The sequence below is a fragment of the Somniosus microcephalus genome, chromosome 28 (assembly GCF_052327205.1).
Source record: "Somniosus microcephalus isolate GS21.2 chromosome 28, FLI_Smic_1.0, whole genome shotgun sequence".
Lineage (NCBI taxonomy): Eukaryota > Metazoa > Chordata > Chondrichthyes > Squaliformes > Somniosidae > Somniosus > Somniosus microcephalus.
In genome coordinates this window covers 28494483-28638661 of record NC_141014.1, presented here as the reverse complement: position 1 = coordinate 28638661, position 144179 = coordinate 28494483, and the positions used below count along the sequence as shown (strand labels likewise).

Here is a 144179-nt window from a genome sequence, read left to right as displayed (position 1 = left end):
GAGTTAACGGTCAAATGAATGCTCTTTCTTATCCATGTTTCAGCCGAAACAACACCAACATCCCTTGCCTTTGGTTGGGTGCTGGTGAAGAGGCCTCAACCAATGCTGACTGCGTGCGTCTCGATGACACATGTGAACCATGTCCAGAACATAGGAACAGGAGGAGGCCATTCAGCCCCTTGTCCACTGGTACCCATGAACCATAGCCCAGCATGAAGAGATGAAGAGACAATGGAAAGCTGCTAATCCTGGGCTCAAACCCAGGGAATTGTTCATTCAAGATATCTTGAAGAGGGAACCCTTATGAAGAGCGAGAAGAGGGATCAAGAGTGGGAACCATGACTGATTTTGTTCAGGGCAACTTGGGACCATTTGCAGCCCGAAGATTAGTCGCCTCAGCTCACACCTCCTGGAGACACCCAAACTGGGAGCCCTGCATACAATAACCAAGTGCCTGTACCACTTATCGATCTATCATTTACAAAGTATAGCACAGGCTGTCATGAGACAACAGTCCCCCACAATGTTCTGTAGCTTCATGTGACATCATTTGGGGAAAGTAAAGACAGAGAGATAGCCCCTCCCCATCTCTGTAACCTCCTCCAGCCCCACAACCCTCCAAGATCTACTGCGTTCCTCTATCATAAGAACATAAGAAATAGGAGCAGGAGTCGGCCATTCGAGCCTGCTCCGCCATTCAATGAGATCATGGCTGATCTTCTGCCTCAACTCCATTCACCGGCCCTATCGCCATATCCCTTGATGCCCTCACTAGTCAGAAATCTATCGACTTCTGTTTTGAATATACCCAATGACTGAGCCTCCACAGCCCTCTGGGGTAGAGAATTCCAAAGATTCACCACCCTCTGTGTGAAGAAAGTTCTTCTCATCTCAGTCCTGAATGGCCTACCCTTTATCCTGAGGCTGTGGCCCCTGGTTCTAGACTCCCCAGCCAAGGGAAACATTCTCCCAGCATCCACCCTATCAAGCCCTGTAATAATTTTGTATGCTTCAATGAGATCCCCTCTCATTCTTCGGAATTCAAGAGAATACAGGCCTAGTTTACTCAATCTCTTCTCATACGACACTCCCGCCATCCCAGGAATCAATCTCGTGAACCTTCGTTGCACTCCCTCTATGGCAAGTATATCCTTCCTTAGGTAAGGAGACCAAAATTGTACACAGTACTCCAGGCGTGGTCTCACCAAGGCCCAATATAATTGGAGTAAGACTTCTTTACTCCTATACTCAAATCCTCTTGTAATGAAGGCCAGCATACCATTTGCCTTCCTAATGGCTTGCTGCACCTGCACATTCACTTTCAGTGACTCATGTACAAGGACACCCAGGTCCCTTTGAGCATCTGCATTCCCCAATCTTTCACCATTTAGGAAATACTCTGCCTTTCTGTTTTTTCTACCAAAGTGGATAACTTCACATTTATCCACATTATAATCCATCTGCCATGTTCTCGCCCACTCACTGAGCCTGTCGAGATCCCCTTGAAGCCTCTTCACATCCTCTTCACAACTGACACTGCCACCTAGCTGCCTCTTGTGCATCCCCCACTTCCAGCGCCCCACCATTGGCGGCCGTGCCTTCAGCCGTCTAGGCCCCAAGCTCTGGAATTCCCTCCCTAAGCCTCCCCGCCTCTCTCTCCTCCTTTAAGACGCTGCTTAAAACCTACCGCTTCGACCAACCTTTTGGTCACCTGTCCTAATGTCTCCTTCTTCGGCTCAGTGTCAATTTACATCCAATAATGCTCCGGTGAAGCAATGCTCCCTGTAATGCTTTTTCGGTGTACGGCGCCTTTAAGGGGCTTCAAAGTACCGCGATTTACCGTTTTTCCAATTGAAAAGCCGGCGAGCCGGTTGCGTGGGCGGTCCAGGCAGCCGCGGGGCTCGGAGAGAACATCGGCGCGAAGCGTCTCGGAGACGGTTTTACTACGGTAAAAGCCGCTACATAAATACTAGTTGTAAAAGATGAATCGCTTCCACATTGCTAAACCCACACATGCTGGGTGACGGCTGCGCAGTCGCTACTTTAATCAATTATTCATTACTGTAGAAAGGTGATGCTCAGTTAACGCGATCCAGTATGCGAGGTGTTTGCATTTTGTTAACACTAGACAGCCCCTGAAGGGAGGAAGCACATTGATGCAAATATACTTCAACACCCCTCTTGTATTGCTTTCGTTATTCTTTGACAGGAATGGCCTAGACTGGGGTCTGGAAATTAAAAGTATTTAATTACCGCTAATTTGAGTGTTGATTCCGATGTAGCATCAATATTTCGAGCTGTGCTGTTAAACACATGTTTGCCTCTCATCTGTTAAGTCCTTAAATGAACAGATAAGTGGAGGAGAAGCATCCGGGAAGGTGCTGAACACCTCGAGTCTCTTCGCCGGGAGCAAGCGGAGGCCAAGCGCTAACAGCGCACGTCAATCCAAGCACCCCACCCACCCGCCCCCTTCAACCACCATCTGCCCCACCTGTGACAGAGACTGTAGGTCCCGCATTGGGCTCATCAGTCACCTGAGAACTCATTTTCAGTGTTATCCTCAGGTCCGAGGGACTGCCTAAGTGGAGAAGTCCTTAAATGGGCGATTGTTAGGGTAAAAAAAAAAAAGCTGCGTTAAACCGCCCGTGGTGACGCACTTCCGCGCACCAACCCCAGCGCATCAGCACACCCCCAAACACCAGGCGGGAAAGGCACCATATTGTCCGATAATGTTGAAGTACAAGCGGTTAGATTGGTGGCAGTGCCCGTTGCCACGCCAATCCAATGTGCCATGGAGTGGCGAGACGAGAGCGTGCACCCACTCGGCAAGCTCAGGGGGGGGTGGCAGGGAGTCAAGACCAGACACTCCCTACATTGACGGCAAAGCAACCGCAGTGAGAGGATTCCAACTTTATAGCGATCCCGGTCGCGCCTCGATTGTAAAATTCTCATCCTGCTGGTCAAATCCCTCCGTGGCCTCGCCCCCTCCTTATCTCTAAGCTCCTCCAGCCCCACAACCCTCAGCGATCTCAGCGTTCCTCCAATGCGGGCCTCTTGCACATTCTTGATTTTCGCTGCTCCACCATTGGCGGCCGTGCCTTCAGCTGCCTGGGCCCTCAGCTGCCTGGGCCCTCAGCTCTGGAATTCCCTCCCTAAACCTCTCCGCCTCTCTCTCTCCTCCTTTAAGACGCTCCTTAAACCCTACCTCCTTGACCAGGCTTTTGGTCACCTGCCCGAATATCTCACGCGGCTCGGTGTCAAGTTTTGTTTGACAATGCTCCCGTGAAGCGCCTTGGGATGTTTTACTACGTTAAAGGCGCAAGTTGATGTTGGCTAATCCATTGGCAACCAAACCTCTTAATTCATCTCTGTGGACTGACCATGCCTAAACCACCCAACCAGCCCATCAGATTAGCTGCTTGTGTCTCGGTAAAACGCGCGGCTCTGCTGCTCTGTTTGCGCACGAGTGACTCATTCAGCAGGTTCGTGAATTGGGACGTGCGGAGTCAGGACAGTCAGCCACTGCTTCAGTTAGTGGCCAACTGGCTCTCCCGGAGATGTCCCGAACAAAATGGCTGCTGATCAAAGCGAAGGGTGGCGATAAACCCCAGGTGGCTCCAGCAGCCATTCACCAAGCTGTAACGGAAGAGGTATTCGGGTAGGCTGTCTGCCTCATCGCTCTCCTGGAAAATAGCCACGGTGATCGTGTGTGGGGGGGGGGGGTGAAACATAGGAACAGGAGGAGGCCATTCAGCCCCTCAACTTATCTGCTGCTGAAACCCTCACCCATGCCTTTATCACCTCGAGGCTTGACTACTCCAACGTAATCCTGGCCGGTCTGTCTAGTTCTACCCTCCATAAACTTGATGCCATCCAAAACTCTGCCACCCAAGTGCTAACTCGCAACAGGTCCCGCTCGCCCACCTCCCCCGTGCTCGCTCACCTACATTGGCTCCCAGCTAAGCAACGCCACGATTTAAAAATTCTCATGCTTGTTTTCAAATTCCCTCCATGGCCTCGTCCCTCCCCATCTCTGTAACCTCCTCCAGCCCCACAACCCTCTAGACCTCTGCACGCCACCTATTCTGGACTTTGGAACATCCCCCATTTTAAATCGCTCCACCATTGGCGGCCGTGCCTTCTGTTGCCTAGGTCCGAAACTCTGGAATTCCCTCCCTAAACCTCTCCGCCTCCTTTAAAACTCTCCTTAAAACCTATCTTCGACAAAGATTTTGGTCATCAGCCCTAACATCTCCTCATATGGCTCAGCGTCAGATATTGGATTTTCTTTCTTAACACTCCTGTGAAGCACCTTCGGATGTTTTATTATGTTAAAGGCGCTATATAAGTTGTTGTTGCTGTTGTTCTGCCACTCAATCAGATCGTGGTTGATCTGTATCTTAAGCCCATCTACCCACCTTGGTTCCGTAACACTTGATATCCTTACCCAACAAAAACCTATCAATCTCAGTTTTGACATTTTCAATTAGAGTCATAACGGCACAGGAGGCGGCCATTCGGCCCATCGAGTCCGTGCCGGCTCTCTGTAGAGCAATCCAGTCAGTCCCATTCCCCCGCTCTATCACCGTGGCCCTGCAAGTTTATTTCCCTCAAGTGCCTATCCAGTCTCCCCTTGAAAACATTGAGTCTCCGATTCCACCACTTCCGTCGGCAGCGAGTTCCAGGTCATCACCACTCGCTGCGTAAAAAAGTTTTCCTCACATCCCCCCCTGTATCTCTTGCCCAAAACCTTAAATCTGTGTCCCCTAGTCCTTGTACCATCAACTAGTGGGAACAGCCTTTCCCTGTCTAGCCTATCCAAACCTGTCATAATCTTGTACACCTCTATCAAATCACCCCTCAACCTCCTTTTCTGTAATGAAAACAAATCCAGCTTCTCCAACCTGTCCTTGTAGCTAAGATCCCCCATCCCCGGAACCATTCTGGTAAATCTCCTCTGCACCCTCTCAAGGGCCTTCAAATCCTTCCTAAAGTGTGGTGACCAGAACTGGGCGCAATACTCTAGTTGTGGCCTAACCAGCGCTTTATAAAGGTTCAGCATAACTTCTCTACTTTTGTACTCAGTACCTCTATTTATGAAGCCCAAGATTCCATATGCTTTGCTAACCACTCTCTCAATATGTCCAACTTGTTCTGTACTTTCCCCCACCAGAGGAAATAGTTTCTCGATATCTAGCAGGAAGGTTTAGGTTTGATCCTTGGTTTGTGCAGAGTTAGCCGATACTCCGTCAGGACAGCAACTGCAGTGCTACATTTAATCTGTCTCTGTCCCTTTGTAATGTACTGCTCTCCTATTCACACAACTTACTGTGCCTCCTAACTTAATCTAATCTGCAAGCTTTTTTTCTTTAAATTCGTTCATGGGATGTGGGCGTCGCTGGCAAGGCCAGCATTTATTGCCTATTCCTACTTGCCCTCGAGAAGGTGGTGGTGAGCCGCCTTCTTGAACCGCTGCAGTCCGTGTGGTGAAGGTACTCCCGCAGTGCCGTTAAAGAGGGAGTTCCAGGATTTTGACCCAGCGACAATGAAGGATTGGTCGATATATTCCCAAGTCAGGATGGTGTGTGGCTTGGAGGGGAACTTGGAGGTGGTGGTGTTCCCATGCGCCTGCTGCCCTTGTCCTTTGAGGTGGAAGAGGTCGCGGGTTTGGGAGGTGCTGCCGAAGAAGCCTTGGCGAGTTGCTGCAGTGCATCTTGTAGACGATACACACTGCAGCCACGGTACGCCGGTGGCGGAGGGAGTGAATGCTTAAGGTAGTGGAGGGAGTGAATGTTTAAGGTGGTGGATGGGGTACCAATCAAGCGGGTTTGCTTGGTCCTGGATGGTGTCGAGCTTCTTCAGTGTAGTTGGAGCTGCACTCATCCAGGCAAGTGGAGAGTATTCCATCAAACTCCTTACTTGTGCCTTGTAGATGGTGGAAAGGCTTTGGGGAGTCAGGAGGAGAGACACTCGCCACAGAATACCTACCCTCTGACCTGCTCTTGTTGCCACAGTATTTATGTGGCTGGTCCAGTTAAGTTTCCGGTCAATGGTGACCCCCAGGATGTTGATGGTGGGGGTTTCGGCAATGGTAATGCCGTTGAATGTCAAGGGGCGGTGGTCAGACGCTCGCTTGTTGGAGATAGTCATTGCCTGGCACTTGTGTGGCACGAATGTTACCTGCCACTTATCAGCCCAAGCCTGAATGTCATCCAGGTCTTGCTGTATGCGGGCATGGACTACTTCATTATCTGAGGAGTTGCAAGATACAACTCTCCATTCCTTAATCCAAGTCATTAATATATATATGGTGAAGGCCTCAGTATAGATCCCTCGGGAACACCACTTGTCACATCCCGCCAATTAGAGAACAAACCCTTTTTCTCCCCGTCTCCTTCCACCCAACCAACTGGCAACCCTTGTCACAGGGATACCAATAACAATGTCAATCTGGCTCAGTTTGTAGCACTCAGCCCAGAGTCAGAAGATTGTGGCTTCAAGAGCAACTCCGGGTCTTGAGGGCATAAATCAGGGCAACATACGTCGAGGGGGTGCTGCATTGTCAAAGGGGCCAATCCCTTGGACGAGATCTCGAGCCGTACCCCGGCCTGCCTGTTTACGATCATGTGTCCCTATTCCAGGAGCAGAGAGCTCTGCTGGTATCTTCACCAATACTGACCCTCGACCAACAGAGCCACCGGCCTTTCATCCAATTGTTTTGAGAGAGCCGACACGTGAAAAAAAAAGGACGCCCACATTTGCCTGCAAAAATTAAAATCACTTCAAAGTAATTCCTACGTGAAGTGATTGGAGAGGTTTTCACAAAGATTAATGGGTTGTTTTCCTCTTTGCTGTGATTTGGGAGGTGTAGCAGAGGAACTTTAGGAAGGGGGGGGGGGGGGCGGGTAGGCCAGAGAATTGGTGAGGGGGGAAAAAAAAAAAAAACAGGATTTGAGAAGTGGTTTTATTTCTGTCCTCCCACTCCTGTCATCGGCTATCAGGAGATTGTTCGGAGATCGAGTGAAGGAAAGTATAAAATCCACACAGAGTATTTACTAAAGATAGCCTTCCTCACACAAGCCAGCTAAATTGGTGTCAAAAGAGCCAACAAACACTGCATGGAGGATTAGAGATAGTTTTGTTCTGTAAAACAAAGGTTCTGTTTAAAATCTGCACGGCCTGGAGCGTCAATAACAAACCGTTTAAAAAAAAACACAACAGGCTGCAATTGTGGGGTCTTAATGAAGCCCTTTAAAATTGAATCTTAAAAATCAGCAATACCCATATACTCGCCCAGCAACTCCCTTCCTGCCCGCACATCCCATGCCATCCCCTAGGCAACCAGAGCAGATGTTGTGCTACTGAAGTCCCTCAAGGCCATTAACCAAAACACATCGCTAGGCAACGGCTTTTGAGCAAACATCCAATTCCTCCCCCCACCCCCCCCATCCCTCCGTAGGCCTCAAAGCAAAAACAAACATGGCTACCATCTCAGTGTGTGCCATCTGCTGTCACTTTACAGGTCACTGTGGTAAACAAAAGGCTTTGCTGGACTTGAGACACCCACACAGATTGCCCTGTCACAACTGTGGAAAAACAACATCTCGACGTCGACATAAATTACAGCCAACTTTAAATTATAAAGGGGGCAGTGCCCTTCGCCATTAGTGGCTGGTTCGTTAGCTGAACAACTGCACCACCAACAGTTTAAATAAGAACACATCCGCCTTCAGTCAGCGGTCAAACAAGTCAATGCAAATAATAATTTATTTTTTTAAATCTGGAGAGATGTAAAACAGGCTGCCAACCGGTTTTAAAAACACAAGAATTAGGAACAGGTCATACGGCCCCCTCGAGCCTGCTCCGCCATTCAATAAGATCATGGCTGATCTTCTACCTCCACTCAACTTTCCCCATATCCCTCGATTCCCCTAGAGTCCAAAAATCTTATCGATCTCAGCCTTGAATATACTCACGACTCAGCATCCACAGCCCTCTGGGGGGTTGGAGAATTCCAAAAGATTCACCACCCTCCGAGTGAAGAAATTTCTCCTCATCTCAATGGCCGACCCCTTGTCCTTCTACACTATCGCACCATGATGTCAAGATCTACCCCATTTTCTACAGAAGCCTTGGGCCCTGTGCCACAGTCACTATCGGCCTCATCACCCATTAACTAACAGAACTGATAAGCAAAGGTTCAGTACAATAGGCACCATTCACTGGGCACCAAGTTCCTGGACTTTAAAAAGAGGAGATAAACTTAAGTCGTTCAATTAGCTAACACCCAGCCCTTTCACCACAGGGGGCCTGGGATCAAATTAGCCCAGAGAGATAAATATAAGACTGACTTGCAATTATATAGCGCCTTTCACTACCTCGGGAAGTTACAAAGCCCTTTACAGCCAACGAAGTACTTTTGAAGCGTAGTCACTGTTTTAATGTAGGAAACACAGCAGCCAATTTGCGCACAGCAAGCTCCCACAAACAGCAATGTGATAATGACCAGATAATGTTTTTTTTTTTGTTTTTGTTTTTTTAAAAAGTGATGTTGATTGAGGGATTAATATTGGCCCCAGGACACCGGGGAGAACTTCCCTGCTCTTCTTCGAAATAGTGGCTATGGGATCTGTTACATCCACCCGAGAGGGGAGACGGGGCCTCGGATTAACGTCTCATCCGAAAGACGGCACCTCCGACAGTGCGGCGCTCCCTCAGCACTGCACTGGGAGTGTCAGCCTAGATTTTTGTGCTCAAGTCTCTGGAGTGGGACTTGAACCCACAACCTTCTGACTCGGAGGAGAGAGTGGTACCCACTGAGCCACGGCTGACACTGTTATAACTCCCATTGGGGGGGCATCCACCGAAAAGGCGATATAGGGATATGGGAGCAGGGCGGGCACACGGGATTAGGACTACTGCTCGTGTGAAGGATAAGTGCGGACAGGTTGGGGAAAATGGCCCAGTTCAGTGTTTATATATTTTCTATATAATTCCAAGTATGCAATTACAAACCGAGTTGCAGCCTCAATGAAACAGGACACACTTAAGGAGGACTTTTAGACTAGAATTACTGCCCTCCTTCCTTCCCCTTCAAACGCTTATTATAAAGGTTTGCCCATCCCCTCTCAATGGAGGCTGACCTTTCAGGTCTCCGCACACTAGCGGCACACTGCACTGGAGGGTCGCAGGTCAGGGTTCAGGTTGGCTGTAAACAGTGGAGCGCTCGCACCACAATGCAGTGCCATCTACTCGCGGGCAAGGTTCGTGCTCGGAGATGGAAATTCCTCCGAGCCTGGGCCTCGTTAGTTGGCAGCGCTGAACTATTTCAACAGAATTATTGGAATAAAAATCAGTGGGGGACGGGGGCGGGGTGGGTGGAGGAAGAGAGAAAGACAAAAAGGATGTTAATCTGACTGCTTTAGAATGGCTAAGCACCCGACTGCCCTCGGGGAAACTGGAAGGAGACTTCGGATCTGAAACAAAAACAGAAGGCGCTAGAAACACTCGGCAGGTCAGGCGATGTCTGTGGGGAGGAGAGAGAAGAACGAATGTTTCAGGTGTGGCTCCCTCACCAGATCTTCTCGCGAAGGGTCCGCAGGTGAACCGTTAACCAATCACCGCTCTCCCCAAGTGCTGGCGGGCCTGCTGACCGTTTCCAGCATCTTCTGGTTTTTGTGAAATTGGGGCCCCCCCGTTCTTTTTATTTTTTAATTCATTCACGTTTATTGCCCCTCCCCAAGTGCCCTCGAGAAGGTGCGGAGCCGCCTTCTACAGATAAACCATTTCAGAGAGCAGTTAAGAGTCAACCGCATTGCTGTGGGTCTGGAGTCGCACATAGGCCAGACCGGGTCAGGGCGGCAGATTTCCTTCCCTGAAGGACATTAGTGAACCAGATGGGTTTTTACGACAATCCAATAGTTTCATGGTCACCATTACTGATACTAGCTTTTTATTCCAGCTTTATTTAATTAACAGAATTTAAATTCCCCAGCTGCCACGGTGGGATTCGAACCCATGGCTCCGGATCATTAGTCCAGGCCTCTGGATTACTCGTCCAAGTAACATAACCAAGATGGCCCTCCTTTTACAAGATAGGTTGGGATCGAGGTGGCCAAACGGCCCATTCAAGATACCACTGAAGGCCCTGTGGCTTATTCAATTCAACGGTCTTCCTGCTCTAGGGATTGCTCCTTGACATGGTGGGAAAAGCTGGAGTGCTCCTGTGACCCCCGAGAGCTACGCTGGCACTCGGGTCGACGTCGCTGGTTGGACATATTCCTGGAAGGGTCATCACCTGACTTCTTGCCTCCAGCCTTCCCGCCCCCATCTTCAATATTTTTATAGATAAACAAACACAAAGTATTCAAAAGAAGAAAAAAAATGCAATTTTCTTTAACGCCCCGATAATTTCTCTCCCGGGTATTGCTCGCTGCAGTGCCCGGGAGGTTAATCTTCAATTCCTGGAGACTCCGGGAAGGTTAGCAACCAATGCGCCCGTTCAACATGTCTTGACAAAGCGTTTTGACCCAAAACGTTGACTCTATTTCTCTCTCCACGGATGTCGCCTGGCCTGCTGAGTTTTTCCAGCATTTTCTGTGGTTATTTCTCCCATTCAACTGTTCGGCTGCCTGAAGCTCCCGCGCAGGGCGTTTGCCGGTTTCTAAAATGGAAAAACAGCACATGCGCGGATTTTGAACCGGCCGCGCGGCCCAAAAAGGAACAAAAATGACGGGGAACATTGTTGGCAATCCTAGCTGGCGGGAGTTTAACTCCTGGTGGAGCCATCAAAGTCAGACAGGCCCCTAAAGGTAGGAGCCAGACTAAAGGCCAGTCCACCGGTCCTAGTGGTCAAGGCTGATGACCTCTCCACGTGAAAATGCCTTGCGTTATGGAACCTGCCCAGAGACAAGCCAAGCCTCACTACAGACTTGCAAATATAATCAACCGTGGCACACCAGGATCTGGCGGTGGTGTGGCAAGGTTGATAGTAGGCTTTGATCAGACTATCATGCTTTGGACAGAGAAGTGGAAGAAATGGCTTGCCTCATGAGCCTCTAGGCACAGGAGACTAATAGCCCATGACAGGTTTTAACAGCCACGTGAACAGGCAGGAGGGACCTTGGCTTAACATCTCATCTAGCACTGCAGCGCTGTCGAGTGCCTGCCCTCGAACCTTGGATTGGGCCTTCAGCCTCAGGCGAGAATGCTACCAACAGAGTTAAATCGGACACGTCAAAGACTCTCTCTCTTCCCCCCCTCACCACCCTCCCCCCCACCCGCCACCCTCAGCCTACAATTGCAATAAATAAACTGGAGATAGGGCTAACAAAATGACTCACTGCACAGCACCACAGATTGCATAGTGGGCTGGTATTACACCTGGATAGAAACATGCATCTGCCAAAATCAGGAGGTGGTGGGTATCTAAAAGGCATTGTAATTGTATGTCATCATTACATAGCACAGGAGGCCCTGGGAGTTAAAATCTTCTTCACTTAAAAGGACTCAAAGTGACTTGAGACTCTGCCCCACGAGCATTAGCCAGGGCCCCCACTCTCGCCTCAATACATGGGCTGGAGGGAGATCATTTTTCCCAGCCAGACCAAACAGCAAGTGTCAGTGTAATCCCGTGTATTACTCGAGAGCAGGCAGACCTGCACAATAGCAGCGAGGGATTTAGCAGTAGCGAGACAGCAGAACCCTTGCATTAACAGATGGAAAAAGCCATTATCCTCTGTCTCAACTATACAGTGTCACAAAGGCTTGCAGCCACAAGTTATGGAGAATCAGAAAAGGAGTGCAGCACTGTCAGAGGTGCCATCTTTCGGATGAGACATTAAACCTAGCCCCCGTCTGCTCTCTCGGGTGGATGTAAAAGATCCCATGGCACTATTTCGAAGAGGAGCAGGGGCATTATCCCCGGTGTCCTGGCAAATATTTATCCCTCAACCAACATAACAAAAAACAGATTATCCGGTCATTATCACATTGCTGTTTGTGGGACCTTGCTGTGCGCAAATTGGTTGCCGCGTTTCCCACATTACAACAGTGACTACACTTCAAAAGGTTGAGCGGGTTGGGCCTATACTCATTGGAATTTAGAAGAATAAGAGGTGATCTTATTGAAACATATAAGATACTGAGGGGGCTCGACAAGGTAGATGCAGAGAGGATGTTTCCCCTCGTGGGGAAATCTAGAACTCGGGGGCATAGTTTCAGAATAAAGGGTCGCCCTTTTAGAACTGAGATGAGGAGGAATTTCTTCTCTCAGAGGGTCGTAAATCTGTGGAATTCTCTGCCCCAGAGAGCGGTGGAGGCTGGGTTATTAATTACATTTAAGGTGGAGATAGACAGATTTTTGCAAGATAAGGGAGTGAAGGGTTATGGGGAGCGGGCGGGGAAGTGGCTTTGAGCCCAAGATCAGCCATGATCTTATTGAATGGCGGAGCAGGCTCGAGGGGCCAAATGGCCTATTCCTGCTCCTATTTCTTATGTTATGTTCTTAAAAGTACTTCATTGGCTGTAAAGCGCTTTGAGACGTCCAGTGGTCGTGAAAGGCACTATATAAATGCAAGTCTTTCTTGCTTGGCTGGTGGGGGAAGTTTTTGGTGCGTGCACTACACACTCACCCACCCACCCACCATCACCCGCCGCCAGCGTCTTCTCGGTTTTAAATCACTACATAACGGTGATTGCGCCATTAAATTTCCTTCGAATTTTGCCCCCTCCCAGACATTCTTCCTGCTCCCCGACAAAGGCAGGAGGGGGGAAACGAGCGACAGGACACACTCAATCCGACACGTGCGCTATTTCACAACCAAACCTCGAGCGGGCAGCATGAACTCCGGGCAATTATCATTGGCGTGGCAACGCCGGCACTTGCATTTGGCAGCCAGTGGCTGGGTGTTAGCCAGGAGAAGCTGCTTCTGGATTTGGCCTCCATTCCTGGCCAACAGCGTGCCACCCAGGGGAAAAAGAAAGAGGGCCGAGCCAATCTGTGCAGGACTGTCCCTCCAGCCTCGGCCTGCCCAAGGGAAACCTAGGGCTAGATTTTACCAGCCCCGACGAAGCGGGTTTGGAGGCAGGAGTGCTGGGAAAATGGGAGCGGGTCCCAACCCGCCCCCAAACCATCTCCCCGGGAGGCGGGTCCCCGACTCGCGCAGGGAGCTGTCTCCTCGAGGCAGGAAGGGGATTAGAGCCAATTACAGGAAACTCTTTGGTATCCAGCACCGACGGGACCGGGATGTTGCGGATTGATTAAAAATTCCGGATGACAGAGGGTTATCTACTGAGGCTATTTTTAACAAATAAAAATTTTTAAAAATCAAGAAATGTGCAATATAATTGGGTACTCACCTACAGAATGTTGTGTTAAAGAGACTATCGGCAGCGCGGGAGAGTCAGACTCCTGTTGTTGAGGTGTTCGGACTTCCGACAGCGCCACGAAGCCGAGTAGTGGCAGTTTGGAGAATTACCCCCACTGACTAACTCGGCCACTGCGGGAGACTCAGACTCGGCAACATTTCCGGTTATTGAGGTGTTATTTTCGGAGTGAGAATTTTGCCGGTTAATAGAGAATTCCGGATATTTAGGTGCCGTTTAAACGAGAGTTTCCTGTAACTGCCTGTTAGCAGGTAGTTAACAGGCAGTTTTGAGGCTTTTCCCCATTTTACGCCTGCTGATGCGGGCTTCCCGACGTCAGGAAACCCCGCCAGGGTCAGCGAGGCGAGCAGTGGGTCTGCGGGGGTGAGAGGGGTCGAAATGTCAGCTGTAGAGGTGAGTGATGGGTGCAAGTGTGGACAGGTAAGTATGAGAGGTGAGTGTAAAGTGTTGGAAAAGGTTTCCTTACCTTTGCTTCTTTCTGCAGGCTTCAACCTCTGAGGATCCAGAGGTGCCTCATCTCAACGGCAGAGATGACAGAATGGCTGCTGTATTCTCAGATGCTGCAGCCATCTGCTTTCTGCTGAGGAGCGAGGTCTTGGTGAGCCTGTGTGCAAGGGCGGGCTTAACAAGGTCAATCAAGGGAACATAGCGTGGGTTGGTCAGATGTCGCTGGGGGCGGGACTGAAACCCAGAAGTCCCACCTCCAGCACGTCGCCATTGAGAAAATCCAGCCCATAGTGTTGGCTGCCAGTTGCCCAGAAGCCACCCACAGCTGTATTACCAGCTAGCAAGGCATGTGTACAGGCATTAGACAAGGTAAGGTGTGTTGTCCATTGTACCACAGCAAATTACGTAAAATAGACTGAGCGAGAGAGAAGGCGAGAGGAAAAAAAAGGTAGTGTAGTCCATTCAGCCCCTTGAGCCTGTTATGCCATTCAATTAGATCATGGCAGATCTGTTCAACCAGATTTATTGAATTCAATTTTACAGCTGCCATGGTGGGATTTGAACTCATGCACCTTAGCCACTGTAACCATGCCCACCAAACTGCTGTGGTACCAAGAGACCAGAGATTACTGAATAGTACAGCACAGAAGGAGGAGGCGGACATGAATCAGTCATTCATGAAAGAAAGACTTATGAAATAATACTGAGCAGCCTACGGGTGGCGCTGTCCAGGGAGAGTATAAATACTCGGGCACGGGCCCAGCTTGCGCAGGACATTCTTAACAGGAACTAGTGAAGGACACAACTAGACCTCCATGTTGTAAAACAGTTGATTAAAGCTTTTTGTTTAACGCTTAGGCCAAGTGCCGAGTAGTTTTCTTACGTCAGAGGCCATTCGGCCCATCGAGTCGATATCCTGCAGGGAAAAAAAGGTTAACCATTGGTTGCAAACACCACACGCACTGCGTTCACCTACCCTCGTAGCAGTCGCGGACCGTGTCAAAGTACACGTAGTACTGGTCGTTGGTGAAGAAGAGGAGGCTCAGCCAAGAGTCGAAAGCGTAGATCGGGACAATGAAGAGGATTCGCACAATGTAGCGCTGCTCGTTCGGCATGCTGTAGCATCGCAGGTGCATGTAAATCTGCAACAACACAAAAAAAAAAATGCCAAAAGCCATCAGTACAGGAGAGGCGAGGGGAGCACACAAGAGAACAGAGCCCAGGGTAGGGTGGGTGGGACTGGCTTAAAATAGCAGCAGAGAATTTCCAGCGTATATCAGCGGCTTCGAGAGAGCGGGGGGGGGGGGGGGGGGGGGGAAAAAAAGAGAAAACGGAGGAAAACATAGACCAGCAATAAAATCCAAAGCTGGGAGACTGGTTGTTAAAGTCTCTCAGTCCACCCCTGGATTAGCGGTTGCTAGAAGTCGGTTTGAAAAGCCCTAAGATAAAAGGCTACACCTCCATTATGACTGCAGGTTTATTACAATCACATTAATGCTTCAATCCCTAAAGAAGAACAGAAGGACATAATAAATAGGAGCAGGAGTAGGCCCCTCGAGCCTGCTCCGCCATTCAATAAGATCAGGGCTGATCTTCTACCTCAACTCCACCATCCTGCACTAGCCCCATTCCCTCAGTATCCAAAAGTCTATCGATTTCGGTCTTGCATATACTGGGCGACCGAAAATTCCAAAGATTCACGCCCCTCTGAGTGAAGAAATTTCTCATCTCAGTCCTAAATGGCCGACCCCTTATTCTGAGACTGTGACCCCTGGTTCTAGACTCCCCAGCCAGGGGAAGCATCCTCTCTGCATCTACCCTGTCAAGCCCTGTAAGAATTTTATGTTTCAATGAGATCACCTCTCATTCTTCTAAATTCTAGGGAATATAGGCCTAGTCTACTCAATCTCTCCTCATAGGACAATCCCCCCATCCCAGGAATCAGTCTAGTGAACCTTTGTTGCACTCCCTCTATGGCGAGTATATCCTTCCTTAGGTAAGGAGACCAAAACTGTACCCAATACTCCAGGTGTGGTCTCACCAGGGCCCTAGATAATTGCAGTAAGACATCTTTACTCTTATACTCAAATCCTCTTGTAATAAAGGCCAACATACCATTTGCTTTCCTAATTGCTTGCTGTACCTGCATGTTAACTTTCAGTGATTCGTGTACAAGGACACCCAGGTCCCTCTGAGCACCAACATTTCCCAATCTCTCACCATTTAAAAAATACTCTGCTTTTCTATTTTTCCGACGAAAGTGGATAACTTCACATTTCTCCACATTGTATTCCATCTGCCATGTTTTTGCCCACTCACTTAGTGATGCGCTATCAATTACTCATAAAAGACTGAGAGTTAGAAGAGTAACCAAAGGCTTTTATTAACAACAGAATGGAGGTCTGCCTCGAGTGGTCGACCGGTCCAGGATACCAAGGGCTGGGGAGCAGTCACCTTTATACTAGGACCTGTGGGAGGAGTCAGCCGAGGCATGTCCAGGCATGTACACAGTGGAATACAAACAGGACAAACAGGAATACAAACAGTGGTTTACCACATTCACCCCTTGTTCAAAATTGAGTACGGCGGGGCGAAGTGTACTAAACGTTAGTGTATTGGAGTCTCTCCGGAGGTCTTGTCTGCCGCTGTGATCGGCGTGGCGACGGCAGGGGTAGTGAAGCTTCCGGCGTCGAGTCCAGCGTAGGCTGTGGCACAGGCGTGTCGTCCTCGTAGATGTCGAGCGGGTCGCGGGGCCCAGGCCTGCCGTCTGCTGGGGCTGGATATCGGATCGTGGGGGGGGGGGGGGGGGGGGGGTGGTAGTGGGTAGTGGGTTACTGTGGTCCCCGAGGGTGCAAGGTCTCTTATGGAGACTGTGTCCTCCCGCCCGTCCGGGTATGCGATGTAAGCATACTGGGGGTTGGCGTGGAGGAGGTCGACCCTCTCGACCAGGGGGTCCGTTTTATGGGTCCTCACGTGTCTTCTCAGTAGGACCGGCCCTGGGGACGTCAGCCATGGCGGTAGCGATGTCCCTGATGTGGACTTCCTTGGGAAGACGAACATTTTCTCATGAGGGGTGGCGTTAGTGGCAGTGCAGAGCAGTGACCTAATATAGAGTGGAGCGCATCGGGGAGCACATCCTGCCAGCGGGAGGTTGGAAGGCCCCTAGACTTTAAGGCTAGCAGGACGGCCTTCCAAACTGTCGCATTTTCTCTTTCCACCTGTCCGTTCCCCCGGGGGTTGTAACTGGTGGTCCTGCTTGTGGCAATACCCCTAGTTAGCAGGTACTGACGGAGTTCGTCGCTCATAAACGATGAGCCCCGGTCGCTATGGATATAGCTGGGGAAGCCGAACAGGGTGAAGAGGTTGTTCAGACATTTAATGACCGTGGCACTGGTCATGTCCGGGCAGGGGAAGGCGAACGGGAAACGGGAGTACTCATCAATAATATTGAGGAAGTACACATTGCGGTCGGAGGAGGGGAGAGGCCCTTTAAAATCAACGCTCAGGCGCTCGAAGGGGCGAGTGGCTTTTATCAGGTGGGCCCTGTCTGGTCTATAAAAGTGAGGTTTGCACTCAGCGCAGACTTGGCAGTTCCTGGTCATGGTCCTGACCTCCTCAATAGAGTAAGGCAGGTTGCGGGCCTTGATGAGGTGGAAGAACCTGGTGACCCCCGGGTGGCAGAGGTCATTGTGGAGGACCCGTAGTCTATCGATCTGCGCGCTGGCGCAGGTGCCACGCGATAGCGCATCCGGGGGTTCATTTAGCTTCCCGGGCCGGTACAAGATCTCGTAGTTGTAGGTGGAAAGTTCGATTCTCCACCTCAAGATCTTGTCATTTTTGATTTTGCCCCTCTGCTTGTTGTTAAACATAAAAGCAACTGAACGCTGGTCAGTGAGCAGGGTAAATCGTTTTCCGGCCAGGTAGTGCCTCCAATGACGCACAGCCTCCACAATCGCCTGGGCCTCCTTCTCAACAGCGGAGTGTCTGGTCTCCGGGCCTTGGAGGGTTCGTGAAAAGAAGGCCACGGGTCTCCCCGCCTGATTGAGGGTAGCGGCCAGGGCAAAGTCGGACGCGTCGCTTTCCACCTGGAAGGGGATGGATTCGTCCACTGCGTGCATGGTGGCTTTGGCAATGTCCTCCTTGATACGGTGGAAGGCTAAGCGGGCCTCTGCCGTCAAGGGAAAAGAGGTGGACTTGATCAGCGGACGGGCCTTGTCCGCATAGTAGGGGACCCACTGGGCGTAATAGGAGAAAAACCCTAGGCACCTCTTCAGGGCCTTGAGGCAGTGGGGCAGTGGAAGTTCCATAAGGGGACGCATCCGGTCGGGGTCGGGGCCGATGACTCCGTGTTCCACAACACAGCCAAGGATGGCGAGGCGGTTTGTGCGGAATATGCACTTCTCCTTGTTATATGTCAGGTTTAGGAGTTGGGCGGTGCGGAGGAATTTTTCGAGGTTTGCGTCATGGTCCTGCAAGTCACGGCCGCAGATGGTCACATTGTCCAGATATGGGAAAGTGGCCTGCAACGCATTTTGATCTACCATCCGGTCCATCTCCCTTTGGAAGATGGAGACCCCGTTGGTGACGCCAAAGGGAACCCTAAGGAAGTGATAGAGGCGGCCGTTTGCCTCAAAGGCAGTGTACTGGCGGTCCTCAGGGCGGATGGGGAGCTGGTGGTACGCTGATTTCAGGTCAATGGTCGAGAAGACGCGGTACTGCGCGATCTGGTTGACCATATCAGCTATACGGGGGAGTGGGTAGGCGTCCAGCAGGGTGTAGCGATTTATTGTCTGGCTGTAGTCGATGACCAGGCGCTGCTTCTCGCCGGTCTTAACGACCACAACCTGGGCTCGCCAGGGGCTGGTGCTGCCCTCAATAATCCCTTCTTTCAGGAGCCGCTCCACTTCGGTTTTAATGAAAACCCTGTCCCCGGCACTGTATCGCCTGCTCTTTGTGGCGATGGGCTTACAGTCGGGGGTGAGGTTAGCAAACAGTGGTGGGGGGGTGACTGAGTGTGGAGAGGTTGCACCTGGTGCGCGGCGGGCAATTTGGAAGCTGCTGGCTGCGGACTGTGAGTGGGGGGTAGGGGTCCACCGTACGCCATCGTAACACTTTTAAGGTGGCACTGAAAATCTAACCCCAGCAGGACGGCAGCGCAGAGGTCAGGCAGGACCAGAAGTTTAAAATGATCGTACACGGTCCCGTCTACTACGAGTGTCACCACGCAGTAGCCGGCGATGTCCGCCGACTGGGACTCGGAGGCCATAGAAATCCGCTGTTGCGCAGGCAGGACTGGGAGAGAGCAACGCCGCACCGTGTCGGGGTGGATGAAGCTCTCCGTGCTCCCAGAGTCAAAAAGGCAGATTGTATCGTGACCATTTACCTTAATGTCCATTGTGGAACTGGCCAGTTGGTGCGGTCTCGCTTGGTCCAGTGTAACGGATGCCAGCGTAGGGGTCGGTGTGTCGCTGCGGGTATCAGATGAGGCGGTGTCGGGGGCCTGCTGCGTCCCGGCTGTCGTCCAAGATGGCGGCGTCCGTGATCCCCATGTGGCTGGAGGCGTCCAAAATGGCTGCTGTACCGGTGATTCGCACACGGCCGGGGAGGTCCAAAATGGCGGCCCGCATGGCCCACACGCGGCGCTGCTGGGGTTCGGGGTGGCTTTGGCCCTGCAGATGCTAGCGTAGTGTCCCTTCTTCCCGCAGCCCGAGCAGATCGCGTTTTTCGCCGGGCAGCGCGCTCTGGGGTGTTTTGCCTGGCCACAGAAGTAGCATTTCTGGCCTTGGGGCACTGCTGTCTGGCCTTGGGACACTGCTGCGGTAGTTGGGCCGTTGTTGGGGTGTGGCTGGGGTGGCACGGCGCTATGAGGCGGTCCTACCGTGTCCCAGGCTGTCATTCCCCGCGGCGTCCACGGTGCAGAGGAGTAGGCATCCATGCCCTGGTAGGCTGCATCCAACGATAGTGCGAGTTCAGAGGCCTTGTTGAGGTCGAGGTTACTGTGCTCCAACAGTCGCTGTCGTGTGTAATTGGATCTGTGGCCCGCTACAAAAGCGTCCCGGATAAGTTCCTCTGTGTACACGGCGGCCTTTACATCCTTACAACCACAGGCCCGGCCAAGCACAGACAGTGCCTGAAGGTATTCCACGGTCGATTCCCCAGGTTGTTGTTTACGACTCCCCAGGAGGTGCCTGGCGTACACTTCGTTCACTGGGCGCGTGTACTGGTCCTCGAGGAGCTTGATAGCATCCGCGTACGAGGTCGCGTCTTGGATGACCGAGTACACTCGGTGGTTCACTTTGGAGGTCAGGACATCCAGTTTGTCCTCGTCCGATTTGATTGCTTCGGAGGCGGTCAGGAATTTTTCGAAACACTTAAGCCAGTGAGTAAACTTGGTGGATGAGTCCGCCTCCCGATGATCTAAGTCCAGGCATGCTGGTGTGAGGATCTTCTCCATTATAAAAATGTTGTTAATAAAATTGATGCGCTATCAATTACTCATAAAAGACTGAGAGTTAGAAGAGTAACCAAAGGCTTTTATTAACAACAGAATGGAGGTCTGCCTCGAGTGGTCGACCGGTCCAGGATACCAAGGGCTGGGGAGCAGTCACCTTTATACTAGGACCTGTGGGAGGAGTCAGCCGAGGCATGTCCAGGCATGTACACAGTGGAATACAAACAGGACAAACAGGAATACAAACAGTGGTTTACCACACTTAGCCTGTCTGTATCCCTTTGCAGCTACTTTGCATCCTCCTCACAGCTCACTTTCCCACCTAGTTTTGTAGCGTCAGCAAACCTGGATACATCACACTCAGTCCTCTGATCCAAGATATAGATTGTAAATAGCTGAAGCCAGAGCACAGATCCTTGCGGCACCCCACTAGTTACACCCTACCAATGCAAAAATGACCCATTTTTTCCCTACTCTGTTTTCTGTCTGTTAACCAATCCTCAATCCATGCTAATATATTACCCCCAATCCCATGCGAACAAATTTTGTGTTATAACCTCATGTGGCACCTTACCGAATGCTTTCTGAAAATCCAAATACATTACATCCACTGGTTCCCCCTTATCTACCCTGCTAGTTACAACCACAAAAAATGAACAGATTTGTCAAACACGATTTCCCTTTCATGAATCTGCGTTGACTCTGCCCAATCATATTATGATTTTCTAAGTGCCCTTTTACCATGCGCCTAATAATAGATTTTAGTAATTTCCCTACTACAGATTTATATAGCACCTCTCAGGAACTCAGGATATCTCAAAGCGCTTACAGCCAAAAATACATTTTAAGGCAGTCACTACTGTAAATGCGACAGTCATTTTACACACAGCAAGCTCCCACAAACAGCAATGTGATAATGACCAGATAATCTGTTTTAGTGATGTTGATTGAGGGATAAATATTGGCCCCAGGGCACTGGGGAGAACTCCCCCAGCTCCGCATAATTAAAGGTACAGGCCACTCAATCCAGCGAGTTCTGACAACCTGGGAACCAGCTCTGCCTCACTGAGTTGATAAGAGTCCAAGGCCATGAGTCAGCTGAAGGTGGGCAGTAATACAACATCGCTTCCCCCACTCGAGAAAAACGTCAGCCGTGGCAAATTAAGACCAGACTTTTGTTTAATTAAAACAAACAGGGATCTAAACATTAGATCGACCAATGCAATTTAATTATCCGCGGGGCTGCTTTATCGGCAGTTCCACGGCTCGAAAAGATCCCACGCCCAACTCCTTCAATGGGTGTTTTCCTTCTTGGGTTTTTTTTAAAAAAAAGACACGTTGGCAACTCTCAAGGTATACATCCGACTCACTGGGCTTTGGCTTCATCTGTGCTCTGCAAGAGATAGCGCTGCCACTAACCTTGTACTTGTTGAGAGTGTGAATGCCGTTGCCAAGCAACCAGCTACTGGTGCTGACGTTGGTGGTGTATCAGGGCAACAGCAGCTGACGTCAACAGTGCGGAGGGCGGGGGAAGAGCAACCACTGCAGCTCAACCTTAACCCAAGGAAGGGGCTGGGTATCATAATTACAACATATATATAAAAAACGCCTTTTAAAGTAGTAAAACGTCCCAAGGCGCTTCACAGGAGCGATTATCAAACAGAATTTGACACCGAGCCACATAAGGAGATATTAGGGCAGGTGACCAAAACTTGGTCAAAGATGTAGGTTTTAAGGAGCGTCTTAAAGGAGGAAATAGAGGCGGAGAGGTTTAGGGAGGGAATTTCAGAACTTAGGGCCTTGGCAGCTGAAGGCACGACCGCCAATGGTGGAGCGGTTAAACATAGAAGATAGGAGCAGGAGTAGGCCATTCGGCCCCTCGAGCCTGCTCCGCCATTCAATGAGATCATGGCTGATCATCCAAATTCAGTAACCTGTCCCTGCCTTCTCCCCATATCCCTTGATCCCTTTAGCCTTAAGAAATATATCGAACTCCTTCTTGAATATATTTAATGAATTGGCCTCAACTGCCTTCTGTGGTAGAGAATTCCACAGGTTCACCGCTCTCTGGGTGAATAAATTCCTCCTCATCTCAGTCCTAAATGGCTTACCCCTTATCCTTAGACTGGGACCCCTGGTTCTGGACTCCCCGCCATTGGGAACATCCTTCCTGCATCTAGTCTGTCTAGTCCTGTTAGAATTTTATATTAAAATCAGGGATGCTCAAGAGGGCAGAATTGGAGGAACACACATCTCAAGAGGGTTGTGGGGCTGGAGGAGATTACAGAGATAGGGGAGGAGCGAGGCCATGGAGGGATTTGAACAAAAGACGAGAATTTTACTATCGAGGCGTTGCTTAACCGGGAGCCAATGTAGGTCAGCGAGCACAGGGGTGATGGGTGAACGGGACTTGGTGCGAGTTGGGACACAGGCAGCAGAGTTTTGGATGACCTCAAGTTCACGGAGACCTTCCTGGATTCTGCACACAGCTATCCTCAAGAAAATGAAAAAAAAAACCCCACACAGGCTGGATGGACTACAGGCCCTTCTATGCGAGGACGGAATGTCTCACGGTTCTTCTCTTTGGGGCTCAGAACCCCTAGGAAACTGTAGAAATATTTGTGCACCCCCCCACATCCCAGCAAGGTGGTCGCGGCTTCCAAGACCCTTAAAAGCCAACGATTAAATGGGTGTGCTTTTCTTCAACTGAGGAACGCAAGGGTCAAGGCCCCGCGCGAAGGACAGATTCATGGTCGCCGTGAGAGAAGGGAACATAAATCAAAGTGGTAACATGGTACCAGACTTTGTTGGGGGGGGGGGGGGGTTACCTGTAAATTGGGGAAAGACTGGGGTTGAGGCAGGGGATGAGAGACGAGAAGAGTATAAAATTGCACTCTTCCTCCGACGTGGTACACAGGCTTTGAAAACTGTTGTTGAGAAAAATAAAAGACTTGCATTTCTATAGCGCCTTTCATGACCACCAGACGTCTCAAAGCGCTTTACAGCCAATGAATGAAGTACTTTTGAAGCGTAGTCACTGTTGTAATGTGGGAAACGCGGCAGCCAATTTGCACACAGCAAGCTCCCACAAACAGCAATGTGATAATGACTGGATAATCTGTTTTTGTTATGTTGGTTGAGGGATAAATATTGGGAATACACCGAGGAGAACTCCTCCTGCTCTTCTTCGAAATAGTGCCACGGGATCTTATACGCCCACCTGAGAGCAGACGGGGCCTCGGTTTAACGTCTCATCCGAAAGACGGCACCTCCGACAGTGCAGCACTGGAGTGTCAGCCTGGATTTCTGTGCTCAAGTCCCTGAAGTGGGACTTGAACCCACAACCTTCTGACTCAGAGGCGAGTGTGCTACCCATTGAGCCACAGCTGACCCTGGAGCGTCAGTCATTGCACTCACTTCCTAAATCCTGGGGAAAAAAACCCCAGATGTTCCACAGCCAAGTTCAAAGTGGAAGTGTGTAGAAAGTCAATTACAAATCACTCGTAATGTGTACAGTTCAAATATTTCCAAAGCTTTTAGAAACCAAAATCAGGGAGACAGCATTAACTTCCTCTTCCCTCCACAGAGAAGGACCAAACTGAAGAGATCCAAAAACTGTTGAAATAATTAAGATACGAGACGCATTCCTAGTAATAAAGGAAAATAAAATGCTTTACATCAGGAATTGTTTTTTCCCCCTGTTGTTCCCAACAGATACCAGTTCCGATAGGCTCTTTAAAACATTGAAAAGAGAATTGGATAAATACTTTATTTAGAAGAATGAGAGGTGATCTCATTGAAACATACAAGATTCTGAGGGGGATTGACAGGGTAGATGCTGAGAGGTTGTTTCCCCTGGCTGGAGTGTCTGGAACTAGGGGGCACAGTCTCAGGATAAGGGGTCGGCCATTTAATACTGAGATGAGGAGGAATTTCTTCACTCAGAGGGTTGTGAATCTTTGGAATTCTCTGCCCCAGAGGGCTGTGGAGGCTCAGTCGTTGAGGATACTGAAGAAAGAGATCAAAGGGTGGTAGAGGCAGGAACCCTCACAACATTCAAGAAGCATTTAGATGAGCACTTGAAATGCCATAGCATACAAGGCTACGGATCAAGTGCTGGAAAATGGGATTAGAATAGACAGGGCTTGATGGCCGGCGCGGACACGATGGGCTGAAGGGCCTCTTTCTGTGCTGTATGACTCGATGACTAATAGATTTTGGACTCTAGGGGAATCAAGGGGATCGGGCGGGAGGGTGGAGTTGTGGTAGAAGATCAGCCATGATCTTATTGAATGGCAGAGCAGGCTCGAGGGGCTGAATGGCCGACCCCTGCTCCTATTTCTTAAGCTTTTATGAAGCCACCTGCTCTAAGTGGAGAGACCAGCACATTGTACAGAAAGGGGGGGGGGGGGGGGGGGGGCGGCGGGGAGGGTTATATTTACATCCAGTCACCAATGCGAGTGCAAACAAGATAATCTGTTGGATACGACTGCCAAATATGTTTTCTGTCACACTACTGAGCAGAGGAACGAGCACGGGATCTTCAACATGACAGCCTGCACAACGCTGATTGAACCTGATCATTAGAGCTTGCTCGGATCAGGGACTCTGTCACGCTGCAATGAGCAGGCAGTCAGCGAGGGGCTGGCGAGGACTGCCCTTCAGCGCCCAAGATGCTGTTTGAATTAGTTATTCGATGGAACTTGCAAGGTGGGGGGGGGTCACGTCAGGTCAAATAAAAACAAATTTCCCCAACTAAAGCAGTACTCTTGTTCCCAGTTCAGCCTCCTCCTCCTCCTTCCCTCCCCCCCACCCCACTTTTAAACAGAGATCTCTACGGGTTCCAATACATAATTCCTTCAAAGTGCAAGTAGATTGAAGTACGTTCAAAATGCCTTTGGGTTTTCTGAACAGGGGGTCCCAGTACAAGAGTAAAGAGAACTGCATCAGCCCTGGCTCAGTGGGTAGCACTCTCGCCTCCGAGTCAGAAGGTCGTGGGTTCAAGTCCCACTTCAGAGGCTTGAGCACAAAAATCTAGGCCGACGCTCCCAGTGCAGTACTGAGGGAGTGCTGCACTGTCGGAGGTGCCGTCTTTCGGATGAGACGTTAAACCGAGGCCCCTGTCTGCCCTCTCAGGTGGACATAAAAGATCCCGCGGCACTATTTCGAAGAGCAGCCAATATTTATCCCTCAATCAACACCACTAAAACAGATGATCTGGTCATTATCACATTGTGGGAGCTTGCTGTGCGCAAATTGGCTGCCGCGTTTCCTACATTACAACAGTGACTACACTTCAAAGGTACTTCTTTGGCTGTAAAGCGCTTTGGGACACCCTGAGGTCGTGAAAGGTGCTATAGAAATGCAAGCCTTTCTTTCATTTGATAAATTTGCACAAAGCGATGGTTAGGCCATGGTTTAAGAGTGCTGTGCGCGGTTTTGGCCACCCTATTGAAGGACATTAAAGCTATGGAGAGCGTACATTCACTGCAATGATGCCGGGGGGGTGGGAAACTATTGTTAGGAGGAGACATTAGAGCAAATGCGACTCTTATTAGCGTGGGGATGGTTGAGATCTCTGGTAGAAGAAGTGCTCAAAATAATGGAGGGTTTGAGAAGGGAAAGTAGAGGAAAACTATTTTCACTGGTTCAGTTAGTTGGCAACTGGAAGGGAGAAATAAAATAGCACCAACTAAATAAAGGGAGATTTTTTTTTTTTTTTTTTTTTTTTTTAAAAACGTGGAAGGTTGTTGGAACACGGAACGATGCGTCACGGGGAGTGGCTGAGGCAGAGACCATCACATCCTTTAAGGGTTAGCGGGGGAAAGAGCGCAGGGCAGTGGGATTCGTTCTGGGTTGCTCTAGGTCGCGGCGTGCTGTAAACTTCTCCGGTTCCAAGTAATTTGGGAATGCATTTTGGGTGAACTTAGGAGGAAAAAAGATACTGGGTTCATTTAGGGAGAGCGGGAGAGCTTTGTTTGGAGACTCTAGTACCATGTTGACATTCGCACAGGAGTTGCAATGACTCACTACTTGCTTCCCCATCGGTCCCACACTGCCGTCTGCTACATGCTCTCTTTCCCACTTTAAGAAAAGTGCAATTGCAGAAGGAATTCGGCAAACTGCGCGCAAAGCCCAAGGGTGGGGCCAGAAATGGAGTAGGCTGGGTGGGGGGGGGGGGGGGGGGGGGGGGGGGGGAAATTATAGCACTACATAATTACATGGTATTTACACAGCAGCAAAGACAGGCCATTCGACCCAACTGGACTGTGCCGGTGTTTATGTTCCACACCAGCCTCCTCCCACCCCCTCTTCATCGAACACCATCAGCATAGCCCAGTTCTGACGAAAGGTCATCGACCTGAAACATTAACTCTGTTTCTCTCTTCACAGATGCTGCCCGACCTGCTGAGTATCTCCAGCATTTTCTGTTTGTATTTCAGATTTCCAGCATCTGCAGCATTTTCTTTTTGTATCAGAATAACCCTTCTATTCCTAAAAAAAAGGATGAGCTTCAAAAATGGCCTGAATGACCTTCGCTTGCCTTTCCATTTCTGTTGGCAGCAAGTACACAGCACCTCCTGCCTGTATAGGGATCTAGGTATCTGCAGCCAGGTCAGTGAAAGGTCCCCCCTGCCACCCCGTTAATATGATCAGTGCCACTGCAGGATGCATGGTACTCCCGGTCCGGCAACGTCTCAATTTTAAAATTCTCATCCTGGTTTTCAAATCCCTCCGTGGCCTCGCCCCCTCCCTATCTCTGTAACCTCCTCCAGCCCCACAACCCTCCGAGATCTCCACGCTCCTCCAATTCTGGCCTCTTGCGCATCCCCGATTTTAAAATCGCTTCACTATTGGCGGCCGGGCCTTCAGCTGCCTAGGGCCCAAGCTCTGGAATTCCCTGCCTGAACCTCTCCACCTATACTTCTCTCTCCTGCTTTTAAGGCACTCCTCAAAACCTACCTCTTTGACCAAGTTTTTGATCATCTGTCCTAATATCTCCTTGTGGTTCGGTCTCAAATTCTGTTTGATAATCGCTCCTCTGAAGCACCTTGGGACATTTTACTACGTTAAAGGCGCTACATAAATACAAGTTGTTGTTGTTGCTGCTCCTCCTCATTCATGACATCACTGGAGCAGGCTTGTGAGGAAAAGTCCCCCAACGTGGCGGATCGCCGTAGAAAAAAAAAAAAATCACAAGATTTACGCATCAGCTTAGCTCAGTTGGTGGTCAGAAGATTGTGGGTTGAAGCCCCGCTCCAGAACGTCAGCACATAAATCAGGCCGACATTTCAGTGCCATACTGAGGGAGTGCTGCACAGTCGGAGGTGCCGCCTCTCAAATGAGACATTAAAATCGAGGCCCTCTCCGGTGGATGCAAATAGATCTCACGGCACTATTCGAAGAGCCAGGGGATTCTCCCGGGTGTCCTGGCCAACATTTTAATCCCTCGACTCACATCACCAGACACAAATTGTCTGGTTATGTAGCTCATTGTTATTTCAGGGACCATCTTGTGTGCAAACTGACTGCCTTGTCGGTCTACGGTACAACAAGGACTATGCTTGAAAAGTAATTCATTGGAGGTGGAGCGCTTTGGGATGTTCCAAGGACCTGAAAAAGGACAAATGTTTTATAATTAGAAGAGATCATTTTGCAGATACGTGGAAGGGATGAAAGGCCTCTGAAACTAGACTGATCCCTGAGATGAGGGGGTTGTCCCATGAGGAGAGATTGAGTAGATTGGGCCTGTACGCTCTGGAGTTTAGAAGAATGAGAGGTGACCTCATTGAAACATAAGATTCTGACAGGGTAGATGCCGAGAGGTTGTTTCCCCCTGACTGGAGAGTCTAGAACTAGGGGGCACAGTCTCAGGATAAGGGGTCGGCCATTTAAGACGGAGATGAGGAGGAATTTCTTCACTCAGAGGGTTGTGAATCTTTGGAATTCTCTGCCCCAGAGGGCTGTGGAGGCTGAGTCTTTGAGTATATGCAAGGCCGAGATCTTTTTGACACAGATCTTTTTCTGAGATTTTTGGACTGTAGGGGAATCAAGGGATATGAGGATAGTGCAGGAAAGTGGAGTTGAGGTTGAAGGTGAGCCATGATCTCATTGAATGGTGGAGAGGGCTCGATGGGTCGCAGGGCCCACTCATGCTCCTAATTCTTATGTTCTTAAACAGTACGTCCTTTTGCCTTGAATGAAGTGGGGTTAAACAGAACATTCCAACGTAGGACGGGAACACAAGCATCCTTACCTGGTGGCACGTTATAAGGAGAGCCGTCCACACAAAGAAACCAGAGATGCCCTGCGCCGCCGTGGTCATCAGGAATATCGGCTGTTCCACCGCCTTCGGAGTGTCGGGCAGCCACGAGACGCTGGGGTGGGCTGTGGTGGAGCTGGAGCCCGGCTCCGGAGCCGCCATCACCGCGGAGACCATGTTGACGCTTGTGTTCGGCCTATTGCTCATCTGCCGGAGAGAGAGAGAGAGAGAAGAGAGAGAGAGAGAGAGAGAGAGAGAGAGAGATTAAAGAAACAGGAGTAAACGAGCGAGAGCGATTAAATGAGAGAAAAATTAAGAAAAAGAGAGAAATTCAGATATTCTGAGGGAAGGTCAATTCTCCAGCAAGATGCCAAAGCTTCATTGCAAAGAGAAAAGCAAGGACTTAATTGCAAGGTTGTAACCCAATCAAGGGCATACCTGACATCATAAACAGTGACAGCAACATTCCAGAGATAAAACTGTAGCCTGGAAATCATTCCCCAGAATACATCGGATAATTCTGCACTTAAAGAAAGACTTGCATTTATATAGCGCCTTTCACGACCTCAGGATGTCCCAAGGCGCTCTTACAGCCAATGAAGAACTTTTTGAAGTGCAGTCACTGTTGTAATGTGATGTTGGTTGAGGGATAAATGTTGGCCAGGACACCCGGGAGAACTGCCCCTGCTCTTCTTCGAAATACTGCCGCGGGATCTGCATTGCGACAGTGACTACACGTCAAAAGTACTTCATTGGCCGAGGTTGTGAAAGGCGCTATATACTGTAAATGCTAGTTCTTTCTTTCTGCTCGGCACTGCCATACCAGGTACAGAGACTCACCAGAGCTGGCCGGGGAAAGGGAGACCCAGCTACAATTTACTGTTCGCACGGTGCCAGACCGTGTGCCAGCACACTGCACAACCCCCCCGCCACCCCACACCAGATGGGGGAAGTTTGTTCTCTCCGCGGTTACTGCAAGCCATCCAACAGCACAGACCTGCGGTAGTTCACAAGCAACCCTGTGGCGAAACAACAAGCTTGCTGTGCGGCTTCTCGATCCGACCAGACACTCGGGTAAGGCCAGCTGTTGCCGAATTCACAAAGCAACAAGACTACGAGGTGCATGGAAAATTAAATAGCATCAGTGGACGCTCGCACCAAATCAGCCGCGGCTCGGGGGGGTAGGACCCTCGCCTCGGGGTGTAGGACCCTCGCCTCGGGGTCGAAAGGTTGCGGGTTCGATTCCCACTCCAGGGACTGGAGCACAAAGCTAGGCTGACACTCCCAGTGCAGTGCTGAGGGAGTGCTGCACTGTCGGAGGTGCCATCTTTCGGACGAGACGTTAAACCGAGGCCCCTGTCTGCTCGCTCAGGTGGACGTAAAAGGTCCCACAGATCAACTTTGAAGAAGGGCAGAGATGATGCTGCCCGGTGTCCTGGCCAATATTTATCCTTCAACCAACATCACTAAAAACAGATCATCTGCGCATTACCACACTGCTGTTTGTGGGAGCTTGCTGTGCGCAAATTGGCTGCCGCTTTTCCTACATTACAATAGTGACTGCACTTCAAAAAAAACTACTTCATTGGCTGCAAAGCGCTTTGGGGACATCCTGAACAGCGCTATATAAATGCAAGTCTTTCGTTAATTTGTTAATGTCAAACTCTCCATTCGCAGCAGTTCAGGCTCTGCGGAAGGAAGTGTACGGACAGCAGGTCAAGACAGGATTGGGTTCAGCTAGGATGGCCTTCGCGGCTGAACCGCCTGCCAATGCTGCCCAGGTTTGTTGCGGATGATTGATGACTTGGAAGGGGGGAGGGGTGAAAAATGAGTGCCGGCGGGCAGCCTGCGCATCGGTATCTCAGAGTCAGCACCTTCTGGAGTGGAGTCAGGGGGAACAAAAACACATCCACTGCATCTGAAGCAAGTGTTACAGAAGAACAGCATGAGGGTTCATTAAGAAAACAGCAGCCAGGGTAAATCTTTAACCCAGACTGCATTGCTTGTAAAGCGCTTTGGGAAATCCAGAGGTTGTGAAAGGTGCTATAGAAATGCAAGACTGTCTTAATTTCGTAAATGGGTGACCGCTTTGCGGAACACCTCCGTAAGGGGGACCCCCGAGCTTCCGGTCGCCTGTCACTTTAATTCACCGCTCCATTCCCACTCAGGCCTCACCGCCCTCGGCCTCTTGCATTGTTCCACGGAAGCTCAGCGTAAGCTCGAGGAACAGCACCTCATCTTTCGATTAGACACTTTACAGCCTTCCGGACTCAACATCGAGTTCAACAATTTCAGATCGTAACATATATATTTTTTATCCACACTTCTGTTCTGTTCTCCTCTCCCACAGGGCAGCTGTCTCATTCTGCCAGCGCAATTTACACTTCATCTAGAGCCATCCTTTGTTTCTTAACCTGTCCCATTACCATCTCCGCTTGCCTTGAATATCTCTTAAATCTCTCCTGCCTTCCAGCCTATCACAGACCTTCCCTTTTGTTCTTTCATCCCCTCCCCCCTTTCCCAGCCCCTACACTTGCTTAAAAATCCGTTCCATTTCCTGCTTTTTTCCAGTTCTGACGAAAGGTCATCGACCTGAAACGTTAACTCTGTTTCTCTCTTCACAGATGCTGCCTGACCTGCTGAGTATCTCCAGCATTTTCTGTTTTTATTTCAGATTTCCAGCATCTGCAGTATCTTCTTTTTGTCTTAATTTCATGCTGGGCACAGTTGCAGCCATTTGAGGGAGACTTCACAAGGGCGCATGGTCAACACTACACTCAACCATGGTGGTGGGGAGGTGGGCATCACACCCGAGCCTCACCATGCACTTGCCCGATGCCCACACAGGCACGATTCCAGCTAGGGTCGGTGGGGGCAGTCAGGAGCAGGACACCCGGCTGATTCGCCCCATCTCAGACAGGGCGCTACGACCAATTGTAAACGACCATCTTCTCCACCGCGGCCTCAGGCAGGATCCGCTAATTCAACGCCAAACTGAGGGACCTTCTTGTTTCGTTTGCCTCAGTGACTCACTGGATAAACTCGATGAGCCCCATTACCACCACATGGAGTCAGGAAATCCCAGCGCCAACATGGTCAGAACACTGTACTTGTAAAAAAGACTTGCATTTTCTATAGCGGCTTTCATAACCACAGGACGTCCCAAGGTGCTTTACAGCCAATGAAGTACTTTTTGAAGTGCAGTCACTGTTGTAATGTAGGAAACGTGCAGCCAATTTGCACACAGCAAGCTTCCACAAACAGCAATGTGATAATGGCCAGATAATGTTTATTAGTGATGTTGATTGAGGGATAAATATTGGCCCAGGACACCGGGGAGAACTCCTGCCCTGCTCTTTGAAATAGTGCCATGGGATCTTTTACATCCACCTGAGGGGGCAGACGGGGCCTCGATTTAACGTCCCATCCGAAAGACGGCACCTCAGACAGTGCAGCACTCCCTCAGCACTGCACTGGAGTGTCAGCCTAGATTGTTGTGTTCAAGTCTCTGGAGTGGGACCTGAACCCACAACCTTCTGACTCAGAGGAGAGGGTGCTGCCCACTGAGCCACGGCTGACACTGTGGCAAGTTCATCCAGTGGGTGCCATTCACCAACCCTTGCCCCAATTCGGTTTCCCCCTCAGCTTGCTTGCTCAGGTAGAACCCAAGCAACGCTCAAGCTCAGTGTCCCGTTCGACCCAGAGTTGAGCTTCAAACGTCACATCCCAACGATCACCAAGCCACCTATTTCAACCTCTACCACCACCCATACAAGTCATTACCTTGACCCCCACCCCGACAGACACTCTTAACTACAGCTCCGTCAGCTCCAGGCTCAGTCAGCCATGGCTCAGTTGGTAGGACTCTTGCCTCAGAGTCAGAAGGTCGTGGGTTCAAGTCCCCACTACAGAGACTTGAGCACAAAAATCTAGGCTGACACTCCAATGCAGTGCTGAGGGAGTGCTGCACTGTCGGAGGTGCCGTCTTTCGGATAGGACATTAAATCGAGGCCCCCGTCTGCTCTCTCAGGTGGATGTAAAAGATCCCATGACACTATTTCGAGGAGGAGCAGGGGAGTTATCCCCGGTTCACTGGCCAATATTTAGCCTGCAATCAACATCACTAAAAACAGATAATTTGGTCATTATCACATTGCGGTTTGTGGGAGCTTGCCGTGTGCAAATTGGCTGCCGCGTTTCCTGCATTAAAACAGTGACTACACTTCAAAACGTACTTACTTGGCTGTAAAACGCTTTGGGACGTCTGGTGGTTGTGAAAGGCGCTATAGAAATGCAAGTCTTTTTCAGCTTCAATGCTCTCCTCACCAGCCGCCCATGCCCCACTCTACACAGACTCCAACTACTTCAAATTCTGCCACCTATCCTACACAAAATACCCCACCCTGCCAAACTCCACTGGCTCCCTGTCCCCCAACGTATTGATTTCACAAATCGCTCCATGGCCTTGCCCCTCCCCACCTCTGCATCCTTCTCCAGCCCTACACCCCAGCTTTTTTGTTAAAAATTTGTTTATGGGATGTGGGAGTCGCTGGCAAGGCCAGCATTTATTGCCCATCCCTAATTGCCCTTGAGAAGGTGGTGGTGAACCGCCTTGAACCGCTGCGGTCCGTGTGGTGAAGGTGCTCCCACAGTGCTGTTAGGGAGGGAGTTCCAGGATTTTGACCCAGCGATGATGAAGGATCGGCCGATGTACTTCTAAGTCAGCATGGTGTGCTTCTTGGAGGTGGTGGTGATCCCATGCACCTGCTGCCCTTGTCCTTCTAGGTGGAAGAGTTCGCAGGTTTGGGAGGTGCTGCCGAAGCAGCCTTGGCGAGTTGCTGCAGCGCATCTTGTAGATGGTACACACTGCAGCCACGGTGCGCCGGTGGTGGAGGGAGTGAATGTTTAAGGTGGCGGATGGGGTGCCAATCAAGCGGGCTGCTTTGTCCTGGATGGTGTTGAGCTTCTTGAGTGTTGTTGGAGCTGCACTCATCCAGGCAAGTGGAGAGTATTCCATCACACTCCTGACTTGTGCGCAGTTTTGGTCACCTTACCTGAGGAAGGACATTCTTGCCATGGAGGGAGTGCAGCGAAGATTCACCAGGCTGATACCTGGGATGGCAGGAATGACGTACGAGGAGAGATTGTGTCAATTGGGCTTATACTTACTGGAGTTTAGAAGATTGAGAGGGGATCTCATCGAAACCTATAAAATTCTGTCAGGTCTGGACAGACTAGATGCAGAAAGGATGTTTCTGATGGCCGGGGAGTCCAGAACCAGGTGTCATAGTCTAAGGATAAGGGGTAAGCCATTTAGGACTGAAATGGAGGAGGAATTTATTCACCCAGAGAGTGGTGAACCTGTGGAATTCTCTGCCACAGAGGGCGGTGGAGGCCAGTTCATTAAATATATTCAAGGAGTTGGATATATTTCTTGAGGCTAAAGGGATCAAGGGATATGGGGAGAAGGCAGGGACAGGGTACTGAATTTGGATGATCAGCCATGATCTCATTGAATGGCGGAGCAGGCTCGAAGGGCCGAATGGCCTACTCCTGCTCCTATCTTCTATAACTTGTGCTTGTAGGCGGTGGAAAGGCTTTGGGGAGTCAGCTTGTACCCATCATTTCTCTGAAACCTGCGTGTTCCTTCCCTCTGGTCTACCATCGATGGAAGAGCCTTCAGTGACCAGGGCCCTACGCTCAGTTTCTCCCTGAACCCCTCCATCCAGCTACATCTCACCACTACCGTCAAAAAGCATCTTCTACCGAACCTTCAGTCATCCTGCCAACTCACCTCCAATCTCCTGCTGGATGTTCGTTTCCCCACTTCCTCAAGTCAAGTGCCCAGTTGCAAACTGTGGTAAAATATCCTAGCCAAGGTCACCACAATGACCGAGCGTGGTTTTGTGTGCGAAGGGAACTGTAATTAGCAGTTATTGCATGGGCGGGGGGGGTGTGGGGGTGGAGGATGAGTTGGGACAGTCGGAGCCACGGATTTACGTCACTATGTGGAGGTTCCAGTCTTTACCATCGGTTTTTGGGGAATCGTATTCCGCAATTCCATCCGTTTCTCCATGAACACGGTTTGTAGATCGTGAGCCAGGCCTCTGGTCGATGGTGGCTCACTAAGGTAAATGCTATCTTTAAATCACATGGTAAAACCAGTGATTAGTGGACCAAATTCCCCATTTCATACATTTATCCTCAATACTGAAAACCATGGAGATGATGGACATACAGTCATCATCATGGGGAATATTGGGAGGTGGTGCTTAGAGAGTTAAATTAGGAGGACAGCGGGGTTTGGGGAGGGGGGTGGGGTGTGGAGCACGCGTACTGTGGCCACAGAGCGCAATCTCTGCGTAAGTTAAAGTCCCTCAGTGAGTCCACCCCTTCTACTGGTTGAAAACAGGAGGTCGACATCCCTCCCGCCAATCGGAATCCAGCCCTACCCACTTTATTGGTTAGCCACAGGGCAGCTCAGGGCCAGGTGGCTCCCGATTCGATCCCGCGCAGATTCGGGGACGAGTTTCCTGAACTGAGGACATTGCTTGCCCGGGGAAACAGTCCCACATCCGGGGACTGTCCCCAGAAAATGGGGACGTATGGGCACCCTACGATAGGGTAAATATGGAGAAACTATTTCATCTGGTGGAGGGTGGCCCTTTGAGAACGGAGATGAGGAGGAATTTCTTCTCTCAGAGGGTCGTAAATCTGTGGAATTCTCTGCCCCAGAGAGCTGTGGAGGCTGGGTCATTAAATACATTTAAGGTGGAGAGAGACAGATTTTTGCAAGATAAGGAAGGGAAGGGTTATGGGGAGCGGGCAGGGAAGTGGCTTTCAGCTCAAGATCAGCCACGATCTTATTGAATGGCGGAGCAGGCTCGAGGGGCCAAGTGACCTATTCCTGCTCCTATTTCTTATCTTGTGAATCAAGAACGAGGGAATATCATAAAATTCGAGCCAGGCCATTTAGGAGGGAAATCAGGAAGCACTTTCTGCCCCCCAACACAAAGGGTAGCGGAAACCTGGAATTCCTTCCTCAAAAGGTTGTGGATGCTGGGATAATGGGCCCTTTCAAGACGGAGATCGATAGACTTTTGTTGGGCATGGGTATCGGGATATGGAGCTAAAGCGGGTGCATCAAATTGAGCTACAGTTCCGCCATGATCTAATGGCGGAGCAGGCTCGAGGGGCAGAATGACCCCCTCCTGTTCCAAACCACTCGAGCTGGACTGGGCCTCGGGTGTCAGAAGGGGGCTGTAAAAGTGCATCCACGCCACAACGGTGGCATAGTGGTTAGCACTGTTGCTTCACAGCGCCAGGGACCCGGGTTCGAATCTGGCCTCGGGTGACTGTCTGTGTGGAGTTTGCACATTCTCCCCGTGTTTGCGTGGGTTTCCTCCGGGTGCTCCGGTTTCCTCCCACAGTCCAAAGATGTGCGGGTTAGGATGATTGGCTATGATAAATTGACCCTTAGAGTTAGGGGGATTAAATACGTGGGGTTACGGGGATAGGGTGGGATATGTGTTGGTGTAGGGGTTACGGGGATCGGGTGGGATATGTGTCGGTGCAGGCTCAATGGGCCGAAATGGCCTCTATCTGCACTGTGGGGTTTCTGTGATTTCTGCAGAGGTTAGAGCCTTCGATTGGGCCTCACTAGTTGGTCTCCTCTTCTCATCAACAAAAAAAAAACCACCCACATTCCAGTCAACCACAGAGAGAGAAAAAGGATTTCCTTAACTCAATTTTCCCAAATACTATAATCCCCATAATTTGAGGAGTTGCACAGCACTTTGGAAAATTACACCCCTCGAAAAATCCACTTCCTCTTTGCAAATGCCAAGACACATAGCTGGCAGCGGGAGGCCCAGCTCAGCCACGCCGCTAAGAGCAGTCGCATAGTTTGAAGGGGCTCTGCCAGATGAGCTGTACACGGATGGATACATTTACCATCAAGCCTGTCTGCTGTACACGAGAGAGAGAGGCAGGCCGAGGACTCTTCCACATCAGCAAGTCCCGGCTGGCTACAGCAACGTCTGCAGTTACTGGGGAGGGGGTTTGAAATTCTGACAAGATATGATGCCGATCTGTTGCTGCACTGGAGGAAGGACACGGCCCTCAATCTTTTCGAAGTGAAGTATTATCGTGACCTGCGAGAGAACACCAGCCCTCAATCCCGTTTAAAAATCGGGAGGCAGGGGTGGGGGCAAGCAGTCTTAAATACCAAAGTATTGAGGAGTCAGATTCAGAAATGTTCCAATAGTTTCCCCAACTCCAATACATGAAGTTTGAGTAAAGTTTCATTCACTTTTGAGAACCATCATAAGCTTCCAGTACCCTTCTTCATAAAGCAGGGAAACAAATATCACTGCCAAACACTTCAGTAAGGCCGCAATAGCAAATTCTTCCCTATCCCTTCACCTGGAAATGTTCTGCATTAGCCCCCAGCTAGCCAGGACCCAGCGATTAAAATCAAACCCCAGGTCCCACACTTCACCAACTCTGATCAAGGATTTGTGAAGTGCGATGGTCTTACGTCCCAGTCTTCGACACCTATCTGGTCATATTTACTGAAGGCAACAAGAGCAGGCCAGAGGCTAGGTATTCTGTGGCGAGTGTCTCACCTCCTGACTCCCCAAAGCCTTTCCACCATCTACAAGGCACAAGTAAGGAGTGTGATGGAATACTCTCCACTTGCCTGGATGAGTGCAGCTCCAACAACACTCAAGAAGCTCGACACCATCCAGGACAAAGCAGCCCGCTTGATTGGCACCCCATCCACCACCTTAAACATTCACTCCCTCCACCACCGGCGCACCGTGGCTGCAGTGTGTACCATCTACAAGAGGCACTGCAGCAACTTGCCAAGGCTTCTTCGGCAGCACCTCCCAAACCCGCGACCTCTTCCACCTAGAAGGACAAGGGCAGCAGGCGCATGGGAACACCACCACCTCCAAGTTCCCCTCCAAGTCACACACCATCTTGACTTAGTAGATCGGCCGATCCTTCATCGTCGCTGGGTCAAAATCCTGGAACTCCCTCCCTAACAGCTCTGTGGGAGTACCTTCACCACACGGGACTGCAGCGGTTCAAGAAGGCGGCTCGCCACCACCTTCGAGGGGCAACTAGGGATGGGCAATAAATGCTGGCCTTGCCAGCGACGCCCAGATCCCATAAACAAATTTTAAAAAAGGGATGTACACAGGGTGTCCCAGTTTTAGCTTGCAGTCAGCCAGTGGCTCAGTGGGAAGCACTCTCGCCTGCGAGTCAGAAGGTTGTGGGTTCGAGTCCCGCTCCAGCGACTTTAGCACACAATCCAGGCCGACACTCCCAGTGCGGTACGGAGGGAGCGCCGCACTGTCGGAGGCACCGCCTTTCGCACGAGACCTTAAACCAAGGCCCCTGTCTGCCTTCTCAGGTGGACATAAAACATCTCGAGGCACTATTTTGAAGTGGCACAGGGGAATCATCCCCTGGTGTCCTGGTAAATATGAATCCCTCAACCAACACCTAAAAACAGATTATCTGGTCTTTATCACATTGCTGTTTCTGGGAGCTTGCTGTGCGCACAGGGGCTGCCGCGTTTCCTACATTACAACAGCGACTACACTTCAAAAGTACTTCACTGTCTGTAAAACGCTTTGGGAGGTCAATAAAGGTGCTAAATAAACTCAAGCTCTTCTTTTAAGTGCTCAAGGACAGCTTGCATGCACAGCATGCAAGACTACGCAAGAGACACAGGACTTTTCTTTTGAAACTTCAAGCTGCCCTCATTCTGCACCAACATCTATCTAAATCTTTTTGGCTGAACAGAGTCGAGGCCGACGGGGAGGCTCAAAAATTAGCCCCGGTCTGCTAGGCCGAGACCAGCGCACTGCACAAGAGGAGGGCGATGGGCTGGGTGAATGGTTTATGAACAAAGGCACGCAGTCTGCCCCCACAATCCCAAAAAAAACACGCACCCGTTTCACCACAAAGTGCACCCCTTGACGTCCCTCCCATTGATTGTGCGACAGTTTTGAAAAGCAGCGACCAACGGCCCAGTCAGCTGCGGCTGGCCCCCCCTCCCCCTCCCCCCCCCGCGATCTCGCAGTTTAGAATTAATTTCACGCTCCACGATCGCTCAGCAATAGGTCGGAGGTCACAGAGAGCTGTCCCTTTCCCACAAAGCCAAACTTTGCTTTCACGTTAAGGGTTGTAAACCCAAGAGAACTTTCTTTGTAAGAAAAAACAGAAAATAAGTTGGAAACAGTTGGCAGGTCAGGCAGAAGTCAGTCGACATTTTAGGCCTCAAAACCCTTCCTCAGTTTTCAGATTACCAGCACCCGAGGTTTTTTGTTTAATTTTAAAAAAAATCATATTTACTGAATGACACAAACTCAGGTCAGTTATAGTTACAGCAGGTCACCTGCTGAGGTAGGCAACATCATTCACACCAGCCCCCAAGCTCTGGAATTCCCTCCCTAAACTTCTCCCCCTCTCTACCCTCCTTTCAGACACAAGAAATAGGAGCAGGAGTCGGCCAAACGGCACCCCGAGCCTGCTCCGCCATTCAATAAGATCATGGCTGATCATCGACCTCAACTCCACTTTCCCGCCCGATCCCCATATCCCTCGATTCCCCTAGAGCCCAAAAATCTATCGATCTCAGCCTTGAATATACTCAACGATTCAGCATCCTCAGAATTCCAAAGATTCACAACCCTCTGAATGAAGAAATTCCAGCTCATCTCAGTCCTAAATGGCCGACTCCTTATCCTGAGACTATGCCCCCTTGTTCTAGATTCTCCAGCCAAGGGAATCAACCTCTCAGCATCTACCCTGTCAAGTCGCCTCAGTATCTTATAAGACGCTCCTTAAAACAGACCTCTCTGACCAAGCATTGGGTCACCTGTCCTAATATCTCCTTATATGGCTCAGTGTCAGATTTTGTCTGATAATGTTCCCGTGAAGCGCCTTGGGACTACAGCGTCAGCTGTGGCTCAGTGGGTAGCACCCTCACCTCGGAGTCAGAAGGCTGTGGGTTCAAGTCCCACTCCAGAGGCTTGAGCACAAAAATCTAGGCTGACACTCCCAGTGCAGTGCTGAGGGAGTGCCGCACTGTCAGAGGTGCCGTCTTTCAGATGAGACGTTAAACAGAGGCCCCGTCTGCCCTCTCCGGTGGATGTAAAAGATCCCGCGCCCACTATTTTGAAGAGCAGGGGGAGTTATCCCCGGTATCCTGAGGCCAATATTTATCCGTCAAACAGAAATCACTAAAACAGATGATCTGGTCATTATCACATTGCTGTTTGTGGGAGCTTGCTGTGCGCAAATTGGCTGTAACGTTTCCTACATTACAACAGCGACGACACTTCAAAAAGTACTTCATTGGCTGTAAAGCGCTTTGAGACGTCTGGTGGTCGTGAAAGGTGCTATATAAATGCAAGTTGTTGTTGTTCAAACCAGCAGCCTCCATGGCTTCTTGTATAAAACAGTGGTACTGAGGCATTGAGTCGCACATCACAGGATCTCGCTCCGTGCGATTAACTAGAGGAATTCTCACGGTTTATCACGGGAAGTCCCCATTGCTTCAAGTCACTTGCTCTAAAGCCAGCTGATCAGTTGTATTACTACGCAGGAATTGGGGTGGGGTTGAGGGGGGGGGGGTAAGTTAGCCCTTCGACCATACCCACCCCCGGGGCCCTGTATGGAGAGGCAATAAGAGAACCATTCGCGAGAGATGCGAGCCTTTCCAGCCCTTCGAAACGCTAATCTAACTGCTCCCTCCCAAAAAGAACAGTTGCCTCTTGATTGGTCAGGATTTAGGTGGGTGGGGAGTGTTGAAAAACTCCATCTCTTTAAGATGGATCTGTCGAAGGAACAGGAGGCCGTTTAGCCCCTCGAGCCTGCTCCGCCATTCGATGAGATCATGGTTGATCTGCGACCTAACTCCATATACCCACCTTTGGCCCATATCCCTTAATACCTTTGGTTAACAAAAATCTTCAGATTTAACAATTGACCCAGCATCAACTTCCGTTTGCAAAAGAGAGTTCCAAACTTCTACCGCCCTTTGAGTGTAGAAGTGCTTCCTAACTTCACTCCCACGGGTAGGGCACGTTTGGCTGGTCTGGGACCGGGATCTCTCACTTGGAGCAGCATTTCCATTTTGGAAACGAGTGATCCAATTTCTGGTCAACACGATTAAGTGGTTTACACATTGTCCGCTTGGAGCTTTGCTCATTGCATCGCTGGTGAACAGATTAGGTTGGAGAGAATTTGTTTTAGAAGGGGCGGGGGGGAAGAAACAAACTTTTGTTTATCGTCATTTGCACCCAATGGGTAATCCAGCTTCAGCGTGGTATTCACCCAACGCTAAAAAAGGAATTTTCTCTCATTTTTCCAAAGGTCTTCCAGGGGCCTGTTCAACCGTTGGAAGGCATTAGTGCCATGATCGATCCACGCATCATCTCGCCCAGTGAGGGCTATGGGACAGTCACCAACAGCAGCAAAGCACTGGCTAGTTCCTTGTTGCTCCCCACCCCCCCAAAAAACTATCTAGTTCCCCCCTCCACACGTTCAGCCGCCAGTCCCACCCCCTCCGAGATTGTCCAAATCAAAGAGCGACAACCAGCCCAGGACTTCATTCTGTTGTGTGGCTCAGTACCATACCTCGGGAACCTACTATCAACAAGGGCAGACGTCGACGACGAAGTCCAACACCGCCTTCAGTGTGCCAGTGCAGCCTTCGGTCGCCTGAGGAAGAGAATGTTTGAAGACCAGGACCTCAAACCCGGCACTAAGCTCATGGTCTACAGAGCAGTAGTGATACCCACCCTCCTGTATGCTTCAGAGACATGGACCATGTACAGCAGGCACCTCAAAGCACTGGAGAGGTACCACCAACACTGCCTCCGCAAGATCCTGCAAATCCATTGGCAGGATCGGCGCACCAACGTCGGTGTTCTCGCTCAGGTCAAGCATCTAAGCTTTGACCACGCTCGATCAGCTCCGATGGGCGGGCCACATCGTCCGCATGGCCAATACGAGACTCCCAAAACAAGCGCTCTACTCGGAGCTCCGGCACGGCAAGAGAGCCCCAGGTGGGCAGAGGAAACGCTTCAAGGACACCCTCAAAGCCTCCTTGAAAAAGTGTAACATCCCCATCGACACCTGGGAATCTCTGGTCCAAGACTGCACAAAGTGGAGGAGGAGCATCCGGGAAGGTGCCGAGCACCTCGAGTCTCTTCGCCGGGAGCAAGCGGAAGCCAAGCGCAGGCAGCGCAAGGAGCGCACGTCAACCCAAGCACCCCACCCACCCGCCCCTTCAACCACCGTCTGCCCCACCTGTGACAGACTGTAGGTCCCGCATCGGACTCAGTCACCTGAGAACTCATTTTTAATGTGGAAACAAATCATCCTCGGTTCCGAGGGACTGCCTAAGAAGAAGAGAAGATTCGGTGCATTCACCCAATGAGCCAACAGCAGTGCAGTGCTGAGGGAGCGCCGCACTGTCGGAGGGGCAGTACTGAGGGAGCGCCGCACCGTCGGGGGGGCAGTACTGAGGGAGCGCCGCACCGTCGGAGGGGCCGTCTTTCGGATGAGACAATTCAAAAAAGTTACTTCATTGGTTGTAAAGCACAGGAGGGTTGGCAACTCCACTGAAACCCCATTGACGACAGTGTTCCTTCTGAAGCAGATTGTCTGCACTTGCAGCATGCCTGGCTCCGGGCAAGTATAAACTGCAACGCTAAAAGCATCCCAGGAGGAGGCAAACCTGTTTACAAGCAAGTGCCTCCCAAACTAGGTCACAAGACACAGGCCGGGTGACCGAACTGGCTGTTTTGCATATTTAGTTGTTAATATTTTAAAAAATTGGGGAGGTTCATTTACAGGGGAGGGGGACAGAGTGGGCGCTACACGGAACAGGTCTTTTCATCCCCAAATACACCATCCTACCTACACAACCTCCACAGTGGATTGAACGAGACTCAACCACACCATCTTGAACTCTCAACTCCTTGCCCCAAGGCCTGAAAATTGTGGAGATACTCCAGAACCTCCCAATTTAAAATTCTCCTCCTCGTGTTTAAATCGCTCCCTGGCGTTACCCCCTCCTCACCACGAACCTCCTTCAGCCTACAAAGCCCCCCCACCCCCCCCACCCTCTGATCCTGACTCATTTCTCCCTCTCTTCGCTCCACCATTGGCAGCCGTGCCTTCAGCTGCCTGGGTCCCAATCTCTGGAATTCCCTCCCGAAACATCTCCGCCTTTCGCATCCCCCTTTTAAGACGCTCCTTAAAACCTACCTCTCTCTCTCTCTCAAATAAGAACTTCTTTAGCTCATCGTCCATGTGTGTCTGCTTACGCCCTCTGGACCTTTTTCCAAAGTTAAAGGCTATATAAATGCAAGTTGTTGTAACCAACATCCTACTTGCTGCCACACAACACTGACGGTTCAGCTGGTCGTGAACAGCATACACACCCATTTTAGTGCAGAATTCATACCTCATCCACCATTTCCAAGTCTGTTTTTGCAATCCATCTATTGGAAAGCGATGGATTGCAAAGACAGCAATTGTTACAACAACAACTTGCATTTATATAGCCCTTAACTTTGGAAAAACGTCCAAAGGGCGTAAGCAGACACACATGGACGATGAGCCAAAGAAGTTCTTATTTGAGAGAGTCTAACCACCTCCCCATGACATTCAACGGCATTACCATCGCCAAATCCCCCATCAACATCCTGGGGGATCACCATTGACCAGAAAATTAACTGGACCAGCCACATAAATACTGTGGCAACAAGAGCAGGTCAGAGGCTGGGTATTCTGCGGCGAGTGTCTCACCTCCCGACTCCCCAAAGCCTTTCCACCATCTACAAGGCACAAGTCAGGAGTGTGATGGAATACTCTCCACTTGCCTGGATGAGTGCAGCTCCAACAACACTCAAGAAGCTCGACACCATCCAGGACAAAGCAGCCTGTTTGATTGGCACCCCATCCACCACCTTAAACATTCACTCCCTCCACCACCGGCGCACCGTGGCTGCAGGGTGTACCATCTACAAGATGCACTGCAGCAACTCGCCAAGGCTTCTTCGGCAGCACCTCCCAAACCCGCGACCTCTTCCACCTAGAAGGACAAGGGCAGCAGGCGCATGGGAACACCACCACCTGCAAGTTCCCCTCCAAGTCACACACCATCCTGACTTAGAAATATATCGCCGACCCTTCATCATCGCTAGGTCAAAATCCTGGAACTCCCTCCCTAACAGCACTGTGGGAGCACCTTCACCACAGGGGACTACAGCGGTTCAAGGCGGCGGCTCACCACCACCTTCTCAAGGGGCGATTAGGGATGGGCAATAAATGCTGGCCTCGGCAGCGACGTCCACATCCTATGAACAAATTTTTTTAAACGAACTTGTCAGGACTAAGCTCTCCGTTACAGTACAGGAGGAGCCCATGCGGCCCACCGTGTCCCTTTGCTATTGCAGCCCTGAACCCGATTCCACTGCCCCACTCTCTCCCCCCACCCCCGTGGTCCTGTATCCTGCTTCGTTTCAAGGTGTTTATCTGCTTTTCCCTTAATAGATGCACCGCATTGACGTTTAACTGTTGCTGCATCTCAGCTGGGAGCGCTGGATACTGAAGGCAAACAAGTGGAAAATTCCTCGCAGCACTACCCTTCCTCAGCAGTGTGCATTCATTATAAAAATAAACAGAGCTCCCCAGTGGCTGAGCTAGTTAGTTACATACAATTACAGTAGGTAGAATGTACAGCACCGGTCATTTGGCCCAACTGGTCTATGCCGGTGTTTATGCTCCACACGAGCCTCCTCTCACGCTATCAACACACCCTTCTATTCCTTTCTCTCCCTCATGTGCTTATCTAGCTTCCCCTTAAATGCATCGATACTATTCGCCTCAACTACACCATGTGGTAGCGAGTTCCACGTTCTCACCACTCTCTGGGTAAAGAAGTTTCTCCTGAATTCCTTATTGGATTTATTAGTGACCATCTTATATTTATGACCATAGTTTTGGACTCTCCCACAGGTGGGAACATACGTACGAACACACGAATTAGGAGCAGGAGTCGGCCCCTCGAGCCTGCTCCGCCATTCAATAAGCTCATGGCTGATCCGATTACTCCACATTCCCGCCTACCCCCGATAACCTTTCACCCCCTTGCTCATCAAGAACATCTTCTCCATGTCTACCCTAGCTCAACTCTTCATAATATTTAAGACCTTGATTAGGTCTCCCCCTAGAGAGAAAAAAAAGAGGCCCAGCCTGTTCAGTCTTTCCTGATGGTTAGAACCTCTCAGCTCTGGTCCCATCCGTGTAATTCTCCAGTGCCTCTATATCCTTTTTAGAATTTGGAGATCAGAACTGTTCGCAGTGCTCCAAGTGTGGTCTAACCGAGGTTTGATACAAGTTTAACGACGTCTCTGCTTTTCAATTCTAGACCGTTTGCATTTTTTTAAATTTTTTTTATAAAAAGTGGCCTTGTTCAGCTGCGCTGCTACTTTTAAATGATGTGAATATTTAAGGAGGGAAAAGCTGAACCACACAGGCCAAGGCGGCCTACACCGTGAGAGCGGATCTCAACCGGAGCGGTGGTCGGAGATCCGCGGTTGGCCTCATCCTCAGGGCCAGATGGGCAAGGGAGAAGACGGTGCTCCCGATGAGCTCTACTTGGAAATAAGCATAGCGGGGCAATTAATAATTGCAAATCGGAGGTCGATAGATTTTTTGCTAGCCAAGGGGGGGGGATCAAGGTGGGTGGATGGAGGTAGGATACAGATCAGCCACGATCTCACTGAACGGTTCAGTGCTTGCGGAACTGTACACCAGTGAATGCTTTTTAGGAGGGGAGGCATAGGGAGAAAATGAACAGAAGAGGAGAAAGAAAGCAGGGCGCCCCCCCCCCCAATCAAACCAATCCCCAGCCTTGGGCCTGGTCTCCTGAACTTCCAAATGGAGTTCCTGTCAAAAAGGTAGAAAATTCAGTGCAGGCATCAAGATTTAAAGTCGAAGGCGGCTAGCACTAAAGTGCCAGGTGTGTAGGACCACCACAGCGGGTTTGAGATCCCACAATCCTGTACGAACATGGCGAGGCATCAAATGAGGCTGGGTTAGGAGAAGGATAAGGGGTAAGCCATTTAGGACAGACATGAGGAGGAATTTCTTCACCGAGAGAGTGGTGAACCTGTGGAATTCTCTACCACAGAGGGCAGTAGAGGCCAATTCATTAAATATATTCAAGAAGGAGTTAGATATATTTCTTAAGGCTAAGGGGATTAAGGGATATGGGGAGAAAGCAGGGACAGGGTACTGAATTTGGATGATCAGCCATGATCGCATTGAATGGCGGAGCAGGCTCGAGGGGCCGAATGGCCTACTCCTGCTCCTATCTTCTATGTTTCTATGTTTCTCTCCCCATCGGGTGGAGGGCCACACAGACACTGGAGGGCAAGTTATTGTCAATGCAGAGGTCAACTTCAGAGCTTCATTGACCGAGGCCTGGCCCACAGGCATTCTTCACTCTTGCGCTTCCTCCTCCCCCCACCCCGCCTCTGCCAAACATGGCCTATGGGGTGGGTGGGAAGAAAAAAAAAAGCAACTTGCAGCCTTAACCAGAGGCAAAGCATAGAAAAATAGGAGCAGGAGTAGGCCAGTCGGCCCTTCGAGCCTGCTCCGCCATTTAATGAGATCATGGCTGATCCTCTATCTAAAGACCATGTTCCCACGCTCTCCCCTTAAAACTTAATGCCTTTTGTGTCTAGAAGCAGAGGACATAACTAACTCAAGAAAATATGTCTCTCAGGTAGGTTTTAAGCTTGTGTTTTTGCAAACATGAAAAAAGGAGATAGGCATCTCTCTCGCTCGCTCTCAACTGTGAAAACTAGTTACAGGAAAATCAAAAAGTCCGGATTACAGAGAGGTATAGTAAAAGGTACGAGAGCTCCGTACACGGCCACAGATCCAGGCGTCCCAGGTGCAGGAACCCGTACAAGGCCACAGATCCAGGAATGGCCACTAATATGAAGTAAAAAACTTACCTGAACCTACTCCTGCATTTTGCCAGTTAACAGAGATTTCCAGTTATTTAGGTGCCGGTAAATCGAGAGTTTCCTGTACTTGGTACAAAGGATAAACATATCTTACTCCCACTATCACCTGGAGCTCTCTCCCTCCCGCAGATGGGACCACCACCACCTCCAATTCCCCTCCAAGTCACACGCCATCTTGACTCGGCAATATATCGTTATTCCTTCATCGTCATTGAGCCAAGGACGCTGCAGTTCAAGAAGGCAGCTCACCACCATCTTCATAAGGGCAATTCGGGGATGGGCAATAAATTCTGGCCTCGGCAGCGATGCCCACATCCCGGGAATGAATTTAAAAAAAAATTATCTTCCTCCCCCCTCCTCCCCAAAGTGCTGACTCCTTGCTGGGATACAGTCCGTCATGCACCAGATGACCGCTCCAGTACCTCACTCAAGGGGACATTCTTCGCCGGTTAGTCAACACCACGAGAATGGCCAGGTTGTCCAGCTCAATCCTGCCCCCTCCACAACATGTCCACACCTCCAGAGGAGATCACTGGGATAGCTACCAGGAGTGGGAAATCCTGTCCGGTGTTGCCCTCCCTAACTGGGGAATGGGCCATGGTCATACCCCTGCCACAGTCCCAAAACAAGCGCTCTACTCAGAGCTCCGGCACGGCAAGAGCGCCCCAGGTGGGCAGAGGAAACGCTTCAAGGACACCCTCAAAGCCTCCCTGAAAAACTGCAACATCCCCACCGACACCTGGTAATCCCTGGCCCAAGACCGCACAAAGTGGAGGAGAAGCATCCGGGAAGGCGCCGAACACCTCGAGTCTCTTCGCTGGGAGCAAGCGGAAGCCAAGCACAAACAGCGGAAGGAGCGCACGTCAACCCAAGCACCCCACCCACCCGCCCCTTCAACCACCGTCTGCCCCACCTGTGACAGAGACTGTGGGTCCCGCATTGGACTCAGTCACCTGAGAACTCATTTTTAATGTGGAAGCAAGTCATCCTCGGTTCCGAGGGACTGCCTAAAAGGAAGTCATGAAATCTGGACTTCTCCGAGACTGTGTTTGTTCAGCTGAGGTATTGGTGAGCAATGAGCTGATAGTTACATCCATTGTAAACCAAGGGCAGTGTTCAGAAGTACATCAGAACGTGTTTGCCAATAACCTAGTGGGTAGATGCAATAAAGAAAACAGGTGGGTAGATGCAATAAAGAAAACCAGGTCATATCTATGGGGAGATCTCATCAAATATAGGAATTGTTTCCCACACGAAGTGTAGTATTAGGCTGCGCAGATCAGAAAAAAAGAACTTGCATTTTATAAAGCGTCTTACAGCCAATGAAGTACTTTTGAAGTGTAATCACTGTTGTAATGTGGGAAACACGGCAGCCAATTTGCGCACAGCAAACTCCCACAAACAGCAATGAGATCATGACCAGACAATATTTTTTTTTAAGTAACGTTGGTTAGGGGTAATTTTTGGGCAGGACACGGAGAAAAGTCTTTGCCACGGGATCTTTTACGTCCACCCGAGAGCGCAGACTCGGTTTGATGTCTCATCCGAAAGACGGCACCTCCGGCAATGCAGCACTCCCTCGGTACTTCACTGGGAGTGTCGGCCTGGATTCTGTGGTCTAGTCTCTGGAGTGGCACTTGAACCCACGACCTTCTGACTCGGAGACCAGAGTGCGACCCACTGAGCCACGGTTGACACCTTGGAAAGCTCCAGATTCCTTCCCAGGTAGCTTCTCCCAGTCAGGGCGACAGTTAGGGTACTACAGTTGCCCGGGTGCTCCCTGGGCAAGAGACAGAATCACAGAATCCCCACTGGGCAGATAGAGGCCATTCGGCCCATCGAGCCTGCACCGACACATATCCCCGCCCTATCCCCGTAACCCCACATATTTAATCCCCTAACACTAAGGGTCAATTTATCATAGCCAAATCAACCTAACCCGCACATCTTTGGACTGTGGGAGGAAACCGGAGCACCCGGAGGAAACCCACGCAGACACAGGGAGAATGTGCAAACTCCACACAGACAGTCGCCCGAGGCCGGATTTGAACCCAGGTCCCTGGCGCTGTGAGGCAACAGTGCTAACCACTATGCCACCGTGCATCGGCGAACATCGGCTCGGATCCTATTCCTGACTGCTATCCAGTGATCGCTGGGGTTGGGGGGCGGGTGGGGGGGGGGGGGGGGGGAGGAAGGGGAAGAGAGTAGAAGAGCACGTGGGGGAGGCAGGTGACAATAGGAATAGGCTCGACAGCAAAACCGCTGTTGGGCAAGATTCTGTTAATACGCTGAAGGTAAGCATGCAGGTGCAGCAGGCGGTTAAGAAGGCAAATGGTATGTTGGCCTTCGTAGCGAGAGGATTTGAGTACAGGAGCAAGGATGTCTTGCTGCAGGTATACAGGGCCTTGGTGAGACCACACCTTGAGTATTGTGTGCAGTTTTGGTCGCCTTAACTGAGGAAGGATGTTCTTGCCATGGAGCGAGTGCAGCGAAGATTCACCAAACTGATACCTGGGATGGCAGGAATGACGTATGAGGAGAGATTGGGTCGATTGGGCTTATACTTGCTGGAGTTGAGAAGAATGAGAGGGGATCTCATTGAAACTTATAAAATTCTAACAGGACTAGACAGACTGGATGCAGGAAGGATGTTCCCGATGGTCGGGGAGTCCAGAACCAGGGGACACAGTCTAAGGATAAGGGGTAAGCCATTTAGGACAGAGATGAGGAGGAATTTCTTCACCCAGAGAGTGGTGAACGTGTGGAATTCTCTACCACAGAAGGCAGTTGAGGCCAATTCATTAAATATATTCAAGAAGGAGTTAGATATATTTCTTAAGGCTAAAGGGATCAAGGGATATGGGGAGAAGGCAGGGACAGGGTACGGAATTTGGATGATCAGCCATGATCTCATTGAATGGCGGAGCAGGCTCGAGGGGCCGAATGGCCTACTCCTATCTTCTATGTTTCTATACTCACATTCTATCCTCGCACGTGAAGACTGGCCATTGGGGCAAGGCACCAGAGAGGAGTCTGCTACAGTGTATTATATTATATGCTAAATAAATGGCGTCATTTGATTAGGTAGCATTGGGAGCAGCCTTTCACGTGCGAGTTCCTGTTAAGACAATATCCTGACTCTGAAGTAGAAGCTGAGTGAGACTCTACACTATTCCAGAGAGGGAAAGCGAGACCACGAGCAAGATCTTCCAGCAGGGCAGAGGAAAAAAAATGAAGCAGAATTCTGAAAGAAGTAACTCAAAAAAAAAAGTGGTTTCCCTTGTCGGATGAAGGAAGGGAGAATTTACACAGCACCTTTGCCGTCAGCAGACAAAGTCAATGACGAGCAATGAGTCACGTCGGCTTTTACTGTACTTCAGTCAATCCGCTCCAACCTTCATACGAGGAAGCAGAGGCAAAGCACTGACATCATTCTTCTTAAATAGAAACAGAAAACACTTGCAGTAAACAGCAGGTCCTCCAGAAAGGAAAGCACTTGCATTTACATAGCGCCTTTCACGACTTCTGGATGTCCAAAAGTGCTTCCCAGCCAACAAGAGCGTAGTCACTGCTGTACTGTAGGAGAATCGGAAGAGGAAGGAAGGAAGGAAGGGAGGGCTGGTTCTTAATTTCAGATTCTCAGTACTGGCAGTTATTTCCCCCCCCCCCCCCCACCCCATCATCCTCTGACTCAATTTTGTTTCGTAAACAAACTATGGGATCTTTCTTTGCACTGTATTTCAAACCATTTCTCCCCCCCCCCCCCCCCCAAAGTGAGAATAATGTGTTCAGAAAGCTTTTCCGACACTCGAGGGATAGAGCAACTTACAGCAGATGCAAAGTATCTTCGGTCCGCTGAACTACGCGGTGAAACGCTTCAACGCCCGTCGGTCTACGATGCTACCTTTGGGACAACGCCAACAATGGAATGGTCTCGGCGCCACCCACTCCCAACATCTCCCCACAAGAAAGAAATTGCTCCTAACAGCTCTCCTCACTCTCAGTAACAATGGCGCCAACCAGAAGAAGAAAAGACTTACATTTCTAATGGCGCCATTTACGACCACCGGACATCTCAAAGCGCTTTACAGCCAATGAAGTACTTTTGAAGTGGAGTCACTGTTGTAATGTGGGAAACGCAGCAGCCAATGTCCCACACACAGCAATGTGATAATGACCAGATAATCTGGTTTTGTTATGTTGGTTGAGGGATAACCATTGGCACACACACACACACACACTTTGTTAAAAAAGACCTCCATTAAATCTCCTCTTAGCTTTCTCTACACCAGCGGGAATAGCCCCAAGCAATGTTCCCTCCAATCCTTTTTAAGATTCTTTAACGGGCTGCGCATTAAATGGGAAAAACCAGGAGCGCCGCACAGCTTAAAGGGACCATTGGTCCCAAGTATCTCAAGATTCTCCTCATAACTATTTTCTGATCCCCAATACCATCCTTGTTCTTAAGACACCCATTCGCTATCTGGAAAAATGGTGCAAAAGAGATTTACTAGAATGATACCAGAACTGAGAGGTTATACCAATCGGGAAATATTGATCAGGCCGAAGCTCTTTTCTCTAGAAAGGAGAAGATTGGAGGGCGACCTGATGGAGATCTTCAAGATTATGTAGAGAAGATGTCTGCACTTGCGGGCAAGGCCAGAACAGGGCGCCATAAATATAAGATAGTCACTAATAAATGCAGAGGAATTCAGGAGGACCTTCTTTACCCAGAGAGTGGAGAGAATGGGGAACTTGCTACCACAGGTTACCTGTCCTATTACCATCTCGTCTCACCTTGAATATCTCTTAATGTCTCTTCTTTCATCCCCTCCCCCATTTCCCAGCCCCCCAAACTGCCTTTTGTTTCATTTCCTGCCTTTTCTCTCAGTTCTGACGAAGGGTTTCGACCCGAAACGTTGACTCTGTTTCTGCCTCCACGGATGTTGCCCTGGCCTGCTGAGTTTTTCCAGTGTTTTCTGTTGCTACCACAGGGAGTAGTTGAGGCAAATAGCACACATGCATTCAAGGGGAAGCTGGGTAAGCACCCAAGGGAGAAAGGAATAGAAGGGGGCGAGATGAAATGGGGTGGGAGGAGGCTCGTGTGGAGCATAAACATCGACATAGACCTGTTGGGCCGAATGGCCTGTTTCTGATCTGTAAATACTTTGTAAAAAAAAAAAAAATGTACGGTTGCATTCAGCCTCTACTTCAACACCTAGTAGGGTCAGGAGAGCGTCGCAACACTGGAAGTCATCAATATAAACCTGCTCCCAAACATTCCCCAATATTCTCTAATAAAGTGGCACCACTTTGTTATATACACGCTGTAGCTTTAAATACTCAAGGGAGGGCACCACGCGCACCTGGGCAATGCGCACAAAAAACAATTAGCATTTAGCGAGCTACCTGGGAAAGCAAATTGTTTCCAATTAAGCCGAATCAGCCTCGTTGTCCAAGTCAGCCTGCTCGTGACACGGGTCACGCACTGGCCAATAATACCTGGCCTATGAAAAGGGCTGCAGGGATTTGTAAACAGGCCGCCCACAGGGCAGCTGGTTTAAAAGGCGGCCAGTCGATCACAAGCCCGCCACTCCGGTGCCCAACATCACGTGTGAGGAGACCATTTCTTTTTTTAAATCACCAGGCACACACAAGGATTTAGGAAACCAAAAGAGATGGGCTTGCATTTATTACACCTCAAACATCTTGGAACCTGCCCTGTATCTATAAGAACACAAGAAAGCAAGGACAAGGAACAGGAGTAGGCCATTCGGCCCCTCGAGCCTGCTCCGCCATTCAATAAGATCATGGCTGATCTTCTACCTCAACTCCACTTTCCTGCCCGATCCCCATATCCCTTGATGCCCCTAGAGTCCAAAAATCTATCGATCTCAGCCTTGAATATACTCAACGACTCAGCATTCACAGCCCTCTGGGGCAGAGAATTCCAAAGATTCACAACCCTCAGTGAAAATACTCCTCCTCATCTCAGTCTTAAATGGGCGACCCCTTATCCTGAGATTATGCCCCCCCTAGTTCTAGACTCTCCAGCCAGGGGAAACAACCTCTCAGCATCTACCCTGTCAAACCCCCTCACTATCTTAAACATTTCAATGAGATCGCCTCTCATTCTTCTAAACTCGAGAGTATAGGCCCAAGCTACTGAATTACTGGCTGTTGCTATGTGGGTGAACAAGGCAGCCATTTTGCGGACATCAAGATTCCCCAAACCAGCAGGAGATGAATCGCCTGTGAACTTGGTTTATGGCGGCGTTAGTTGGCCAGGCCATCTGGAGAACTCACTATCCTTCCAAGGCAAAATGCTGCGGATGCTGGAAACCTAAAATAAGTGCTGGAAAACCCTCAGCAGGTCAGGCAGCTTTCGTGGAGAGAGAAACAGAGTTAACGTTTCAGGTCGATGAACAGTTCTGACGAAAGGTCACCGACCCAAAACGTTAACTCTTGTTTCTCTCTCTGCGGATGCTGCCTGACCCGCTGAGGGTTCGTCAGCATTTTCTCTTTTTAATTTCAATTTTTTTCTTACACTGCCATGGGATCTTTTAACTCCCATCGGAACAGGTAGGGGACGACCTCAGTTTAATGTCTCAGGAGAAGGGACGACACTTTGAACAAGGCAGTACTCTTCACCGCACTTTAGGAAGGATGTGAAGGCCCTTGAGAGGGTGCAGAGGAGATTTACCAGAATGGTTCCAGGGATGGGGGATCTTAGCTACAAGGACAGGTTGGAGAAGCTGGATTTGTTTTCATTAGAGCAAAGGAGGTTGAGGGGTGATTTGATAGAGGTGTACAAGATTATGACGGGTTTGGATAGGCTAGACGGGGAAAGGCTGTTCCCACTAGTTGATGGTACAAGGACTAGGGGACACAGATTTAAGGTTTTGGGCAAGAGATACAGGGGGGATGTGAGGGAAAACTTTTTTACACAGCGAGTGGTGAGGACCTGGAACTCGCTGCCGACGGAAGTGGTGGAAGCGGAGACACTCAATGTTTTCAAGGGGAGACCGGATAGGCACTTGAGGGAAATAAACTCTCAGGGCTACGGGGATAGAGCGGGGGAATGGGACTGACTGGATTGCTCTACAGAGAGCCGGCACGGACTCGATGGGCCGAATGACCTCCTTCTGTGCCGTTATGACTTGCATTTATATAGCGCCTTTCACGAGCACCAGACGTCTCAAAGCGCTTTACAGCCAACGAAGTACTTTTTGAAGTGGGGTCGCTGCTGTAATGTGGGAAATGCGGCAGCCAATTTGCGCACAGCAAGGTCCCACAAACAGCAATGTGATAATGACCAGATAATCAGTCAGGGTTGCGCTGGAGTGTGAGCACAGAGAGAACGCAAGTGTTGGACAATGGTGCTGATTGTTGGGATCCAAAAGGATACCGCTCGACATCCTCAAGACGCCATAGGAGGCAGCACAAAATGCGCCATTCGGAAATCAACTAATTGCCCAGAGGAGGGAAGAAACAATTTTAATAAACATGTAGCACAACAAATGCCACCTGTACTGTACTTCTTGGCTACGAACTCAGTCGGAATGCATTAGAAAGCTTGCCGACAAGGTCATGACAAAACACAACTTGCATTTATACAACGGCTTTAACACAGGAAAGCATCCCGAGGAACGTCACAGGCATGTCATCAGACACAAATTAACACCAAAGGGAGAGATATCCAGAGGGGCGATTAAAAGGTTACGTTTTAAGAAGGGTCTCCAAAGGATCCAGGGACTTGAGCACATAAAAAGCTAGGCTGACACTCCCAGTGCAGAACTGAGGGAGTGCTGCACTGTCGGAGGTGCCGTCTTTCAGATGAGGCGTTAAACCGAGGCCCCGTCTGCTCTCTCAGGTGGATGTAAAAGATCCCGCGGCCACTATTTCAAAGAAGAGCAGGGGGGAGTTCTGCCCGGTGTCCTGACCAACATCTATCCCTCAACCAACATCACTAAAACCAGATTATCTGGTCATTATCACATTGCTGTTTGTGGGAGCTTGCTGTGCGCAAATTGGCTGCCGTGTTTCCCACATTACAACAGCGACTCCACTTCAAAAAGTACTTCACTGGCTGTAAAGTGCTTTGAGACGTCCGGTGAAAGGCGCTATATAAATGCAAGTCTTTCTTTTAAGCAGGAGGAGTGGCAGAGAGGCTTAGAGAAGGAATTCGAGAACTTTAGGGCCTAGACAGACGAAGGCACGGCCGCTGATGGTAGGGCGAACAGATCGGGGGGGGGCGGGAAGGGGGGGAAGGACGCACAAGAGGCAAGAGTTGGAGGAAGTGTGTTCTGGGAGGAGGTTACAGTCAACCGACTTAGACGATGGGCCTCAATTCAACCTTAAACCTGTTGCAGACACTGTGAAACTGGGACACGAGGCGGAACAAAACCAACTCCAGCTCCAAACAAAATTTAAAATGTAAACGTTCCAATTAAAAACACCACATAAAATGAAAAACTAGATTTCAAATACAACAGACACAACAATATAAACGAAACTGCAAATCACATAGGCAAGGGTTACAAGGCAGGAATCTAATTAAAGCATTCAGATACTAAAACATCTAGATCAAAGCTTAAACATCTGAAGCCCCCTCAGACTAGATTGGGACATTGGCATTACTCCAGGGCATCTGTTATTTGTATACCACATCTTGGAGTTTATGGGGGCGAGACAACTCTTAACTCAGTGTCACTGCTGATGCGATTCAACAATGTTTGTGTCAAACAAATTGTGTTAAAGCGTGGTTCCTTCTAACTGCAGCGTATGGGGAGGGGGGGCGAGAAGAGTTGAAGAGAAGGGTTTGGGGACAACAAGGATTAACCCCCTCCCTCTCCCAATCTCTGCTGTACTAACGAGGGGAGGGAAAAGAAATACATTGAGGGGCACAAAGGCAAATATCAGTGTTCGAGGCCCAGCACTGGTTCTTGGCCGTGGATGTGTGGGGCCCACGTACGAAAAGAAGACCTCTGCACTCAGCCTTCCTATAGCTCACCAAAAATTTACAAAACAACATCCCATTTAGAAATATTTTCCGAAGGTGGGAGAACAGAACAACTACCGTCTACTTAATTGAAAAAGTGTTTTAAATAAACAAAAACAATCTCAAAATGAAACAGGAGCACCAAAAAAAATTCAAACAGTAGGCGAGTATGATAAATGGTATTTAAACTGCCTTTTGAAAAGGTGTAACAAAGAGTGAATAACACCAAAAAAGTTATATATATTTTAAATCTTTGCGTAAAGGTTACAAGATTTTTGCAATGGGTAATTCTCCAAATTTGAAGTGCATTTTTAAAAATGGATTTTACTGCAACATCTACATTATGAATTGCAGCTTCGTTCAATCTAATGTTAGGGGTGAAAAGCAAAACGATACTTAAAAACAGGCGGATTTAAAAGTGCGATTAAAAAAAAAGCAACACATTTTAATGATAACCTCTTCATTCCCTCCTCCCTCTTACCTTTGCATGGCTGAGTGTGAGATGTGCTCCTGAATGAAATGCATTCACTCCAGTTAATAACACCAAAGGGAGGGAGGGGGGAGCAATTTCAAAGGTGAATTACAAGGGGTTTGGGGGGGGGGGAAGCAATAGTGACTGAGGGTGGGGGTCCCAGAGCGATTAAAGAGCTGATGCCTTGACCAGCAAGGTTTGCACACTCTCTTTCTTCCCCCCACGAACGCACCAGGCTGGGGAAATTCCTGCAGGAGCCCCGGAGTTGCGAACGATTCAGGATTAAAGGGCTGCAGCTCCCGCGCCTGCGCACACCGACCGCTGTCCAATAGGGTGACGTAATCCCTGTAGTTTCTTAAAGGGGCCGCGCATCCCAACTTTTTTTCCCCACTCGCTATTCAAACGTGGGCGTCGCTGGCAAGGCCAGCATTTATTGCCCATCCCCTAATTGCCCTCGAGAAGGTGGTGGCGAGCCGCCTTCTTGAACCGCTGCAGTCCCGTGTGGTGAAGGTGCTCCCGCAGCGCTGTTAGGGAGGGAGTTCCGGGATTTTGACCCAGGGACGATGAAGGGTCGGCCGATATACTTCTAAGTCAGGGTTTGTGTGTGTGACTTGGAGGGGAACTTGGAGGTGGTGGTGTTCCCATGCGCCTGCTGCCCTTGTCCTTCTAGGTGGAAGAGGTCGCGGGTTTGGGAGTTGCTGCAGTGCATCTTGTAGATGGTACACACTGCAGCCACGGTGCGCCGGTGGTGGAGGGAGTGAATGTTTAAGGTGGCGGATGGGGTGCCAATCAAGCGGGCTGCTTTGTCCTGGATGGTGTCGAGCTGCTTGAGTGTTGTTGGAGCTGCACTCATCCAGACAAGTGGAGAGTTGAGGCAAGTTGAGGCCAATTCATTAAATATATTCAAGGAGTTGGATATATTTCTTCAGGCTAAAGGGATCAAGGGATATGGGGAGAAAGCAGGGACAGGGTACTGAATTTGGATGATCAGCCATGATCTCATTGAATGGCGGAGCAGGCTTGAGGGGCCGAATGGCCTACTCCTGCTCCTATCTTCTATATTTCTATGTTTCTATTCCATCACACTCCTTGTGCACACTAAAACTGTAACTAAAAAACCATTAAAGAAAACTTAACAACCTAAATTAAAATTTGGTTGTCCCGGGGGCGATGACGCACTCCAGTCCCTGCGGTGCCCACCGGTCGCGGAAGGACTCGAGCGTGCCGGTGGACACCGCGTGCTCCATCTCCAGGGCCACCCGGCCGCGAACGTGGCCGTGGAAGAGAGGCAGGCAGTCGGGCCGAACGACCCCCTCGACCGCCCACTGCCTGGACCAGTTGATGGCCTCTTTGGCCAGGCCCAGGAGCAGTCCCACAGTCTGAGTCCATGGTCTCTAAATTGTCTGGCTGCTTGTCCGACATGAGCAGAAATTTTCTCCAATTAAATATTGGGAAGACCGAAGCCGTTGTTTTCGGTCCCCGCCACAAACTCCGTTCCCTCGCCACTGACTCCATCCCTCTCCCGAACATCTGTCTGAGGCTGAACCACACTGTTCGCAACCTTGGTGTCATATTTGACCCTGAAATGAGCTTCCGACCACATATCCGCAGCATAAATAAGACCGCCTACTGCCTGATGGGGCGGTGGATACAGATTCAACAGTAGCCTTCAAAAGGGAATTGGATAAATACTTGAAGGAGAAAAAATTGCAGGGATTTGGGGGGAAGAGCGAGGGAGTGTGACTGACTGGATTGCTCTTCGAAAGAGCCGGCGCAGACTCGATGGGCCGAATGGCCTCCTTCTGTGCTGTACTATTCTGTGATTCTATAATCTATAATCTTAGAAAAATAGGAGCAGGAATAGGCCATTCGGCCCTTCGAGCCTGCTCCGCCATTCAATATGATCATGGCTGATCCTCTATCTCAATACCATATTCCCGCTCTCTCCCCATACCCCTTGATGCCTTTTGTGTCTAGAAATCTATCTATATCCTTCTTAAATATATTCAGTGACTTGGCCTCCACAGGCCTCTGTGGTGGGGAATTCCACAGGTTCACCACCCTCTGAGTGAAGAAATTTCTCCTCATCTCAGTCCTAAATGTCCTACCCTGTATCCTGAGACTGTGACCCCTCGTTCTAGACCCCCAGCCAGGGGAAACATCCTCCCTGCATCCAGTCTGTCTAGCCCTGTCAGAATTTTATACGTTTCAATGAGATCCCCTCTCATTCTTCTAAACTCTAGTGAATACAGGCCTAGTCGACCCAATCTCTCCTCATACGACAGTCCTGCCATCCCAGGAATCAGTCTGGTGAACCTTCGCTGCACTCCCTCTATGACAAGTCTATCCTTTCTTAGGTAAGGAGACCAAAACTGCACACAGAACTCCAGGTGTGGTCTCACCAAGGCCCTGTATGTCAAATGGATGTCAAGCTCCACATTGGCCTTTAGCCACCTCGGCTTACATTCGGAAATTCCCTGTATAAGCTCGTCCGCCTTCAAACCTCTCTCTCCCGCTTTAAGACCCTCCTTAAAACCCACACGCGATCAAGTTTCTGGTCAGCCCTCCTCACATCTCCTTCTATGGCTTGGCATCAATTTACAGGCCAAATCCTTGGCGATGTGAAATCTGCATCTTTCGCTCTCTGTTCGGCTCTTCCAAAGATAATGCTACCCAACTCAAACAATCTTTACGGAGGTAAATTGGGGTTACAAAAATGACATAGAATTGAGTTGATCAAATGGCAGGGGAAGAAATATCACACTAACCCAGAGATGTACAGGCTGCAAGCAAAAAAAAAAATCCAATTGCTTTGAAAAGAATCCACTTACGATATTAGACATAGCTATTTATTGTACATTAAATTTGCCATGTGTCACACACTGCTTATTTGGGCACCAGAATCATGGGCCTGAATTTGCTGGAACAGCGCGTTTGGCGGAACATGTCAATATTTCAACTTTCCAGCTCCCCATTCAGATCGATCAATAATTATGCCGTAATTTGCTGGAACGCCGATCTGCCTCGAGAGTGACGGGGGTCAATGGTCAATCAGGGACCTTGTGAATGACGCAGCCAATGGCTAACCCCACAGACCACAACAAACAACAACTTGCATTTATTTATTTATTTATTTTTCTTCGTTTTTATGGGATGTGGGCGTCGTTGGCAAGGCCGGCATTTATTGCCCATTCCTAGTTGCCCTTGAGAAGGTGGTGGTGAGCCGCCTTCTTGAACTGCTGCAGTCGATGTGGTGAAGGTGCTCCCACAGTGCTGTTAGGGAGGGAGTTCCAGGATTTTGATCCCGCGACGATGAAGGAACGGCGATATACTTCTAAGTCAGGATGGTGTGTGACTTGGAGGTGGTGGTGTTCCTATGTGCCTGCTACCCTTGTCCTTCTAGGGGGAAGAGGTCGCGGGTTTGGGAGTTGCTGCAGTGCATCTTGTAGATGGTACACACTGCAGCCATGGTACGCCGGTGGTGGAGGGAGTGAATGTTTAAGGTGGTGGATGGGGTGCCAATCAAGCGGGCTGCTTTGTCCTGGATGGTGTCGAGCTTCTTGAGTGTTGTTGGAGCTGCACTCATCCAGGCAAGTGGAGAGTGTTAAGTCTGTGAATTATTTAGTTAATTAAAACAGACTAATGAGTAACAATAAAAACAGGTCTTTACTGGTTGGAGGTAGGGACTATACTGAATACAAGATTACTGCACAGTGCTTATATACCGGTGTGTTCACCCCCGGTATTACGTCTACAGCAGCCTGAGAAAGTAGTACATCTCTTAAGGTGGAACAGGCTTAAGCTCTCTTAAGGTGGAACAGGTTACATACACAACACTCCTCCCTTCTTAGCTTTATAGTCATCCCCCCCATTTAACATAACGTAATAACATATATACATATATAACTTCATGTTTAACGTAACATATCACAGATTCAGTCTCTGCGGAAAACAGTTCACAGATTCAATCTCTGTGGTGTAGTCGGTTCACGTTACTCATTCAATAGTCCTTTCATGGATTTAACAGCTTGAACTTCCGAACTGATTTGGCTCCGTTCGGAGGGACCACGTGTGTGATCTGGTAGAGGTGATAATGGTTCAGATGGGTCATCTTCTGTTTTTACTTTTCCTTTTCTGCTTCTTGGAGACTCTCTGGGCTCCATTGTCAGCTGCCACAGCTGCCAGCTGCATGCGCAGTTCCTCCTTCTCTTCCTCCTGTTTCCGTCGTAGAGCCAGCTTCTCCCGATGTTCCGTAGACTTTTGGTGCTCCTCCATGATTTCTGCACTTTGGGAGTCGAAGTTACAAGCTGGGCAGGACAGGACATCGTAATATTCGGTGTCGTCCACCAGGTCATGGTAATATTCGGTGTCGTCCTGAGCTAGACCAGTGAGAGGGTCGTCTATTTCCTCCATACCCAGCTGGACGTTAGCCAGCTCTTGTTCCAAATCCAGACATCTTTCCTGAAGAGACTTCTTCATGTGTACCTCTGCATCCAGCTTTTTCTGGGCTTTCAGCAAGTCGTTTACTAGTGACCTCATTTGTGATTTTAATACTTCAACTTCCTTTGGAGATTGATTGATCGGACTATGCAATCCCTCTACCGGAGCAACTGTTTCAGCGGTCTGTTGTTCTACATTGACGTGAGTCAGCGTACTTTTGGCATCCAATGGCTGCTCTGTTGCAGTCGTTTCAGTCTGTGTCATCACATCAGCCATCTCAATGACTTTTGAGAGCTCCGAACCCTTTTCCTTTGAAGATCGCAGCTCGTGTTCAAGTTTTTCCCATTTCAGAGTCTTGTCCCTCAGCATATGAAGGAGTTGGCTGATCGTTAACTCTTCTGACACCAGATTATGGCACGCACCTTCAGAACCTGAATCAGCTTTGATTCGTTCGGCCTCCTCGCGCAGATGGTTGGTGTGCTCCTGCTCCATTTTCTCCATCAGTTGCTTCTGTTGACTTTCCAGATTCTCCCACTCTGTAACAAAGAACTTTTTAATTTCATTCATCTCTTGCTCAAAACGGCGAATCATTTGTTCTAATTGCTGTTGTAGTTTGAAATGGAGTTGAGTTCGAGCCCAGTGTCCCTCAAAAATGTGCATATCAGTAGACTTGACAGACTCAGAATTCTCTGTTAAACTATGTTGTTGTTGCTCAGTGGAATTCTGTGCTGAAACTTTGTCTTTTGCACATGGGTTGGTCTTACCATCATCAGTTCTAGAGTCTGGGCTGATTATCTGCACCGAGTTCTCACTCTTTATGGCTTTTAGCGAATGCCAGTCCATATTTATGTTTCTAAACCACTCCCGGCCTAGTAGTGGTGGACCTCCCTCCGGTAGCACATATAAGTCCATTATTTGACTTCCTTCGCCCTTGTTGGCCACTGCAACCTTTATTGTCCCGATGGGGTACACTCTCTGCCCCGTGTAGGTTGTCAATATAATCTCCGTATCCTGTAGGGGAATATGTTGGAATAACCTTCTGTAATCTTTCTTATTCATGACCGACAATGCCGATCCAGTGTCCAATTCCATTTTTACTTGGACTCCTTCTATCTGAAGAGTAACCCAAATTGTCTGGAGGTCTGCACCCTTACCAACGTTGAGTACCCTTAAGCTAGCCAGTTCAATACTGCTTGCGTCTGAATCGGACTCCTGTTCGGCCACCTTGTGTACCTTTGCGTATTTCCCTTGCGGTGACTTCTTGTTGCTGGTCTTCTTCGCTGACCTGCATACTCTAGCTATATGTCCAAGCTTACCACAAGTTCTACATTCTTGGTTTTTAAACCAACACTGGTTCTGATCATGCGTTGTCTTTCCACAACGATAACATTTGCCAGAACTCACACCCAATTTGTGTGCACTGAGCTCCGGTGACCGTAGCTGCATTACTGCCGTGCCTCTCGCTGCGGCTTCGTGTGCTGCTGCCATAGTGACCGCCTTCTCAAGCGTCAGCTCATTCTCCTCGAGCAGTCGCTTTTGTGTATCCTGTTTAAATAAACCACACACAAATTTGTCTCGAAGTGCCTCTGTCAGTCCCGTTCCAAACTGGCAATATTTCGCTAATTTACGCAATTCCAGCAAATATTCAGCATTGCTTTCATGCTGTAGCTGCCTTCTGTCATAAAATTTAAATCGTTCCGCTAGCATCAGCGGCGTGGGGTTTAGATGATCTTTCAGGACAGTAACAATCTCATCGAACGTCTTATCCGCCGGTTCATCTGGTGATAACAGGTGTTTCAATTGCCCGTATGTCTTCACACCCATTAAATTTAATAATGTTAGAGCTTTATCTTGGTCACGAATTTTATTGGCCTTACAATAATTTTTTACTCTTTCAACATATATGGCCCAATCTTCGAGGTCACTATCAAAGGTGCTAATATTCCCGTGTTTAGGCATTGTAGATTTGCAATTTCTCAGATTTTATTTTCTTTACTTGTTATCAAAGATGGCGGCTTCCCGCTCTTGCCGTCGTCCTCCGCCCACAAAATGGCGGTTTTCCCGCGCTTGGCGGTCTTCACCCATCCCCCGACGCCGTCTCCCTTCAGCCCCCGAGTGCGGCCCTTATCAGCGGATGCGATCGATGGCCCGGCTGCGCCTCGCACTTGAAAGCGGCCCGGCCCTTATCTGCCGATCGCTATCGCCCTGTACCTCTCTCTTCCCCAGTCCTGTCTTTACTCCGGTTCACAAGCTGATGGAGGCTTCAGGGTCCTAATGCCTGTCGCTTCCAGTGGGGTGGTGAGTGGTGAGGTTTGAAACCTCTCTTCAACCGCCGTGGAATAACTGCCGCAGGGTAAGAACCTGACTCGTCGCCAGTGTTAAGTCTGTGAATTATTTAGTTAATTAAAACAGACTAATGAGTAACAATAAAAACAGGTCTTTACTGGTTGGAGGTAGGGACTATACTGAATACAAGATTACTGCACAGTGCTTATATACCGGTATGTTCACCCCCGGTATTACGTCTACAGCAGCCTGAGAAAGTAGTACATCTCTTAAGGTGGAACAGGCTTAAGCTCTCTTAAGGTGGAACAGGTTACATACACAACAGAGAGTATTCCATCAAACTCCTTACTTGTACCTTGTAGATGGTGGACAGGCTTTAGGGAGTCAGGAGGTGAGACACTCGCCACAGAATACCCAGCCTCTGACCTGCTCTTGTTGCCACAGTATTTATCTGGCTGGTCCAGTTAAGTTTCTGGTCAATGGTGACCCCCAAGATATTGATGGTGGGGGATTCGGCAATGGTAATGCCGTTGAATGTTAAGGGGCGGTGGGTAGATTCTCGCTGGTTGGAGATAGTCATTGCCTGGCACTTCTGTGGCACAAATGTTATCTGCCACTTATCAGCCTAAGCCTGAATGTCGTCCAGGTCTTGTTGCATGCGGGCATGGACTGCTTCATTATTTGAGGAGTTGTGAATGGCACTGAACACAACTTATATAGCGTCTTAATGGCCTACTCCCGTTCCTGTGAACTTAAACCATTTCTAGGAATGAAACAGTCTCTTCCCTCAGGTAGAGCTCCACCTGAAGTTATGAATCAAACACTCGAGGCTTTTTTGTCTGAATATGCTTCAGCAATAAAAAGTCCATTTATCATTCCTTTGAAGGAGGAATGATCTTTGTTGGAAAAAAATATATACAGCTGAATATTAACAAGTCTTGCAATCTTCAAGGTACAGAGAGATGACAGTTTGGTATTCTATAGGCCTTGGAGCCTAAGGCTTGTGGCTTTCACACGGATCTGGCAATCATTCTGACGTGACCGCACTTGAAAACCACATTTCAGTCTTGACATCAGACCATAGCAAACTTCTCTTCCACACAAGCTAGCTTGCTGTTACAGGATACATGGAGTCAGTGTGCTGATTGCAGTTCCTCACCTTCAAAAAGGCACTTTCCTGTTGATTACAGTGAGGAGGTTAAACCCATTGAATAGAATAATAGGACTTTACCCCACAGAAGGAAGTCATTCAGTCCATCGCGTCTGTTTTGACTCTAAAGCACTCTCCGCTTAGTCCCATTCCCCAGCCTGCAAATTTTTCTTTTTCAAATATTTATCTGCTTTCCCTTTTAAAAGCTGTTATGGACTCCGCTTCCACCACTGTTCCTGCTAGGGCTTCCCACGTCAGCTCAGCTGGTAGCACTCTCACCTCTGAGTCAGTAGGTTGTGGGTTCATAGTCCCACTCCAGAGACTTGAGCACAAAGTCTAGGCTGACACTCCCAGTGCAGTGCTGAGGGAGTGCCGCACTATCTGAGGTGCCGTCTGATATACCTATCAATTCGTCCAATAAAAAGCGACGAGTTAGGAACGTAACTAAAGGTTTTTATTGACTAAATAACAGAGCCCACCCTCGTGGGTGATCGGGTCCAACAAGGAGGAATACCAGCCAGTCGACTACCTTTATACCTGGGCAGGTAGGTGGAGCCATGGGCGGAGTCGGAGGTGGTCAGCCCAGGTATAACAGCGCGACAAGAGGCGACCTCGTATCGTGATACAACAGTGATAACGGTGATAACAATACAACAGTGATAACTATAGTGTAACGATAAAAGTGGTTTACCACATTCACCCCTTGTTTAGATTTGAGTCCGGCGGGGTGAAGTGTACTACCAGTTCTGGTATGTCAGTCTGTCCGGAGGCCTCGTAAGCCTCTCCGATCGTCGCAGCGGCGGTGCTGCATTATCCGGTGTTAGTGCTGGTGTCTGCGTGGTCGGCGAAGGCTCGTGGGGTTCCGGCATGCCGTCTACCTGGGCTGGAATTGGGGGGGTGGTGGGGGGGGGGTAAAGGTGGTGTCTCCGGAGTGCCCGAGGGTGCGAGGTCTCGTAAGGAGACAGTGTCCTCCCGCCCGTCTGGGTAAGCCACGTAGGCGTACTGGGGGTTGGCGTGCAGGAGGTTCACCCTCTCGACCAGGGGGTCTGTTTTATGGGCCCTCACGTGCTTTCGCAGCAAGACGGGCCCCGGAGAGGTCAGCCAGGTTGGTAGAGTGGTTCCCGTAGTCGACTTCCTGGGGAAAACAAACATTCGTTCATGGGGGGTGGCGTTAACGGCAGTGCAAAGTAGTGACCGGATGGAGTGCAGCGCTGTCGGGAGGACTTCCTGCCAGCGGGTGGTTGGGAGGCCCTTAGACTTTAAGGCTAAGAGGACGGCCTTCCATACCGTCGCGTTCTCTCTTTCCACCTGGCCGTTCCCTCGGGGGTTGTAGCTGGTGGTCCTACTTGCTGCAATACCTCTCGCTAGTAGGAACTGACGGAGTTCCTCGCTCATGAAAGAGGAGCCCCGGTCACTATGTATATAGTTTGGGAACCCGAACAAGGCGAAGAGGTCGTTCAGGCATTTAATGACCGTGGTACTGGTCATGTCTGGGCAGGGGAAGGCAAAGGGGAAACGGGAGTACTCATCAACAATGTTGAGGAAGTACACGTTACGGTCAGAGGACGGGAGGGGCCCCTTAAAGTCGATGCTCAGGCGCTCGAAGGGGCGGGTGGCCTTGATCAGGCTTGCTCTGTCCGGCCTAAAGAAGTGCGGTTTGCACTCGGCACAGGTCTGGCAGTTCCTGGTTATGGTCCTGACCTCCTCGATGGAGTAGGGCAGGTTGCGGGCCTTAATGAAGTGGTAAAGTCTGGTGACCCCGGGGTGGCAGAGGTCGTTGTGGAGGGTCTGAAGTCTATCACTTTGCGCGCTGGCGCATGTAATTCGTGAGAGAGCATCGGGGGGTTCGTCCAGCTTACCTGGCCGGTACAAGATATCATAATCGTAGGTGGAGAGCTCGATTCTCCACCTCAAGATCTTGTCATTCTTGATTTTGCCCCTCAGCTTGTTATTAAACATAAAAGCGACCGAACGTTGGTCGGTAAGGAGGGTAAATCGTTTGCCTGCCAGGTAGTGCCTCCAGCGTCGTACCGCCTCCACAATCGCCTGGGCCTCCTTCTCGACCGACGAGTGTCGGATCTCAGGGCCCTGTAGGGTCCTTGAGAAGAAGGCCACCGGTCTCCCCTCCTGGTTAAGGGTGGCGGCTAGGGCGAAGTCGGATGCATCGCTCTCGACTTGGAAGGGGATGGACTCATCCACTGCGTGCATAGTGGCCTTGGCAATGTCTCCCTTAATGAGGGAGAAGGCTGCGCACGCTTCCTCCGTAAGGGGGAAGGATGTGGACTTCATGAGGGGTCTGGCTTTGTCCGCATAATTGGGCACCCATTGGGCATAGTAGGCGAAGAGCCCCAGGGTTCTCTTAAGTGCCTTAGGGCAGTGGGGGAGGGGTAGCTCCATGAGGGGGCGCATTCTTTCGGGGTCGGGGCCGATGAGTCCGTTCTCTACTACACAGCCAAGGATGGCAAGGCGCGAGGTGTTAAACACACATTTCTCCTTATTGTAGGTGAGGTTCAGCCGTTGGGCTGTACGGAGGAATTTCTCCAGATTCACGTCGTGGTCCTGCCGGTTGCGGCCGCAGATGGTGACGTTATCTAGGTAGGGGAATGTGGCCTGCAGTCCGTTCTGGTCAACCATCCGGTCCATCTCCCTTTGGAAGACCGAGACCCCGTTGGTGACACCGAAGGGGACCCTAAGGAAGTGGTATAGGCGCCCATTCGCCTCGAAGGCGGTGTACTGGCGGTCCTCGGGGTGGATAGGGAGTTGGTGGTAGGCCGACTTAAGGTCGATGGTCGAGAATACGCGGTATTGTGCAATCTGATTGACCATGTCAGATATGCGGGGAAGGGGGTATGCGTCCAGCTGGGTGTATCTGTTTATGGTCTGGCTGTAGTCGATGACCAGGCGATTTTTATCGCCGGTCTTAACGACCACGACCTGGGCACGCCAGGGGCTGTTGCTCCCCTCGATGATGCCCTCCTTCAGGAGACGCTGCACCTCAGAGCTAATGAAAGCTCTGTCCCCAGCGCTGTACCGCCTGCTCTTGGTAGCGACGGGTTTGCAGTCGGGGGTGAGGTTAGCGAACAGGGAAGGTGGCGGCACCTTGAGGGTGGATAGGCTGCAGGTGTTACGCGGTGGGCGGTTTAACCTTCGCTGGTTGTCGACTGTGAGTGGGGGGAGGGGTCCACCGTATGCTAGGGTTACACTTTGGAGGTGGGATTGGAAGTCCAGCCCTAGTAGGACGGCAGCGCAGAGCTGGGGGAGGACGAGGAGTTTAAAGTTTTTATACTCTGTACCCTTAACCGACAAGGTCACAGCACAGTAGCCGCTAATGTCCGTGGCGTGGGACCTCGATGCCATCGAGATTCGGTTGCGCGTTGGCAGGACAGGGAGGGAGTAGTGGCTCACCGTGTCTGGGTGGATGAAGCTCTCCGTGCTTCCGCTGTCGAACAGGCAGGTCGTGGCGTGGCCGTTTACTTTGATGTCCATCATCGACTTGGACAGGTGGTGTGGGCGGGCTTGATCCAGAGTGACGGAGGCTAGCGTGTAGGTAAGCGAGTCGTTGTCGTCTGCGGGCGAGGCGGTCGTCGGGTCCGGGGGCCCGGTGGCAGTCGGGCGTGGTGGGTAAAATGGCGTCTCCCACGAGGTAGGACAAAATGGCGGAGAAGATGGCTGCCCCCATAACTCACATGAGGCACTATTGGGGTCGGTTGCCTTGATCAAAGATGGCCGCCCCCATGACTCACGTGTGGGGATACTGGCCTCAGTTGCCGTGAAAGAAGATGGCCGCCCCCACAGTTCGCATGAGGCACTGCTGGCCTCTGAAGATCCGCTCCTGCAGGCCTTAGAGAAGTGGCCTTTCTTCCTGCAGGTTGCGCAGGTAGAGTTCCTGGCTGGGCAGCGCGACCTCGGGTGCTTCTCCTGGCCGCAAAAGCAGCCGGCGGCCCGATCGCGGGTGCCCGATGTCGGAGCCGGTACCGGGGGTGGCGGGCCCGGTCGGGCCCGGGACGCCGACGCTGAGGTAGGTCCCGGGGGCGGCGCTGCGAAGGGTATTGCGGTAGGGGTCGGGCCCGAGTCCCAGGGTCGCGAGCAGTACCTGGAAAACGCCTCCTGGTCCTGATGGGCCACCTCCAGGGAGAGAGCGAGGGCTTCAGCTTTGTCCAGGTCGAGGTCTTTAGCTTCAAGCAGTCTTTGCCGTGAGTAGTCGGACCGTAGGCCTTTCACAAAGGCATCGCGGATATTATCTTCCGTATTTTCAACAGCCGTCACCGCTTTAAAGTCACAGTTCCTGCCGAGTGCTCTTAGCGCCCGTAAAAATTCAGCTACAGACTCTCCTGGCTGTTGCGGGCGGGATCTTAGGAGGTGCCTGGTGTACATGTAATTTACCGGGCTGCGGTACTGCTGTTTCAGTAGGTTGATAGCGGCCTCGTACGTAGTCGTGTCCTGGATGAGTGCGTATACTCTCGGGCTCGCTTGGGCGTTCAGAAGTCTTAGTTTGGATCTCTGCGGGGCGCCGGATTCTTCCAGGTAGGATTCGAAGCAGTCCAGCCAGTGTTTGAAGTTGAGGGCTGCGTTTGCTGCCTGTGGGTTTAGATCCAGGTACGGTGGTTTGAGGGCTTGCAGCCAAGCCGGCTGGTGTGGCTGTGCTTCTGGGAGGGCTTCTGGCTGGCCAGTAGTAGACATCTTTAAAATTTAGTCAATAAAATTGATATACCTATCAATTCGTCCAATAAAAAGCGACGAGTTAGGAACGTAACTAAAGGTTTTTATTGACTAAATAACAGAGCCCACCCTCGTGGGTGATCGGGTCCAACAAGGAGGAATACCAGCCAGTCGACTACCTTTATACCTGGGCAGGTAGGTGGAGCCATGGGCGGAGTCGGAGGTGGTCAGCCCAGGTATAACAGCGCGACAAGAGGCGACCTCGTATCATGATACAACAGTGATAACGGTGATAACAATACAACAGTGATAACTATAGTGTAACGATAAAAGTGGTTTACCACACCGTCTTTCGGCGGAGACATTAAACTGAGGCTCCGTCTGTTCTCCCCGGTGAACTGCCCAATATTTATCCCTCAATCAACATCACTAAAACAGATTATCTGGTCATTATCACATTGCTGTTTATGGGAGCTTGCTGTGTCCAAATTGGCCGCCGCATTTCCTACATTACAACAGTGACTACATTTGGTACTTTATTGACTCTAAAGCGCGTGGGGCTGTCCTGAGGTTGTGAAAGGTGCTATATAAATGCAAGGCTGTTTTTAAAACTCTTCCCAACAACATTGGAACTTGGAAAGGACTGTTCGTTATTTTTGCCCATTTGGTGGACAATTGCCAAATCAGATCGCCAAGCTCAATTAGCAGCAGCACCTTGAGATGCATGTAAATTAACAGCAACACGGATTTAAACTTTGTGTTGCCAAAGACCCACATACGCATCTCGTGGCGACAACAATCTTGGGCACCCCAGCTCCAAGGTATCGCGCAGCTGCTCGTGGCGACAACAATCTTGGGCACCCCAGCTCCAAGGTATCGCGCAGCTGTACAAGGCAAAAAAAAAAAGCATGATTAATAACAACAGATAGCGGTTACTGGAGTCAAATATTCAATGGACAAATGTCCACTTTCACCAATGAAATCAAATGCACCCTCTATTCACACCGCTGGTGGTATAAGGCTCTCACGAGCACACCACTAATTATTGGTCATCTCTCCCTCCTCCCTAATACTCCATACGCCAGCACGGACCATAAAACTGCCCAATCAAATCACTCAAAATTTAATTCCAAGGCTTCTGGGATCATGTTACTTTTTGTGTGTGTGTGTGTTTTGGGGGGGGGGGGGGTGGAGAGGGGCAGACAGAGAGAGAGAGAGAGAGAGAGAGAGAGAGAGATGTGGAGATGCCAGTGTTGGACTGGGGTGGACAAATGTGAGAAGTCACACAACAGATTAGAGCAGGTGAAGAGTTAGGTTTCTAGGAGCGTTGTAAAGGAGGAAAGAGAGGTAGAAAGGCGGAGAGGTTTAGGGAGGGAATTCCAGAGCTTCGGACCCTAGGCAGCTGAAGGCACAAAGAAGTAGCAATATAATTACAGGAACATAATTTCTTAATTTTGTCTATGAACAGATCACAGGGAATTGACTACACATTATACATGTTGTGCATTCGTGGTAAAACAGTCTTGCGCATCTTCTGACTTACCACGAGATCTGCCCGTGCATATTCCTGCAAAACAAATTTCATGGCTTGTCACAGCCCACTTTAACAACACTAAAAGCTGCAGTCCTTGCTCCTCCGATCTCTATTCATGAAAAACAAGTTTAATCTCCTTGATCTCTAATTGAATGATTTAATCTTTGCTGCCATAACCCTGCACTGTTCGAATGGAAGCTTCAATATCTGGACACTGTAAAATATGTGCACAACTTGCCAACTTCCCCAAGTCACCTTGAATGATATACATGTCATTTGAAACATTTGTATTAAATACCATCTGCCAGCGTGCTAGATCTCGCCAAGTCAGAATTTTAATATCTACATACATAAGAAATAGGAGCAGGAATAGGCCACTTGGCCCCTCGAGCCTGCTCCGCCATTCAATAAGATCACGGCTGATCTTGGCCACTTCCCTGCCCACTATCCATAACCCTTCACTCCCTTCTCTTGCAAAAATCTGTCTATCTCCACCTTAAGAGTATTTAATGACCCAGCCTCCATGGCTCTCCGGGGCAGAGAATTCCACAGATTTACAACCCTCTGAGAAGAAATTCCTCCTCATCTCAATTCTAAAAGGGCGACCTTTTATTCTGAAACTATACAGTTTGCGCCAGCTTTCCCATTATAAATTATGTCAACATAGATGATTGAACTGTGTAAATTTGCCTGTGCAGCGCCCCCCACTGGCAAGACTGTAATTGCTGTGATGTTTACATGGCCAATTTCCATTTAACCTTGGACATAGGAATTTATAATAGAACTTTGATAGGATGCAGGAGTTTATCATGGGGACCGTGAGCCTATGCCCAATTATCCCACGCCCTGTCGTCCCTTCTTCACCTGAAGATTACACTCAACTTTTGACTCAAATGGCAATGCTATGGGAAATCAACTACTCAACATATGCCGTTTTCCTAGAATTGATGTTACCAATAAACGCAAGGCATTCTGACACAAAATATTGCAGCAGAGGCCGCCATTCGGCCCATCGTGCCTGTGCCGGCTCTTTGAAAGGTCAATCCAATTAGTCCCGCTCCCCCTTCCATCAAGATTAGTAAATAGGTGAACACACCTAAGCGGACTTGTGGACACTCCAACACTTAAGTAATGCTGCCATTGCTCACACCACTCTATTGTCACCCAGCTTCTTCCGAGATGTTGCTTTTAAGTATTTTTCAGAGAGATATTTCTGAGATTCCAATCTAGGTCATCAGTCACATTATCATGCACCACTAATTTTCAGTTCAATGAACATTAAGACACCTGCCCTCTATAAACCCAGGCTAGCACAAGGGGCCCCTCATTTAATGCACTCCAATTGCTTTCTACTTGCTACTTTTTTTGCCACTGTTGATGGGAATGAGAGTTTATAGTTCCATGCCAGCATTTCACCAATATCTCGCCCAATTCTTCATTGAAACATATTAGATTCCGAGGGGGATTGGCAGGGTAGATTCGGAGTGGTTGTTTCCCCTAGCTGGAGAGTCTAGAACTAGGGAGCATAGCCTCAGGATTAAGGGTCAGCCATTTAAGGCTGAGACGAGGAGGAATTTCGTCAGAGGGCTGCGAATCTTTGGAATTCTTTACCCCAAAGGGCCGTGGATGCTGAGTCAGAGTATATTCAAGGCTGAGAATCGAGGGATCAGGCGGGTATGCGGAGCGAGGTTGAAGATCAGCCATGATCTTATTGAATGGCAGAGCAGGCTCGAGTGGCTGCATGGCCAACTCCTTATGTGAGCCAAAACAGTGAGCAATCAGGCTATTTGACCATGGAAGGTGACATGCAAGTCTAATCCTGCCCCCATTCACTTCTCCGGCACAGGTCCTTCAATAGCAAACCAGGAACAATAATCTTGGGATAATGTGGAGGTCTTTTAGCACCCCAACTGTTGCTTTAAGTGTTTTTTTAAAAAAAATAATTGGCTCTCAATATTTTACCTCCTACATAAAACAAGCCAACAGGATCTGCAATCTCAATAGTGGGAGATTTTCCTTCTGAAAAAGTGCATCTTCTCACATCAATGAGCGGCTTTGAAAACCGCTGTTACAGCTCCCCTCCAATTCTACCTCACTATCTTCAAGCATCCCAAAACACAAGGCAGCGGATGTCTCAAGTATTCTTATGGACCGATGACTTCTCCAGAAACGCCCAACAGGCAGCCAGGATCTCCGGTTACAGGTAACGTGGCCCCTTGAGAGCCCAACGGTTGTAGGTCCTCCTCAATAGGTTAACAGGTGGCAAAGCCCAGCAGTTCCTTTTTAAGTGGGTTAGTTGATGAGGAGGAGACCACAAGTCGGGATAACCAAAGTCCACTGTACTAGAAACATTTCAGGCCCATTCCTTTCAACCAAATAATCAACTGGACACAAGACTGCGGTGGGTTTTTTTTTTCCTCTCCCTTTTATTTATAAGTTTTAAAATGTACACAAATAACAACCATATTAAATTGCATTGTAAATAACGTTAAATATTGTCAGGAATAAAGAACTGTACATTAGACATCGAGACGGAATAGGTCAGAGAGCACATTTTTAAAAAAAGGGGGTGGCGGGGAGGGCAGTCCTAACCATTTAACATTTCAGCCGAATTCACATTTAGATGGTTTCCCCCCCCCCCCCCCAAGAGCCACAATCCCCACTTACCACAGACAGGAAAGCCTAGAAATTACTGCCGGTAACACTAAGTTACGGGACGTTCTCATTTGCTGTTTTATTGCAGACATTAACCCAGTCTCTCTTTCCCCCGCCCCCCCTTCCCAAATAGCAAAGTCGTATCATAAAAACATGCCGAGCATTCCTCCATTTAAAATCACCGACAGGAACTTCTAGACTTGTGTGGCCCAGTTAAACTGTCGCACCTTATACCAGGCCAGACAGGAACACTGAAAAAGGAGCATCCACCACATGCTTCCTACAGGCTGAAACTTGGGAGTAAAAGCAACTGAATTGAGCTGAAAGTCTTCTAAGGCCGCTAATTGTTAAAATAGTCCCTTCCCCATAATCTTGTGAATAGCCAAAAAAAATACACACTCACGCACGCACGCACACACACACACACATACATAAGTGTGCAATAAATACCATATACAACAGGGAGACGTGTTTGTCATTACTCTTGGACTGGTACTGCCACCCAACACCAACGGCACCGTGCCTGGCGCTAATCCCCGGCAGGGCAAACAGTAAAACGGGCAGCCTTGGAAAGCTGGCTTCCGGGTTTCAATGCAGCTCTTTCAAGTCTTCACGGTTCCGGCAAGCATTGAAGTGCAGGACTCCGCTTCCTCTTCTTTAGGGCCAAGTGGTTGACGCCTGGTGGCAGCGGAACTTTGTAACGACAGCTCGGAAGCTGACGAAAGTTCCAGTTAATTTGGACCTTGAACCTCTCTTTGTCCAGGTTGAATTTTGGATATAGGATTTTTTTTTATTAATATAAAGTGAAAGGACAGCATAGTTTTAAAATGAAAAAAAAAGACACACTGCACTACCCAGCCATTCACCAGAGAGAGAACTTCATCCCTTTAGTCCTAGTTGGATTAACACACACACACACTGGTCCTTCATAGTGAAGGGACAAAATTCAAGAGAACAGTAATACACTAGAGACCAACGAGCTGGTTTATCATCCACCCAACAGCAACTCCTGCAGAGACGGGATACGCTGAGGGTTTGATGCAGCCCTCCCCACCCACCCACCCACCCACCCCCCTTCTGCACAAATTAAAACTATGTTACACTGTTCGACATCGGTACTAAGAAGCAACAGGTTTCACTTTACAATCAAAAAACTCGCTATTTACACAAATACAAAAAAATCTCAAAAAAGTTATTTATGAAATACTAATGTTAAAAAAAATACATGGGAAAATAACTTAGGAATCGCGTGTATTAAATATAAAACAGAAGTGTCATCGGGGGGGGGGGGGGGGGGATGTTAGCATCGGTGCACGGTTAATATCTCAAAAAAAGGGCGACATTCAAGTTTACAGTACAGAACAAGAAAATGCATTTTGATTATATATTTCTACTCTGGGGGGGGGGGGGGGGGGGGAGGAAGGGAAAGGTGACCAGCTTCAAACCAGTGGGTAAGAATCTTGAAGCGAGGTTCTCGGGAGGGGACTGTAAACTGTTTCCTGCTTTCAAGCGGAGAGAATCAAACCCACCCTCGCCCGCCACCGGTGACGCTTCTGTCTTCCGTCTCCCCAGCACACGCCGTAAGCGGACGCACCCCCACGCCTCAGCTTCACAAAAAGCCCAATAAGCTTTTTGGGGGGGGGGGGGGGGGGTTCAGAAACTTTTGCGAAGCTGCAGAGTAGAAAAAAAAACCCGTGAACAAAAAAAAAAACGCGAGCTTACACGGTTTCTTGCCCCTTCCGAGTAGGTCACTTTAAGATGGAACCGTATTCTAGTGGTAAAAAGACACTTGCTACATTTTGAATGAAGGGGCGACGGACATGGAACAAGGTTATTTACTGCAGTTTCTGCTCGCGCCCAAAATGGTTTGGTCTTTGAAAAAAAATAAATCAGGAGCGTGCTTTCCGCATGGGGTAAGGGTCGCACTTTATTCTGCTGTATCCAAACATCTGACTGCACCACTTCCTTGTCGAGATCTGCACCCCCCCCACCCCCCTCCTCCTCCTCCGGGGAAGGCAGAACCTCTTCTGCTGAACCTCAAAATAAATTTTTGGGCGAGGGTCTGACCAAGCCTTCACCACCACAAGAAGGGATACCAACCCATTTCCACAGGAACAATTTTTGGGAGACAAAATGGAGGCCACTCCCCCACCCCCGGTGTGTGCCTAAAACCGGAGGCGATGTGTGAAAGTTAGGGAATCTTGAGCTTTGCTTAGCCAAACACAAAATCCTCACAGTAAGTGACCTTCCAGGTTGGCAGAGCGTCCCTTCAAGTTTCTGGCTGCTGAATTTGCAAGAATTTCACTGAACACTTTTAGAAAAACACACACACACACACACAAAACACACCGTAGTTATTCACACATTTACACCTGGGTTGGAAAACTCTCCTTAGCCATTGACCAGGTCGAGTTAATGTAATATAAAAAAAAAAAAAAAAAAATTTTTTTTACAACATCTCTGTGTGCCAAAGCGGACAAACAATGCAGCACGCAGCAACACAATGTGTTCTGTCTCCAGTACGCTCCTCTGAACCTTCCTGATGCTTTGGATCTTGCTGTAGGCCGTCGGATCTCTTCACTACCTCACCAAAAACGTTCAAGGGCTTATTTTCGGCAGGTATTTTGGCTTGCGTTTCCTCTCCCCGCTCCCCCCCACACCAACCAAGCCTTTTATTTACAAGTTAGCACTATCTGGGCAATAGTTAAATCACCCGAGTGTTTACGGTCAGCCACATGATCGAAAGCCATCAATGCCTTCCAAGCACGGGTGACGAAGGTGAAAAGCCATCTTAAAAAAGGGAATACTGCTGATTATACTTAAAGGCATGAGATGTGGGAGCGGGCCGCTTATCTCCGGCGATTTGGCACCAATGTGGCACACAGAGTGGGATCCAGGCAGTTGGCGCTGCATTTGCAGCTCCTCCATCAATATATTCCCTCCAAAATCTTGACGTTTAGCGTCAAGTGCAGCAAGGCTTCTTCTTCTCTGCGCTTTCCCCCCTAATGAATACTGGCTGAGTGGAGCCACCGTCTGCACACCATATTTGGGGCAGATAACAGGGCTACTTTTGGATCTGCCTCAGCCACAGTTGGGGGGGAGGGAGGGAGAAGAGCATAAACCCACGTTGGCTCTTTTGACACCCAAACATTGCGAACCAGCTCATGACAAAGCTGTCTTCCAGGTCGCCATCGCCCCAGTTATTCCTCAACATTGCGCACTTCAGAACGACCAGATCGCAAGACTCTCAGACAATCTGTAGGCAGATGGAAGAGTTAAGCAGGGGGACACCAGCGAAGGGCATTAAAAGCCCCCCGGGGCCCAGAAGGCGACGTTGAGGAAACAACATCAGACATTTGCAGCCGGCCGCAAAAATCACACTGGTTCTTCCTTTTTGTTTAAAAAAAAATGCAATGTTGAACGTTGAGCAGTTTGGCCAGGCATTCTTAACCCGTAGATCACCGGGGACGGGCTGAATGGGATCATGGCACTGAACTGTTAACTTGGATTAGAAAACCTTCACCCAGATTTCCCTGCACCCTCAAAGTTTCTCTTCCTCTTCAAAAAAAAAATACGACAACAGAACACGATACAGCTTTAAAGAAAAAAAACCCCAAAATAAATACATACATTCTTCAGAAATTAGCAGCCAAGGTGGTTCCATGCCACTGGTTTTGTCAACACACACACACATATATGTTAGAAAATATGTATATATTGTTGACACTAGGGGACGAGCAGTTCTGGTTCGACAAACCCTCTTTAATGAGCGTTTGCTCGGTGAGAGATCTTCTCCTCCACCCACCCCCTCCCTCCCCCGGTCACACGAATAGTGCTTGTATTAAAAATTGTGTTGCTTTCTTTAAGAGTTACTTTTTAAAAACATGAAGTCTTGTCACCCTGGATACAGATCAAACGCTAGGAAGTGGCGTTAACTTTTAATAGCTACAAGGAGAAGGAAAATGGAGAGACCAAGCAGGTTTTTTTTTGGGAGGAGGAACGGTGAGGGTTAGAGGCCCTAAAACAAATCCCTTTATATACACAGGAATCCTAGTGCTGTCACTGAAAATAAAAGGGGCGATGCTGACACCACTTTGACCGTACCAGGACGCTGAAGGCTACGAAGGCCCTCAATTGCAGTACAGGGCATCGAGTGCCAGGCCACCTTTGGGCTGGGTCGCTTCACTTAAACCTCAGCTGCTGTAGGGATTTCCCCATTTTATTTTATTTTTTTAAAATTATTATAAAAAAAAGTGACCAGACTCGGCATCGCTGGGACAGAGACCACTGCATGTCTTAAAAAAGGAGCTTGTCAAATCTGTTTTTAATTATTATTTTTTCCCTTCTTCCCTTCGCCTCCTATCGTTAACGTTTTGGGAAGAGAGCACAGACACACGGCAGAGGGGAGGAGAAGGAAGAGAAGGGGGTGGGGGTGTGGGGTGTGAAAGGAGGGGAACAGACAGACAGACGGGACCATTTACAATAGGCTACTGTGTGGTAAAAGTGTGTCAAGCTCGAAGCCCTTGACTATTTTGAGGCTGGGGAGGCAGACCTTCTTTCTGTAAGGGGGGGTGGGGGGTTGTTCCAAGTTAAATCCGGGTTTTCTTCCAGGAAAAGAAAACTTCCAAAACAAACAGGGGGGGGGGGGGGAAATGTATATAATAAATCTGAGGTGATTGACACAAGATCATTGTAAGCGTGTTCAGACTGAAATTGAGGCCTTGCGTCCTCGATTCTCGCACAAATAAAACAGCGGGTGACTACGAGCCCTGTTCTGATATCCTCCCTGAAGGCCCCTTCGCAGTGGTCAATGTTGGCGAAGTCGCCCCATCATTGGCAAAAAATCAGCGAAGGAATCTGGGATTGGGGGAAAGAAAGAGTTCAATGTTATTAAATCATTCCCCCCCCCCCCCGCCACCCCTTTCCCACGTTTTCTCCTTTCACCCTCTGAAGGCACCAACTGGCTGCAATATACAGAAAACTCTCGTTTAAACGGCACCGGAATTCTCCATTAACTGGCAAAATTCTCCCTCCGAAAACAACACCTCAATAACCGGCACTGTTGCCGAGTCCGAGTCTCCCGCGGTGGCCGAGTTAGTCAGTGGGGGTAGTTCTCCAAACTGCCACTACTCGGCTTCTTGGCGCTATCGGAAGTCGGAACACCTCAGTAACAGGAGTCTGACTCTCCCGCGCTGCCGGTAGTCTCTTCCGATCCGCCATTTTACAGGGGTACTGTGCATCTCCCACGCTGCCGGTAGTTATTGCATTGCATTACCCTCAACTGGCAGTACTGTACTTAATCAAGCATCTTCCGCCATCCATTTAACACAACATTCTGTAGGTGAGTACCCAATTACTGTATACTGCACATTTCTTGATTTTTCTTTGTTAAAAATAGCCTCGGTAGATAACCCTCTCAGTCATCTGGAAACTGATAAACCGGCAACACGCCGGTCCCGGATAAAAAAAAGTTTCCTGTAGTTCCTACGGCACTTGGCACTCAATCCGACTGACCGATTGGGAGTCCCGATTGAGCGCGCTGGAATTAGCTTAACCACTGAAGGCACTGAAGCCGGAGATGGATCCAGTCTTGGCCCAAGAGCTTCCAATTGGGAGGGGGTTGGGGTGGCTTCACTGGCTAGCGATTAGGGGCAGGAATTTAGCCACTCACCAGGCCAGGTTGTGGCCTGCGGCACCGGCTGAGATCAGCTAACCAAGCCTGGCAGCTGGAGCAGCGTCCTTCTGGTATAGCCGAGATACTCGGCAAGTTCGTCCCATCAGCGGTGGAGCCACAGTGACGAGGAAGTCCCCGACTTCAAACAGTCTGTGCTGAAAGAGCCCATTTAAAAAAAATGTCTTTGTTCGTGGGATGTGGGCGCAGCTGGCAAGGCCAACATTTATTGCCCTCGAGAAGGTGGTGGGGAGCCGCCTTCTCGAATCGCTGCAGTCCTCGTGTACTCCCACAGTGCTGACTCTGTTGTAGCGGTTTTGTACAACCGAGTGACTTGCTAGGCCATGGCAGAGGGCAGTTAAGAGTCAACCACACATTGCTGTGGGTCTGGAGTCACATATAGGCCAGACCGGGTAAGGGTGGCAGATTTCCTTTCCTAAAGGACATTCGTTTTTACGACAATCCGATAGTTTCAAGGTCACCATTCCTGATACTAGCTTTTTAATCCAAGATTTATTTAATTAACTGAATTTAAATTCTGCCGTGGTGGGAGTTGAACTCACGAAATCCGGATTAGTCCAGGCCCCTGGATTACTAATCCAGCAACATAGCCACTATGCTACCGTGCCCCTGCCAGATCAGTTGTAGAATGACTATAACTGGCCAGTAACCTCTGGGGACGGCGACAAGGTTAACAAGTGGAAAAAACAATGTTCGGTTTCTAATCAAGATCTGGTAATCTCTACTTGAGGCGGGTGGATTTCAGGCGAGGATAGCCTTCAGGTTCCCAGCCCCGCAACCTCTACCGGAGGAGGAGGACTGCCGCAAGGTCACGGGAATACCATCACCTCCGAGATTCTCTCCAAGCTACACGCCCATCCTGACTTGGGACAGGCATCACCATTCCGTCGTCGTTGCTGAAACCATGTCTTGCAATTCCCTACTGAGCATCAGCATAAAAACTGCAGTGGGACATCGGAATTGCCAAAACAACCCAAGCTCCACCTGGTTTGCCTTCTACCACCACGGTAGCCGCTCGATACGACGATAATGGAGACGTCGACTAATCACAGCGATCAATCTCGATCGACAAGTCTACCACAGACCCAGAAATGACATGAGGAAAGCCCCCAGTGGTGGAGAGCTTTGGGAACCATAGGTTCAAAGTCACCTGTTCCTCCCGAGTGCGCCACACGTCTCAAATTACTCGGACTGGGTCCCAAAACGTTAGATTTCTTTCTAATTTGCATTTGAATGAACCGTCACTAACTGCTTCCACCGTCTCCCGAGGGAGCCCGTCCCATAGGTTGACCACTCGCTCACCGAAATATTGTTTCCACAGATTCGTTTTGAATTTACCCTGTTCAAGCGCAGGCCGTGTCCCCTGGTTCTACTGGTCTGGACACGGCGAAAGAGAGAGAGTCAATGGCCCAAGGAGAAGGCCCGCTACCACGTTCTTTGGTCGAGTAGGGATAGGGCAACAAACATAGCCTTGCCCGCATCGGCCAAATCTCAAGAATATATATAATATAAATAATATATATATATATATTTTTAATTGGCTCAGCTTGTCCTAAACCCCACCCCTGGTCAAGCAGTCCCTCCCACACCCAAACAGTTCAAGGCTCAAATACGAGGTAAGCAAAGGGCGCCAGCATCCGTAAAACTGTACTTCAGAAAAGGAAGAGCAGAGGAGAAAGCTATGGTCTGATATGTCTTGGCATCATATCGAGAGGTGCGCTCACCCACTGGAACATGAGAGGGAGGAGGAGCTTCTCAAACCAAATAGTCAAGGCACTTTATACAGAGAACATCAAAATCAGGAACGGTTTCGATAGTTTCTCCTTATTTACTCGGTTTCCAGTGGCAGAAGTGTCAGTAACCAGAGGACACAGGTTTAAGGTGATTGGCAAAAGAACCAGAGGCGATGAGGAAATATATATATATTTTTTAATAAAAACAGCGAGTTATGATGATCTGGAATGCACTGCCTGAAAGGGCGGTGGAAGCAGATTCAATCATAACTTTCAAGAGAATTGGATAAATACTTGAAAAGAAAATAATTACAGGGCTATGGGGAAGGAGCGGGGGGGGGGGGGGAAAAAAGAGTGGGACTAACTGGAGAGCTCTTTCAAAGAGCCGGCACAGGCACATTGGGCCGAATGGCCTCCTCCTGTGTTGAATCATTCTAAGACCATCACTTGACAACATCTCTTGTGTATCGAACCTACAATTTATTCCCCACATGCAAGATAGCCGCTGAGCTGGAACCACTTTCCAACAAACCAGTGGCAGTGAGGAAAGAAAACCCCATCGACCAAAGTTGGAAGTGCAAGTCAGGTACGAGAGGGTAACAGGCACTTGTGGCTTCACACCGGGGTTTGGGGGGGGGGGGGGGGGGGGTGGAGAAAGAGACAGAGAACTGCGCAGGAGCAAAAAATAAAATTGAACCCAAAACCTTCTGGAGTGTACAGCTTAGTAGCAGCACCATTCACTAGGCTGTGCAAGAACTTCCAACACAGTGCAGGAAACTCTCTTTCATCCGGCACCGACAGGACCGGCGTGGTGCCGGTTTATCAAAAAGTCCGGATTACAGAGAGGTATAGTAAAAGGGACGAGAGCCCTGTACACGGCCACAGATCCAGGCGTCCCTGTTGCTTAGCAACAGCTGCAGGAACCCCGGCCACAGACCAAGCGTCCCTGTTGCTTAGCAACAGGTGCTGGAACCCCAGTTACACGGCCACAGATCCAGGAACGGCCACTAATATGAAGTAAAACTTACCTGAACCTACTCCTGAATTTTGCCGGTTAACAGAGATTTCCAGTTATTGAGGTGCCGGTAAATCGAGAGTTTCCTGTACTAACCGATGACCCCCTCATTTTAAGGGGGTGCATGGCCCATTCACATTTTGCCACGCAGCTTAGAGGGAATGTTGTTACTAACCACACTGTAGTACTCTATTAATTTATAAGTTTAATGTTAGTACTGCAGTGTGCACCTTATTACAGAGAGTCTACAGCACAGAAACAGGCCATTCGGCCCAACTGGTCTCTGCTCCACACAAGCCTCCTCCCACCCCTCTTCATCGCACCCAATTTAAAAACCCTCTATTCCTTTCTCCTTCACTTCTAGCTTCTCCTTAAATGCATCTATGCTTAACTACATCATTTGTACAGACAAAATGCTACGCAAGATAAACGTGCTCACGGCATCAGCCTAACGAAGGAAACCAAAGAGCCACTTACCAAACTACCTGCTGGTCGAGGGACATTAGTCACTTTGCCAGATGTTCAAAGGGCATGCTGGTCTGCAACGGAAACGGGGGTGGGGAAGGAGATCATTACTGCAATAACCACCCACTCGAGGGGGCAAAACCTCGTCAATTCACAGAGAAAGAAGCAACAAAACAGCAATTTCGAATTTCAAAGTTCATGCATCGGCTAGAAACAAAACATTGAGAGCAACCAACTGACCCCCCCCCCCCCCACCAGACTCAAAGCAAGGACTGCGCGACACAAGCTCAGCATCCGGGCTTCTTGCAGCCTGCGATTACACAGCCAGTTGAATTACTTTGGTGAATTCCCCCAACAGCCCAAGTGCTCAAAGATGCAAAGCTAAAGGGCTCCAAGGTTCAAAGGCCAGTCTCTTGAGTTCAGGGACCACGCCTGGGCCAAGAGATGAACAGAGGGTACAGTAGCATGAAATAAAAACAGAAAATGCTGGAAATACTCAGGTCAGGCAGCATCTGTGGAGAGAGAAACAGAGTAAGTTGACCTGAAACGTTAACTCTGTTTCTCTCTCCACAGATGCTGCCTGACCTGCTGAGTATTTCCAGCATTTTTTATCGGCACCTAAATATCCAGAAATCTCTCTTAACCGGCAAAATTCAGGAGTAGGTTCAGGTAAGTTTTACTATATATTAGTGGCCGTGTAACCGGGGTTCCTGGATCTGTGGCCGTGTAACCGGGGTTCCTGGACCTGTGGCCGTGTAACCGGGGCTCCTGCACCTGTGGCCGTGTAACCGGGGCTCCTGCACCTGTGGCCGTGTAACCGGGGCTCCTGCACCTGTGGCCGTGTAACCGGGGCTCCTGGATCTGAGGCCGTGTAACCGGGGTTCCTGCACCTGTGGCCGTGTAACCGGGGTTTCTGGATCTGTGGCCGTGTAACCGGGGTTCCAGGATCTGTGGCCGTGTAACCGGGGTTCCCGGATCTGTGGCCGTGTAACCGGGGTTCCCGGATCTGTGGCCGTGTAACCGGGACTCCTGCACAAGTGCCGTGTAACCGGGACTCCTGCACCTGTGGCCGTGTACGGGGCTCTCGTACCTTGGTAAGTATACCCCTCTGTAATCTGGACTTTGAACAACCGGCAGCACGCCGGTCCCGTCGGTGCCGGATACAAAAAAAAAGTGTTTCCTGTACTTTGCTTTTGTACGGTAGCATAGTGGTTATGTTACTGGACTCGTAACCCAGAGGCCCGGACTAGTAACCCAGAGGCCCGGACTAGTGATCCAGAGGCACAAGTTCAAATCCCACCACTTCAGAGAATTTAAATTCAGTTAATTAAATAAATCACGGTGACCATGAAACTACTGGATTGTTACAAAAACCCATCAGGTTCACGAACATCCTTTAGGGAAGGAAATCTGCCGTCCTTACCTAGCAAGCCACTCGGTTGCACCAAACCGCTACAAGTATAACTCCCTCCCTAACGGCACTGTGGGAGTAACTTCACCACACGGACTGCAGCGGTTCAGGAAGGCGGCTCACCACCAACCTTCGCAAGGGGCAATTAAATGCCAGCGACGGATATATAAAAAGAAAAAAGTGGCTACCATTGACCCTGGGTGGTTGGGCGGAGGAACCGAGAGGAAACAGGCTGGGTTCTTTGTCCTGCTCACTGTCCAAATGAAGCCTGCTGGAAAGGGCGTGCCTGTGGACGCTGGGCGAGGAAGGAGGAACGAAATCGGGCTCGGCTGCGATGAACATTCCCTGCCATACTGGTGTCAACACGAACAAAAATGTTAGCAGCTGGGAATAAAATGGGAGTTTTAAATGAAGGGTGTTTTTTTTCCCTGGGTGCGCGAACAAACCGAGGCAGTACCAACAGTTAAAGCAGTGGGGCAGCACAGTCGAGTATTTCTGCCTTTGGTATTGCAACACTTGGGTGTGTCGGCACTAGAGGGCCACGAAGAGCTGCGTGACTGCCAAGCTTCGAGTTACTGCACAGTCCCAGGGCAGTCAAATTTACATTCGAAAACAGATCTATGCAATTGAATTCTGTTCTGAACGGCAAAAAAAAAAAAAACCGCTCTCGTGCATACCTGGGAGGGCAAACAAAAAGGACCAACTTCTGACCAATGTTCCGGCTAATTTTCTTTTGGGGTGCGAGCCCCCTTTAACAGGCTGCGCAGCCCGTTCAAATTACCCGCGGGTTCTCCATTAAAAAGCCGCTGAGCGGCCTGCGCAGGACCTCCAGACCGTTGTGCTGCTCGACAAGAACATTGCTTGTGACCCCCCCCCTCGTGCCACTTTTTTTGCGTACTAAAAATATTCCCCCGCGGTTAGGGGAGCAGCGAGCGGGCTACAATCGGCTGCAGGCTAGGGAGAAGGAGGTTTTAAAAAAAAGTTAGCACGCCCACTCCTTGCTGGACAGGCTCGAAGCTTGGCAGCGCTGGCTCCCACTGTCCAATAGCCTGCCAGCACTCATGGTCTCGGCTTACCGCCAGAGAGCAGCAAGCACTGATGACACAGCAGCCCAGCACGAGTCAAGATTAGGAGGAGGAAGACGACGACAAAAATAAGCAGCCCTTTGAACTACACTAAAAATCACTGGGCGTTACAGTTGGTTGGTTTTAGGGACTTTAGCAGCTCTCTGGTCCCCGAGATTCTACAGAGCACGTAGCAGTGAAAGAAACACAGCTTCCTCGAGACATGCAAGGTTGGAAAGGCCAGTGTTTACTGCCGGTCACTGGTTGCACTGAAAAGATGGTGGCGGCGGTGAACAATGTTCCCTGTAATTTTTTGGGGGGCAGCCCATTCAAAATACCACGCTTGCGCGGCTTTTCTACTTAAATGAAGGCAAGCCGGCCGCGCGGGACCTTCAGAGCGCTGTGCAGCTTAAAGGGAACAATGGGTCAGGGGTCTCAGCGGCTTGTTAAACCACTTCAGAGGGTCGTTACGTGTCAAGCACATTGGCCTGGGACTGGAGGCTCGTATAGGCCAGGCCGGGTAAGGACAGCGGGCTCCCTTCCCTAAAAAAGGACATTAGCGAACCAGTTGGGTTTGAGGTCAATCCAACAGCTCCACCGTCACTTTTACTGATGCCAACGGTTTTAGTTCTCAATTTTAATATGAACTGAATTCAAATGGTCGAACTGCCGCGGTGGGATCCGAACTCCTCTTGGATTATGAATCCAGACTGTGCCGTGTCGCTTTCGCCAGACTCGCGCGCCGTTCCCAATCTTAAGATACAGCACTGGCACACAAGTGTCAGAAAGCAGCAATGTTCCCTGCAAGCTGTGCTTTGCGATGCCGGTTTCTTTTACCGCGCGAGCCCTTTAAATTTCCCCTCGCAGGCCCGGTATTCACAATGGAGATGCCGGTGAGCAGCCTGTGCGGGACCTTTCTCATTATTGTGCGGCTGCGTAGCTCAGAGGGAACATTGGAAAGATCATCTCTCAATCCCCTTCGCTCCCCCCCTCACTCCCAAGTCAGTCAATTATGATAGAAATCAGCAAGAGGGCTGGGAAAACACAAGAGGGCTGGGAAAACACAAGAGGATGTGACAAACTGGTACCTGTGACGCTGAAATGCGCGAAGCGTCTTGCCGCGCTGTAAGATCAGAGGAAGAAACATTGGCGGGAGCACCTCGATGTAACCTCATGCTGACTTTCCGCTCCCTCTCAGCTCGGGAGATGGGTCTCGGTGAGGTATTTGCTGCAACAACACAAAGACGACACACCTTGTTGAATCGAGTTTTGTCGCACAGGAAAGGCTGGTTTGCCGTTTGTAACCAGGCCGGGGGGTTTCCCCAATTGGAGCGCTCTGCTCGGCTCCGCACAGCAGTGCAGGCCAGGCTGCTTCTTCAGGGCCAGACCTGCACTGTGAGTGCGGAGCCAAGATACAACTAAACCACTTGACAATAGAGTACACACACACACCTCGGTGGCTTTTCAAACCACAGGAATGCTCAGCTCCAGGACTCTCTCAGTATTGAGCCTTTCACGTTTACCTTCAACTCCTTGAAAAAGTTACATCAATGGACTTTGCTGTCCTTTCCTCCTGACGGTGTCGAGTTCTGCCAGACTGCCATTTCACAAGCACTCGTCCCTGCTATTATACTGGCCATTTTTTTTATTTTTATAGAATTATAGAAATTTACGGCTCAGGAGGCGGCCATTCGGCCCATCGTGTCTGTGCCGGCCGAAAAAGAGCAATCCAGCCTAATCCCACTTTCCAGCTCTTGGTCCGTGGCCCTGTGGGTTACGGCACTTCAAGTGCATATCCAAGTACTTTTTAAATGCGATGAGAGTTTCTGCCTCTACCACGCTTTCAGGCAGTGAGTTCCAGACCCCCACCACCCTCTGGGTGAAAAAAGTTCTGCTCAACTCCCCTCTAATCCAATTACGTTAAATCCACGCCCCCTGGTTATTGACCTCTCTGCTAAGGGAAACAGATCTTTTTAGCTGGGATTCTCGACAGTGGGGGTGGGGGTCCCGAAACAGCCTAGTGTACGATGGAGGGAAATCTCTGGTTTCTAATCCCGTCCTCGCCAGACAACTCACTCACGCACTTTTCCACCCTCCTGCCCACAGAATCTCGGTGGCTGGCTATCAGGATCAGCAACAAGAACCCTGGCCAATCTCGCCCCTCCCTAGTCCAGGGTACTGGAGGAAGCTGTAACGTGTCTACTGCTCCGCTGGCTGAGTTTAGATAACTCCGCGCAGAGCGAGGACGCAACTCGGGATTGAGAAACAAAAATCGTAACGGAAGGGGCCAGGTACACGGCACTTTTCATGATGGAAACCTCGGGGGCGCAAGAAGGCACAACTTTTTTTAAAAAAGGAGCTGTAGTTTTCGCGGAAGAGATTTCAAGTTTAATTTTAAAGAGCTATTGCTGGAATGCTTACCCACGACAGTTTCCAGCTACGCAATGAACCATTAGGGTACTGTGGTCGCACTAAATGCGCAATAGGACAGCCCAGCTGTTTGGGAGTACCGATTCCAAAATTAGATTCTTGGGAGAGAGGAGGAGGAACAAACTCGCATTTATAGGACACATTTCACACCCTCAGGACCTCCCCCAGCACTTCAGTCAATGGAGTATTTTGAAGTGTTGTCACGATTGTTGCGTAGGCAAACACAGATGCAAATTTGCAAGCAGCAAGCTCCCACAATAACGTTTCCTACATTACAACAAGGACGACACTTCAAAATACTTCACTGGCTGTAGAGCACTTTGGGATGTCCAGAGACTGTTAAAGGCGCTATATAAAGGCAAGTCATTCTTTCATAAAAAGCAAGAAATGACCAGTTAGTCTTTCTTGGTGATGAACACTGAGCGATAAATATTGGCTTGAACACGGGAGAACTTTCCTGCTCTTTGAATAGTCATGGGATCTTCCAAATCTACCTGAACCGGGGAGGAGGTGCGCCTCCCCTTGGTTGATCCGTATGCCCGATATGAGACTCCTGAAACAAGCGCTCTACTCGGAGCTCCGACACAGCAAGAGAGCCCCAGGTGGGTAGAGGAAACGTTTCAAGGACACCCTCAAAGCCTCCTTGAAAAAGTGCAACATCCTCACCGACACCTGGGAATCCCTGGCCCAAGACCGCACAAAGTGGAGGAGAAGCATCTGGGAAGGCGCCGAACACCTCGAGTCTCTTCGCCGGGAGCAAGCGGAAGCCAAGTGCAGGCAGCGCACGTCAACCCAAGCACCCCACCCACCCGCCCCTTCAACCACCGTCTGCCCCACCTGTGACAGAGACTGTAGGTCCCACATTGGACTCATCAGTCACCTGAGAACTCATTTTTAATGTGGAAGCAAGTCATCCTCGGTTCCGAGGGACTGCCTAAGAGGAGGAAGATCAGAAAGACCATTCAGCACTGCACTGAAGTGTCAGTCTAGATTATGTGCTCAAGGTTATCATATAGCCGAACATTTGTTGTCAGGGAATTACTAGGATTCTATAATTAAGGATCGAGTGGCCGACCACCTTGAAAATTCTCAGCTGATCAGAGAGCCAGCATGGGTTTGTAAAGGACATGCCTAGCGAACCTGATTGAATTTTTTGAAGAGGTGATTGAAGTAGGAAGAACAAGGAGAGGCAATATTAACTAAAGGGGGTGCATGAACAGAGACCGGGGGGGGGTATATGTGCACACGTTGTTGAAGGTAGCAGGGCAGGTTGAGAAAGTGGTTAAAAAAGCTTACGGGATTCCTGGGCTTCATAAATAGAGGCATAGAGTATAAAAGCGTGGAAATTATGATGAACCTTTATAAAACACTGGTCCGGCCTCAACTGGAGTATTGTGTCCAATTCTGGGCACCGCACTTTAGGAAGGATGTGAAGACCTTAGAGAGGGTGCAGAAAAGATTTATGAGAATGATTCCAGGGATGAGGGACTTCAGTTACGTGGATAGACTGGAGAAGCTGGGGTTGTTCTCCTTGGAGCAGAGAAGGTTGAGAGGAGATCTGATAGAGGTGTTCAAAATCATGAGGGGTCTGGGCAGAGTAGATAGAGAGAAACTGTTCCCATTGGCGGAAGGGTCGAGAACCAGAGGACACAGTTTTAAGGTGATTGGCAGAAGAACCAAAGGCGACATGAGGCAAAATGAGTGGTTAGGATCTGGAATGCACTGCCTGAAAGGGTGGTGGAGGCAGATTCAATCGTGGCTTTCAAAAGGAAGTTGGATAAGTACCTGAAGGAAAGAATTTGCAGGGCTACGGGGAAAGGGCGGGGGAGTGGGACTAGCTGAAGTGCTTTGCAGAGAGCCGGCACGGGCTCGACGGGCCAAATGGCTGCCTCCTGTGCTGTAACCGTTCTATGATTCTAAGTAGTCGATAGGGGAATGTCTATGGATGTATTTATATGGACTTCCAGAAGACATTCGCTAAAGTCCCACATAAAAAAGTCTGTTTTGGAATTGAGGGCAAATTATTGACCTGGTTAGGAAATTGGCTGAGCGGCAGGAGACAGAGAGTAGGGATAATGGGCAGGTACGCTAATTGGCAGGATGTGACTAGTGGCACCCCTCAGGGATCTGTGTTGGAGCCTCAACTATTCACTGTATTTAAAAATGACTTAAATGACGAGATCAGAGAGCCACATATCCAAGTTTGCCGATGACACGAAGATAGGCGGCATTGTAAGCAATGTAGATGGAAGCATAAAATTACAGCGATGTTGATAGATTCAGTGAATGGGCAAAACTGTGGCAAATGGATTGCAATATAGGCAAGTAAGGTCATCCACTTTGGATCTAAAAAGGACAGAGTACTTTATAAATGGTGAAAAGCTAGAAGCGGTGGAGGTCCAGAGAGACTTAAGAGGTCCATGTACATTGATCATTAAAATGTCATGGACAGGTACAAAAAATAAATCAAAAAGGCTAATGGGATGCTGGTCTTTATATCTAGATGATTAGAATACAAGGGGTGAGAAGTTATGCTGCAGCTATACAAAGTTAGACCACACCTGGGAATATTGTGAGCAGTTCTGGGCATCACATCTTGGGTAGCACATATTGATTGGCCTTGGAGGGAGTGCAGCGTAGGTTTACCAGAATGATGCCTGAACTCCAGGGGTTAAATTAGGAGAGATTACACAAACTAGGGTTGTATTCCCTGGAATTTAGACTAAGGGCGATTTGGTCGAAGTTTAAGCTATTAAGTGGAACAGACAGGGTAGATAGAGAGAAACTATTTCCGCTGGTTGGGGAGTCTAGGACGAGGGGGCAGCTAAACATTAGAGCCAGGCCTTTCAGGAGTGAAATTAGGAAACACTTCGACACACAAAGGGTGGTAGAAGTTTGGAACTCTCTTCCGCAAACGGCAATTGATGCTGGATCAATTGTTAATTTTAAATCGAGATCGATAGATTTTTTAGGTATTAAGGGATATGGGGCAAAGGCGGGTATATGGAGTCAGGTCACAGATCAGCCATGATCTCACTGAATGACAGAGCAGGCTCGAGGGGCTGAATGGTCTCCTCCTGCTCCCGTGTTCCCAAGTCGCCAGGGTGGGGCTTGAACCCACAGCCTACAGAGCTACCACGAGAGTGCTTTCAACAGAGCCAAGCTAAGAAACACATTATGCTTTGAGATAATTCAACAGATTGTTTTTGGGGTCTGAATATCTAAAGCTGCGAATTGCTTTACAGCATTAGCCGGCCACAGTGCAATAGAAACATAGAAGATAGGAGGAGTAGGCCATTCGGCCCCTCGAGCCTGCTCCGCCATTCAATGCGAATGGAGAGAGAATACTGACCAGACTGCTGTGCTCGAGACGCCTGGGAAGGCAGCACTGCATCTTGTCCGTTCCGTAACCGGTTGCCAACTGCACCGGCTACCGTTCCGGGAGGGAGGACTCGCGTTGCCGAACTGCGGGTCTGCACCACACGCTCTTCCCGTTCATGCTCTCGGCGCTCCCGCTCACTTTCCTCTGGGGTCCGACCTGCGCCCTGAAAATCAGGAAAAGATCATCGGCTCATATTGAATGATGCAGCAATGCATTTTGGTGCGTGTGGGGTGTAGCGGAAGAAGGGCGAGAAGCAAACAGTTTCAGAAATGGAGGGGAGAGAGAGAGTGTGTGTGGGGGGGAGGAGAGAGAGAGAGAGAGAGAGAGAGAGAGAGAGAGAGTGTGGGGGGGAGAGAGAGAGAGAGAGAGAGAGTGGGGGGGGAGAGAGAGAGCACGCGCGTGGGGGGGGGGGGGGGGGAGAGGGGGGGGAAGAGAGAGCGCGGGGGGAGAGAGAGAGAGAGAGCGCGGGGGGGGAGAGAGAGAGAGAGAGCGAGCGAGGGGGGAGAGAGAGCGAGCGAGGGGGGAGAGAGAGCGAGCGAGGGGGGAGAGAGAGCGAGCGAGGGGGGAGAGAGAGCGAGCGAGGGGGGAGAGAGAGAGAGCGAGGGGGGAGAGAGAGAGAGCGAGGGGGGAGAGAGAGAGAGAGAGCGAGGGGGGAGAGAGAGAGAGCGAGGGGGGAGAGAGAGAGAGAGAGCGAGGGGGGAGAGAGAGAGAGAGCGAGGGGGGAGAGAGAGAGAGAGCGCGAGGGGGGAGAGAGAGAGAGCGCGCGAGGGGGGGAGAGAGAGAGAGAGCGAGGGGGGAGAGAGAGAGAGCGAGGGGGGAGAGAGAGAGCGAGGGGGAGAGAGAGAGAGAGAGCGAGGGGGGAGAGAGAGAGAGAGCGAGGGGGGAGAGAGAGAGAGAGCGAGGGGGGAGAGAGAGAGAGAGCGAGGGGGGAGAGAGAGAGAGAGAGCGAGGGGGGAGAGAGAGAGAGCGAGGGGGGAGAGAGAGAGAGCGAGGGGGGAGAGAGAGAGAGAGCGAGGGGGGAGAGAGAGAGCACGCGCGTGGGGGGGGGGAGAGGGGGGGAAGAGAGAGCGCGGGGGGAGAGAGAGAGAGCGAGCGAGGGGGGAGAGAGAGAGAGCGAGGGGGGAGAGAGAGAGAGAGCGAGGGGGGAGAGAGAGAGAGCGAGGGGGGAGAGAGAGAGAGCGCGAGGGGGGAGAGAGAGAGAGCGCGAGGGGGGAGAGAGAGAGAGAGAGAGCGAGGGGGGAGAGAGAGAGAGAGAGAGCGAGGGGGGAGAGAGAGAGAGAGCGAGGGGGGAGAGAGAGAGAGCGAGGGGGGAGAGAGAGCGAGGGGGGAGAGAGAGAGAGCGCGAGGGGGGAGAGAGAGAGAGCGCGAGGGGGGAGAGAGAGAGAGAGAGAGCGAGGGGGGAGAGAGAGAGAGAGAGAGCGAGGGGGGAGAGAGAGAGAGAGCGAGGGGGGAGAGAGAGAGAGCGAGGGGGGAGAGAGAGAGAGCGAGGGGGGAGAGAGAGAGAGAGCGAGGGGGGAGAGAGAGAGAGAGCGAGGGGGGAGAGAGAGAGAGAGCGAGGGGGGAGAGAGAGAGAGAGCGAGGGGGGAGAGAGAGAGAGAGCGAGGGGGGAGAGAGAGAGCGAGGGGGGAGAGAGAGAGAGCGAGGGGGGAGAGAGAGCGAGCGAGAGCGAGCGAGGGGGGAGAGAGAGAGAGCGAGGGGGGAGAGAGAGAGAGAGCGAGGGGGGAGAGAGAGAGAGCGAGGGGGAGAGAGAGAGAGCGAGGGGGGAGAGAGAGAGAGCGAGGGGGGAGAGAGAGAGAGCGAGGGGGGAGAGAGAGAGCGAGGGGGGAGAGAGAGAGAGCGAGGGGGGAGAGAGAGAGAGCGAGGGGGGAGAGAGAGAGAGAGCGAGGGGGGAGAGAGAGAGCGAGGGGGGAGAGAGAGAGCGAGGGGGGAGAGAGAGAGCGAGGGGGGAGAGAGAGAGCGAGGGGGAGAGAGAGAGCGAGGGGGAGAGAGAGAGAGAGAGAGCGAGGGGGGAGAGAGAGAGAGAGCGAGGGGGGAGAGAGAGCGAGGGGGAGAGAGAGAGAGCGAGGGGGGAGAGAGAGAGAGCGAGGGGGGAGAGAGAGAGAGAGCGAGGGGGGAGAGAGAGAGAGAGAGAGCGAGGGGGGAGAGAGAGAGAGAGAGAGCGAGGGGGGAGAGAGAGAGAGAGAGCGAGGGGGGAGAGAGAGAGAGCGAGGGGGGAGAGAGAGAGAGAGCGAGGGGGGAGAGAGAGAGCGAGGGGGGAGAGAGAGAGCGAGGGGGGAGAGAGAGAGAGCGAGGGGGGAGAGAGAGAGAGCGAGGGGGGAGAGAGAGAGAGCGAGGGGGAGAGAGAGAGAGCGAGGGGGGAGAGAGAGAGAGCGAGGGGGGAGAGAGAGAGAGCGAGGGGGGAGAGAGAGAGAGCGAGGGGGGAGAGAGAGAGAGCGAGGGGGGAGAGAGAGAGAGCGAGGGGGGAGAGAGAGAGAGCGAGGGGGGAGAGAGAGAGAGCGAGGGGGGAGAGAGAGAGAGCGAGGGGGGAGAGAGAGAGAGCGAGGGGGGAGAGAGAGAGAGCGAGGGGGGAGAGAGAGAGAGCGAGGGGGGAGAGAGAGAGAGCGAGGGGGGAGAGAGAGAGAGCGAGGGGGGAGAGAGAGAGAGCGAGGGGGGAGAGAGAGAGAGCGAGGGGGGAGAGAGAGAGAGCGAGGGGGGAGAGAGAGAGAGCGAGGGGGGAGAGAGAGAGAGCGAGGGGGGAGAGAGAGAGAGCGAGGGGGGAGAGAGAGAGAGCGAGGGGGGAGAGAGAGAGAGCGAGGGGGGAGAGAGAGAGAGCGAGGGGGGAGAGAGAGAGAGCGAGGGGGGAGAGAGAGAGAGCGAGGGGGGAGAGAGAGAGAGCGAGGGGGGAGAGAGAGAGAGCGAGGGGGGAGAGAGAGAGCGCGAGGGGGGAGAGAGAGAGCGCGAGGGGGGAGAGAGAGAGCGCGAGGGGGGAGAGAGAGAGAGCGAGGGGGGAGAGAGAGAGAGCGAGGGGGAGAGAGAGAGAGCGAGGGGGGAGAGAGAGAGAGCGAGGGGGGAGAGAGAGAGAGCGAGGGGGGAGAGAGAGAGAGCGAGGGGGGAGAGAGAGAGAGCGAGGGGGGAGAGAGAGCGAGCGAGGGGGAGAGAGAGCGAGCGAGGGGGGAGAGAGAGCGAGCGAGGGGGGAGAGAGAGCGAGCGAGGGGGAGAGAGAGAGAGCGAGGGGGGAGAGAGAGAGAGCGAGGGGGGGAGAGAGAGAGAGCGAGGGGGGAGAGAGAGAGAGCGAGGGGGGAGAGAGAGAGAGCGAGGGGGGAGAGAGAGAGAGCGAGGGGGGAGAGAGAGAGAGCGAGGGGGGAGAGAGAGAGAGCGAGGGGGGAGAGAGAGAGAGCGAGGGGGGAGAGAGAGAGAGCGAGGGGGGAGAGAGAGAGAGCGAGGGGGGAGAGAGAGAGAGCGAGGGGGGAGAGAGAGAGAGCGAGGGGGAGAGAGAGAGAGAGCGAGGGGGGAGAGAGAGAGAGAGCGAGGGGGGAGAGAGAGAGAGAGCGAGGGGGGAGAGAGAGAGAGAGCGAGGGGGAGAGAGAGAGAGAGCGAGGGGGGAGAGAGAGAGAGAGCGAGGGGGGAGAGAGAGAGAGAGCGAGGGGGAGAGAGAGAGAGAGCGAGGGGGGAGAGAGAGAGAGAGCGAGGGGGGAGAGAGAGAGAGAGCGAGGGGGGAGAGAGAGAGAGAGCGAGGGGGGAGAGAGAGAGAGAGCGAGGGGGGAGAGAGAGAGAGAGCGAGGGGGGAGAGAGAGAGAGAGCGAGGGGGGAGAGAGAGAGAGAGCGAGGGGGGAGAGAGAGAGAGAGCGAGGGGGGAGAGAGAGAGAGAGCGAGGGGGGAGAGAGAGAGAGAGCGAGGGGGGAGAGAGAGAGAGAGCGAGGGGGGGAGAGAGAGAGAGCGAGGGGGGAGAGAGAGAGAGCGAGGGGGGAGAGAGAGAGAGCGAGGGGGGAGAGAGAGAGAGCGAGGGGGGAGAGAGAGAGAGCGAGGGGGGAGAGAGAGAGAGCGAGGGGGGAGAGAGAGAGAGCGAGGGGGGAGAGAGAGAGAGCGAGGGGGGAGAGAGAGAGAGCGAGGGGGGAGAGAGAGAGCGAGGGGGGAGAGAGAGAGAGCGAGGGGGAGAGAGAGAGAGCGAGGGGGGAGAGAGAGAGCGAGGGGGGAGAGAGAGAGAGCGAGGGGGGAGAGAGAGAGAGCGAGGGGGGAGAGAGAGAGAGCGAGGGGGGAGAGAGAGAGAGCGAGGGGGGAGAGAGAGAGCGAGGGGGGAGAGAGAGAGAGCGAGGGGGGAGAGAGAGAGAGCGAGGGGGGAGAGAGAGAGAGCGAGGGGGAGAGAGAGAGAGCGAGGGGGGAGAGAGAGAGAGCGAGGGGGGAGAGAGAGAGAGCGAGGGGGGAGAGAGAGAGAGCGAGGGGGGAGAGAGAGAGCGAGGGGGGAGAGAGAGAGCGAGGGGGAGAGAGCGAGCGAGGGGGAGAGAGCGAGCGAGGGGGAGAGAGCGAGCGAGGGGGAGAGAGAGAGAGCGAGGGGGGAGAGAGAGAGAGCGAGGGGGAGAGAGAGAGAGCGAGGGGGGAGAGAGAGAGAGAGAGCGAGGGGGGGAGAGAGAGCGAGGGGGGGAGAGAGAGAGCGAGGGGGGGAGAGAGAGAGCGCGAGGGGGGAGAGAGAGAGCGCGAGGGGGGAGGAGAGAGAGAGAGAGAGAGAGAGAGAGGGGGGGAGGAGAGAGAGAGAGAGAGAGAGAGAGCGCGCGAGCGGGGGGAGAGAGAGAGAGAGAGAGAGAGCGAGCGGGGGGGGGGGGAGAGAGAGCACGCGGGGGGAGAGAGAGCACAAGAGAGAGCGGGGAGAGAGAGAGAGAGAGAGCGCGAGAGCGAGCGAGGGGGGGGAGAGAGAGAGAGCGAGCGCGAGGAGAGAAATAGCGAGAGCGAGCACGAGAGAGAGAGCGAGCGAGCGAGCGGGGGGGAAGAGAGAGAGAGAGAGAGAGAGAGAGAGAGAGAGAGAGAGAGAGGGGGGGAGGGGGAGGGGGGAGAGCGAGCACACACACACACACGCCAATTCCAGCTCTGACAGCAATTCCCAGCAGTTTCATTGATGAACAGGTTTCAAATCAATTAAAACTCTTTACTAAAGAGCCAAAGCAACCCACCGTTAATTCACTGTAAAAGATTCCACCCAAAACATTGACCATTCCTTGCTTCTAGATGCTGACTGCCAACTATACATATCCCCAAACATTCTCCCGTGTCCTGTGCTAGTCTCCAGTGAGGAGCCGCGCGGACTGAGCACTTCCAACACCAACCACGTGTGGCTTCAACCAGTGAAGGGCAAGGCTCGCAGTGGGAGCATCTCTCTGGGAAATATAAAGACGACACAAGTAATACTGGCACTGTCGGCCAAGACTAGGGGCAAGCTAATGTTCAAAAGCTGTGTCACATTTGTTTGGGGGGGGGGGGTGGAGGGAAAGAGACAGTTGACCGAGGTGCACAGGGTGCCATCACTTGAAGGGAAAGCCATTTGACAATCAATCAATCACCCACGAGGTTTCGACAACTCCTCTGCACAACGAGTAGCAGGAGCTGAAGAATTTCATGCTGCAATTACTCGTGTGACTCGCCGACTCAAAAACAAACTAAAAATAAGAGACACAAATTGGTGGCGGGTGACTAACGCGAGCGAGCTTCTCTTTCCTGGTGGTCGCGACGCTCCTTTTGGATCTCGCTGACTGGGCCCCAAATATAAAGATGGATTTTAACGTATTAATGCGCGAGGAGATCGCTAACCCCCCCCCCACCCATTTAAGTACATATATATGTTTTTTTGCTTTGAAGTGACAGCATTTTTCAGTTTTGTTTATATAACCATCACTTCAAAAAAAAAAAATGATTCTCCTGTTAAAGAAAGGCTTGCATTTATGTAGCGCCTTTCACGGCCTCGGGGATCTCCAAAAGCGATTTACAGTGCAGCCAATTTGCGCACAGCAAGGTCCCACAAACAGCAATGTGATAATGAGCAGATAATTTTGGAAAAAGTGATGTTGATCAAGGGATTAAGTATTGGCCAGGACACCGTCGAGAGAACTACCCTGCTGTTCAGACCAGGCCTCGGTTTACTATCTCATCCAAAAGATGGCACCTCAGACAGTGCAGCGCGCCCTCGGCCTGGATTTTGCGCTCCAGCCCCTTGGAGTAGGAGTTGAACCCAAAACCAGACTCGGGAGGAGAGAGCGCGCCGCTACCCACTGAGCACCGGCTACAAACGGCTAAGCACTTTGAGACAGATGCCTGGAGGATGCGATAACCGCTATATACAGGAAACTCTTTTTATCCGGCACCGACGTACTGCCAGTTGATCAAAAAGTCCGGATTACAGAGAGGTATACTTACTAAAGGTACGAGAGCCCCGTACACGGCCACAGATCCAGGCGTCCCTGTTGCATGGCAACAAGCGCAGGAACCTCGGTTACACAGCCACAGATCCAGGCGTCTCTGTTGCATGGCAACAGGTGCAGGAACCCCGGTTACACGGCCACAGATCCAGGAACCCCGGTTACACGGCCACTAATATATGAAGTAAAAACTTACCTGAACCTACTCCTGAATTTTGCCGGTTAAGAGAGATTTCCGGTTATTTAGGTGCCGGTAAAAAAAAAAGTTTCCTGTAATTGTACTTCCTCTCTCGGTATTTCTACACGAGTTGCCACAGCTCAAAGTAACCGTGTTGTGCATGAAATGCTTTGAGGCGTCTTGGTAAAGGGGATGAGGCACAATTTTAAAAAAAAGTAGGCTTTCCTTGCGATTAAAATCCAAGTGATACATTTTTAGAAAGACCAATGTGTTTTTTTTTTTTTAAAACCCCATTTCCAGCACCGAGTTTACATGCTTAATGCGCCAGCACTTACAAACTTCAGCATGTTCCAATCGAAGACGTAGTCGTAAGAGAAGCCCTGTCGGTGGAATAGATTCCGGAAAAGCTGGCGCAGGTACGAGTAATCGGGCTTGTCATCAAAACGCAAAGAGCGACAGAAGTTCAGGTAGGTAGAAAACTCAGCTGAGGGGGGGAGGAAAGGAAACAAAAAATTAGGATCACAGCAATATCAAAACAGACCCAAATGAGCTGAGAAAAACTGGGAAGGCCCGGGGTCAGTGACAAACTCTTGGTGAGACAAGCAATAATATTCAGAAAGGGGTGGGGGGGGGGCGGACGGAGAGAAACAGAAGATGCACAACAGACTTGGTTCACAACCTGTAAAATTCTCTCCCCACCGCCGTATAGCAATCCGACTTCAAATGAAAAGCCAAACGGTGAAAAGGAAAGGCAGGCGCAGCCAGCAATACTCCTTTAAGCTGCGCGGCGCTCTCTGCTCCCGCGCAGCCAGCTCACCAGCTTTTAAATAGGAATGTGCGATATTTTGAATACGGCCCCATAAAGAGGTGGTGCACCCCAGCCACCCCCCGCAAAAAAAAAAAGTTAAGGAAACACTGGACGTCAGGATGGGCAAAGCTCACACACTTGAGTACTCAAAACAATGGGATGTTTGGTATGAAAGTACAAGAACCACCATCTGCCTCAGCCAGTGGTAGGGAAATTATTGGAAAAAATTCTGAGGGACGGAATTAGTCTCCAGTTGGAGAGGCAAGGATTAATTAGGGATAGCCAGCATGGCTTTGTCAAAGGAAGATCGTGTCTGACCAATTTGATTGAATTTTTTGAGGGGGCGACTAGGTGTGTGGATGTGGTTTACATGGATTTCAGTAAGGCTTTTGATAAAGTCCCGCATAGGAGACTGGTCAGGAAGGTAAGAGCCCATGGGATCCAGGGTGCCTTGGCACATTGGATCCAAAACTGGCTTAGTGGCAGAAGGCAGAGGGTGATGGTGGAAGGTTGTTTTTGTGACTGGAAGCCTGTGTCCAGTGGGGTACTGCAGGGCTCGGTGCTGGGTCCCTTGCGGTTTGTGGTCTACATTAATGATTTGGATGTGAATGTAAAAGGTATGATCAGTAAGTTCGCAGATGACACAAAAATTGGTGGGGTGGTAAATAGCGAGGAGAGAAGCCTCAGGCTACAGGACGATATAGATGGGTTGGTCAGATGGGCGGAACAGTGGCAAATGGAATTTAACCCTGAAAAGTGTGAGGTGATGCATTTTGGACGGACTAAGGAGGCAAGGGAATACACAATGAATGGTAAGACCCTAGGAAAGACAGAGGATCAGAGGGACCTTGGTGTGCATGTACATAGATCCCTGAAGGCAGCAGGACAGATAGATAAGGTGGTTAAAAAGGCATATGGGATACTTATATTCTATGCCTCGGCTAATGAAGGCAAGAGCAGGGAGGTTATGATGTAGCTGTACAAAACGCTGGTAAGGCCACAGCTGGAGTACTGTGTGCAGTTCTGGTCGCCACACTATAGAAAGGATGTGATTGCTTTGGAGAGGGTGCAGAGGAGATTTACCAGGATGTTACCTGGGCTGGAGCGCTTCAGCTATGAAGAAAGACTGGACAGGCTGGGGTTGTTTTCCTTGGAGCAGAGAAGGCTGAGGGGGGACCTGATTGAGGTGTACAAAATTATGAGGGGCATAGATAGGGTAGATAGAAAGGAACTTTTCCCCTTTGTAGAGGGGTCAATAACCAGGGGGTATAGATTCAAGGTAAGGGACAGGAGGTTTAGAGGGGATTTGAGGAAAAACTTTTTCACCCAGAGGGTGGTTGGAATCTGGAACTCTGCCTGAAAGGGTGGTAGGGGCAGGAACCCTCACAACATTCAAGAAGCATTTGGATGAGCACTTGAAATGCCATAGCATACAAGGCTACGGACCAAATGCTGGAAAATGGGATTAGATTAGACAGGGCTTGATGGCCGGCGCGGACGCGATGGGACGAAGGGCCTCTTTCTGTGCTGTATAACTATGACTCTAACCGTCGTACGTTGGTCAGGGGTTTTATGTCAGCTCAGCAACAGTTGGGAATCTGAACAGGGAGTTGTACGCAACTTAGTCGCATGATCCGAAACTAAATGAGGAGCTCCAGTTAGCAGCGCTAGTGAGAAGGCATCATCGGGTCACTGTGCCTCGTGCTTGGCAACATTATGCTAGGTTAAAAATGATGCCCGCTTCCTTACAACCAGCGTGGCATCAACTCATTTGACAGGCTGCCAGACTCAAAACTGGTGACGCGGCAAGTTCTCTGCCATCGCGGACCCGTCTGTCAAACAACTCAGCACGGCAGCGAAAACCGTAACTGGCTGATTTCTGTGTCAATAGTGAGCCAATGAAAAGTAGAACAAGTAGACTTTGGGGCATGATTTGGAGGTGCGGAGCAGCGCGGGGGGGATTACAGGGGCCAGTGGTGAAGTACATAGGTGCATCACTGTATCCTTTCTCCTAAAGGAAAATTCCAATGTGCGCGCGCTAACACAAGAGGCTCATGTGGGTATGTGCACATTGGATGGCGTTGTAGTAAGCTAAAAGGGTCCATTCCCCCCCATTTGTGTCGGGTTCGGTGACGTCAGCTGCAGCAGCAATGCGAGTGTGTGCGTATATTAAGTATAAAAATGGAGAATGCATGGTGGCGCACTAGTGGCCTCAGGGTGGAGGAGGAGGAGGGAGGAAAGGAAAAGGAAGGAAATGTCAGGGTTTCTGCTCGTGATCGCGATCCAGTGACCCTGCTGCAAAACGCACACGGTGACAGGACGAGGACACGACTGGGCTGGGCTGCGAGGTCTTCCGCGATTGAACAGCCTCACCTCGCGTTATGAAGGGCAGCCACTTGGGCATGGTATTGGAGGGACGCCAATACCCACCGGTCTATGCCCAGAGAGCCTGTGACTTCAGGAGTGGGGAAGGGTGCGAGTAAAGTAATCAGTATAGATTTTAAACTGGGTGCCCCTTATTACATTATGAAACAGCGACGACGACGACTTCAAAACAGGAACCCGGGGGGGGGGGGGGGACACTCACACGGATAGCTCTTGCACAATACTTCGATCGGAGTCGACATCTTTTTCTCGCTGATGCGCTCGTACTTCTGCCGTTTTGTGGCTGCTTTGAGTCCCTGCCATGGCAACGAGCCCAAGTTAAAATACATCAGGACGTAGCCCAGTGACTCCAGGTCATCACGGCGACTTTGTTCTGTGGAGATTTTAATTTATTTAAAAAAGTCAGGAGCCAAGATTTACATGGAATAACGAGCAGTGGCATGAAGGAATTAGTTCTAAATTCACTACCCAATGTTCGGCAAAAAGTCTCTCTCAACTTCCCACATCAAACATTTCTACAGTATTCTCCTCCTCGTGCTTACGGCATAAAATTTGGAGCAAGACCAATCAAGTTGGCCTGCCCCTTCCTCAGGCCATGCATGCCATCAATCGTGGACTCCTTCCCTTATCCCCGCACCCCCCCACCCAAGATATCCATTCTCTCCCGACATCTTTTCCGATGCATTAATCTCTCTGGAACCCCCACATCCCCTTTCTCGGTAGGTACTACAGCGGGTCATAGCGACCCTCTTGCTCACCGATGCCCAGATGGGTGTTGATGGAGGCATACCGCGCCGTGCCGGTCAGGTTCTTGTTTTCCCGGTACGGGATGTGTTGGTGAGTCCGTGCGTCGCGGGTACTTCTTGGCCAGGCCAAAGTCAATGATATAAACCAGGTTGCCCTTCTTGCCCAAGCCCATGAGGAAGTTGTCTGGTTTAACGTCACGGTGGATAAAGTTTTTGGAATGAATGTACTCAATTCGACTGATCTGGAAAAAAACATTAAAGCGTCAACACACAGAATCACAAATCGGGGGTTCAGTAATCTGCTCCTGAAGGTTAAGACATTCACCAACCTGGCCCTTGCATTGGTTGGCTTCTTGAGATAGGATATATGGCACAGAAACAGGCCATGCCGGCGGTTATGCTCCACTCGAGCCTCCTCCCGTCTTTCTTCATCTAACGCTATCAGTGTAACACTCTATTCCCTTCTCCCTCATACGCTTGTCCAGCCTCCCCTTAAACGCATCGATACTATTCGCTTCAACCACTCCCTGTGGCAGCGAGTGATAGACTCCCTTTTCAAAGAAGTTAGCGCAACAGTCCCGACCTGTCATTGACCAGTGTTTTCAGGATCTCAAACCCCCTACACTTCCTGCAAGTTGACGTGCTTCCCCCATCTGCTGGTTAAATTTGGGCGCTTGGAAACCTAGAAGCAATTCTTCACTTCAAGTTTCAGAATGGTTCTCATTTAGTGTTTTTTTTATTAAATGGAAGGGGTTAAACAGTTACTAGGCCAAGGAAGGAGGCGATGAGAACCGTACTATGCCAAGAAACCGTGTCAACGACCTGGCAGTTGGGAGTGTTAGAGCAATTTGAAACTAGACACGTTAGCAGTAGGAAACCAGCTTTAAAAAAGGGATAGTAAAGAGGATCACTACTAGATTCTAATAGCGTATTGATGGCCGTGACCACTTGTTCTGCTTTCCTTACATTCCACCCTCTATTATTGTCACTTTTGTTCCCAGACAACCATTTCTATGGCTTGAATGAGCAGGCCGAGTGTACAGTGCAGTAATCGGCACTGATGGACCTTCCCCAGCGTCAGGGAACAAGCAACAACCACCTGCATTTATAGAGCACCTTTAATGTAGTAAGCATGCCCCGAGTCACACCAGAGATATTAGGACAGGCGGCCAGATGGCTTGGCCAAAAAGGTAGGGTTTAAGGAGGAGAGGTGGGAATTCCAGAGTTCAGGGCCCAGGCAGCTGAAGGCACAGCAATCCAATGTTGGAGTGATTGAAATCGAGGATGCGCAAGAGGCCAGAATTGGAGGAGGGCAGAGATCTCGGAGGGGTTGTAGGACTGGAGGAGGTTACAGAGACAGGGAGAGCTGAGGCCATGGAGGGATTTGAACACAAAGATGAGAATTTAAAAAAATCAGAGGGTGATGGGTGAACAGGTCTTGGAGGAAGGATGTTCTTGCTATGGAGGGAGTGCAGCGAAGATTCACCAGGCTGATACCTGGGATGGCAGGAATGACGTATGAGGAGAGATTGGGTCGATTGGGCTTATACTCGCTGGAGTTTAGAAGAATGAGAGGGGATCTCATTGAAACTTATAAAATTCTAACAGGACTAGACAGACTAGATGCAGGAAGGATGTTCCTGATGGCGGGGGAGTCCAGAACCAGGCGTCACAGTCTAAGGATAAGGGGTAAGCCATTTAGGACTGAGATGAGGAGGAATTTCTTCACCCAGAGAGTGGTGAACCTGTGGAATTCTCTACCACAGAAGGCAGTTGAGGCCAATTCATTAAATATATTCAAGAAGGAGTTAGATATATTTCTTAAGGCTAAAGGGATCAAGGGATATGGGGAGAAGGCAGGGACAGGGTACTGAATTTGGATGATCAGCCATGATCTCATTGAATGGTGGAGCAGGCTCGAGGGGCCAAATGGCCTACTCCTGCTCCTATCTTCTATGTTTCTATGATGAGAGTTAGGATACGGGCAGTGGAGCATTTCCATTGTGTCGGCACACATCCTCAACCCAGTGGTTCAATCACAATGGATTCTAACCCTCCCCATTTGCCAGTTGCGTTTCTCGGATTAGCTACATACTGAAACTCCGAAAGCCCGTACCATCTGGTCCGCGAGGAGGAGCACAGTCTTCAGACTGAACTTGCGCGAGCAGAAGTTGAAGAGGTCCTCGAGGCTCGGACCCAGGAGCTCCATCACCATCACGTTGTAATCTCCTTCTGCGCCGCACCATTTAATCGAGGGGATCCCAACTGCAGATAACAGAACCCGAAACACACAGGTTACCACCAGCCGCCCGTTACACTTGCACAGCAAGCGGCAAGTTAAAAATAAAACACAATTCTGTTCGTTTGAGCTTCACAATTCACAGCTGCTACAACAAGCCCTCTCCTCCTGCCAAGAACCTACACTTGGCTGCAAAACTTCAGTCATTGGCAATGTCCCGGACTTTAGCATACACATATGATCCAGGTCGATTCTATACAACCGGCATGAGTTAGTGACAAAAGGATTGCAAAAATGTTTTCCAATAACAAGCACCTAATACACAAAAAAGTCCAAGCTTGTCAGGCACGTTCGCAACCCTCGCAGATCGGAAATTCAGTGCAGTGCTCATTCATGTGCACAACCCCCAGTTCAGAATGTTGCAATCACTCCAGCTGTATTGCTGCTGCAGTTTCGCAACATCTTAAAAAAAACACACACGCGGATTTCACAGAAGGCTATGTGCCTGGGCAGGCGGAGCTCTGCACAGGAAACGACACGCCAAAACATTTGGATCCGGCCACCATTTTGGAAACCTTTGGGTGCAGAGACAGCAGCTCTGAAGAAAATTCGCTGCTGTTTTATTGCCTAGTGATAATGTTTAAAAAAAAAACTGTTGGGTTAGTTTACAGCAATCTTGCATCCTGATGTTTTAAAACATTCAGCTGGCATTGAGTCAACTGTTACAATCCAGCTGATCCAAACATGTAGTTTCCCTCTGTCATTGTTTAATGATCATACTTAACCTAGGGAAGGAGGCCAGATTTAGGTTAAAGAGTTCCCCACACACACTTCAATTACCAGAAAACCCAACACACAAAAAGGGAGATATCTGCACAGTTACTGGAGGGTCTTCATTCTTTTTGCTTTATGCCATTATAGTGTATGATCACATGCAGTCAAGAAACTTAAACATCAAGTGCACTATTTTCTCACTCCAGAAAAACAATTAAAAAAAACCAGAAAAGACACCCCTGCCTTTGGCAGCTAGCCAGTGACGTTTACTGGAAGTGGGCGATTGTGGATTTTGGGCGAGGACGTTATTGGCTGGGATGCCTCCCCCAGCGACACTTCACGTCCAAGCTCACCACGAGGAACGGGCGAGGTAATGGAAAGCTGGCAGCGCCAGTCGGACTGTACACCAACAAGAGCCGGCACTTTCAGGAGAGGATGAGGGGTGGTGGTAGAAAATACCCCACACACCAACGTTCCCTCTAATTTTTTGTGGGTGCGCGGTCCCTTTAACGGGCTGCGCGGCCCGTTCAAATTTTCACGCGCGCGTGCGTGGTTTCTTGCATTGAAAAGCCAGTGATCGGCTTGCGCAGGATCTCCAGACCGCTGCGCAGCCAAGTGGGAACATTGCCGCACACCTTGCTTGCCGATTAAAAGTCCTTTGGTACAAGGACAGCGTTAGGATAAAATTTGGTTTAGGGGATATAAAGGGGTCCTCAATATTCGACCGGTATAAAACTGTCTGAAAGGTACCATTTAGTCTTGTTAGCTCGAAAACAAAACACAAAGCACCATGGGATGCTTGACTATGTTAACCCTTTTTTAAAAAACTAAAACCAACATCGATAGATTTAGGTGACCAAGGACATTCCAAAGCTCCGCTCATAAGTTACTCTGAGTACATGTTTGGAGGAGGCCTCCTGAAAGAGATAAGGGTACAAAGGCACATTGATGAGGCCTTTGCAGACAGGTCTTGGCGAATAGTCAGCTGGCTGCAGAGTTGGACTGGGGCTTTGTCCACTGAGGCCATGTCTTGCTGAAGATGCCTGCCTCCCTATTTTGATAACAAGAATAAGAGATAAGCTTATGAATGCGAAGTTAGAATGAAGTTCTCACTGATGTATTCAGGGGGGTACTCGAGTTCAAAGGACAGGCTTAGTAGTTGATTGATTAACCATGTAAACCAATGAAGTACTGGATCAATATTCCCATGTATACACCCCATTAGTAATAAGTGGGTGTTGTCTAATAAACTGTATAAACTAAGCTGTATTGTCATTTTTCCTCTGAGAACGATGTCTCTAGCTAAGGGTAGCGGAGATAGTTCTCCCGTGTGCACTCGTAATAAAACTATTGACCTGGGTAACACCCGAGTCTGTTAGTTCTGTTTTACCATCCAGATTTTCCTCGCTTACAGACAGGCAAACCGATAATACTTGGAAGCTAAGGACGAGCAGTTTCATGTTCAGTATAAAAATCAATGCTGCCCTGGCTAGTGACCAAAAAACACATGGAAATTGTGTGTTGAGCTGAACCACCACATTGTCTTTCCCAATTCCGCATCCCCTTCCTCTTGGATTAGCACACTCCTGTCCCTGCCTCCCCCGCGAGTACTCCAGTTTCCTGGCCAAGCCTTTGGTCACCCCCATAATCTTGGCGTGCTTTAAAAAAAGTTACACTTCTGTGAAACACTTTGGGACATTTTTCTTTGACAATAGGCGCTGTAGAAATGTTGTAGTGGGAGGATGGAGAACAGAAAGGACGCACCGCGATTGGGGTAGAGTTGAGAGAGCATCTACCTACTGCTCAACATCAGGCTCTACTCTCGGGGACTCCCAATCATAAAGCATTCACAAAAAAGCAAGAAGATTCTAAAGACATGTACTCTTGACACGTCACATGCCATTTTTAGAAGGGTTCAGTGTCAACAATATACTGTTGGCCCTTTCAAACAAAAACTTCAAACGTATAAAATTCTGACAGGGCTAGACAGACTAGAGGATGTTTCCCCTGGCTGGGGGTCTAGATCGAGGGGTCACAGTCTCAGGACATTTAGGACTAAGATGAGAAGAAATTTCTTCAGAGGGTGGGGTGAACCTGTGGAATTCTCTACCACAGGAGATAGATAGATTTCTAGACACAAAAGGCATCAAGGGGTATGGGGAGAGCGGGAATATGGTATTGAGATAGAGGATCAGCCATGATCATATTGAATGGCGGAGCAGGCTCGAAGGGCCGAATGGCCGACTCCTGCTCCTATCTTCTATGTTTCTATGTAAAACCCATAAAAAACAAAACAAAGACAGACAAAGCTGAACATACACAGGGCAATCAGCACCTGAAAGACAAAAGACTTCAGGTGTGCGCCTTTCATCAACAATTCTGAAATCGCAATGTCTTCTCTCTCGAACTGGCTTGCTGGGCATTTCTCGCTTCAGAAACAGAACAGAAGTCACAGAAACCCCACAGTGCAGATAGAGGCCATTTCGGCCCATCGAGCCTGCACCGACACATATCCCACCCGATCCCCGTAACCCCTACACATATCCCACCCTATCCCCGTAACCCCACGTATTTAATCCCCCTAACACTAAGGGTCAATTTATCATAGCCAATCAACCTAACCCGCACGTCTTTGGCCTGTGGGAGGAAACCGGAGCACCCGGAGGAAACCCACGCAAACACGGGGAGAATGTGCAAACTCCACACAGTCACCCGAGGCCGGATTCGAACCCGGGTCCCTGGCGCTGTGAGGCAACAGTGCTAACCACTATGCCACCGTGCTTGTTATCGATATTGGTGAGGATTTAATGTGCTCTACTGGAGGACTGGTTAATTGAGTTTGGGGAACATTCTTCGTGGTGCTATTCGACCTAGTGCGATGGACGAAGAAATTAACACCTTCCATTTCTAAAACACCAACAAGCCCAGTGCATCCATTTTATAACCTCGCTCATCACCGAATCATTAAGGGGGGGAGGAACAAGAGATAAAGTTTGAGAAAAACTACGGATGTTGTGCTTAGAACTAGAAAGGTTAGAGATAAAGAAGTAAATGACATGGTATTTACAGCACAGAAACAGGCCATTCGGCCCAAATGCTCCACACGAGCCTCCTCCTACCCTACTTCATCTCACCCCATCAGCATACCCTTCTATTCCTTTCTCTCTCTCATGTACTGACGGGAAACTTTTTTTAAAATCCGGCACGGACGGGACCGACGTGGTGCCGGTTCATCAAAAATTCCAGATAACCGAAAGCTATAGTAAAAGATACGGAGCCAAGAGCTCCGTATAAAGCAACAAACCCCGTTGCTTAGCAACAGCTTCAGAACAATGGCCACAAGTTGCAAGCGTCTCTGTAGCTTAGCAACAGCTGCAGCCACACCCTTGCACAGCAACAGATGGAGGAAGGCAAGTAATAAAAGTTAACTGAACCTACTCCTGAATTTTGCCGGTTAACTGACATTTCCGGTTATTTAGGTGCCGGTTAATCGAAAGTTTCCTGTATCTAGTTTCCTCTTAAATGCATCTATGTTATTCACCTCAACCACTCCTTGTGGTAGCGAGTTCCACATTCTGACGAAAGGTCATCGACCGGAAACGTGAGCTCTGTTTCGCACGCCATGATGCTGTCTGACCCGCTGAGTATTTCCAGCATTTTCTGGGTTTTTTTAAATTTCTAACCACTCTCTGGGTAAAGAAGTTTCTCCTGAATTCCTTATGGGATTTATTAGTGACGATCTTACATTTATGGCTCCTAGTTTTACACTTTCCCATAAGTGGAAACATCATCTCTGTGTCATTTCTGTGAGTCATTTCTCATTAGAAGTTGAGAGAGCTGAAAGAAGCATTCAAAAGAAAAAAGAACTTGCATTTATTTATACGAGTTATAAATGAATCATGAGGAGTTTTGATTTGGGAGAAAAACTACTTCCACAGGTTGGGGGAGATCAGTAATTAGGAGGGAATAAATTTATCAAAAAGAATTTATTTATTGCACAGAGGCTCGTTAGGACATTGAATGTTCTAGAAACTATGGTGGAATCAGAATCCATGGCAAGTGGATAAATATTTGAGAAAAAAAAGACAAATTTAAAAGCGCATGGGAAAAATCCAGGTGAATGGGGCTACATGGAGAGCCAGCATAGGCACAATGGGCCGAATGGCCTCCCCTGCTGTAAAATTCTATGATTCTAGTGGTCTCGCTGCACAAAAAGTCGAGGTTATCGATACAAACACTGCCATGAACATTCAGCTAACAAAATCTTACTCAAAAAACTTACTCCCAATTAACTGCAGGGAAACTAACTGGACTGTAGCTCTCCAAAAAAAACACGGCAGCACTGATCCCTGCCCAGTGTTATACAGGAAACTCTCGATTTACCGGCACCTAAATAACCGGAAATCTCTTAACCGGCAAAATTCAGGAGTAGGTTCAGGTAAGTTTTATTTCATATTAGTGGCCGTTCCTGGATCTATGGCCGTGTAACCGGGGTTCCTGCACCTGTTGCTATGCAACAGGGACGCCCGGATCTGTGGCCGTGTACAGGGCTCTCGTACCTTTTACTATACCTCTCTGTAATCCGGACTTTTTGATAAACTGGCACCATGCTGGTCCCGTATAAAAAAAGTTTCCTGTATGTAGATATACACATGTATAAAAGCGGGGGGGGGGGGGGGGACGTGCTTTTCAAAAACTGAAGCACATTAGTTTTCTTCATCCCTCTGTTGCAGTAGATGCCTCCTTGCTGGGATACGGGGCTACTGGTCCACCAGGAGGCAGTCAGGCCCATCCTGCTCTCGCCCTAATGTACACAGAAACACTTCCACAGCAGGTGCCCTCGCCTGATCCTTCCCCCCCCCTCATAACTCGAGGGGCAAATTGTGGTAACCCCTGCGGAGATTAACTCAATTCAACAGTCTGGGCATCAAACTGGGACCCTCCGGAGACCTGTAGACCTCAGCTACTCAGCCTCAGGTGTATTTTTAAAAAAAGGAAAACTACTTTTGCTAAATATTTATCTCCCTCTCCCACACAAGTCCATGCATTAGGCTGATTATACTTTTGCCAAGAGCAGATTTCTGAACAGAAACGTCAAACAATGGGGACAATGCAGCGATCACCCGCAAAAAGGGCAGATAGAAAGGAATAGCAGTCGTGGACATCGGCACCCTGTTCATTGATTTAAATTGTGAATAAAGGAAAAGGATAAGAACAGAAATCAGCCGTGACCATCGCAAGCAAAACCAAACACGTTCCTATTCTGCAGTAACCCGCTAACAAATATTAGCATTTAGCAAAACAGAAGCCAGAGACATTTATATTATTTTACTGCCTTCATTGCCACTGCAGTTGGATCTTCATCCTCTCTTCTCCTCCACCAGCAGACTGAAAGGTTAGAAAAGCTCCAAACTTAGAGTAGTTAAGGGCCACGGAGGCACCTTAAAGTATAGGAAATCTCGTATGATAAACTTGACTTCCTTCACCCCAAATAGTGGAGGGTGTTGTATATTTATATACGCAATACTAAAAACTACTCGGGAACAAAGGAGCAAACCTTTACTGAACTGCTTAAAGTGCAATAAATGACCGAAAGCAGCAAGAACAACAGTAAGGGTTCAAAAAACTTTTGGAATCAGATTCGGAATTTAGGGATTTCATTCGTACACGTGCTCAGTGTCCAGACGCTAACTGCTGTCATGGTGCAATGGGGTCAGGTCAAGGATCGCCTCCGTCCCACAGAGCAGTGGCCAGGATCAGCCTCGATGCTGGATGTCCAGCACTGCATGAAGCCATTCAGGCCAGTGTGGGGATTCGATGCATTTCATTCGTCCGGGATGCGCGGGACAGTTTCTTCCAGAGTCAGAACTGTCGTAGGATCACCAGGCAAGGTGTGAACACAACTATTTCACTCACACCATCGCCTTCCTTGGGGATTGTTCTCCACTACATCAGCCGCTGCAACATGTGCATGTCAGCACCATGCAAATTCTGCTTTTTTCCTCACGCAAGGCATTTGATGACATCTTAAATCCAGGACAAAGAGGGAACTTTTAGGCTTAAGCACAGCGCCCGATCCAGCGTCACGGCCTCGTACGTACATCTCGGATTCACTCACGCGAGCACCCCCACCCCCCGGAGAGAAATTTGACTGTAAAAGCGTCTTCCTTGGAAAGACGCGTGGGGGTAACTTGGTTGCATCCACTGTGCACGAGCAAACCAGGACCTTTCATCCTGTAGTACGGCTGAAACCCGACTTGGAGCCTCTTGTATGGCCTGCTGCACACGACTAGAGTTTGATCTGCACTGGCAATGCAGGCCAGCTCGAAGTGTTTCTCCGCTGTTTTAATCCAAAGTTTCGCAACGCGGTTTACTTCGTCTTCCAAGGCAGCAGGAAGTCTCTGGGTGATCAGACAGACCATGTTGCTGTAAGAATTCCACCCCCCCCACCCCAAAGTGATGCCTTAAGCAATGTTCCCGTTAAGATGTGCAGCGATCTGGAGGTCCCGCGCAGGCCGCGCAACGGCTTTACAATTGAAATACCTCTGCATGTGCGAGAAATTGAATAGGCCACGCACCCAAAACAAATATTAACGGGAACACTGGCCTTAAGGTATATGCTTCTCCTTGTACAGGAAACTCTTTTTTATCCGGCACAGACGGGACCGGCGTGGTGCCGGTTTATCAAAAAGTCCGGATTACAGAGAGGTATAGTAAAAGGTACGAGAGCTCCGTACACAGCAACAAATCCAGGCTTCCCTGTTGCTTAGCAACAGGTGCAGGAACCCTGGCCACAAGATCCAGGCGTCCCTGTTGCTTAGCAACAGGTGCAGGAACCCCAGTTACACGGCCACAGATCCAGGAACGGCCACTAATATGAAGTAAAACTTACCTGCCGGTTAACAGGAGATTTCCGGTTATTTAGGTGCCGGTAAATCGAGAGTTTCCTGTACTTTGAGATATAGCATCACACCTCCGAAGTCAGTCATGCTGACCACAGTTCTTTGCAGTTTCTCGCTGGTCCACACCAGCCAACATTCCCTCAATTCAGATAGATACTTCCCTCTTTTCACCGCCCCTCCAACAGAGTTCTTTGTGGGACCACCTCATCAGCTGCACATTAGCTTCAGTCTGCCGAAACGCACGTCCAGCAACTCCACTGCCGTGCATCTCCAAGAAATGGACAATATTCAGCATCTCTACTGCATGCAGCTTGAATGAGAACACACGGCCAAACAATTCAATAGCTGAAAAGCGCAGCTTGTGGCAGATTCCCCTCCCTGCCGCGCCCCACCACCCCCCAAAAAAATCTCTTTGCAGCCTAAAGTGGTGGTAGACTCTGGAACAGTACCCATGGATTGGAGGGTAGCTAATGTTACCCCACTGTTCAAAAAAGGTGGTAGAGAGAAAACAGGGAATTACAGACCGGTAAGCTTGACATCGGTAGTGGGGGAAATGCTAGAGTCCATTATAAAAGATTTAATAGCAGAGCACTTGGAAAACAGTGACAGGATCGGACAAAGTCAACATGGATTTACAAAAGGTAAATCGTGCTTGACTAATCTATTGGAATTTTTTGAGGATATAACTGGTAGAATAGATAAGGGAGAACCAGTGGATGTGGTGTATTTGGACTTTCAGAAGGCTTTCGATAAGGTCCCGCATAAGAGATTAGCGTGTAAAGTTAAGGCACATGGGACTGGGGGCAAGGTGCTGACTTAGATAGAGAACTGGTTGGCAGACAGGAAGCAAAGAGTTGGAATAAACGGGTCTTTTTCCGAGTGGCAGGCAGTGACTAGTGGGGTACCGCAGGGATCGGTGCTAGGACCCCAGCTATTCACAATATATATTAATGATCTGGACGAGGGAACTAGATGTAATATCTCCAAGTTTGCAGATGACACAAAGCTGGGTGGGCATGTGTGCTGTGAGGAGGATGCCGAGAAACTTCAGTATGATTTGGACAGGATGGGTGATTGGGCAGATGCAGTATAATGTGGATAAATGCGAGGTTATCCACTTTGGTGGCAAAAACAGGAAGGCAGATTATCTGAACGGCAATAGATTGGGAGAAGGGGAAGTGCAACGAGACCTGGGTGTCCTTGTGCACCAGTCACTGAAGGTAAGCATGCAGGTGCAGCAGGCTGTTAAGAAGGCAAATGGTATGTTGGCCTTCGTAGCGAGAGGGTTTGAGTACAGGAACAAGGATGTCTTGCTGCAGTTGTACAGGGCCTTGGTGAGACCACACCTGGAGTATTGTGTGCAGTTTTGGTCGCCTTATCTGAGGAAGGATGTTCTCATTGAAACTTATAAAATTCTAACAGGACTAGACAGACTAGATGCAGGAAGGGTGTTCCCAATGGTCGGTGAGTCCAGAACCAGGGGTCACAGTCTAAAGATAAGGGGTAAGCCATTTAGGACTGAGATGAGGAGGAATTTCTTCACCCAGAGAGTGGTGAACCTGTGGAATTCCCTACCACAGAAGGCAGTTGAGGCCAATTCGTTAAATATATTCAGGAAGGAGTCAGATATATTTCTTAAGGCTAAAGGGATCAAGGGATATGGGGAGAAGGCAGGGACAGGGTACTGAGTTTGGATGATCAGCCATGATCTCATTGAATGGCGGAGCAGGCTCGAGGGGCCGAATGGCCTACTCCTGCTCCTATCTTCTATGTTTCTATGTGCAGAGTGCGCATTATATATGGGGAGGGGTTGTTACACTAAACAATTTATATTTGGCTTAGACAAGGTAAAACTGCATTTAATACTTTAAAATGAAGACCCGAGGTCACGCAGGTATATAAAACTAGTATAAAGGCAGGCCAAATATCAGCGAGGATTTCTTCACACAAGAGCTGATAAATGGCTGCAATGACCTGGCAGACCGAAACAGAGACAAATTTGAGGGGTTTTCAAACCACAGTTGGGTGCCGAGAGGGATGAGCTTTGTTGAATCCAAAAGGCCTTTTTCACCTTTGACCTCTCATGTTCACCGCGCATGCGCCCCCCCCCCCCCCCTCCCCAAACGATGATCTGAGCACTCACCTCCTCCTTGCATCATTTTGTAAAACTTGCTCTCGATGTGGAGTTGGGGGTGTTTCGTTTTGACACATTCCAGCTTTATTGCAACCTCCTCCCCAGTGGCGATGTTTGCACCTGAAAGAGAAAGAGACGCGATTACGATTGGTGGAAACGGTACAAGGAAGAATTTTTCCTCCTCTCTTCTGCATCTTTCCCACCTGCATGCTCTTTCTTCCAAATGCAGCTTACTGCACTGATAACAGTGAATCAGATTGAAAAATTACTCAATTAGTTTGGGGGGGGGGGGGGGGGGGGGGGGAGGGAAAGAGAGAAACAGGATTACGTAGGCTATACGGCACAGAAACAGGCCATTCGGCCCAACCAGTCCATGCCGGCATTTATGCTCCACTCGAGCCTCCTCCCGTCTTTCTTCATCTAACTATCAGCGTAACCCTCTATTCCCTTCTCCCTCATGTGCTTGTCCAGCCTCCCCTTAAATGTATCTATACTATTCGCCTCAACCACTCCCTGTGGTAACAAGTTCCACATTCTCACCACTCTCTGGGTAAAGGAATTTCGTCTGAATTCCCTATTGGATTTCTTGGTGACTATCTTCGATTGATGGCCTCTAGTTTTGCTCTTCCCCACAAGTGGAAACACGCTCCGTGATTACTCTATCAAAACCTTTCATAAAGCAAAACCTCTTTTAGGTCACCCCTCGGCCTTCTCTTTTCAAGAGAAAAGAGAGACCCAGCCTGTTCATCCTTTCCTGATAGATATAACAATAAACAGATAGCACCTTTTTAAAAAGAAGTTAATTTTCAACAGCAGAGCTTTTGAACAGAAGTATTAGGTAGCATTAAACAATGCAACCTGTTTTTAAAAAGGATTCTTTTTTGTAAAAGAAAAAGCCATATGCTGATAACAGGCTTGCTGACACTAGCAATGCTTAGATTCAGCTTGCCTGGTGCGGTACTGAACAATATAAACCCAAAGGCCCAGCTTCAAGCCACGATCTATGGTGTACAGGAAACTCTCGACTTACCGGCACCTAAATAACCGGAAATCTCTGTTAACCGGCAAAATTCAGGAGTAGGTTCAGATGAGTTTTACTTCATATATTAGTGGCCATTCCTGGATCTGTGGCCATGTAACCGGGGTTCCTGCACCTGTTGCTATGCAACAGGGACACCTGGATCTGTTGCTGTGTACGGGGCTCTCGTACCTTTTACTATACCTCTCTGTAATCCGGACTTTTTGATAAACCGGCACCACGCCGGTGCCGGATAAAAAAAGTTTCCTGTATTAGCCAGGTTGGTGCTGGGAACGCTATAATTGGATCCATGGTCTCGGAACTGGGAAGTGAAGTGAAAACGAGAATCATCCAGTTCCGATGCAGGGACTTGATAAAATGTGTGCACGCGGTTACCAGGATTGAGCTCCGCTGCGAGGGTAACTCGGTACTCACTGTCCAATTGAGGCGCCGAGTGTTACAGCACGGAGAGAGGCGCCACTCGGCCCATCAAAGTCTGTGCCGGCAAACCAGGACCTCCAGCACGCAGTGGGACCTCATTTAATACAAAAACCAGTTCTCGAAGGGTTTTCACATACAGCCCGGGAGATATGCGGCTCGGAAGGGGCCAAAAAAAGAGCCACGGCCTCTTTCACTTCCCCCTCAATGAAGTGGCCCATCAGCTGAGCACTTGCAGGGAAACCCTTAGTCCAGAAAATTTCTATCTGAAAGGGAACAGCGGCACAAAGTACCTCCAGACATCCATGCCATCTCCTTTTGTAACAATCCTATTGATTAAACATGCCAGTACAAATGTGCAGTAAAAACCTCTGTCCAAAGACGACTTCATATTACAATGCAGTTCATAAAAGCTATCTACTAAAAAAAAAAGTTAGCCTCTGTTTAAAAAAAAATAGCAGCTCCCCTGCAGGGGTACTGACTGGGATGTGTTGCCCACGGTTTCCAATTGCTCTCTTGTACTCTGTCCCATGGCCCTTCTTTGCAGGCGAGCTTGCACAGGCCTACCATGGAGGGACTCGCAGTCCGGGCTGATCCCATCCTGTGAAAACAACTAGCGCCACAGTGTTAGAATTTTGTCTTTCCAAAACTTGGCTTGTGACTAGAGAGAGAAAAAGGTAGCTGCAGATCTCTCTCAGGTGACAGCAAAGGCAGAGGTTTGAGGTGATGAATTTAGATAAAGACTTGCATTGAAACAGCACCTTTCACAACCACCAGACGTTGCAAAGCACTTTACAGCCCATGAAGTGCCCTTGTGAAGTGTAGTCACTGTTGTAATGTACCAAACACAGCAGCCAATTTGCGCACAGCAAGCTCCCGCAAACAGTGTGATAATGACCCAGACAATCTGGTTTTTTTAGCGATGTTGATTGAGGGATAAATATTGGCCAGGGCACTGGGGAGATCTCCCTTGCTCCTCTTCGAAATAGTGCCATGGGATTTTTTTTTTTTTTTTAATAAAACGTTCACCTGAGGGGGCAGACGGGGCCTCGGTTTAACGTCTCATCCGAAAGACGGCTCCTCCCGACAGTGCGGCGCTCCCTCAGCACTGCCCTGGGAGTGTCAGCCTGGACTTTTGTGCTCAAGTCTCGAGTTGGGAGACTGTTAAGTGTGACTTGCACAGCCGCAGCCTTCTGACTGAGAGGCGAGAGTGCTGCCCACTGAGGCACGGCTGACACGAAAATCATACAGGTAGTGGACTGGTACAAATGTTGATTTTTGTCCTATAAAACAATGGTACCACCGAGAGAACGCACATTTATACAACACCTTTCACATCCTCAGGACCTTCCAAGCGCTCCACAGACAATAAATTACTAAGTGTAGTCACTGTTACGTGGGCAAATGCAGCAACCAGTCGACACACAGCAAATCAGATAAATGACCAGTTAACCTGTTTTGGTTCAGTCCGTAAGGGTGACCCCGAGCTTCCGGTCGCCTGTCACTTTAATTCACCGCCCCATTCCCACTCAGACCTCACTGTACTCGGGCTCTTGCATTGTTCCACGGAAGCTCAGCGTAAGCTCGAGGAACAGCACCTCATCTTCCGATTAGGCACTTTACAGCCTTCTGGACTCAATATCGAGTTCAACAATTTCAGATCATAACCTCGGCCCCCATTACATTTTTGCTTATATTTTTTATCCACACCTTTCTTTTGGCCCTCCCCCCCCCTTTTTTTCTCTCCCACATGGCAGCTGTCTCGTTCCGCCAGCGCATTTCACACCTAATCTAGAGCCGTCTTTTGTCTCCACTAGTCCCATCACCATCTCGTCTCATTTTGAATACCTCTTAATGTCTCTTCACTTCTCTTTTGTTCTCTCCCAGCCCCCATACTGGCCTTTTAATTTATTTCATTTCCTGTGCTTCTTCAGTCTTGACAAAGGGTTTTGACCCGAAACGTTGAAAATTTCTCTCCATGGATGTTGCCTGGCCTGCTGAGTTTTTCCAGCATTTTCTGTTGTTATTTCGGATTTCCAGCATCTGCAGTATTTTGCTATCGTAACCTGTCTTGGTGTTGGTAGAGATACAAGTGTTGACTCCCTGCTCTCATCTGAATAGCACCATGGGATCTCTTGGGTCGACCCAAACAAGCAGATCGGGGCTTAGTTTAACATTTTAACTGAAAGGCAGCAATCATGACATAGCACAGTACTGAGGGAGTGCTGCAGAGTGACGGCCTCGATTAAGGGCTCAAGCCCTGGCCAATATTTATCCCTCAATCCGAACAAAAGCAGATGATCTGGTCATCATCACATTGCTGTTTGTGGGAGCTTGCTGTGTAAATTGGCTGCCGCGTTTCCTACATTACAGCAAGTGACTACACTTCAAAAAGCATTTCATTGGCTGTAAAGCGCTTTGAGACGTCCTGAGGTCATGAAAGGCGCCATAGAAATGCAAGTCTTCCTTTTTTTCCCCCCTACAGTGCAACTTGAACCTATAAACTACTGAAATGGGGGGAGGGCGAACGCAGACAGGGGCTGCAAGTTCTGACAAAAGCTCATCGACCCGAAACGTTAACGCAGTTTCTCTCGGATGCGGCCTGACCTGCTCAGTGTTCCCAGCATGTTCTGTTTTTATTTGAGATTTCCAGCATCCGCAGTACAGGAAACTCTCGATTTACCAGCACCCAAATAACCGGAAATCTCTGTTAACCGGCAAAATTCAGGAGTAGGTTCAGGTAAGTTTTACTTCATATTAGTGGCCGTTCCTGGATCTGTGGCCGTGTAACCGGGGTTCCTCCACCTGTTGCTATGCAACAGGGACGCCTGGATCTGTGGCCGTGTACGGGGCTCTCGTACCTTTTACTATACCTCTCTGTAATCCGGACTTTTTGATAAACCGGTCCCGTCGGTGCCGGATAAAAGAGTTTCCTGTACTTTGCTTTTTGTAGATGGGGGGGGGGGGGGGGGGCTGGTTGGGTAGAATAGCCCGTTTCTGTGCTGCAATGTCTATGTATTCTCTGTAGGTGAGAATGCTACCAACTGAGCCTCGCCAACAGCAAACCTGGCATGGACAATGAAGCGAGTGCGTTTGAGGCTCAAAGAGGAAACTTGGTTTGTGTTAACACGGTCATTGTGGCACTTTACCGAACGAAGTAGGCTTTTCATTATTCCTAGCCATTTCCCTCACAAATGCATTACAAATTCGGTTTCTACCACTTGTGTGAAGGTACACAGTCTAGCTCGCTATTCAGTGACCACATTTGCGTAATTTATTCAAGCGTGGGAACTGGGGCCGATTTCTTTCTCCGTCAGGGCCCGGCAGCGCCTCAGTAAATGCTCCAAAAATATAGTGTATTGTAATAATTTGTCACGGAGGTTGTCAAAATTTCTATCTCCGTGACAACAGAAATAGAAATCCAGACTTGCTGCGTGACTCACTGGCACTCAAAATGCAATTTAAAATCAGTAGTTCGGGAAGGAAATGAAGCAGGGCGCGTGTGCCTGTGACTGGTGGCTAGTGGCAACGGTGCACGTCACGTTGATATTTATATAATATTCCAATATTTACAGTCTGAAAGCCACGAAGCTAGAAATGTAAACAAGTTCTAGGATAAGCCGCTCTTTCCTCCTTTAAGACGCTCCTTAAAACCTACCTCTTTGCCCAAGTTTTTGGTCACCGGTCCGAATATCTCATGCAGCTCGGTCAAATTTTGTTTGATAATTGCTCCTGTGAAGCGCCTTGGGAACGTTTGTAAAGGCATTAGAAAGGGTGCAGAGGAAGTTTACCAAGATATTACCAGGGATGAGGGACTTCAGTTATGAGGAGAGGTTGGTATAGTTAGGCCTACTCTCCTTGGAACAGAGAAGGTTAAGAGGTGACCTAATAGAGGTTTTCAAGAGGAGATGTTCCGATAAAAGGAACTAGGAAAAAAGTATTCCCACTGGCGAACGGATCAATAACTAGAGGTCACAGATTCAAAATCATTGGCGAAAGATCTAGAGGGGAGATGAGATGACATTTTTTCACTGAGAATTTGTGGGGTCTGGAACGCTCGACCTGAAAAGCTGGTGGAAGCCGATTCCATAAATAATTTTAAAAGGGAGTTGGACGGGTTCTTGAGGATGAGGAACTGACAGGGTTATGGACAAAAAGCAGGGATGTGGGCTGAATGGCCTTCTTCTGTACTGTAAGTTTCTATGAGTCTGTAGAAATGCAAGTTGTTATTGTTGAAGTACATGGGGTAAGGGAGGGATCAACATTTTAGGAAGCTTCCCCCCCCCCCCCGCCCCCCCAACCAACCGATCTTTGGAATCTTCTACCCCAGAGGGCTGTGGCTGCTCAGTCGCTGAGTATATGCAAGACTGAGATTGATAGATTTTGAGACTGTAAAGTAATCAAGGGATGAGGGGAACCGGATGGGAGAGAGGAGTTGAGGTTGAAGATCAGCCATGATCTTACTGAATGGCGGGGCAGGCTCGAGGGGTCGTATGGCCTACTCCTATTTCTCATAGAATCACAGAAAGTTACAGCACAGAAGGAGGCCATTTCGGCCCATCGTGTCCACGCCGGCCAACAAAGCGCTATCCAGCCTAATCCCACTTCCCCAGCTCTTGGTCCGTGGCGCTGCAGGTTAGAGCATCCCAAGTGCACATCCAAGTACTTTTTAAATGTGGTTAGGGTTCCTGCCTCTACCACCCTTTCAGGCAGTGAGTTCCAGACCCCCACCACCCTCTGGGTGAAGAAATTTCCCCTCAAATCCCCTCTAAACCTTCCACCAATTCCTTTAAATCTGTGCCCCCTGGCTTTTGACCCCTCTAAGGGAAATAGGTCCTTTCTATCCACTTTGTCTAGGCCCCTCATAATTTTATACACCTCAATAAGGTCTCCCCTTAGCCTCCTCTGTCCCAAGGAAAACAGACCCAGCCTACCCAGTCTTTCCTCATAGCTAAGATTCTCTACTCCCGGCAACATCCTTGTAAATCTCCTCTGTACCCTCTCTAGTGCAATCACATCTTTCCTGTAATGTGACCAGAACTGCACGCAGTACTCTAGCGGAGGCCTAACTAGTGCTTTAAGGTGATATCAAGCCCATTGGTTTGTGGTTCTCAAAGGAAAATGGACAGAATCATGGGAGCCCTCAAAGCAATAACGAAACTCCTGGAATTCCATGGTTGTATTCAGTTACCATAAGCCAATGTCTTTGATTGGAGGGAATAGTAGCCCTTTTGTATAACATAGACAAGGGCACAGTTTCGATTTGTCAAGAGAAAAAAATAGAATCAAAGAATTCAATCATCAAATCCCCACGTGATAAAAACCCAAATGATTACTCAGTTACCGTAAACCAGTGGCTCCGGTGATGACTCTCAGTAGTGTAGTTATCAGTCCCTCACTCAGGTACTGTACAAGCCCATACAGATCATTAGCAGGCTACATGGCAGACGAGTCGTATCCTATTCTCACCTGACAAGTACAGATCCGTACTATTCTAGCAGGAGTCAACGGATAGGACGGGAGGAGCGGAAACTCTGGCTGATTTTCCTCCCTTCTGGCCCGGCGACACTACAGCATCCCTTCAACACAAGGTTGGCCAACACCACCCAACTGAGCAATGATGGAGGTCAATCCGGGGGCCATCTTGGCCTTTACGGCTCATTAGGCGAAGCCCAAAAATTGTTTCAAGATGGATGAATGCCTTCTGGATAAGTGAAAACTGATTTAGCAGTGACCAAAAGGTCTCACCGACTCAGTGTAAAGTGTGTAATACAGGTCTTAATTATCCTCCCCACCTAGGTGGTGAATTTCAAGGTCAAAATATAAAACTGTAGGGGCTTGTAACCACCTGTTTTCCCTTCTCGCTGGTTGCTCCCCTGTGCACAAAATCCTCTGTTACATTTATTCAACGAGCAAAGTTACAGCACATGTATGACTTTATACTAGTGGGATAAATGTACCGTGGAAGAATTTCTGGTCTTTGGTGAGCAAGAACGTGATACATTAGGAGAGACAGGACAAACACCCATTGGGTCTTCGCGAACATGCCCTGTACGATGATCCAAAGAGGATTGGAAGGCCTGCTTTATTTCTGTCCCTGCTGGCTGGGCGTGGGAGGGGAAATATAGCATTCCACGGAAGTGGAGGAGACTATTATTTTCTATAGGGGATCCAGATTATGGGAGCAATAACTCAAATACAATTTCGCAAAGAATAGGGAATCTCAACTTCCCAGCAGGGTAACTGGAGACAGTGGCAGATCTTTGAAGATCCCGTCTGAAGATATGGGAGGTAGTTTGCTTTTGTAGTCTAAATCTATAAAAAGGATAGTGGTGTCTGTCCGTCCGTCCGCTATACACTCAAAAGTTATAGAGCGTACCTACACATATGTTATAATCAAAAGAAAGCTGATGATCAGGGGAGTGTCATAGGCGTATTTACTTTTTGGTCAGACAAAAATTGTTTGGACAGTATACAAAAAACATTCAAAAATCCGCTCATTAGCGGTTGACCAATCCGACCGCTCATTAGCGTTGAGTGACGTGATGGTTGACCAATCCTACAGTTCAGTGACCTGATGGTTGACCAATCGGTGTGTCACGGGCGGGACCTAATCCTGCAGCCTCCCGAAACGTTGCCGCCATTTTCCCCCCTGCTTTTACCAGCTACGGCGGCCCGCCGGAGCGGGAGGTGAGTTGGGGTCACTCGGGCCGGGCCTGACAACCGCTCGGCCCGAGACACAGAGCGGGGCAGCGGCCGGCCGTCAACAGCGCAGCCTGAGACACAGAGCGGGGGGAGCGGCAGCGGCCGTCAACCGCGCGGCCCTCTAAACTGCCCTGGCAACGCCGGGGCCCCCCCCAGGTAGTTTAAAATATAACAGGGTAAGCCACTTTGTAGATCATATACTGAAAATCTATACAAACAGAACGTTGCATACAGAATTTATTGTACTCACTAACCCACGCAATCCAGAGTGTGAACCAAAGATCTCCAAACTTTCTAAAAGGATCTAATTCAACTAATTAGGTCATACTTAAAATAAAAAATCAATTTACTTAATACAGCTTTACAATCAGAAGAATAATCCTAAATTGTTCCTTTATTAAAAAAAAGTCTACTTCCATCACTGGAATGAAGTGTATGGTTAAGGAAACCACCAGACACCATCCAGGGCAAAGCAGCCCGCTTGATTGGCACCCCCATCCATCACCTTAAACATTCACTCCCTCCACCACTGGCGCACCGTGGCTGCAGCATGTACCATCTACAAGATGCACTGCAGCAACTCACCAAGGCTTCTTCGGCAGCACCTCCCAAACCCACGACCTCTCCCACCTAGAAGGACAAGGGCAGCAGGCGCATGGGAACACCACCAACTCCAAGTTCCCTTCCAAGTCACACACCATCCTGACTTGGAAATATATCACCAATCCTTCATCGTCGCTGGGTCAAAATCCTGGAACTCCCTCCCTAACAGCACTGTGGGAGCACCTTCACCACATGGACTGCAGCGGTTCAAGGCGGCGGCTCACCACCACCTTCTCAAGGGGCAATTAGGGATGGGCAATAAATGCCGGGCCTTGCCAGCGACGCCCACATCCCGAGAATGAATAAAAGAGAGATCAGGCATGTCAGCGTTGTAGTGAGGAATGGTTGTTGACCACCGGCAGGATTTGCTCTGTTGCCACTCTCCAAGTACAAATCGAACAATGGTCACGTTCCATTTTGCCAGCCTCCAAAAGTGGCAACTGTAATCCAATGCAATCTCAGAAAAGCCAATTTGATGGCACAGTGCAGTGATGCACAATAACAGCATGTCACACACTTCAAGCGTCACTGCAATTCAAAAAAAAAAATTCACTATGTGAAGCTCTTCGAGATGTTTTGATGCTTTAAAAAAAAACTATATAAAATGGAAACATCATCATCGAGTGAAAAGCTACAGCTTTATGTCCCCAAATCTTGGCAGGGCTGTTTGAGGAAAGAGTCACCAAGAGAGGGAAAGGAGTTAACAGAAGAACGGCTCCCCCCCCCCCGCAACCCCTCGGGCCATTCATGCACACCACCCCTCGGGCCATTCATGCACACCACCCAACAGCGAGAGCAGTTTTTGCACAGGGCTCACCACTAATGCCTCGCTTTTGCTAATCAAGAAATGGCATTGTGGTGCGATAAAAGACATAGAAAAACACTCGACACATTCTTCCAAAAAGGATAAGGAAGTGCTGTGCAACATCAAAACAGTGTTGCTTAGCAACAAATAAATGAAAGAACTACACCACCCTCCATTAATAACTTTTCAAAACCCAGTCTGATTACAGATGGAAATTAGAGACTGGTGGCACAGTCCAGTGTCTATGTCCCTCTTTTTTTTGTGTTGTTATCCCGGTTGTAGGACAAGTTGCAACACGCCTAGTTAACTGCACTGGTGCAGCAGCTTAGAGAGGGATTCAGAGCGCCGTTTCAACAGGCCCCAAACGTCTGCATTAGAATAGAAAAACAAAGGGGCAGTTGTCACGGAGCCTTCCGCAACCCCGGTTTAATCTCTCAGCCGTGAAATTTTAAGCCGAGGTCTCGTCTGCTGGTTCAGGCGGACGTAAAAGATCGCACGCCACTATTTGAAGAGCAAAAAGAGTTCTGCCAGGGTCCGAGATAACAACCCCTCCCCACGCACGAGCAACAGCAGAGAGCTCAGCTGGTCATTCCACCCAGGGGCAGACTGGCTACCCGGAAAGGGCTCGGGATGTGCAAAATAAAAAATTTATTCCATAGAAAAAAAGATTTTGCCCTTCATTCACTCCGCTCTTTATCAAAACGAATGTTACAAATTACACAAAGTACATTCCAACATAAAAAAAAATTATCCAACTGATAAAAGGCGTCTAACTTCTCTGCAATTAAGTCGGCAATTTGCTCGTCGTCGCGGTTTACTACTAAAGTCTTTTGCCATGGAACATCGTGGCATCCTCCAAATGTTGAGTTAGGGAACTTTAAGCGGCTGTCTTGATTTATAGAATCAGAGAATAGTACAGCACAGGAGGCCATTGGGCCCATCGAGTCCACGCCGGCTCTTTCGAAGAGCAATCCAGTCAGGCCCACTCCCCTCGCTCTCTCCCCAGATCCCTGCAATTTTTTTCTCCAAGTATCTAACCAATTCCCTTTTGAAGGCTACTATTGAATCCGTATCCACCGCCCCATCAGGCAGCGCATTCCCAATCCTAACCCCTCGTTGCATAACAAGGTTTTTCCTCCTGTTACCTCCGGTTATTTTGCCAATCACCTTAAATCTGTGTCCCTCTGGTTATCGACCCTTCAGCCATTGAAAACAGTTTCTCTTTATTTACTCCATTTAAACACCTCCATCAAATCTCCTCTTAGCCTGCTCTGCTCAGAGAACAGCCGCAGCTTCTCCAGTCTATCCACGTAATTGTAATCCCTCATCCCAGGAACCATAGTAAATCTCTTCTGTACCCTCTCCAGAGCCTTCATGTCCTTCCTAAAGTGTGGTGCCCAGAATTGGACCCAATACTCCAGCTGGGGCCAAACTAGGGTTTTATATAGGCGTAGCGTAACTTCCTGGCTTTTGTACTCTAGGCCTCTATGTATAAAGCCCAGGATCCCATCTGCTTCGTTAACCTGTCCGGCCACCTTCAAAGATTTAGTTTTGAGAAACATCGCTCACAAGATACCCGAGTTACAATTAAAGTGAGGGGGATCTCACAACTCGGTAAAGCAAGACCATACATGTTGGTTCGTGTAGGCTACTGCGGTTTCGAACACAGTCCTTGCATGATGTCCAAATGACCGGACCGTTTTTTTTTTTTTTAAAACCACCATCAGAATCCGATATTAGTTTGTCTTGGCTATCACGGTCTGGAATCCAATAGGTCGTGTACTGATTCTCAATAGTTCCTTTGAATTTCGTCCAGCTAGGGGCTAGATTGCTATTTTCAGGATCCTTCTGTAGCTCAAAAGGCTAGCAGATCGTGTCCCGCAGCTTCTCAAGTGTGCTTGCAGGAGGCGACTACCCACAGAGTTTGTGAAATTCCGATCAAGTAGAGAAAGCTCTGTAAATATTAGAATGTGGAACTTGCTACCTCAAGGAGTAGTCGAGATGAATAGCATAGATGCATTTATGGGGAAGCTAGATAAACACTTGAGGGAGAAAGGAATAGAAGGGCAGCACGGTGGCATAGTGGTTAGCACTGTTGCCTCACAGCGCCAGGGACCCGGGTTCCAATCCAGCCTCGGGTGACTGTCTGTGTGGAGTTTGCACATTCTCCGTGTTTGCGTGGGTTTTCTCCGGATGCTCTGGTTTCCTCCCACAGTCCAAAGATGTGCGGGTTAGGTTGATTGGCCATGATAAATTGACCCTTAGTGTTAGGGGGATTAAATACGTGGGGTTACGGGGATCGGGTGGGATATGTGTCGGTGCAGGCTCGATGGGCCGAAATGGCCTCTATCTGCACTGTGGGGTTTCTGTGATAGATGAAGCGGGGTGGGAGGAGACTCGCGTGGAACATGAACACCAGCATGGGCCTGTTGGGCCATTTCTGTGCTGTAAATACTATGTAACTAGCTCTCCATGCTTTAAGAATCGACTAGTTAGGCTTAACAAGGCAGTGTCAGTGATTAGGTTGAAGCACTCAATTCAAATCGATGCCATTTGTGGAACTTTTCAGACAATTTCACTGGGCACTCCTTTCTTGGACTGAACTCTTATTTCTTGTAGACTTCACCGCCGCACCCCCCCCCACCACCTCGGGTCATTTAAAAATTGATTTACTTGCTCAGTAAATGCATCGGCATATTCAGCAGTTTCCACAAAAAAAAATCCCAGTTGGGTCTCGATCTGCTCTACAGCAGTCTGGAGCATCTCGTGAGCCACAGCAAAACCAATTCTGGCTGTTTGGAGGCATTACCATAAAAGGAGCAGTCACCAACAGTCGGAAGTAGTCCCAGGCTGGCAAAAACGTTGTCGTAATTTACAATTCCGCCAACACCTCTGGTTAAATTTTGTTCCAGAACGCTGGAGTGATGTACCTTGGGACGTTTTACTACATTAAAAAAAGGTGCTATATAAATGCAAGTTGTTGTTGCGAACTTTGTCTCTTCAGAAAAGTGCCGTACTGCAGTGCCGAAACTAGGCCACACTTTTTTGGGGATTATCCAAGACACATTTCTTTGTTAAACCGGTTTACCTCCAAGATTCTCTTAAGCAACTCCTTGCCTTCACCTGACTGGGAGTTTACAAAAGCAAGCAGCCGCTCAGTTATTCTCTGATACGTAAACAATGGAGAATTAGTCAGCGGTGGTGATGTTCCAAGTGCCATTGATAAGGGGAAAAAAAGGCTTTTCTGACTTTGTCTGCCACTTGTCCTAAAACTATGGTCGCGATGATATAATTCACCAAACTTTCAGAAAGAAACGCGATTCAAGAGCCTCGGGCTTTGGTCAATTCTTGCACCTTTTGTCTTGTTCTGCTCAACTATGTCAACATGCTTCGTAAGAGTTTCATTATATTTTGCTAGTTCCAACCAATGTTCCCGATAATTTGTTTTGGCGCCGCATGGCCCCTTTAAGGGGCTGCGTGGCCCATTCAAAATACCGTGCATGCGTAGTTTTTAAACTTTGAAGTGTTGGCAAGCCGGCTCTGCGCGAGATCCCTGGCGCGCTGCGCGACCAAGCAGCTTAAAAAGGGAACATTGCTCCCGACAAATTTGCCCGACCACTACTGGGGACCGTCAGGTGTGTATGCCCCTCGACTCGGACCTGTCCCACGGCAGCTCACCCATCCTTTTCCATTCACGGACTAGCTCAATAACCTAGTCTAAACCCTTCATGATTTTAAACACTGCCATCAAACACCTCCTCAGCCAAATAGCAAAATACTGCAGCTGCTGGAAATCCAAAATAACAACAGAAAACGCTGGAAAAACTCAGCAGGCCAGGCAACATCCGTGGAGAGAAAAATAGAGTCGACGTTTCGGGTCAAACCCTTTGTCAAGACTGAAGGCCAGGCTGGGAGAGAACAAAAGAGAAGTGAAGAGACATTAAGAGGTATTCAAAACAAGACCAGATGGTGATAGGACTAGTGGAGACAAACACGAGGAGGGAAACTGAAAGTAATGAAGATGAACAAGGTTGAAGAGCCAAACTGAGATCCCGTCGAAGAGAAGAGCAGAACCTCAAGGTAGGCATTCCTAGCAGAGGTGCGGCAGTGAACCAAACTCTAGTACGATAGCAAAATACTGCAAAACCTCCTCTTAGCGTTCTCTGCTCCAAGGAGAAATAATCAGATTTGTTCTCAATCCCCATCTTTGATTTTACTCACTGATGAAAAGGGAACGCCAATCTAATTTAGATCAAAGCTGCTAACAATTTATTCAATACAATTAAAACTATGGCTTTGGAAACAAAGCGGTATTGTATTTTGTTTTGGCAACACAAAAGGTTGATGAAAATACTGTGGAGCTGTAACTTCATTCACGCACAACAGCTTTGCTTTTAGCAATTCCCACAATTTCAACAACCATCTAAAGCTAGCGTGGCATTGCACACCCGACATCTCAAAAGGTCTCCGTCCGTCCACCACGAGGTCTCCGTAGGCTCCGTCTGCCGGCTTTCCTGAAGGGGGAGAAACTGCGAGCAGGAAATCTGGATTTCCCCGGCCTGGTCAGATCGCTTACCCGGACGAGAATTTGCCATTGCACGCCGTGGGGTATTTCCTCATTTCCGTCCACTTTCAAGTTAGCCTTTTTGTGAATGTTGAAGAGATGAACTTACCTGGAGTAAGTGGCCTTCAAGCTCGCGGGAACCATCCAATTACCCGATAGACAGGCCCCCTCATTAGCTGTCTGTGGGATTTTAATTGCTTAGCCAATTTGCACAGGCAACAGCAATCACATGACTAATTGGATTAGAAAGTCTTGCATTTATATAGCGCCTTTTTACGACCACCGGGCGCCTCAAAGCACTTTACAGCCAATTTGCGCACAGCAAGCTCCCACAAACAGCAATGTGATAATGACCAGATAATCTGGTTTAGTGATGTTGGTTGAGGGATAAATATTGGCCGGGACACCGGGGAGAACCCCCTTGCTCTTCTTCGAAATAGTGCCTTAGGATCTTTTACGTCCACCTGAGGGGGCAGACAGGGCCTCGGTTTAACGTCTCATCCGAAAGACGGCACCTCCGACAGTGCGGCACTCCCTCAGCACTGCACTGGGAGTGTCAGCCTAGCTTTATGTGCTCAAGTCCCTGGAGTGGGACTTGAACCCACAACCTTCTGACTCAGAGGCGAGTGTGCTGCCCACTGAGCCACAGCTGACACTGGTAGTTCTTAGGATGTGATCAGATGTCACATAAATGCAAAATAACAGAAAACGCTGGAAAAACTCAGCAGGCCAGGCAGCATCCGTGGAGAGAGAAACAGGTTTCAGGTCGGAGACCTTTCGTCAGAACTGGAAAATAAAACAGGAAATGGAACAGATTTTAAAGCAAGTTTAGGGGCTGGGAAATGGGGGAGGGGATAAAAGAACAAAAAGGAAGGTCTGTGATAGGATAAAAGGTGGGAGAAGTAAAGAGACATTAAGAGATATTCAAGGCGAGAGGAGGCGGTAATGGGACAGGTTAAGGAAGAAAGGATGGCTCTAGATGGGGTGTGAATTGTGCTGGCAGAATGAAGGACAGCTGCCTTGTGGGAGGGAGGAAAAAAAGACAAAAAGTGTGGATAAAAAATATAAATATGATAGGGGCCGAGGTTATGATCTGAAGTTGTTGAACTCGATGTTGAGTCCAGAAGGCTGTAAAGTGCCTAATCGGAAGATGAGGTGCTGTTCCTCGAGCTTACGCTGAGCTTCCGTGGAACAATGCAAGAGGCCGAGGACGGTGAGGTCCGAGTGGGAATGGAGCGGTGAATTAAAGTGACAGGTGACCGGAAGCTCGGGGTCACCCTTACGGACTGAACGGAGGTGTTCCGCAAAGCGGTCACCCAATCTGCGTTTGGTCTCCCCAATGTAGAGGAGACCGCATCGTGAGCAGGTGCGATATGCCAAATGGTCTCCACTGACGCTGAAATGTCAAGGATTCTATTCCAATGAAGCCACACACAATGCTTCCCTGCCCCCACTTCGAAATCAGCTGTTCCAGACAGACAAAATATTAGGAGCGAGATTTATATGATCAAAAAAAACACATGCAAGTTTAGAAATTAAGCTCGCTCCGATTAAAGCAAGAAACTGATCAAATGATCATTCCAATGGCTTCATATTTTCTGGGAAAAAAAGGGTTAAAAAAAAAAACACTTTACTGGATTTCGCCAAAGCTCGAACAGCCACCAGTCCCTACAAGCAAAACAAAACTGGTAGAGCAGGACTGGGCAGACCACCCCAACCCCTCTAGGGAACTTGCATAAAATCTCTCCCTCATTTACATTCCACGAAACCACAGTATAGATAGAAAAGCCTGCCCCTCCCACAGGCCCCTTAAAGCCAGCCGGCAGACAAGTGGGGCCTGGGGGGAGGGGGGGCTCACGGGAGCAAGGAGTGGATGAGAAAGAAACGTACTAAAAGCCAGCTTCTTATTGGGCTTGTACTCGCTGGAGTTTAGAAGAATGAGAGGGGATCTCATTGAAACTTATAAAATTCTAACAGGACTAGACAGACTAGATGCAGGAAGGATGTTCCCGATGGCGGGGGAATCCAGAACCAGGGGTCACAGTCTAAGGATAAGGGGTAATCCATTTAGGACAGAGATGAGGAGGAATTTCTTCACCCAGAGAGTGGTGAACCTGTGGAATTCTCTACCACAGAAGGCAGTAGAGGCCAATTCATTAAATATATTCAAGAAGGAGTTGGATATATTTCTTCAGGCTAAAGGGATCAAGGGGTATGGGGAGAAGGCAGGGACAGAGTACCGAGTTTGGATGATCAGCCATGATCTCATTGAATGGCGGAGCAGGCTCGAGGGGCTGAATGGCCTACTCTTGCTCCTATCTTCTATGTTTCAATGCTCAAACGGAACTAGGTCCACTCGAGCTTTATTCTGGCCGTTTTTGAGATCTGCACTCTACTGCAAAGCGTCCCGATAATAAATCATAGGATAGCATAGCACAGAAGGCGGCCATTCGGCCCATCGAGTCTGCGCCGGCTCTTTCGAAGAGCAATCCAGTCAGTCCCACTCCCTCCTGCTCTTTCCCCAGATCCCTGCAATTTTTTTTCTCCTTCAAGTATTTACCCAATTCCCTTTTGAAGGCTACTATAGAATCTGTATCAACCACCCCATCAGGCAGTGCATTCCAGATCCTAAATACAAAGCACAATGACGAAGCCAGTATCTTGAAGAAAAGTAAACCACCATCACATGGGGGTTCATTCATTAACACAGGAGGAAATAAAAAAGCATCAGAGGAACCACTGGCGCGAGGTGCCAAAATTTCCCTGAATTTTGAAAAGGAACAGAAAATCCCAACAGATAGCAAAATACTGCGGACGCTGGAAATCCGAAAAAAAACAACAGAAAACGCTGGAAAAACTCAGCAGGCCAGGCAACATCCGTGGAGAGAGAAACAGTCAACGTTTCAAGTTGAAACCCTTCGTCAGGACTGAGAGAAAAAAAAGCAGGAAATGAAACAGATTAAAAAGCAAGTTTGTGGGGCTGGGAAATGGGGGAGGGGATGAAAGAACAAAAGGGAAGGTCTGAGAGAGGTGAAGAGACATTAAGAGATATTCAAGGCGAGACGAGATGGTAATAGGACAGGTAAAGAGACAAAGGATGGCTCTAGATGAAATGAAATGCGCTGGCAGAGTGAGAGACAGCTGCCATGTGGGAGAGAGAAAAAAAGGAAAAGGTACAATCCAAAAGTGTGGATAAAAAATATATAAAAATATGATAGGGGCCGAGGTTATTGTTGAGCAATTTATGCTGGGATTGATAGGAAAGCTCTCCACTTGATTTCTCCCCGAACTGGTTATAGGAGTTCCACAGTGTCAGAAACAATTCATGGATTTTGGCCTGGACGATAGTTTGCATTAGAGGACAGTCACGCAAACTTTATTTAAAATATGAGATTTTGTAATACAAGGGGGGGGGGGGGGGGATGGTTAGCAGGGCACCAAAATTGGCCAAAAGCGCAACTTACTATAGCACTTAACACAATATTCGAACATAGGAAGCACCTTTCACAGTATCTAAACAGAGAAGGTTAGATGCTGTCGGACAACGTTCCCTCTAAGCTGCGCGCGCAGCCGTTTGCCGGACCGGCTTTTCCCAATGTTAAGTTTCGCGCCTGCGCGAAACGGTGAATGGGCCACGCAGCCACGCACCCCAAAATAGATTCGGGGAAACATTGCTGCCTGGCCTGCCGAGTAATGTGCCCTCAAATTTCTTTTGTGCGAGGTACCTTTAAATTTGCTGCGTGGCCGAGACGCACGGTACCTTAGAGGGAACAGCTCGTGAGCGGCCTACGCAGTACCTTCCTGATTGCCGCGCATCCGCTCATGCGTGGAGCATTCCCAGCATTTTCTGTTGATTATTTTAGTCTAGCGGGAGTAGGTTTTGTTCAAAGCTTTTCACATTGGCGCACAATTTTCTTTTAAGAACGTAAAATGTGACAGCGGCACGTGTATTTCCCCATCAGCCACACTTCAGAAAAAGTACAAAGGAACTCAGTCGGAATACAAAGTGCCAGGGTCAGAATGTCTGCAGTCTCTTAATTGATCTCACTGAGTAATTAGACTCTGTAGCTTTAAAAAAATAGGGAAACACCTATAATTTAGTAGAATAATACATGAGCATTTGACAAAGTTCTGACCTTGCCCCTCATCAAAGCATCCCCACACCTGGCTACACATCCCATCACCTGCCCTGCTCAAACCGTCGCAGTGGTGTATGGCTCTTATCACATTGTCTCTTTCCCTATTCCTGTGCCACCTTCTCTTTTATTAAACACCTCATTTTGTTCCACCCCTCTCGCCTCCCCTTTAGAATCCTTGTTTTCTATTGCCCCCAAGCAAGTTTCCCTCCTCCGTTCTTCCCTCAGCTTTTATATTGAGCAATGACATCAGTAATGTTAATCTTCATCTCATCTTGCTCGTTCTCTCTTCTGAATTCACCACCCTCCGTATAAACTCTCCCACCCATATTGATCACTCCTGGAGCTCGCCATCTCCTGTGATCTTGATTACCGAAGAGGCCATCTAGACCACTTCCTTGTAGTCCTCCTCACCCAGTCCCTCACTGTGGCTACAAGAGTCAGAGGCTGGGTATTCTGAGGAGAGTGTCTCACCTTCTGACTCTCAAATGCTTTCCACCATTCACAATGGCACAAGTCAGGAGTGTGATGGAATAGTGCAGCTGGATGAGTGGATGCCTGGATGAGTGCAGCTCCAACAACACTCAAGAAGCTCGACACCATCCAGGACAAAGCAGCCCGCTTGATTGGCACCCCATCCACCACCTTAAACATTCACTCCCTCCACCGCCAGCGCACCATGGCTGCAGTGTGTACCATCTACAAGATGCACTGCAGCAACTCGCCAAGGCTTCTTCGGCAGCACCTCCCAAACCCACGACATCTACCACAGGACAAGGGCAGCAGGCCCATGGGAACACCACCACCACCTCCAAATTACACACCATCCTGATTTGGAAATGTATCACCGTTCCTTCATAGTCGCTGGGTCAAAATCCTGGAACTGAGAGAGTTCCTTCACCCCTCGGACTGCAGCGGTTCAAGACGGCGGCTCATCACCACCTTCTCAAGGGCAATAAATGCTGGCCTGGCCCGCGACGACCACATCCCATGAACGAATAAAAAAGAGCCCACCCCTCTGCAAGAACCCTACCCCAGGCCGCTTAAAACAGCACTTTTAAACTCCCAAACCTCCTCTGAAGTTCTCATACGCTCAACCACCCCCCTCACTTCCATCTTTTGATCCCTTGTCACCAGCAAAACCCACGCCATCTCCCATCCATGTTGTTCTCCTTGGCATAACCTACATTCTCTCTCTCTATCTCCCCCCCCACCCCCTCAAATCTCAAGGGTGCAGACTTCATATTCTGGCACACAGCTGACTTAGTCATGCATCACCAGATGTGGCTGGATTACATCAAGTTCTGCTGGGCCTCGCTCTCCTCTGCCAAAACCACCCACTACATGAGGATTAGCTTACAGCGCAATTATAATCCAAGCTTCTTTTCTGCACAATCAACCGTTTCTTTACACCACTCTCACCTCCACCCTCAGCTCTAACATGCAAGTGGTCCATGGATTTCTTCGTCGCAAAGATAGGGACCATCGAGTGATGTGTGTCTGTTGTTCCACCCCCGTCCCCCACCCCTTGCCCAGTCAAGTCTAACTCTTCTCCCCCAGCCCTGAACTCTCATCTCTCGTTTCTTTCCCATCTTCTCCCTCAGATCATCCGAAGCATGACCCGCCTCCTGCTCCCTCAAAACCATACAACATTGTTCACAATTTAACTTCCCTTCCTGACCACCCCCCGCCACGTGCACTGACATTGTAAATGGTTCCCTCTTCTTGGGCCTTGTTCCTCTCCCTTTCATCATTACCCTCTCCTCAAAATATCCTCTCGACCACTTTGTTTGCAAATTACAACTTCAGTCTCCCTTTCCTCTCCCACGTTATTGGAACGTCATTCCCCAGATCCATGCTCCTCTTCTCCCATGAAAATCAGATTTCCACCCCTCCCTTAATGCCAAAATGGCCCGAGAGTATAATACTCTGACTGTCACCATGGTGCATTTTGTCCTCGTCCTTCCTGCAGTATTTGTCATAGTTGATCATAGCATTCGCCTCACACCTCTCCTACACGGTCATCTATGGGGCTACCCCTTTCTTCCAGTCTTACCGATCGGACTGTAGACAGAGCATCTGTCCAACGTCTTCTCTTTTCACCCCCAAACCATGACCTCACGCGTTCTCGCCCCCCGTACTTCCGGATCCACCCTTGATCACCTCTTCCTCAGCTACAGGCTGCCACTTGGCAACATCATCGGCAGATACGAGGGCAGCTTCCACATGTACGCCGACCACACCCAATTTCATCTTCCCACCACCTCTTCTCCTCTGCCTTTGTGCGGTCAAGATTACTTGTCTGACATCCGGTCTTTGATGAGCTGTAATTTCCTCCAGCTCAACATTGGGGAAGACCAAAGCCATGATAGTCGACCTCCGCCACAAACTCCATTCCCCTCCCCAGCCACAGTCTTGAGCTGAACCAGATCAGCATCCTACTCGAGCGAGCCGAGCTTGTGACACCACTTCCTTCCAATGCAATGACCGCCTACCTTCACCTCCATAACATTAGCCACTTCCGCCATTACCGCAGCCCACCTGCTGCTGAAGCCTTCATATATGCCGTTTCCACCTCCAGATTCAACTCTCCCAACGCTCTTCCAGCTGAAAGCCCATCTGCCACCCTCCATAAACTTCTATTCATCGAAACTCTGTTGCTTGCAAATTATCCTGCACCAAGACCTGCTCATCCATCACCGCTGGCCCTCACTCACTGACCTACAATGGCTCCCACTTGCTCTCTGGTCTCGCCCCCTCCCCATCTCTAACCTTCTGCAGCCCTACAACCCCCTTCACTGAACTCTCCATTCCTCTAATTGTGCAACTCCCCTCCTTTCGCCCTACCAGCGCGGGCCGGACCTCAAGCCGGCCAGGCCCCACGCGCTAAGTTTCCCTTCCTGAACCTGTCCTCCTCAAGGCTCTCCTTAAAACCCATCTCAACGAGCAAGCTTTGCTGGTCAGCCGTACCAATATCTCCTCCTCGGGTTTAGTGTCCACTTTTATCCTTACGCCTCCGAATTGCTTTGGGACATTTTTCTGCATATAAATGAGAGTTGTTGCGAATTGAGGAGTAGGAAATTTCTTTGACTGCATGAACCAGTTTATTTTAATCAGAATATTGCCTTCATATAGAATAGCAAAGAAAGGAATTTCAAACAAATACGTCACATTCACAAATATTCAGGCAGCAAAATTTCAAGGTCATGGTTTTTGCAACAGCACCACAATCTCAGGGTCCTCGACTACATCAATGACATCAGAGCCCTACTCCCAGAACTCGAAGTTATTGAAAAGTAAAATAGTTTTACTTCTCTCAGCTGTTGTTACAGCCTTGATCTCGTGTCCCAATCCCATATACCCTCCCCGTCCTTTTATTAAGAAGCTGCACGGCACAAGCCAGCCACAATAGCTGTGGCAAAGAAAAATTAACAGAAAAACTCCCAACAGCAAACTATCCACTCCAAGAAGCACCTGGGAATGCTCAAAAGCAAAAATACACCATCTCGGTTCAGAGGACAATATTTATGTTACCAGAACTTGTGTCCGGGCCAATATTTATCCCTCAACCAACATCATTCATTAAAACAGATTATCTGGTCATTATCACAATGCTGTTTGTGGGACCTTGTGGGACGCTAATTGGCTGCTGCGCTTCCTACATTACAACAGTGACGACGCTGCATTGGCTGTAAAGCGCTTTCGGATGGGCGAGAAAGGTTCTATATAAATACAAGTCGTTCTTTCCATCTTCTAACAGCCTGACTTCGCTCCCAACTATCTGTTCTTGCAGTTGTAGTGACCTTTGGCTGCCACGTTTCCTACATTACAACAGTGACTACACTTCAAAAGTACTTAATTGGCTGTAAAGAGCTTTGAGACGTCCTGAGGTTGTGAAAGGCGTAATATAAATGCAAGTCTTTTTTTTTTTTAAATATAAAGTTGCATTATGAAAAACTCAAACCCTGACCATCACCCCCAAAACCTAACTGGAGACAAAAGCAAGTGCCCTACTAGCCTCAAAGAAAACAACAAAGAAATGGATTAAACTATGGCAGCCTGGTGCCTCTCACACTCGCCCCCTAATCAGATAATGCCACAGTTGCTGGCCAAGGTTCCACCTCAGAGCAAGTACAGGAAACTCTTTTTTTTATCCAGCACCGACGGGACCAGCGTGGTGCCGGTTTATCAAAAAGTCCGGATTAGAGAGGTATAGTAAAAGGGACGAGAGCCCCGTACACGGCCACAGATCCAGGCGTCCCTGTTGCATAGCAACAGGTGCAGGAGCCCCGGCCACAGACCAAGCATCCCTGTTGCATAGCAGCAGGTGCAGGAACCCCGGGCGAGTGAAAGGTTCCTACTGAGTGCACTTGAATTGCGAGAAACACACAGAAGTATAGATTGTTGTCTCAACTTGGGCTGTGCCTGGGGAGAGCATTTCTCGAGTTAGGGGACATTAGGATGGTCAGAGTGTTCCAGAGGCCGAGAGCAATTTGAGGGGAGGAAGCATCGCACCAGACGCATACGGTGTCAACCGCGGCTCAGTGGGTAGCACTCTCGCCAGAGTCAGAAGGTTGTGGGTTCAAGTCCCACTCCAAACTTGAACACAATCTAGGCTGACACTACAGCGCAGTACTGAGAGTGTGCTACACTGTCGGGAGGTGCCATCTTTCGGATGAGACACTAAAACCCGAGGCCCCATCTGCTCTCTCAGATGGATGTAGAAGACCCCATGGTACTATTTCGAAGAGCAGGGGGGGGGGGGGGGGGGGGTTCTCCCCGGAGTCCTGTCCAATATTTATCCCTCAACCAACATCACTAAAAAAACAGATTATCTGCTCATTATCACATTGCTGTTTGTGGAAGCTTGCTGTGCTCAAATTATCTGCCGCGTTTCCTACATTACAACAGTGACTACACTTCAAAAAGTACTTCATTGGCTGTAAAGCGCTTTGGGAAGTCCTGTGGTTGTGAAAGGCGCTATAGAAATGCAAGTCTTTCTTTCTTAATATTGGCGCACTTGATTTCTCCGACTGTGTGTTGGTACCAATTACACTAAATAAACCCAAGCACAACGCTGGAATGATTTTCCCTGTCTCCCAATTCTTCTCCATCACTCCTTGCTGGGGAACAAGTTCCCTAAGAATCGGTACCTCACCCAAGAGGTGGTTATTCACAAACCTGTGAGCACTGACAAAGCATCAAAAGGTGTGCGACTGCCTTGGGGCAGCTCGGCGAAAAAGAGGGGTGGGCCCAAAGTAACCCACCTTCCCGGCAAGAAATATAAAAAGAAAAACCACCACAGAAAAAATCGAGTCTACAGGAAGACCTCATCCAATAAAGGAAGAGAGGGGGAGAAAAGAGGTCGAGCTACCAGAAAGAGACCACTTTACTTGGGATGGGGGAAGGGGGGGGGGGGGGGGAAAGAGAAAGGGTGTCAAACACTTAAAAAAAAGTCTAGACCTCCTCAGTTTATGCCAAGTATCACACCTTGAAGGTGTGTTCAATGAAGTAATGAAGTGCGAGTTTTTGAATTAATCAGATTGACGTGACATGAGTCATAGAGTCATAGAGTTTTACAGCACAGAAAGAGGCCCTTCGGCCCATCGTGTCTGCGCCGCCCATCCATCCCTGTCCAGTCTAATCCCATTTTCCAGCATTTGGTCCATAGCCATGTATGCAATGGCATTTCAAGTGCTCATCCAAATGCTTCTTGAATGTTGTGAGGGTTCCTGCCTCCACCACCCTTTCAGGCATTGAGTTCCACATTCCAACCACCCTCTGGGTGAAAAAGTTCCTCCTCAAATCCCCTCTAAATCTCCTGCCCCTTACCCTGAATCTATGCCCCCTTGTTATTGACCCCCCCACTAAGGGGAAAAGTTCCTCTTTATCTACCCTATCTATGCCCCTCATTATTTTGTACACCTCAATCAGGTCCCCCCTCAGCCTTCTCTGCTCCAAGGAAAACAACTCCAGCCTGTCCAGCCTCTCTTCATAGCTGAGGCGCTCCATCCCAGGTAACATCCTGGTGAATCTTCTCTGCACCCTCTCCAAAGCAATCACATCCTTCCTATAGTGAGGCGACCAGAACTGCACACAGTACTCCAGCTGTGGCCTCACCAGCGTTTTGTACAGCTCCATCATAACCTCCCTGCTCTTATATTCTATGCCTCGGCTAATGAAGGCAAGTATCCCATATGCCTTTTTAACCACCTTATCTACCTGCTCCGCTGCCTTCAGGGATCTATGTACATGTACACCAAGGTCCCTCTGACCCTCTGTACTTCCTAGGGTCCTACCACTCATTGTGTATTCCCTTGCCTTATTTGTCCGTCCAAAATGCATCACCTCGCACTTTTCAGGGTTAAATTCCATTTGCCACTTTTCCGCCCATCTGACCAACCCGTTTATATCGTCCTGTAGCCGGAGGCTTTCCTCCTCGCAATTTACCACCCCACCAATTTTCGTGTCATCTGCGAACTTACTGATCATACCTTTTACATTTTCATCCAAATCATTTATGTAGATCACAAACAATAAGGGACCCAGCACCGATCCCTGAGGTACCCCACTGGACACAGGCTTCCAGTCACAAAAGCAACCTTCGACCATCACCCTCTGCCTCCTGCCAGTCAGCCAGTTTCGGATCCAATGCGCCAAGGCACCCTGGATCCCATGGGCTCTTACCTTCTTGACCAGTCTCCTATGCGGGACTTTGTCAAAAGCTTTACTGAAGTCCATGTACACCACATCCACAGCATTTCCCTCATCCACCCCACTAGTCACCCCCTCGAAAAATTCGATCAGATTTGTTAGACATGATTTACCCTTGACAAAGCCATGCTGACTATCCCCGATTAATCCTTGTTTAACCGCCCCAGTCCCTCTAGAAAACACCCATCCCAAGCTCCACCCCTCCGAACCAAAACGTGAACCTCCTCCACGGTCACAACGGACGGAGCCAGAAAATCAGGCAGCGCCAAAAATCGAAGCCTCCGGCCCTCCGCTTGACAGATGAACGCCGTCACTTAGGAAAAGGGAGGAGTGCCATATTGAAACAGAAATTGTGGGGGCTTGGTTTTTAAGCATTCAAAATAAATTTGCGCTATCGTTAACACGCCACGCCGACTGGTACCACTGACAGCTTGTGTTGCAACAGCCAAGCATATCATCAGAGGAAAAAAATCTCAAACCGCAGGATGTACACGTAGTCTACAGACATCACGTTAATCTGACATTCAAAATTCGCACTTCATCGACACAACTAATGGGCAGGAAAGTCAAGAGAAACTAGTTTTTCTTGGGAGTACTCCGAACAGATGCATTCCCTCCAACTTTTCTTAAATCATCAATTTTAAATCAGCAATAGCAACCACTCGAGTAGGGTCTCCTTGCTTCGGCCATTTTGGCAAGGTCAGTTACTGGGAAGAGGGGGGTGGAGGAGTTCCCCTTCCCGAAGTGGCTCCACTCCAGACGGCAGGGGGCATGACCACAGACAATTGATCAGGCCAACATGAGGTAACCAAGTATCCCCTGCCTGTGCAATGGACAGGGGGCTTCTTAAGCCACCCCTTCTCCAATGGAGCCACGCCAGGGTGCAGCAAGATACTCCAGATAAATGACATCTCACGAGCAGCCTAACTGGGGAGGAAGACCCTCCTCCTCGATCTTCATGTCAACGAAGAAGCAGACAGTCTCCAAAACCAAGAAATATCTGGTAAGAACGTGTTATTTACTAACAAAATTAGTCCTGTCCCCTTTTAAAGAAGGAACTTGGCACTCTAGGGCTTGCACATAGGAACAGGAGCAGGCCATTCAGCCCCTCGAGCCTGCTCCACTATTCAATGAGATCATGGCTGAACTGCAACCTTAACTCCATCTACCCACCTTTGCCCCATATCCCTCAACACCTTTGGTTAACAGAAAGCTATCAATCTCAGATTTAAAATTAACAATTGACAGAGGATCAATTGCCGTTTGCGGATGAGAGTTCCAAACTTCTACCACCCCTTTGGGTGTAGAAGTGTTTCCTAATTTCACTCCTGAAAGGTCTGGCTCTAATTTTTAAGACTATGCCCCCTAGTCCTAGACTCCCCAACCAGCAGAAATAGTTTCTCTCTATCCACCCTATCTAATCCCTTATATAAAAAAAAAAACTGAAGACCACCTAATGAAAAGGTTTGACGGGCTAGTCTGATCTTGGGGGGGGGGGGGGGGGCAGGCCACTGACCGGTTGGGGGGAGACAGCATTGATTGGACAGAACACGGGTTAAGGTTAAGATCGCTTTTGATTCAGAACTTCTGCGGCCGCGAAAAAAAAACCAAAAAAAGGGAAGCGGGCGGGGAAGAGGAATAAGTCAACCCACACACCCGTCCCACCGCCACACGCTCCTGTGCCGACCATCACTCGTACGCCCACCGCCAGAGAACCAAACACCGCCCCCCCCACCCCGCGCTACCTTCCACGTCGGACCCCCAAAATCGGGGGCGACAATTCTGAGCAAGAGGCGGACTTTCAGAAAAGGGAACAAAAAAACATACAATTAGAGGGGGAAAAAACACAGGGGGAAATAGTTTTCCCCCCGCCCCGCCAAGCTAAAAGATGATTTTAAAAATATTCACCCCCTCCAAATATTATATCAGACGGTGAACCGAAAAAGGCAGTCTTGACAACAGCCAAGAGCAACTAAACAGCTGCTTCCTTTAAAAGGGCACAAACCCAGGGAAGGTACAGAGACAGACACAAAAAAAAAATGACTCAAACCCAGTTTTAAAATCTCAAATACCATTATAAAAAAAAATTAAATTCACCCCAAAATTAAATATTCCCTCCCCATTTAAAAAACTTTGAACACCAAAAAAAACACACAAAAGGACACCAGCTATTCCACCCCACCCAACACCTCTCCCAACAAAATATGATTTTTTTTTTTTAAATGGGATGCATCCCCTCCCCAAATATAATATTTATGAGACAATAACTCACCCAGATAAATGTCACCAAAGGAACCACTGCCGATCTTCCTCCCCAGCCTGTATTTGTTTCCAACTCTCAGCTCCATTTTTATTTTGCTCTAAAAAAAACCGAGAGAAGAGAGACACAATTTTAGTGTATTTTGGAGACACCAGCCCCTTGTTGACTAGGAGCCCCAACCATTGCTCCCAATTGCAGAATGGCGGTGGGTTTTGTGGGGGAGGGGAGGGGAAAATGGAGAAGGAAGGAACAGGGGAAGGTGGGGGGAGCTTCTTTTCCCCGCCGATTTAACCGGTCAAACCGCGCCAATCGCCTCCAATTTCCACCCCCCGGCCGAGCAGGGGCCGCGGGGCGGCTGATCCGCCGGTTGTCGCGGCTCGCCAGGCCGGCATGGGGGAGGATGGAGGGGGATTACCTTCGGGGCTCTCTTTTTTTTCTCCTCTCAGCGACTCGCCATTATTTACAACTGAGGGCCGGCCTGCCCGGTGACGTCACCCCCCCTCCCGGGCCCGACCAAGGACCCGGATCGACAGCCCGCCTCAGGAGGGGAGGGAGCAGTTAAAGCGATAATTACCCTTGCACAACCATAATAAAACTCCAAATATGACACTGTAAAATAACAAAAGGAAAATGCTGCGAAAAACTCAGCAGGCCATGGCAACATCCGTGGAGAGAGAAATAGAGTCAACCCTTCTACAGAACAAGGGGCAGGGGAATCTTTTTTTTACACTGAGAGTTGTGAGGCAGTGGAATTCACTTCCAAGGAGAGTTCTCTGGAACTCATTGAAACTTATAAAATTCTAACAGGACTGGACAGACTGGATGCAGGAAGGATGTTCCCGATGGCCAGGGAGTCCAGAACCAGGGGTCACAGTCTAAGGATAAGGGGTAAGCCATTTAGGACAGAGATGAGGAGGAATTTCTTCACCCAGCGAGTGGTGAACCTGTGGAATTCTCTACCACACAAGGCAGTTGAGGCCAATTCATTAAATATATTCAAGAAGGAGTTGGATATATTTCTTAAGGCTAAAGGGATCAAGGGATATGGGGAGAAGGCAGGGACAGGGTACTAAATTTGGATGATCAGCCATGATCTAATTGAATGGCGGAGCAGGCTCAAGGGGCCGAATGGCCTACTCCTGCTCCTATCTTCTATGTTTCTGTTGTTATTTCGGATTTTCAGCATCTGCAGTATTTTGCTATCGTTACACTGTAAAACACTGACTTTGTAGGATATTGACAGTTAAAAATAGTTTTTTTTAATAATATGGTTGTTTGAAATTCATCTATTTGGCTGCAATGGCATTGGAAGTCTATTTTTCTATGTCAGCTGTGGCTCAGTGGGTAGCACTCTGGCCTCTGAGTCGAAAAGTTGTGGGTTCAATTCCCATGCCAGAGACTTGAGCAGAAAACTATAGGCTGACACCCCAGTGCAGTAACTGTGGGAGTGCCGCACTGTTGGAGGTACCGTCTTTTGGAAGACACGTTAAACCGAGGCCCCGTCTGCTCTCTCAGGTGGACGTAAAAGATCCCGTGGCCACTATTTCGAAGAAGAGCAGGAGAGCTAACCTAATGTCCTGGCCAATACTTATCCCTCAATCAGCATAACAAAAACAGATTATCTGGTCACATTGCTGTTTGTGGGAGCTTGCTGTGCGCAAATTGGCTGCCGCGTTTCCCACATTACAACAGTGACTACACTTCAAAAGTACTTCATTGGCTGTAAAGCGCTTTGAGGTGTCCGGTGGTCGTGAAAGGCGCTATAGAAATGCAAGTCGTTCTTTCTTATAGCAGATGGACTAATGCACAGCACTTGCAACACTATTACTAGATTAATGGTTATATATTCACCATACATAATTAATAAATGTGAAGGACATACAAAAACAAAACAACCGTAATCCGCCAGCCAGAAAGGACTTGCATTTCTATAAAGGGTGCCTTTCACGCCCCTCAGGACGTCCCAAAGCACTTTTGGAGTGTAGTCACTGTTGTAATGTAGAAAACGGGGCAGCCAATTTGCTCACAGCAAGCTCCCACAAGCAGCATTGTGACAATGACCGGATAATCTGTTTTTTTGGTAATGTTGATTGAGGGATAAATATTGGCCCCAGGACACCGGGGAGAACTCTCCCTGGTCATCATCACATCGCTGTTTGTGGGAGCTTGCTGTGCGCAAATTGGCTGCCGCGTTTCCCACATTGCAACAGTGACTACACTCCAAAAAAGTACTTCATTGGCTGTAAAGCGCTTTGAGACGTCCGGTGGTCATGAAAGGCGCTATATAAATGTAAGTCTTTCTTTTAATTTGGTTAGGCCACAACTGGAGTATTGCATCCAGTTCTGGTCACCACACTTTAGGAAGGATGTGAAGGCCCTTGAGAGGGTGCAGAGGAGATTTACCAGAATGGTTCTGGGGATTGGGGGATCTTAGCTACAAGGACAGGTTGGAGAAGCTGGATTTGTTTTCATTAGAGCAAAGGAGGTTGAGGGGTGATTTGACAGAGGTGTACAAGATAATGAGAGGTTGGGATAGGCTAGACGGGGAAAGGCTGTTCCCACTAGTTGATGGTACAAGGACTAGGGGACGCAGATTTAAGGTTTTGGGCAAGAGATACGGGGGAGTCGTGAGGAAAAACTTTTTTACGCAGCGAGTGGTGAGGACCTGGAACTCGCTGCCGACGGAAGTGGTGGAAGCGGAGACACTGAATGTTTTCAAGGGGAGACTGGATAGGCACTTGAGGGAAATAAACTTGCAGGGCTACGGGGATAGAGCAGGGGAATGGGACTGACTGGATTGCTCTACAGAGAGCCGGCACGGACTCGATGAGCAGAATGGCCTCCTTCTGTGCCATATGACTCCATGGCTATGACTCTAATGTAGGAAACGCGGCAGCCAATTTGCGCTCAGCAAGATCCCACAAACAACAATGTGATAATCTGTTTTAGTGATGTTGATTGGGGGGTTAAATATTGAGGAGAACGCCCCCTGCTCTTCTTCGAAATAGTGGCCGCGAGATCTTTTACGTCCGCCTGAGAGAGCAGACGGAGCCTCGGTTTAACAAGTTCTGAAAGGGCGGTGGAGGCTGACTCAATCGCGGCTTTCAAAAGGGAATTGGCTAAGTACCTGAAGGAAAAAAATTTGCAGGGTTGCGACTAGCTGAAGTGCTCTTGCAGCGAGCCAGCACAGGCTCAACCAGCCAAATGGCCTCCTTCTGTACTGTAACCGTTTTGTGATCTTAGCTGAAAGACAGCACTGCACTACCCTCAGCACTGCACTGGGACATCAGCCTAGATTTTTGTGCTCAAGTCTCTGGAGTGGGACTTAGAACCCACAGTCTTCTGACTCAGAAGTTGAGGGTGCTACCCACTGAGCCACGGCTGACACACTGAGCAATGAGCTGGGGATTCTGTTTCTGACACACTGAGGCAGCACTGCAATTGAATCAATAACAACTGGTAATTATCTAATATCTAGTGGCTCAGTGAGTCGCACTCTGAGTCGGAACTGTTGTGGCTTTACAGTCCCACTTGACCACAATAGGCTGGAGTGTCTCTAGCCTAATCTAGGCTGACACTCCAGTGCAGTACCAAGGGAGTGCTGCACTGTCAGAGGTGCCGTCTTTCGGATAAGACATGAAACCGTCTGCCCTCTCAGGTGGACATAAAAAGTCACATGGCACTATTTCGAAGAAGAGCAGGGGAGTTATCCCCGGTGTCCTGGGGCCAATATTTATCACTAAAACAGATTATCTGGTCATTATCACGTTGTTGTTTGTGGGAGCTTGCTGTGCACAGATTGGCTGCCGCGTTTCCTACATTACAACAGTGACTACACTTCAAAAAGTACTTCATTGGCTGTAAAGCGCTTTGGGACGTCCTGAGATCATGAAAGGCGCTATATAAATGCAAGCCTTTCTTTCTGGTAAAATGTCTCAAGGCACTTCATAGGGAGAAACTGTTAATGTTTCCGGGGGGGGGGGGGGGAAGAAGGAAAGACCTGCATTGATATAGCACCTTATCACACCTCTTCCAAGTCTCAAACTGCTTTATATATAATTGCGCATTTCAAGACCATTTAAACACTTTAGGGGGAAAATTCAGTTGGTTGCGCCAACCGTTAGCACCTTAAGAGGGCGCTAAGTGGGACGCAAACCAACTAGCGCCCGGGTGCGGCACTGCCCACGCCTCCCGCCAAATTCAGCGGGAGGTTAGTGGTGGCGCTAACCGGTAGTGCTGCGCTGCTGACGATGTCATTGGTGTGCGCAGCGCCCCGCTCACGCACCGGCCGCGATCTTTGGGAGCGCCCCCTGATTTACCGCCGGACGCTATGTCCGACAGGGTCAGGGTGGCGTACCTGCGGCCGGGGAAGCGCAATTTAAA

At 49.4% G+C, this 144179-nt stretch overlaps 2 protein-coding genes across 2 annotated transcripts in view; both read right to left on the bottom strand.

Moving 5' to 3' along the window:
• The window catches only part of LOC147099471 (transmembrane protein 184B-like), a 91865-nt gene extending 35464 nt beyond the window's left edge, over window positions 1–56401 (bottom strand). The window contains 3 exon segments of the mRNA XM_085969645.1: window positions 14810–14975; window positions 28542–28754; window positions 56101–56401. Coding sequence (XP_085825771.1) covers window positions 14810–14975; window positions 28542–28754 — 379 coding nt within the window. The 5' untranslated portion in view covers window positions 56101–56401.
• Window positions 56402–72564: 16163 nt separating this feature from the next.
• LOC147099470 (casein kinase I-like) lies at window positions 72565–140314 on the bottom strand. The gene is given in 12 exon segments (XM_085969644.1): window positions 72565–77672; window positions 81733–81794; window positions 85284–85423; window positions 89978–90170; window positions 96901–97049; window positions 99961–100131; window positions 100517–100613; window positions 100615–100746; window positions 102621–102769; window positions 112563–112673; window positions 139809–139896; window positions 140212–140314. Coding segments are annotated over 10 exon segments (1251 nt in total). The 5' UTR covers window positions 139885–139896; window positions 140212–140314; the 3' UTR covers window positions 72565–77672; window positions 81733–81761.
• Between the last annotated feature and the right edge of the window lie 3865 nt (window positions 140315–144179).